Source organism: Xiphophorus maculatus, chromosome 15 (assembly GCF_002775205.1).
Source record: "Xiphophorus maculatus strain JP 163 A chromosome 15, X_maculatus-5.0-male, whole genome shotgun sequence".
In the NCBI taxonomy this organism is placed as follows: domain Eukaryota; kingdom Metazoa; phylum Chordata; class Actinopteri; order Cyprinodontiformes; family Poeciliidae; genus Xiphophorus; species Xiphophorus maculatus.
The window spans coordinates 15,373,619-15,517,797 of NC_036457.1; the positions used below are offsets into that span (position 1 = coordinate 15,373,619).

General features: G+C 39.8%; 7 protein-coding genes across 10 annotated transcripts; 3 read left to right on the forward strand and 4 right to left on the reverse strand.

Annotated features, from left to right (window-relative positions):
* The first annotated feature begins 25,753 nt into the window (after positions 1 to 25,753).
* On the forward strand, positions 25,754 to 27,842 carry LOC102224805 (thyroxine 5-deiodinase-like). Its single transcript, XM_014475738.2, has one exon. The coding sequence runs from the start codon at positions 25,853 to 25,855 to the stop codon at positions 26,657 to 26,659; it is 807 nt and encodes a 268-aa protein (XP_014331224.1). The 5' UTR covers positions 25,754 to 25,852; the 3' UTR covers positions 26,660 to 27,842.
* Positions 27,843 to 48,867: 21,025 nt separating this feature from the next.
* Positions 48,868 to 76,737, reverse strand: LOC102217180 (serine/threonine-protein phosphatase 2A 56 kDa regulatory subunit gamma isoform-like). 4 transcript variants are annotated; one of them, XM_005805599.3, is made up of 16 exons: positions 76,658 to 76,737; positions 76,130 to 76,195; positions 72,359 to 72,521; positions 60,582 to 60,781; positions 57,207 to 57,317; positions 57,021 to 57,113; positions 56,777 to 56,907; positions 56,633 to 56,692; positions 55,826 to 55,934; positions 55,689 to 55,742; positions 53,940 to 54,110; positions 53,695 to 53,822; positions 53,486 to 53,587; positions 53,256 to 53,328; positions 52,903 to 53,019; positions 48,868 to 51,469 (listed from the first exon to the last, which is right to left on the reverse strand). In XM_005805599.3, the coding sequence occupies exons 1-16, from the start codon at positions 76,682 to 76,684 to the stop codon at positions 51,335 to 51,337; spliced, it is 1,740 nt and encodes a 579-aa protein (XP_005805656.1). In that variant the 5' UTR covers positions 76,685 to 76,737; the 3' UTR covers positions 48,868 to 51,334. The 4 variants fall into 4 exon arrangements, with proteins under 4 accessions (XP_005805656.1, XP_023203546.1, XP_005805660.1 ...); XM_023347778.1 differs by lacking the exon at positions 52,903 to 53,019; XM_005805601.3 differs by lacking the exons at positions 72,359 to 72,521; positions 76,130 to 76,195; positions 76,658 to 76,737 and adding an exon at positions 65,130 to 65,345 and having other exon boundaries at positions 51,307 to 51,469.
* Positions 76,738 to 78,074: 1,337 nt separating this feature from the next.
* Positions 78,075 to 82,767, reverse strand: LOC102218115 (heat shock protein HSP 90-alpha). Its single transcript, XM_005805604.2, has 11 exons — positions 82,553 to 82,767; positions 81,291 to 81,440; positions 80,827 to 81,193; positions 80,610 to 80,743; positions 80,157 to 80,486; positions 79,908 to 80,073; positions 79,630 to 79,820; positions 79,360 to 79,507; positions 78,992 to 79,260; positions 78,566 to 78,899; positions 78,075 to 78,488 (listed from the first exon to the last, which is right to left on the reverse strand). The coding sequence occupies exons 1-11, from the start codon at positions 82,553 to 82,555 to the stop codon at positions 78,379 to 78,381; spliced, it is 2,202 nt and encodes a 733-aa protein (XP_005805661.1). The 5' UTR covers positions 82,556 to 82,767; the 3' UTR covers positions 78,075 to 78,378.
* A 381-nt stretch (positions 82,768 to 83,148) lies between these two features.
* Positions 83,149 to 87,357, reverse strand: LOC102218377 (heat shock protein HSP 90-alpha 1). The gene is made up of 11 exons (XM_005805605.2): positions 87,082 to 87,357; positions 86,316 to 86,465; positions 85,869 to 86,235; positions 85,630 to 85,763; positions 85,221 to 85,526; positions 84,959 to 85,124; positions 84,655 to 84,845; positions 84,418 to 84,565; positions 84,064 to 84,332; positions 83,634 to 83,967; positions 83,149 to 83,535 (listed from the first exon to the last, which is right to left on the reverse strand). Exons 2-11 carry the CDS (start codon positions 86,463 to 86,465, stop codon positions 83,426 to 83,428), a joined length of 2,175 nt encoding a protein of 724 aa, XP_005805662.1. The 5' UTR covers positions 87,082 to 87,357; the 3' UTR covers positions 83,149 to 83,425.
* Positions 87,358 to 89,635: 2,278 nt separating this feature from the next.
* Positions 89,636 to 95,591, forward strand: LOC102218799 (WD repeat-containing protein 20-like). The gene is made up of 4 exons (XM_005805607.3): positions 89,636 to 89,930; positions 91,768 to 91,950; positions 92,061 to 93,452; positions 93,990 to 95,591. The coding sequence occupies exons 1-4, from the start codon at positions 89,682 to 89,684 to the stop codon at positions 94,041 to 94,043; spliced, it is 1,878 nt and encodes a 625-aa protein (XP_005805664.1). The 5' UTR covers positions 89,636 to 89,681; the 3' UTR covers positions 94,044 to 95,591.
* Positions 95,592 to 109,937: 14,346 nt separating this feature from the next.
* On the reverse strand, positions 109,938 to 114,366 carry mgat2 (mannosyl (alpha-1,6-)-glycoprotein beta-1,2-N-acetylglucosaminyltransferase). The gene is made up of 2 exons (XM_014471233.2): positions 114,190 to 114,366; positions 109,938 to 111,740 (listed from the first exon to the last, which is right to left on the reverse strand). Exon 2 carries the CDS (start codon positions 111,496 to 111,498, stop codon positions 110,077 to 110,079), a length of 1,422 nt encoding a protein of 473 aa, XP_014326719.1. The 5' UTR covers positions 111,499 to 111,740; positions 114,190 to 114,366; the 3' UTR covers positions 109,938 to 110,076.
* Positions 114,367 to 116,441: 2,075 nt separating this feature from the next.
* On the forward strand, positions 116,442 to 117,462 carry rps29 (ribosomal protein S29). Its single transcript, XM_005805609.3, has 3 exons — positions 116,442 to 116,550; positions 117,007 to 117,106; positions 117,356 to 117,462. The coding sequence occupies exons 1-3, from the start codon at positions 116,489 to 116,491 to the stop codon at positions 117,362 to 117,364; spliced, it is 171 nt and encodes a 56-aa protein (XP_005805666.1). The 5' UTR covers positions 116,442 to 116,488; the 3' UTR covers positions 117,365 to 117,462.
* Positions 117,463 to 144,179: the final 26,717 nt, after the last annotated feature.

Genomic DNA, 144,179 nt, shown 5'->3' on the forward strand with positions numbered 1-144,179 from the left:
GGAGTCCATTACTCGCATGCCGAATCTTGTGCGCTTTGGTGTGTGAAGGAATTTCTAGGAAGCAGAGCAAGTTCTTCAACCAACTGTGGGGCCGAAGCCAAGGGGAAGGAAAGCAATGCGGGAACAGGATAAGAAGCGAAAGGGCATGAGAGGACAAGACAAGAGGAAAAGAAAGCACGAGAGAATGTGACCAGACACAAGATGAAAGGAGCAGGAGAGGAGGGGAGAGGACAGAGGATGAGGCGAGAAGACAGGAAAGGCAAAACCATGTTGCCTGTGTGGAATCATGGACACCATTAATTGGTACATTCATAGACCACCTGGCACATGCACCCTCCCCTCCACTCCTATACACATGGACAATTACATAACAAGAGAGGTCTCCACATGTACCTAAACTATGCTGTTAATTATCTTTTACAGAAGCCGAACAAAGGACCTCAGCTTTGAGCGGTTTTACAGCCATGTTGTGGTTCTTGTTACTGTTTCAACACTGATTGCGCTGAAAATAAAAACCTTTACCACCCCTTTGGCTTAGTCTCACTCCTCCACCATGGAGGCTTGCCATGAGAATTTCATGTTTGTTGTCTCGTGGAGGACTATGGATCCTTCGGCATGGGACCCACCTGGCCCAGGGGATCTATGTACGGTTCAAACAAGGTGACATATTTAAGCGCAGCAAGCCCGGAGTTACTTGAGGTCAGTCGGTCATAAAGATATAAGCTCACGTCCTCAAACCCAGGACACTCTGCCCTCATGAGGATCACAACAAAAACAGGGGCAGGAGGGGGGAGAAATGGTTGCCGTAATGTGTTTGACATGTCATGACTCATTTGCTGCCTTATTTCCAAAACAAGTTGTTACACACTGCAGGGAAGCTTTGATATCTGCTTTTTTTTTTTTGCTATGTGCAGCAGGCCTGACTTTCAAGGTAATTTTTAAAAGTTGCTATAACACAGCAGGAGCTCTTTGGAGAGCACGTAAAGACCTGATTCTGCCTCCGGAGGGGCCTCGGTTCGTCTTGGAAAGGGTCCAAGAAGGAATAAAGATTGTGAAAGATTAAACATTACACTCGCTAGCAGCTCACGCTTCTCGCATTGGACCACAAGACGAACAGGATCACTGAAAGATAACAGAGATGATAATCATAATACAAGGAGGGGGGTGGTTTAAATGTTTTTATGCTATACAGTTGTGTAAATCGAGCCTGGGCGTCGGGATCCTCTGCCTTAAATCCTCAGGATATATCCTGATCCAACACACCCGACTCAAAGACTGGCTTACCTGAACCGCAGGTCAGTCAGTGGAAACTCCATAATCAGCGTACAATTTACATTCACTGTGTTGATGGTGGGAAACATCTTAAACATGCAAGGTAGTTTGCCCCGAGGGGGAGGATTACAAAACAAGGGTGTGAGGTAGATAGTATAGGTAGTATACTTTTTACTATGACAGACAAGTCCATGCATGTGGGAGGACCACCTTACCTGGAAATGCTTTGGGCAATTTTAGCACTTCCTCTGCAACAAATTGTGGAGGAATTTATGACATCATTCTCTAAACGTTTAGCTGTAAAATATATACAGTATATATATATATATATATACAGACTTATTTTATTTGCACTCTGATGTAATTATGACAACAACACAAGGAGATGAAAGTAGATGGAGTTTCAGTTTGTGCTTTTGACATTTCTGCATATTTTACATACTTTATTTGATACTTTATTAATTGACCTTATGGATATTTTGATGGTCATGAGCAAATGTTCTCTGTTTAAACCAGGGATACTTATTGCACTAATTACTCTAATGCCAACAAATGCTCATTTCATTGATTGCGCAGATGAGAATAAATCTTTATTTCACATATTTATGAACATTGACAAAAAAATGATACTCCTTTTCTATTGTCGTATTTATGTCTTGGGAACGCCTGTATCTTCCTCTGTCTGCAATACAGTTTAGCTGAAAAAGTTTGGCTCATCCAAGTCTGTCCACACGGTCAGCAAACATATATTCCCTATTACCAGTCCTTGCTATTAAAGAGAGACATTAAAGTAACCTTATGTGGAGAGCCAATTTTAAGAACTTCCTGAGCAGAGCGGGGAAAGTAATTATCCCCTGAAATATGTCCAAAGTGGTGAACAGAATAAATGGAACCCGCAACGTTTGAGGTGAAGGTTCATGTGAGTTCATGATTTCCATTTATTTGACTTCTTGTAGCGACTGGCTGGGCTGCATTTCTGACACAAGCTTGCACGACAGAGACATAAACTGGAGGCTTAAGCGGATTTACTCACTTCTTTCAATGTGTCCTATTCATATTAATCCTACCACACCAAGCACTTTTAAGATTCACTTTTATTATTGTTATTCTCAGGAGAAGAAAAAGACGAAAAAGAAGAATAGCCACTGCCATGACCCTTTCTGGTGATAATGGTTAATTAAGTATTCTACAAATAATGCATTTACCTAAATGCTTCAGTCAGAATGCATACATATTTGTAACCTCTGGCCTATTTAGTGTCGTATGAATCTACTTGGCTTGGTTCCAGCTACAAAACTAAACATAGCTGACAAGTCTTGTTAATACACTATCGGCCCGTCCCATCACAAATATGATATCAAATGTCCTGTTTGTCTTAACACACATGTGACTTTCACTGATGCCATCTTAAATTCCCAGAAAACCATCATGACAAAAATATGGACTCTGGTCCCTTTTCTACGTGGGCGGCTTGTTAGCACCATACTTAATGGGGGTAACTTGGAATCTGGCTTACTGGAACAAGTTGGTGAATGAGTCACAGGGTATATCATGTAACTTGCTGACCTGCGAGTTGCTATGCCGCATTGAACAATGGTGCAAAGTTTGTACGCCAGGTCGTCAGCCCTCGTCATCTCTTTCTACAGCATGCAAGGCTTAAAATTAGCTTCTACAAAGCTGATGCTCCGTAAGGACGACGTTTGCAGATACATTTGTTGTCACTTACACGAATCAGAAATTACATTTTAGAATAATTTTGCAAAAAAGACAAATTCTGTCGATATGCAGCTAAGACTCTCTAGGGTGGCAGTAAATTGCAAAAATCCCATCATAAAGTAATTTACAGACTTTCCGTGCATTTTGTATCATCATAAGCCAGATAAACAGTAGAGACAGGAACAAATTAAAGAGGGCAATTCAACAAGATCGCTTTTTTTCCCTCTTCTCTATAACTTAGAGACTTTGTTAGTCGTGCTTTCCTGGTTGTTTCAAAGTTCCGCACATCGCTGAAGCTGATAAGATGCACTTTTAGACATGGGGTTAAGAGAGGTGAAGCTGAGATAGCTCCAGGTTATGAGTCAAATAGTAGCGTATAAACTTAATGGCATATAGAGCCAAGCAATTAATCACAGTTAACAGAGGGGGTAGCGTAGCTGGTGAAACTATAGCTGCTGCTTGACATTTCTAACAGGATGAATTTGTATTTTACTTCCTCTTTTACTGTAATATTACACACATGACTCACGCTGGCTGAGCTTAGTCACTGTAAACCGTTTGATCCGTGTTGGCACAGGTAGAAGCGAAACAAGCCAATTACCCCAATAGCACCAGTCAACCAGTGACGCTGCTCGAGAAGTTACTGGCTGAAGAGTATTTTGCAACACTGCTCCAAACAAAATGTGCCAGTTTAGGTCATAAAATCCCCATGAGGCACGTTAGGGGGCGGAGGGATCAGAACTGGAAAACAATGTGCAAACACTCATCTCGAAATCAAAAGGACAGGGCCACTCATTCACGAATGAGGATGAATCAAACTTCTTGGAACATCTGCTTAAAAAAAAAAAAAAAAAAGAAACAAAACTGCAGACGAAGCCTCATATAGTTTATGCAATTTATAATGACACACAAGTCTAAACGCTTGGCAGCATTTCAAAAGGGAAATCCGGAGCATTTTGAGTAACACTGCATTCATCATGGAAATATTTAACAGCACCTTAGCTGACCTTCTGGTGAAGCGTTGCTCCATTCCCTGAAATCCAGTCTGCTGTCACGTAGACAGTGAGACGTCTCTCAGACGCACACATACATGTAAGACAGAATATCACACACACAAAACAAAAACAAAGGTATTAAAAGTAAAATATTGTTGTCAGAATGCATATGTTTAATATGAGCATTTCTTGTGAGAGCCTTGAGCTTTTCTCTTTCGGCACACTTGTTGAAACACAAGCTGACAGAAACATTTACCGTCTAACAGCGGCACATCTCGTGTTTCAGGCTTTGAGTAAAACCAAACAAAATAAACTGTCAGGAGCGTCTTCCCCACAGCATTTCAGTTGGTGACTAATATTCCTCACCTCAACATCCTTATAATCAAGAAGATAAGGCTGTAACTGAACTCAGAGCTCCTTCCCAAGTGATATTCCAAGTGTTGTGCAACACCTGCCAAGAAATAGCTCAAAGTTCAGCTCCCACATACTAGATTTCAATGTCTTATGTTACATTAGGTCACAAAGATCCACATGAATGGCAGCTCCTGGATGAATAGAAGAGGTTACCCGCTCATTAGACAAAAAGAAGTATGTGTTTATGGAGGTATTCATTCACTTCAAAAAAAGCATCATCTATCTCAGCAACAGGCACCAATTTGTGAGAATTTATGATTTTGGGTCATCTTGCTTGGACATTGCTTGTGGTTTCCCCCAGGGGTCAGTATTGGGACCAAAACTGATTATTTCATACTAAAATTATGTATTTTGTTTTGTGAAATTCCCACTTGTACTAAATGTGCAAGTGGGAATTACAGCAGCTCCTGGCAGAACTCAACTCTTAGTTGTGCAATCAAAAACATGTGTTTTGATATTCGCAAATTGTCATTAAATTTAGATGAAACTAAGTTTATGTTATTTAGCAATTGCAAAGGTTATCGAGATTTACATATTTTAATTGATAATGTCAACTTGAGCAGAGTTGCTGAAATTTATGGGAGTATTGATGAATTACAAGATCTGGTGGAAACACAAAAAGCATACGAGTGAAGAAGTATCTCCTTTCTAAGCAATGTAAGACAATTACTAAACTGCACTGCGCTGCACGTATTATGCTGTTTGCTTATTTGGTTATATATTAACTTACTCTGAGGAAGATTGGGGCAACAACTACAAAACCTCACTCCAACCACTATAAGACGATGAGAATAGCTCACGGGGAAGGTTTTTATGATCATCCCAATAATTCATTTCTATTCAATGGCATTTTGATAAAAGCTGAAAGTAATATAGTTACTAGACTGCCTTATAAAATGGCACTTTATGGTTGGGAAATATGTAATACCGACCCCCAAAAATAGACATTCATATGTAAACAGTTGTGAACAAAGGACTGAACATTTAAAGGGATGTTCATATTTTTTTTCTGGAGGCTGCATGAGAGATTGTAACTTTTTATCAGACCAAAATAACTGAGTCAGCCACTGTTGATGGATAACTTTTAACACATTCAGATATCCACATTTTCTTGTGAGCAGATAATAGATTGTATTTCTTCCAGTGTTGATATTAACTTGTTGACAAGCATGCAGATTTGAGTTAAAGTCAAATCTGAATTAAAATTTAAAACAGTAAAGATAATAAAATGCAAATATTTCAAGATAATATTTGTCTTAGAAATAAAATAGCATTCTTCTTAGATTAGGTTTTTGTTCTGCTCCTGGTTTGTAGGACCTTGTGAAATCCTTCAAATTTCCAAACACTTTGGGAAACGAGAATCAGCCAATGTGTATATTAAGCATTGACAATTCGAACTGCTAGCTAGTTAGATCATTTAAGCATTGCGTTTTTAAGCCCTTCCTGTTCATGATTGGATAACTCTTAAAAGGTCGCAAAGATAATTTGACATAAACAAGTCTGCGCAGTTGACCTCAGTTTGCCTGACCTAGGCTAAATCAATACTAAACCTTCTCAGTCACATGTTTTGTGTAGCTTGTCGGGTGAAAACATGTTCTGATGTCAGCAGGTCAGTGCACCCACATATGGGATACCCAACACAGTTGAGACATAACTTCTTCGTGCTCTGATCCATGGCCTGGACCTAACCTCTAGACCTGTTCCCTTCCACCTAAACCGGTCAGCTGCAAGTTCTTGCAGTATTATGCGTTTTCTAGTAAATACTTGCAAGGTGACAGGATTGTCTGGGCTATTTCTGCTGAGTTGATCAGGATTACGGTTGTATACTACTCTTGCACAGCATGTTTACCTTACTTGCAGGTGTAATCCAATTTGTTTCAGTTACCCGGGGAAAGATTTAATACGATAAGAATTTAGTTTGATGATACTAAGGTGCATTTACTTCACCCTTTAACATTTAAACATGTGCAGTGCACTGTTCACTTTGACTCTGATATCTCTGGCCCCGATAATTATTTATATTGGCCTAGTTTAAGAGTACAAGACACAAAAAGTGACACATATTAGTTCATGAAGCAATGTTCTACATACAGATTGTCGTTGCTTTGCTCTTTTTCCACATGTATGGCACACACATGACCCAGTTGTGTGTTCTGCTCTGAGTGATAATTACTGATTAACACTTCAGCAGTTTAACAGTCGACATGGGAATGCTGTTTTTTGACGTTAATGTTTTCCAAAAAGCCCATATATATTTTCTTATGGTTTTCTATGTTAATGAAATCTTAACACCAATATAAATACCACATGTTCCGGCTACTCTAATGCACATATGTTCAATTTCTTGTCATCACATCAGCCAGTCACACAGCACACTGGATATTACAATGGCTGAGAGAAGATATTTATGTAATTTTGAATGTTGGGGCCAGATAAGATGATCTGAGTATCAGAGAAGCTGCAGGTATTCTTGCGTTTTGACACACAAAGCACTTACTGTGTCACTACAGCTGTTGTATTTGTGTTATTTCATATCTCATTGTACAATGTGTCATGATTTTTGTGTTTCTCCTGCAGGGAAAACTACCTACAAGATGGTGAGAAGTCATCTGTGAGATTGTTATCGACCTCCTCTTTTAGGTCACTTCAAGTCTCTCAGTTGTTTTTATCACATTTTCATGGTACCTGTCTTTAAGAGCATCCCTTGAAATCTTTGGTGATTTGTAAATTAAAAGAGATCTGGATTTTGGCATAAGCTTTTAACACCAATCACAAAACTAACACCGTGTATCGTTCTTCATTTACCATTCCAACGATGCAACACAGTGATGGCAGATTAATCCTGTGGTGATGATTTTCTTCAGTGGGAGAGAGTAAAATGGTCCAAGTTGAAGGAAGAACCTGGAAGAAAATCTGTCAGAGGTTGCAGAAACGCTTGAGACTACATTGGAATGGCCGCGATCAAATCATAATCACGTGTTGGCATCAGCCGGTCAAAGTCCAGACCTGAATTTAACTTAGAATTAGTTGCAAAATTCTGAAAATTGATGATCGCAGAGCAACCTGACACAAAGCTGAAATATTCACAGCTGCAGCCTTATCTCGAGTTGGGTCCAAAAAAGCCTAAAGCTTCTGGTGCAGTGTAGCAATCTCTGCCAGTGGAGTTCTTATTTATTTTCTATCAGGGAAATCCCCGTCCTGGGTTTCCTCTACCTTGCTGCTTCAATTGGTTTGCTTTAAATGGCTTTCAGATTACTTTGCACTTGATGCAGCCATGTTACCTAAGGCTGTCCCATCAGACTACATCCCCATGGCAGTTGAGATCTCAAGATTTTACAACCCTCCGCCTTTTGAATGTTAGGAGCAAAGATTTCTTTATCTCTACCCAGTGTGTGCGCCATCTAAAGCTTACAGTAGCCAAAACAAAGTCTTGGGTTATGTTGAGAGGCATTGCTCTTTTAAAACATCTGACAAATAATAATTTGGCATTTGTTTTGCTTCATTAAGACATTGCATGTGTTATTTCTGATAGTGCAGGTTAAATTAATGTATTTCACAATTGAGTTTGCATTTTAAGTTTTAAAAAATGTGCTAATTTTGAACACCTGACCATGTAAATTTTTAACATTTTGTCCAGTTACAATAATCCAGTGGTTTGGGGCCACAACTTCCTCCAAATGGATGAAATCTGCAAATAATTGATTCCTTTCAAGGCATCAGGAGAAATTAGGCAGAATACTTGTGTGTTCATCTAGAGCATCAATTTTCAATAAAATATATCGTAGCATGTGGCTGTACATTGAGAGAATATGGAAAAGTTCAAGTAGAATGAATATTTGGTAATGCAAGGTTGGTTTGGCTTCATTTTCAGTCACAAAATAAATGTTCTTCAGTTGCTGAGGCTTATGACTTTTTTCTTAAGTTGTAATGGTTCGTGCATCAATACAAAAGGAATTAATTTAGAAATGAAGTCGTAGAAACCTCTTAACATTTGCTCACTTTATGCTCGTTAAAGCCATAGTTTGCAGAAAGGCTACAAACAACTAAAATAGTCTTGTTCCATTAGCGATATGTACCATGTCAATAGAGAAATATGTCAATAATTTGTAAAAATAAAAAAAAAATAAAAATAAAGAAAATATGGGATAACAGTGATATTACAAAGTCTGGAAACTTTTCCAAAAACATATGAAAAGACTAGATGATTTTATAAGGCAGATGACCTACAAAATAGAAGTAGGTCAATAGAAGTAGAAGAAATACAATTAATAAAACATAGAGGCAGAATTTGGTTTGGTTTGCTGAAAGTGAAGTTGAACTTAGAGACACAATTCATGAAGGTGAGTCTGACAGAAACTACACTGGAGTGAGTAAACGCCGAGATGCTGAGAGAGGAAGACTGAATGCTACAGCTGAATCAAATGTGGGGTTTAGGTTAAGGGTTTCCACACTTACTCTCTGAGGTTATTGCACCTGTCGTAGGTTTTATGTACTCCTTGTAAAAGATTTGTCCCATTATTTGTGGAACACATTTTGCAATCGTTTGCAATGAACTCATGGTAACTCAGTTGTGTTTACTTTTGCGAGCCATTGTTGCTCAGAGTTTCATAAGTTTATAATTATGACTATTGGTTCACTGCTAAAACAAAACAAACAAAAGAACAGAAAACATTTCTTATCTAATATTTATTTATATATTCCTTGTCTTACTTTGTTAAAGCCGTACGTAATCTTTGCTTTAAGCTGATGTAACACTATTAACTAAAGTCGCGGAACGGACTAAACAGATCCATCTGTTTCATGAGGGTCGTTTTTCACAATGTCGTCAAATAAACACAGATAAGGCATAATTCTGACGCTTCATCACTCTGTTGTGTGCGTGAGGTTTTGTGCCTCTCTGTGTCCAATGCCCCTTTTCCACAGCAATGTGCTGGAAAGGCGTATGGATTACTTCGTCAGTGTGGCTGGCAGCACAGTTGGGAGCGTTTCCTCTGATAAGATCTGGGCTTATAAATCGCTGCACTCGTTCCATTTGGCTCTTTTACTGAACAACACCCGATTCTGTGACGCCCGGCCTGGCGCCGTCTTTTAACTTCTTTTCAGCCACATTTGCCTCAACGCTGCTGCCGTGTCATGAACACTCCCGCTGCTCCTCTGGGACGCCGGCACCTCGGACGACCCCCAGTCCTTCTCCACTCTTTCTGGCTCAGTGTTTCCTCTTGGGGTGGAAAAAAAAGGGCTCTCTCTCTCTCTGTGTTTTAACTTCTCTTTATAGCATTGTAAAGGATAGGGCAAGGGACACAGACTTTTCTCTTTTTTGCATTCATTTTATCTTCCTTTTTGCAGATTATGCTTAAAAAAAAAGAAACTGCAATCAATAATTTATTACATAATGCGACAAAAAGTTACTCAATCGTGTCATAATCGCTCGGGGTGTTATAAATTACACCATTCAGTCTCCCCTACTTTACAAAATGCGATAATGTGTGTTAGATTAAGTGTGAAAGCACATGGTGACATTCTGCAATTTACACTTACACCCTTGATCCAATGATAATGTATTGGTCAAGCTCAAAAAAGATTTTAAAAAAAGAAGAAGAAAAAATACAGCAGATAAACTGAGGTAATGGATCATCAGAAATATTTTAAACCAATCTCTTTGTAAATGTGACATTTATAAAGATGTGCAAGTTGCTACATGTACTCCACTAGTGAGTCTTTGTCCTGCATTTAAGTTTATTCACTGCCGAAATGATTGGTTCTGCTCAGTCAACCAGTTTTATTCCTGCACTCTGATCAGAAGGTCAGATAAGCATTTGTATTTTGTCCAGCTAAGGGTAGGCAACTCCTGAAATCCTCTTCCTTGAAAGAAGGTTGTACGGATAGCTGCAAAAATAAATCATTTGCTCATAAAGTCAAACAGTTAGACAATTTATCCTGGCTCTGTGTTGAAAGAGTAATCCCTCCTGAATACTCATATACGGCAAAGATGCTTTTTATTTATTCATATTTACTTATTTATTTGTGACGTCTTATTTCCTCACCAAATAATTTTCTCTCAACTTTGAAAGTTGCCAAAATGGCGTCCGTGGAGAGTACAGAGGTAAAGACCCGCTGCGGTAACACACACAGTTGCCAGAAATTCTCTGAATGATCCCCAAAAAACATTTGAGAGCAATAAGAAAAAAAGAGGGAACTTTTTTGGAATGTGTCATAAAACTAATGCAGCATTTCAGAAATAGATCATTAAATATTGGGGTAATCTTGTGAGGGTCTGAGACTGCTTTGCTGCTTCAGGATTTAGGTGATTTAAAGTAATTGGTAGAACCATAAATTCTGTTGAGTAGCAGAAAAATCCTACAGTAGGATTTCTCTGTTATGTTTGCACAGTTTGACTTGCATGTCAAAAAAAGCAGCACTGGACATGTTGAGGCATTTTAAAGGGTCTATTGACAAAACCAAATATTTACTGACTTTCTCAAGTCTTTCCTCGGTCACAGACTCTGCCTCTCTCCATACTGAAGAGTCTGGGAGAACGGAATAGCCGGTCAGCAACAGTGGTGTGAATAAATGTGAATAATATCTTTTTGTGTGGATGGTGTCATAAAAACAAAAAGAATGTCAGTGTTTTCAGCGAACCACAAAAAAGACCTCTTCAACAAGAACATGTAAAAAAGCACGTCTGCAAGCGTCGTGGCAACACAGCAGTTTCAACCAGTTCTCCCAGTTCATTCATGAGCATTTGGCTCCTCAGGAAGGAAAATTATTTTTATTTTATTTTTTCAGGTGTTTCTACTTTTTCTGCCCTCTGTCGCATTTATCAAACTTGTGAGATCAAATCAATAACCACTCCAACCAAACGATCTTTGTGAATTTTCCCCCATGATAAATAGCTGCAACACGCAGTTGCTATAATGAATGGCAGATTATTTATTAGCAATTTGTCATCCTTCAAGCTGCCACATATATCACTTGGTTGGACTGATTGTGAGGCACTGTGAGATATAATGGACTCAGAGATTTTGAGTGGCGTGATGGATGATGTTCTTTGGAGTGGCATTGTGATGGCTACTTTACCGTAGTGCAGTTAAGTCATAAGAAAATATTTTCACACAATGGCTCTTTGGTATAAAGTATTTTGATGATACTGTTGTAGGGAGAAATTTGCTGGTGTACATCAGACAAACAACGTGGTCAAGTCAAAACAGTTGCAGAAATCGCAAAAAATCCATCCGAATCCTGGCAAAGGTTGAAGTATTTCATTTACCGTATTCGTGCCGAACGGTCACTCTCCACCGCGGCGAGTGACAGGCAGGTCAGACTCCCCACTGACTGCCATTAAGTCCTTGTGTTGATCTGTTTGGTCTCCAAGCTGCTGCTTTTATACATCTTTCCTGACTTCCTCCTCCTTACTGGAATAACCACCATCAAAATCTTTGCCGCATGAGCTCACATTTGAGGTTTATTACATAACGGAAAGCAAAAAGTTATGTCCTCCTGGTAACAGTATGATCCCCCGTCTGGCCTGGTGTGGTCTAAATTGAAGCAAGCCATTCTGCCACCCACCTCGCATCTTCTCAAGGTACCAAACAACTGACCTGGTAGCACCGTGCCAGGGACGCAACATTAGTAAAGAAAAAATAATAGACATTATCTGATAAGAGGAACTGAAATCAAACAGAGAAGAGAGCAATGCTATCAGTAATTAGGATCCAGAAAAAGTTACATAGCCTCAAGCATTTCGTATGCTTCTGTTAGTAGTTTTTGCTCTTTGGAGTAAACCCCAGTAACAAAGAAATTCAACAAATTTTGATAAATTACACATGATTCCAGCTTGTTCTTTTTACAATTTTTTTTGGTTGCATTTTTACCCTTTGTTGGAATATTTTCTTGTAGGTATTTTATTTAAAACATCTTCTATACGGGGTTCTTGTGACTAAGCACATCTAAGATTTGAGACATGTAAAAGACAATCAGTCTATTTACAAAATGTGTCAAGACTAATTAATTTATGAACCAATTCAAAATGTTTTTCGGTCTGCTACCAGATTTTTCAATTATTAACTACATATTAGCTGTTCGGTGAGTTTATACCATCGTAATAAAAACCTTAAATATGTACATTTAGGGAGCTTACTTTACCATGGGACAAATAAATAAATAAACCATGCTTACACACAATGTAAGATGACAGCAGTTACACATAAAACTGATTCACTAGCGAGTAAACTTTTAAAACCACCACAGGAAGCAGCTTTAATTGCTTGCATCCCAGTATATGGCCTTACGTTGGTCACCTGGTGCCCAGCCTCTATTTTTCTTAGAACAAACAACAAAAGCATTTCCTTGAAAAAACAAAATGCAGAAGTGTCTCTTTTAATCCGTCCCTGCCAATATTCAGACAAAAGCTGACGCCCACAAGGAGATTTGCGCGAGTTATGCACCCATGTCGACTGCAACCCCAAAACTGGAAAGTCAGGAATATTTTCAACGTGTGGCCTGTCATTTCTTCGGTAAAGTTTTGTCTGCGCAAAGGAATACTGAACATTATCAGGGACACTCTTTGGCCTTGTTTCCCACATAGCATTCGCTCAAGGACTGGAACAAAGTAGTTTGGACTTGTTTCAGTTTTGTTGTCTTAGAATAAGGGAGGAGATTCTCTGTATTTGCGATATTGCTAGGCAAAATCCTAATAAAGATTAGGATCCCCATGATCGTATTTTTTTTTAAACCTTCCTTATCACTTTTTCAGTCTCTCTGGTATTGTGGTTAAACACATAGCAACAGGTTAACATTAGCAGGCCAGACTTGTTTTGTCTTTTCTTTTTCTTTTCAGTTTTGTGGGTTTCTGATGTACAAACTAATTACACTTCTCAGGAAATTTGTGTTTAGTTTGCTCACATCTACAATCTCTTCTTGTCTGAGCTGGTGAAAAGCCCTGTAGTAACATAATTTGATATTAATGAGTTTTTAATGCCGTTTTCTCTTAGGGGAAAATCCCCAGTTAATCAAGGCATACTTCGCATTTAGTTTGACCCCTGTCATGTAGTAGCACTGTCTCTGCCAGGGGGATTTTATGGGAAACACAACCCAACATGGAAGTGTGACAAAAGAGAATAAGCAAAGAATGTAAACATAGTAATTTTGTGTAAGTAACATACATTAGTACATCTAGCACCAGGTAGTGCCTAGACGATGTATGACCTGCTGAGGTCATATGTTTTAAAACACACAGAAAAGTATTTTTCAACCATTTTTATACCAAGTTATGACTGTTTTTCAGTTTTCTTATTAAAATCACCAGATTTGTATTTACAAAAATCTTACTTGCTGGTATTTGTGTGGGTAAATGTCCAAATAGATAAAATAGCACAAATCTATGAATAACTGAGATCTTAGCCTAGATGCTAACATACAGTATATGTTCTTCCTTATTTCAGCATTTGGTGCAGCAGCCAATCAGCGCCAAGGAAAATCAATTCCCATGATTTATTGGATGCTTTGCAAATGAAATATTTCTGCTTCCCAAGCTGCATTTTCTGTGGGGTCTTTTGGACATGCTCTAAGGAAAAATCTGCAAACAGCCAGGTCATTTCCTCAAGTAATTTGTCCCACAGAGAAATCAGTAGACAGGTGTATCCACAAATGTTAAACTACAAATAGGTGGGGGATTATTTTTCTATTAGACTAATCTGGAGCGTTTTAAGCCAACAAGATCAATCATATCAACATTATGACAGTTTGAAGGTTTATAAAAAATAGGGTCGAAAATGTCCGTACTTGAAACATTTGACGTTTACATTTTTTAAGATGGTAAAAATTCACTTTATTATCAACACTGCTGTGACTAGGTAGAAACTTCAGAACATTATAACTTATTCTCCTTTATGCAACCTGACAGTCTTCAGGTAGATCTGTTACAGTTTGAATACAGAGCGCAAACTATACTTAAAGGATATGACATCACTTACAGTAGCAGGAGGCCGAGATTAAATAACAAGAACAAGCAACTGTGGTTTTGTTGAGGTGTCTTGGAGCCTTTTATTGATAACTGAGTCATTTTGTTTCCTCTCTATGTGATGTGACCTGCCTCCAGTACTATGGGAGAGTAGGGACCTTCACCTTATTGAGCTAGTTTTCGAGTGATGTGAGGTGAAAACGGCTCATGTGACAGTAGCCTCCAAATTATGTAAACAATACTTTGCTCAACTTCTTAAAATTCTTATCAACCAGTCAGGTCCAAAGGTTTCAGGGAGCACTAGGTATAGGTTTTAGGTTACTAATTGACTTGATTCATTTCAGTCATTGCTTTTAAGAAAACAGAGCATATAGGTTCACAATATTGTCTGGTGTGGTCTAAATTTTCTTTTTCAAAATTGTTTTGTTTCATATGTTATGCTTCCATTTTAAATTTAAGGCGTTAAAATATTTTATAATAAAGCATTCACGGTAAAGTGATGTTACTAACAGAAGTAAAGATATAAAAAGGAAGTTTCTTTTCGTAACGACACACAACATAAAACAGCCGTTATCAAAAATGGTGAGACACGCAAACGTGATTTATGGGTTAGTTTCAAAATTCAGTAAAATCCTTGGACATTCATAAATATGTCTAACTTCATGTTTTACCGTTCTTTTTTTTAAAATATAGAAATAAAAAAATAATGTTCAGACGTTAACTTAAACTGTACACCGAATAGTCCCAAAATCAGTAAATATGACCCACACAGTGCAACACAAATGTTAGCTCCGTCGTTTCATCGGTTTACTGTTTGCTGTGTGGTCTCTGTTTGCATCTGTGGGTTTGTTTCCTAGTAATCTAGTTTCCTCCCAGAGCCTCAAAACATGCATCTTGGTTTAATTGGAGAGTTTAATTTGCCCTTTGGTATGAATGTTAGTGAAAGATTGCATGTCTCTGTGTGTTGCCCTGGGATGAACTGCTGATCCTGCGCACCCCCACCTCTCGCCCACCAATGACTGGAAACAGGCATCACCATGCATTTACAGGCTGTGCTTGCAGCACCTTTTGTCCAACATAAATTTCTCCAGTAGGAGACTAACAAATAAACCTTGTGCCTTAACCACCCAGGTGAAACAAATTATACAAAAATCTATACTCACAATATAATCACAGGGCATATTAAGATCCTATAAAGCAGTAAGCAGAATTCCAGATTGTTGAGTCGTACTGAGCTACAAAAAAACCCCCCAAAATTAAAAGTTTTCACTTTCAAAGTTTGATTTTTGTCTTTCACATTTATTCATTTTTCTGCTCCCTCGTTTCCACCCCCCAGTTCACATGAGAGCAGGGTTTAATGTTAAGAAAAACACATTGGGATCTTTTTTAAAATGCTTTCCAAATTGGAGTATAGAAGTAGGCTCCCCTGAGACAATAAAAAAAAAAATACAATTAAACGGAGACGAACTTTGCAAAAGTTCTCAATCACTATCTGCTGGGCTGGAAATTACAACAGCTACAGTACTTGTAGTTGTTATGTTTGTTTTACTCTCTCGAGTGTCTTCTTTTTTAATTCTGTGTTACAGCAATCCTAAATTTTACTGTTCTGAAATGTCCATAACATTTCATAATGTTATGGACATTTCACGTTATGCGGCATGTGTTTTCTGTTTGTATAAAAACAAGTTTTGTCCCATTATTATGCAACTGCATAATAGTGGGAATTGTCAATAACATTGTTAGCTTTGGAGAGAAGTGGAGATAATGAAATTGTCTAGATCTTGTACAAAGCTAATTTTTTAATCATTTTTCTACCACAGTGGATTTTCACCAGAAGTGCAGCGTTGCTTTAGTGCAAATTGAAACTATGTTCGACCACACCATAGCTGTTTGTCTTTTCTGTGAACTCTTGTTCTTCTCCCCCTCGGGTGTTACAGTAAATGTTCCAGCTACGAATTTAAATAAGTCTCGTATGCCTGTGAAATGTTGTTTTCTAGAAACTTGTGTTCTTAGAAACATGCTTTCTGTGATGTACTTTGGAACATGTCGTTTTTCTTATTGTGCAACTGTTCTGTGGGAATTATGTGGTGATTTATGTTCCCTTAAATGACCTGTTTTCCACGCTATTGTGTTTTCAGAACAACATTTTGTCCTGCTAGGAAGACGAGTGTAATTTTCTAAATCAACCGTTGAGATTTTGTTCTGCTTTGTCTACTGTTGTGGTATTTAGAGCCACAGCAGGGTTACCGGGTATATAATCACATTTTCCAAAGTATTTGATCATGCCTTAAACAGTGTTGTGCATCGAAGTCTCTAGTTTGATATAAAAACATTTATTTCTCTGCAGTGCTGAATGCAAACACTCTGGCATCACATTGTCCTTATTAAACAGTGTAACATGACATTATATTTCTCAACTATGAAAGCAAAATGAAGAACCTCAAATCAAATTTTATTAGGCTCAGCAAGTTTGAGAAAGTTAGGTTTTTATACTTTTTTTAGATTCACTTTTACATATTGAGTGAATAACTTACTGACCTATTTGTGTTAAATATACTTTTGTTTTAGTAATAGTTACGTTGATTTGGAAAGGCTTTTTTTTGTATTTACACACAGGACAAGACAACAAAGACAAACAAACTCTGTCAAAGGTCAAATCATTTTTCCACACACTCTATATTTTTTATAGTAAGTAACTTCTTAGGTGATTTGGTTGTAATTCCGTCAAGGAAGTACTAATAAAACAGTTTAAGGAGCAGAATACTTTGATTGGGTTGGAGAGAAGAAGAAGAAATTAATGAGCAAACATGCAGGTTTATGATATAATCTGTGGCAAAATGGTTTTTTTTATATATTTAAATATTAAAATGAAATACTTTTGAATGCCCTGCAAAAATCCTGTTCACTTTTCTATTTTTCTGCATTTCTTTTCTTTTCATTTGATTTCAGTTAAATTGGGACCCTGAACAGCAATTAATTTACTACGATTTTTGGCAGCTGTTTACACAAACCTTCACACAACAACTATTATTGACACAAAAGGATCAGAAGATTCATCTAGGACCTAGATTTAAAAAAAAAAAAAAAAAACAATTTAGATAATTTTGAGATAAAAAAAATAAATAAATAAACTGCAAATCAATAAGTAGAAAAAAAATCATACTCAAGGGAAGATTAATTAAAATTTCGAAAAACTAAGCAATCTTTTAACTTCTCCTCAGAGAGTCTCTGATGAGGCGGAAACTCCTAAAAAATGGGACGAAGTTCCTGTCCAAGACAAAATTAAACAAGTGTTGGAAATCTCCTTGAGATATTAAATCTATTCCGCTGACACACTTTTTATTTATCCACTTTTATCTGCTAGGTTTTGGTGATGGTACATGAATAATGTCCACAGGATCTGACGAACTGCAGCGAACCGCATCCTGTAAGAGATCTTTCAAAGTCTTTTACTCCCCCGAAAATGACCCAAATGTAAAAAGTTTTTTTTTAAAAAGTGATTAGGTGTAAAAGAAGGACAGTGGATATATCAAAGGATGCTTTGGACAAAAGATGCTGGGGATCTGAGGTGATAAATCGCCAGCCACTTTGGCCTAGACGGATTAGCTTGATGGTTGCTTAGGAACTCCAGCTCCAGCCTTTAAGGAACATAAAGAGACAAGTCTGTATTTTCCCCATTCTGTATTCACAATGTATGAATTTGCAACCCAGCTTCAGCTTTCGGTGAATACATCGTGTTAGGTGACATAACAGGCATGGTTAAACACCTGAGCTTTATGTTTTAATGATAGGTGTAGCACTGAGCGTGCGTCTCATTCCTGAGTTGTGTGTGTTCATTGACTTTACAGTGGCCCTAGTGCGAACAGTGGTTTAAGCTGGATGCCTGCCACTCTTGGTGCTTTGCTGCAGGCACTGTCAAAGCTGTTTTTCCTATTCTGGGATGTCCTTGCATGACCCGAGCTCTGATGCCAAGAACCAGGCTGTGTCTAATGAATGCAGGCTTCCAGCAGGCTCAGGCCTTGATCTTTTCTGATATAAGAAGAATTTTTTTTTTTTTTTTTTTTAAACACTGAAAGGAGAGGATTCAATATTTTTTTTTTACGCCATTTTTTTTTTACATTCTTTATATTTTCTATGAAATACTGAAAATGTGGCATCCAAGACCAAAAAAAAAAAAAAAGTAGAAAAAGATTCATCTTTGTTTGTCTGAGACATTGCATTTAGTCACTCTGATCGCCCACGTTGGGTTTATGTAGGGTGATAATTTCAGTTAGTTTTGAAGCGAGGGCGCTGTGAGGGTGACATAGTTTGCGGTTTAGCCACACAGTAAGAGGTTTATCTCCTGTTTTCCAGTTGGTTTAGCTGAAGAATTAAAGATTTCCTCGGCCATCTTGGGCTGGCGACGTTTAGCCTGCTGCCACATTCCTCAGCAATTTACAGATGCCCTGAAAAAACAATTATTTACAGCCCACTTACCAAGAACTCCAAGATTAAATAACCCTAATATGCTGGTGTGACCCAACAAAAGATCACCCCCCACCCCACCCAGGGGTGAAAGTGATTAGATTAGGTTTGGAGGGACAACATCTACCGTGAGTGCAGCGGATGTAATCTAGGAAGTGAAAGTGAAGGTAAGTCGATGGCCTGTTCATCCCATCAAGTCATTAGGCAACTTAGCAAAGGTTGTGTGTCTGCATGTGTAAGGACAGCACCATGATAAAAGTGTGTCTGTATGTTGATAGTCTTTACAGAGTTAATAAGCTTAGCTGACTTTGTATTTCTGTGATGGACCCCTCAGTCTGTCAGGTTGCACAAAGCTAAACTCGGACTGATCTGATCTGATCTCCGAAGCTCTTTTATTATTCTGGGAAAATCAGATTCCCCCCAAATAAGAAACACAGGCAGGGAATTCATCACAAGCCAACACAGATGCTCCCTTTTCTTCCTTTAGCCTCCATGTAAACAACCAAAGGCGGCAAATGGCCTAATCCAGATCACAGTGGTGGGTAAACCGAGCAGAGGAGAAACCAACAACACAAGAATCCCTGATTACAGAGCCATGACTGGGTAAATGTTGATGCTTCTTTTCATGGTACATACCTCAATACGGTCGCATTCCTAAAAGATACGAGGCACATAAAAGGCGTTGTGCAACAGCTGATTGGAGCCAGTTCTTTGGAAGCCTTGAGTGCACTTTTCTTTTCTTTTTTTTATCATTTCTAAACTGAAAGAAGACACACAGGGAGGAAATATCTGACTCACGTCTGGGTTGATATAATTTCAAAGTGCTTTCTGTTCAGTTATTGTTCTTGGAAAATCGAAGACGCAGCACTTTAAGTGCCAACGTAAGAAAAATGTTTTGATTCTGCTTCTTTTATCTGCAGAGGCAAAGTTAAGGATATGTGATGTATTTTTATCCATCTGGTCAGAGTTATCATATTTGTCACAATTGACCTTGCTTAGGAAATACCTCAGAGGTTTAGGAAGCAACTACAGCTCAATACACAATTTTCAGATCTCTTGGTTGTGTGTGGGATCTGGCATTCATTTCTGCTCCAATGTTTACAAAGTGAGCTTAGCATGTAGATGCTTTAACAGAAACAGCCGTCACAGATGCACATCTGGTTTGCCGCGGCTGCTTCTCACCAGGTTCTCTGCTCTTCTCTTTATAAAACACCTACCGCTGTGTTTCATCAGTTCAGATGGAGGAGATTACTCTTTGAAATACGTGAAAAGCACATCTCAGTAAGTCGGAATATGGTTGAAAAGTTTTTTTATTTCAATAATCAGTTCAAAAAGTGTGCTATACATAGACTGATATACTTTCAGAGTTTACTTATGTTGATTGGAAAGAGACTGGCTTTTAGCTAATTAAAAAAATAACACACAAAAAGATTTTTATTATAGATTGCTTGTTATGGCCTATACAATCATGGGAGAAGATAGTCATTAATAATCTCCATGAGAAGGGTAAGACACAGGATGTCATTGCTCACTGAGCTAGATGTTCATTGGGTTCAAGCACAAATATCCCCCCAAAAAATGACTGGAAAGTTGAGTGGAAGGAAAAGTGTGATGGAAAAAATAGGACTGTGAACTATAAATAGAAAACTACTGGAAATTATTTACGGTGCACCCGGAAAAATATTCACATTGCATTTTGTTATACTGCAGTCTATGCATACATACAGTGTACCCCATTATGGCAATTTGGTAAAGGGTTTTGGGGTTTCTTTGCAAATATATCAAAAGTAGAAAACCAAAAAACGATAAAGAAAATCTAATTTATATGAATATTCACTGAAGCTCAAAACTGAGCTTTTTCCACCAATCATCCTTGAGATGTTTCATTTGAATCCACTCGAGGTAAATTCTGTTGATTGGACTTGATTTGGAAAGGCCCAAATCTGTCTATGTAAGGTTTCACAGTGGAGTGCAAATCAGAGATCAGACAAAAAGCATTCAGTCAAATAAGCTGTCTGTAGACATCAGAGACAGGATTGTCTTGAAGCACAAATCTGAGGAAGGATACCGAAACATGTCAGTATCCCATTGAGCTCAGTAGCCTGCGTCACTGGTCAATGAAAGGAGTTTAGAACTGGCAGGACTATTCCTAGAGGTGACCAGCCGTCCAAACTGGCGAAGAAGGACGACCATCCCTGCAGCAAACCTACCTGGGTGGTAGAGCGGCCAGACAAAAGCCAGTCCTTCCTAAAAGACACAAGGCTCCCTGTCTGGAGCCACTGAAGGACTTTCTGACCATCAGAAACAACACGATCTGGTCTAGTGAGACAAAGATCGAACTCTTTGGTGTAAATGCCAGGCGTCATGTTTGGAGGAAATTAGGCTTGACTCATCACTGAGCCAGCACCAGAATGGGCAATTTACCGGGAGATTAACTGATTAATTTCTCATTGCTTAGTCAGTGAAGAGAAAAGAATAGACAAACAGAAAGTGTGTCCCTGTTAAGAGGAGGAAATAAGTCCTTTCTTGCAAATTAAAAACTTTCTAACTTTTTTGCCAAACATTTCCATCTCTCAAATAAACCATGTAAAAAAAAATAAACACTGCAGAGACAACAGTGCCCAGCTTCCTTTGTTTGGGTACTTTCAAATTCCGCTTTGTTCTGCCATCTTTATTAGTTCACTCTATCGCTGTGGTTAAGCGCTTTAACTACGGCGGTTGTGTTTATGCCATGGCAGCTCTTGGGCACGACGCTGTTGAGAACCTCTCTCTTCCACAAGATCTGTGTCAGATCCCACGGGACATCAATCTCAAAGCAGAACAAAAAAAAAAAATACCTTGTGAATTATTTCTGCATTAATGAGATATAAAGATGCTTTTTTTTCTCTTTTCATTTTACTTTGATCAATAGGACAGGGTTGGGCTGGATTAGGATGCACATATGTCTTGTGTTGAAGACTGCTGCCACTGCTTGTGAGCAGAGCAGGTCAGCTCGCCCTCGGTTACCAAGTCATGCGTCTGAATGGCCTCATTTAGAAACCGGAGGAGCTTACTCAGAAGGTGGAAGTGCAGAGCCAGACAGGGTTGGCCAGGGTGACACTGTGATTGTGTGTTTTGTTTTGTTTTGTTTTTTAAGCCAAAAAAGGGCAGCATTTGGACTCATCCCTTGCGCCAAACGCTGTGCCACCGCGTCGGACGCTGATGCCTGAGCTGTAAATTCAGCTGGGCGAGCGGAGCACTTGCAGCTGTGTTCACACGCAGCAGATTGAAACTGTCTTCAGATAAACCTTTTAGAATGCGTAAAAATGAGCTTTAAACGCATAACACATTGGCGCAAGAGAAAGCCGTTATCCCTCCGGAATTATGCGGGATTTCGTTACTTATTGCTCCTTAAATGCGATCTGGTGTTCATTTTGGTCACAGTAGCACAGTCCAACTAAATTTACTGTTCTACTTTCATTGTCGCTGCTACACACTCAGTGGAGATTTACAGTGAGTGACAGTCAAAGTGTTTTATGCGAGTGTAAGTATTTGGGCGGAAAAAACGTCTCTAAGATCTGCTTACAGTGCTGGGAAAAATGTTTCTTCCCCTGCGTTTTCTTTTCTCGTGTAACACAGACGTCTCGAGTCATCGAGCAAATTTTCAAATAAGGCAGAGGTAACTTGAGCAATTTCGACGTGCAGTTTTCAAATGATGATTGAGTTCATTATGGGGGCAAACATTGATTGAATTAACTGCACCTAATCATATTTTTAAGCCATTGAAACTCCACAGAACCAGAGTAGGTCGTTATTCATATTTCCAGCCGACCAAATTTATTGAGAGAGCTCAGCAACAACTCCTCCAGGAGTCACAAAATGACTCAGAACAACGTCTAAAGCTCTGCAGGTTTCACTGGCTTTAATTAAGGTCAGTACTTTTGAATCAACAAAAAGAAAGACAGCAAAAAAAACAATAATAGCTGCATCTACTGTAAAGCTCCAAGGCCTAAAATACTGTTAACCAAGCATAACACAAAAATCTAACTTATATTTCCCCATTTCATTTCTTGATGAACTCCAAAACCTTGGTCTTGGAGGAAAAGGGAAACTTTCTGAAGGTGTGTTGTCCAGTTTTGGATTGGCACAATGCTGGACTTAAATCTTCTTGAGATGCTCTGGTTTTGCCTCAAATAGACTATTTGTGCCAAGAAAGCCTTCAATGTGGCCGAATTGAAAGAATTTTGAAGAAAGAAAAAAAAAAAAAAAGTCTTGGACAAAACTCCTCCAGAGTGACCCAAAAGTGTCACGGTGCTTTTTGAAGGGGGTATGATGACAAACAACACTGGGTAAAAAAAAAAAAGGGGGGCGGAAAGGAGAACTCATATGGACGTCTAATTGTGTTAATCAATTAGAAGAAAATCAATTTTAAAGCCATCCAAGATTTTCATAGGGGGTCAACATTTAATCAATCCCAGTAGGTCCTATACAAGAAGCCTATTGTGAGCCTCCAGAGTTACCATGGGCCTCTTGGCTGCTTGTCTGATTGGCTTTCTGCTCCTTTGTCTTTATGATGCTGTTTGATTTTATTTATGGGCGTCAGAGATAGAGGGTCTGAATACAAATGCACGCCACACTTTGAAGATTGTATTTCCACAAAAAAAAAAAAAAAACTGTTTGTCTGTCTCGTAAAATCCGACTGGGATGAAGGGGGAAACCCGTTAATACTTTTTGAGGGTACTGTACAGTAAATCCCACTGGGGAAAAAAGAAAGTTACACCAACGTAATGCAGAAACAAAAGACCCACAGCATCAGATTCAAGAATATCTGAGCTCATAAGCAGGTCAGATATGGTTATATTTCAATAGCACTTTATATGACATGCTAATAACCCAGTAATAATCGTTAAAAGAACATTTAGAAACGATGTAACCAATTATCCTAAGTTATTTTAAAGCCCCGCATCATCGAGAGAACAATATCTCGTAATTTTCAAAGTCAATACTTCTTATTTAAAACAATCAAAGTAAAAAAATAATAATTAAATAACTTTTATAAGACATTACATACTCTGTTGCTAACCTGCGAAGCATACGGGGAGACCTCCAACACAGTCGGGACAGAGAGACAGAAAAAAGCGGGAAAGGAGGGAAGGAAGAACGACGGCGCATCGGGACGGAGGAGATGATTGGACACATGCTGCTATTGTTAAGTCAGAGAAACAGAGCCCAGCAGTCACATGGTTTCCATCTCGTTAACACCTGGAAAAAGTTTCAGGGTGAGGTAACAGGATTTGGGGGTCGAAGCAAAAGATCGGACCGGCCTTGTTTTATAGCTGGACCCGACGAAACGCATTCAATAATCCCCATGTTAAACTTAATTAAGGCTCTGTTTACCAAACAAGCGCCGCCGAGGGAAAAATCTGGACAGCAGAACGCGGGAAATTCAGCTGACAAGATGAAATACCTCGGCGAAGATACACAATGCTAAGGCTAATTGAATTAAAGATAATTAAAACCTAACAGTGATTGCGCTGGGAAACACTTATTTGGTGTCACTTCAAAGTAATGAGCATGATCCGGTGACTTTCGTTCACCATTAGCCAGAGAATTTGGCCAAAAACACAGGAATTTAGTCGACTGAAAACAATTAGCGCAGCCAGGCTTTCATTTCTGAATCGTTGCTCTTGTCTCCACCCGTTTTGCAGATCTGGAAGCTGAAATTTCAGCCTGTTCTTCTGGGCAAAACAGATTAGGGCCAACCAGATTAGATGGGAAAACTTCTTGGAGGAGCAATGCTCCAACAGGATTGTCTTGGACTTTGACTGGGCCACTCTAAACATGAATATGCTTTTGATGTGAAATCATTCAGCTGAAGTCATGGCTGAGTGTTTAGTGATGCTGGAAGGTGAACCTCCACTCGGGTTCTGAAGTTTTGTTGTTGTTTTTTTCCAGAACTTGCCTTATATTTTTCACACAGTTGCCACTGCCGTTTGGTTTTGCAGATTTAGTTGTTTAGTTTTTTGGTTTGTTTGGGGGGGGGGGGGGGGGGGGTTGCCACGCATAGCGTTTCGTGCGTAATCCGAAAAATTCAAGATTTCCCTTATCTGATTTGAGACGCAGAAATGAACATGATTTTTTTTTTAACTAAAACCTATTGAAAAGGTTTTATGATGTCTGTTTCCTGTCTTCTAATCTTCACCTACAATAAATTAATATGATTTTCTCTCCAAACAATAAACTTTGAGCCCCCTTGAGTCGACCCTTTATAGAAACACCAAGTTTTCACACTCAGTGAATGGATTTACAAAAAAGAGAGTTTCTTGATATCTTGCAACAAATTCTTAACTTGATTTAAATCTGGACCACAGCATGATGCTGTCACCACCAGGTTGGGTATAGGTCAAAACTTTAGCTTTTTTTTTTTTTTTTTTTTTTTACCAATATGTAATTCCTGCATTTAATTTTCCCAGAAAACCATCAGTTTGCTACCTCTCCCGCTTCTCGCTGAAAGTGATCGTGGGGTGCTCGCTGCTTCTGAAACGCGGGGCCTCTTGTCTGGCGTCACTGCAGCGCCGTCTGGCGGCCGCTGGCTGGCATCGTGACAAAGTGATTCTAGTTTCCCGGCGGATGAGACAAATGTTTTCCCCCACTCGCAGGACCTGCGGTGTGTGTGCGGGAACTGAACGCCTGGGTTTACCCCCACCATTCCACGGAAACAATAAACACGGAGCGGGGAAACGGCCCACTCGGTTGCACGTTCTCACAAGGAGTGTCATGTTTAACAGGCATCTGGACTGACAGCCATCCAGGCTGCTCTCCTCACTCCCCACCTCTGTGTTTCTGAAGCTCAGAGTTGACGGGAGGTAATCCCCTCCATGTGAGTGGGCGGTGCGGGTACCGGAGGCGTGTTTTTTTTTTTTTTTTTCTTCTATTATTCAAATGCTGCTGTACCTATAAAAAGAGGTCCTGCCTGCGTCAGATTGTTTTCTCCAATGGCTAAAGGTGACTGAATATTAGTTGCCTCGGTGTCGTCCTATCGGCAAGGGAAGAGATGATGGACGACTCCGGCGGTGTCCAAATGGCGAGGGCGCTGAAACACGCAGCCCTGTGCCTGATGCTGCTGCCCCGGTTCCTGCTGGCCGCCGTCATGCTGTGGCTCCTGGATTTCCTGTGCATCAGGAGAAAAGTGCTGCTGAAAATGGGCGAGCGTCCGGACAGCCCGGACGACCCGCCGGTGTGCGTCTCCGACTCCAACAAGATGTTCACCTGGGAGTCCCTCAGGGCCGTGTGGCACGGCCAGAAGCTGGACTTTCTCAAATCGGCGCACCTCGGGGAGGCTGCCCCCAACACCGAGGTGGTGCTGGTCCAGGAGCGGCGGCAGATCCGGATCCTGGACTGCACGAAAGGGAAGAGACCGCTCGTCCTCAACTTTGGCAGCTGCTCCTGACCGCCGTTCATGACGCGCCTGGCGGCGTTCCAGCGCGTCGTCAGGCAGTACGCGGACATCGCGGACTTCTTAGTTGTGTACATCGAGGAGGCGCACCCGTCGGATGGCTGGGTGAGCTCCGACGCGCCTTACCAGATCCCCAAGCACCGCTGCCTGGAGGACCGGCTGAGAGCCGCGCAGCTGATGTTCACCGAGGTGCCAGAGAGCAACGTGGTGGTGGACAACATGGACAACTCGTCCAACGCCGCTTACGGAGCCTACTTTGAGCGACTTTACATCGTGATGGATGAGCGGGTGGTGTACCAGGGTGGGAGGGGCCCGGAGGGCTACCGGATCTCGGAACTGAAGAACTGGCTGGAGCAATACAGAAAAGAGGTGATGGACCCCCAGACGGCGGTGCTGTGTGTGTAGCCGAACCTGCCCTGCCCTCCGCTTTAGTGTCCAAACCCACAGTGCAAAATATCCAGATGCTGCTATCAAACGTTCACACATGGCACATTATATATGAATATTATAAATATATATATATATATATATATGTTGTTTCTCTTGCATTAAGATGTTCAGGACTGACAGATAGAGGTTCAGTTAAAGTTGACACCTTTAGCCTATAGATTGTAGGCTGTTAAACTGTGTTGTCATGACTTTAAATTGATTCCTCATAGCCATTTATTTTTTTGTTTTGTTTTGTTGGGTTTTTTTGTACGGAAAAAGTATTTGAATCAATTGAAGCTGGGTTCAGTTGGTGACCACTATTTTTCTATTGTGCGTAGGTGTGTGTGTGTGTGTGTGTGTGTGTGTGTGTGTGTGTGTGTGTGTGTGTGTGTGTGTGTGTGTGTGTGTGTGTGTGTGTGTGTGTGTGTGTGTGTGTGTGTGTGTGTGTGTGTGTGTGAAGGAGCGTGCATTCAGCTTAATATCTCACTCTGGCGTCTGTGTGAAGTTCGGTTTTTAAAAGGCGCATCCAGAAAACCGACACTGATGTTTCTGACACTGGAAGCAGAGCAATATTAGCTGGATGCTCGCTCCCTCCGTGGTTCACTGCCAAACGATGTGATGTTGAAAACGATGTAACTGAAAAATATGTTGTTTTTACAAAAAAAAATAATAATAAAATAAAATAAAACTCAGATCAGATGAAAGGTGGGGAGAGACCTTAAAGTTATTTATTTTGTTTTTTTTCTTTGTGTTGCATTAAATGAGCATATTGTTCTTTCGCTGGACCAATGAAAACCTAGGAAGGTTTTAATCCAAACTAGGGTTATCAAACGTGCGGTCCGTGTGCCTTTTGTGGTCTTATGGGTGATTTTTGTGCGGCCCACACACACACACACAATTGAAGTACGGCGGAATTTAGTTTTATTTTATTAATCTTATTTTTCATTAATGCCTTTTTTTTTGAAAATATGTAGAAAGAAACAAATTTTCCTAAATGAAAAATGTTAAGTACAACAAAGAGTGTTAATTTTTTTTAATGGATTTCCCCCCACCCTTCTTCTAATATAATGGTAAATAGGGCCTCAATTATCGAGGCATTTATTTTATTCAGATACAGACTTGGGTGCATTTATTCAATAAATCGTACAAACTACGGTAAGAAAGAGTGACGTTTCATTCCTGTTGTGAATGGGCTCAAAATTTTTTTTTGTGACGCAAAAAAAAAAAAAAAAAAATCCTCTCTGATGTTTACATTACATCTTTATTATCATTTCAGAAAAATTGAGCAACTTGATGCATTTCATTTCAGCATAAGCAGGGAACAGTGAAAACACAATCCAATTATACAATTGTAAATATAACAACTCACATTTTTTGTGTCCCGCAACTATTTTATTGCCTTTGTGACGAAACGTTTGAACGAGGAAAAAGACAGCATGTTTGACCAGAAAGCAAAAATCTAAACAACAAACTGAGCTCACTGTTCTCAGGGTGAGGCATGGTGACAGTCAAAAGAAAGGAGAGCAGCCTTTTCCACCGACTTTCCTGTTTGTTCTGAAAAGCAAAGCAGTCCCACATCATCAGGCTGCCAGCACCGTGTCCCACTGTGGGAATTCAAGCAAGTTCAAGCTTGATGTCCAGCCTAAATTTGATCCCACACTTGTCGTTTCACCCCCCGACCAGAGCATCTTTCCTCACGCAGTTGTCGTGTCTAAGACAAATAGTCGATTCTTCCACCTGAGAAGGTGGAGCTGATACGAAACGAGCGGTTTTGTGTCAAACCGATACGAGTGACATTACGAGTGGCCAATGTCACTCGTGTCGGCTTCACTATGTTTAAACTTGCCTGTTTTAAATTAAATAACGCGTTTTGCACGCGAGGAAAGAGACGATTGGGTAAAGTGATCGTCAGAAACACGAAATGAGGATTAAATTTTGTTCGTACGTGAAACAAATGATCTGCACGTGATCATCTTTTCTCCGAGAGACGCCATTGATAAATCTTGTGCTTAAAACTGAAATAGAATTTGCAGAAAAGCTCAAACTCACAGGGGAGTCATGTTCCACAGCTTTGTAGTGTTTAATCAACCAGGCATATTTATATTAACTTTGCAAAGCTTTTATTCTCTAGCAATAACAAAACAAACAAACAAACAAAAAAAGCTAACGCTGTTTAGGTGATGTCTTGCAGCCTCTTTAATCAGTCCGTCTTCTTCGCTTTTCTTTTCATCCCTGCAAGTGTGTTTTCGGCTGCGTACAAACACACACTGACAAATGCAATTTGGATTAGAGAGCAATGTGAATGCTGTTGATCCCATGTGGCCCGACTTGCTACTGTGTGGTTATAATTCGCCCAGTTTTTCTTTTTGCGTGTTGGCCCCGGAGGACCGACGTGGCATGCGGCGTACGGGGCCAAGCTGAGAGCGTGGGGAGCCGCCGACGCGCTCCCTCCGATGGTCTGTTTTCTGACGGGAAAAAAGCTGCGTGTCTGTTTGAATTTCACATTTCAGCCGAGCTGCAGCTCTTCTGAAGCGATGAAGTGATTAAAGAAGGTCAGTCAATCCGCAATGTCTGACAAATCAGGAGAAGCAAACGGGCCGTCGGTATCTGCCATCGAGCTGCTAATAGGTCGCGTAAGGAGGTCAAGGGATTATGGATTACAAATAGTTTTAACATTGCTTTCTTGTTTAGCAACAGTAAGTATATCATTATAGCTACTGTCTTTAATAAAGTAAACAACAATAAGAAAAACGGCACATGATTCTGGAGAACTTTGTGTCCCTAAGGAGATTAGATTTGCGTCATCTGGTCAAGCGGCCAATGGACAAACACTGCTGTTCTGTTCTACTGAGTAACAAACATTGGAGGCCAGTAGTGGAAGAATTATTAAGGGACATTACTGAATACAATAGCACTTAATACAGGGGTAAAAATGTACCTTTTATTGTGTATTTTATTTTTGACTCAACATAAATGGCACATATTTGTGAAGTGAAAGAAAAGATACACAGAATGTACATGTTTTTTTTGTTTGTTTGTTTTTTCCAACACACCAGCAAATTCCATCATCCCAGCTCGGTGTTGTAAATAATAATTAGTACCGAATTGTCTCACCTGGTTAAATAAATACAATTTAAATTCTCCACTTCAGCAAGTCCTGGTTAACCGACAGGTTAAATAAATACAATTTAAATTCTCCACTTCAGCAGGTTAGCCAATAGGTGCAACTAATAAATGTGTGGCAATAATGGAGGAAAACCCAGAGGCGCTTTTCCACTGGCAAGTGGCGCTCTAACCGGTTAATGTGCGGTTCGGTTTTTACCCCAGGTAATATTATCTGGAGCTTCTCCATTAAACGGTTTGTTCCTCGGTAACGTGGGCGGGACGTGAGCGCGCAGCCGAGGTCAGTTCTCCGGTGCCGCGGCGCTCAGCCACGGAGAACCTCGAGGTTCTGGTTCTGATGAACTCAGACCCTGATATTTAATTTTGTCTTATAGAAATTTATAAAGACAAAGATCAGCTGATTATATATCTTAACATATAATTACAATGTGGCATTTTATTGTTATTATTTATTTTTATTTTATTTATGTGCAACCTTTTTGTTTTAGGAAATGCGGTCAAAAGATGTAAACCAATAGCCACGGCTGAACTCTATTTATTTATTTATTTATTTTTAATTTATTTTAAACCAATGGGAAAATAAAATTTACATAGGCTAATATGTAGGTTCTGGTGTTTCACATTGTGGGCGCGAAACTAACTGCGGCTCCGTAAGAAAGCTGACCACAGCGGCACCGTTTCTCTTCTTTATTGCTAGTAAAAGCAACCAGCATTTGTTCCTGGCGCCGCTAGTGATGTTGTTTGCAGTCTTCGGTGAGGTAAATTGCGAGCCAATCAACGATCGCAGTCAGCTGTCAATAAAATTGCTTCGATGCCTTACCGTCCTCGATGCTGCTAGTACCACCCCGGAAGTGGGTACGGAAATCTGAGAATCGCAGGACTGGAGCTGCGCCGAATTTGCTAATGGAAAATGAATCTGGCCGGTTCGGTTAGAGGCGGTCTAGTGGGAATGTACCTTAACAGGTTCCAACTCCCAGGCAGCGCGACCATGGAATGGTTCAAATAAAGGTGTATTCACAATTTACAATGGCTTAGTCAAAGTCTTGGGATGAAGCAGACTAAGAATTTGTGTCAAGACTTAAACATTTTGCCAGACAATCTGAAAATCTGGGAGATTATCGTCAATCCGACGATCTGATAATCGTCAGATAATTGCCAGATTGACTATTGTGAGACCATGAAGAGATTTTATTTACGTTATGTATATTTTTATTTGACAAAAACAGTTTCCTTTTCAGTTGATACTATGAAAGATATTTTTGCTACTTTCATTTACTGTAGAGCAAAATATGCTTTGGATTTATAATGACTGAAGCCATGGGCATGTTTAAGTTGGGGGAAGTTAGAATTTTACATAGGACCACCAAAAGCGTTCTATGTAATAAGATAAGATAAAATTTATTTGTCATTGTCATCAACAGATTACAACAAGATTGAGATTTGCTCGACTCGAGTTAAGATGCAGGTTATGTGTATATACGTAATATACAAAGATAAAGAAATGAATAGTACAAAATGAGAAATAAATAGACATCAGAAGATGGTTGCAGCGCCTGGAGGTGTCGCAACAGAATTTACATTTATAACAAAGTGGTGTCAAGAGCAGAAGGTCTTATGCCTTTGAATTTTGTGCCATGATTGCCATCGGGTAAAAACTGTTTTTTAGGCAATTTGTCCTGGTTTTTATTGCTCTGTATCTCTTGCCTGATGGCAGCAGCTGGAAGAGACCATGGCCAGGGTGTGAAGAGTCATTTAAAATGTCCAAAACTTTCTTGTGGAGCCTGGAAGTGTAAATCTGTTCCATAGTGGGGAGGGGGCAGCCTATGGTTCTCTCTGCTGCCCTAACAACCCTCTGGAGCGCCTTCTTGATGTGCTGCTGCCGTACCAGATACACAGACCGTACGTGAGCACACTCTCTATGGAGCAGTGATATTATAATATTTTTGCTATATTTCAATATTGCAAAGTTATGGTCAAAACAATCCTGGAGAACAACGGTGACTTGCCAGTTGCCCAGCAAGTAATCATTGTATCCCTCCACAAGAAAGGTAAATCACAACAGGACATTGCTGAAGAAGGCACTAGCTTTTAGTAGGCATATTAATGGAAAGTTGAGTGGAAGAAAAAAGTGTAATAGAAAAGAACGTATAGGTAACAGGCTTTAAGGAGATTGTGACGCAAATCCAATTTAACAGTGGTTAAACGGGCGTTGTGGGGGTCGAGTCCAAGATCATCTCTGACGCTGGTCTAAGCTCTGCTGAGAACCTGTCTGCTTGTGACCAGATGTTAGCGGCATCATCGTCATCGGGGAACGAAGAATCTTTAAACAATGTGAGCGCTGCAGAAGCTTGGCAGGATCTATCACTCTAAACCAGGTTATGTAAGAGTTGTTTCCCTGACTGCGCTTCAGCAGAAACGCGTGAGTCACTAAATGTGACTGACGCGTGTCTGCGGCACCCGACATGTCAGAAATATCATCCTGCCTTAGACAATGCAAACAGACATCTTACTTTATTATTATCTCTTAAACTCCATTGTTGTGGAGAAACTCAGAATTCAACCCAGAGGAAAAACATCTATCTATCTATCTATCTATCTATCTATCTATCTATCTATCTATCTATCTATCTATCTATCTATCTATCTATCTATCTATCTATCTATCTATCTATCTATCTATCTGTTTTAATTTCATTCTAAGGTAAATGGTTATGAATAAAGAACAATTCAGTGTTTTCCTGATAACTTAACAGATTTGTATACAAAAAATATTATTAATTGGATTAATAGGTACAGACTAGCGACCCTTTATAGTAAGTTCCCCTCACCATCTTATGTTGGACTTTTTTTTTTTTTTAACAAAAAAAGAGACCAGAGTAAACTGTGGTTAATCACAATTAGTGATTTAAATTTATCACAAGTTAATTGTGATTAACCACAATTTTTATTTTCACGTCACCAGTCATTCCCAGACTTTACTTTCCTACTTTCTTACTTACTTTACTTTCAGTGCTGCAGAATTAGGAAATCTCTTGAATAGGACCTGTCTGACAACTTGAAGTAGGTTAAAAGATCTCAAACAGTCATCACGCCTCAATATAAGGAGATCCAGCACCAGGTGAAAAACTGAGACTTGAGGAAAGAGGGATCGACTGCAATAAACCACATTGTGAGGCATCATCTAGAAACGGAGACAACATGGAACAAAAGTGAACCTTCTCAGGAATGACAGAGCTACCAAAATTACTCCAAGAGGACACGAATGACTCATCCAGAACATCACAAAAAGCCCAGAACAACATCTAACCTTAAGAAAGCAAATGTTTTCTCTTGAGACCTGCCAACTTGTCCAGCATAACATGCATGCTGCAGTCGCATCTCGCAGGTTTGCAAAACTTTCCGATCCATGCCAACGTAGGTAATTTATTTCCAACTCTAAATTTATTCAGTTTAACTCAAGTCACGCTTAGCTAATCACAATCTTAGAAAGGCTGAAAATGTATGATCTTATGATCTGTTATAAATCAGTCAAAACAAAATGTTAAAAAAAGAAATCCCAGTTTGTGCTGTACTAAAAGAGTGAATAAGACGTCTTTTGTGGATGGTATCTCTGTATTTATGATGCCTGCTGGAAACCAACTACCCTTCAGGATGTCAATAAAAACTGAACTGAAATAAACTGAAAAGAGTTTTAATACATAATTAGCGTCTTTCACAGACGGCACGATACGAATCTAAAAGATAGAATCAGTAATTTCACAGCAGGATTAAAATGTAGATTTTTAGACACCAGATATTGTGATATGTTTGTTTCACTGGAGCTAATTATCACAGAATTATTTTATTAGGACATTTTGTTGTAAAATTCATTTGAGAAGTGTGAAACTCAGGTTTATCTAACAGACAGACTTTTTTTTCCCCCTTTTCGCAGTCATCCACCAGACAGAGCAAAATGTTCTCATTTTACAAGCTTGACCCATTCTGATTGTCAAAAAAAACTACCCAAATGTAACAAACTATACTTTTGTTTGACACGTTTTATTCCTTTACTTTATTTTTTCTAATCCTTTCATTCCATATTTTTCTGTATAACATTATGGTCAGCATTGTTGTTGTTTCAAAGTGCTTTGTTAAAAAAAAGTGACATGGTACGATACGACACGATACAGTATGGGGCATCGAAACTACATGCATTGCAAAGAGTTCACTAAAAATGACAAATAAAATATATCACAGCTCACTTAAAAGACATTCTTTGCGTCACACTCAAGTCTCATTTAATTTTAACAGCACTTTCCTAAATTCAAAGTGTCTGCGATGATTCTGGAGGCTTTCCCCCCCCAAAGTCTTGAAGAAATAAACACTTTCCTCTCTCCTAATATGGCATTTGCAACAGTTACACTTTCTGCCAAAAGCTGAAGGTACTAGACCATTCTCAGAAATTGTGAAGATGCTCAAGTTTTGTTAAAGTAAAGTAAATTAAATCAATTTTGATCTGCAAGAAACGGAAGCACAAAACTTAAATTTTCCTAGTCCTAACCGAGCCAAATTACAATTAAAAATAATTTACGAAAGCATCCAAACTGATGTGTTTTGGTGCTTTTGCAGTGGAGGTAACGACTGTCCTGTTTTCTGCTAATTTACATGACGCATGGCTCCAAATTAACACAGAATGTGGAATTGCTCGGTGCGTATTTTTGTCTCCACTGAAGCACTTTCACCCAGTTGTCCTCAACCAGTTGCTGTTTTGGTTGAGATAAAGTTTTGACCATTTACTTTTCCACTTGTTATATAAATTTTCTTTAATGCCTTTCAAAGGTATTCAGACTCCTTCAAACATTTCCAAATTTTGTCGCAACATAATCATAAATGGTCACCGTATTACATGAGGTTTTTATGTAACAGACCAACATGTAGTGCAAAGTTGCAGGGGAAAGGTTTACAAGATATTATATCTTGCTAATGGAAATCAATCAATCAAATTTTATTTGTATAGCACATTTCAGCAGCAAGGCATTTCAAAGTGCTTTACATCTTAAACACAAAAACACAAAGTCATGCAACATAGAATCAACAATCAAAACATTACATTATGCCAACTGCCACCATTATTGATTAAGTTTCAAATACAACTCTGAACAGGTGGAAAGCAACCCCACAGCATAATGCCGTCTCCACCATGCTTCCCTATTTCATCAGACAACCACGATAAACTATCAACAATCAAAACCTTTTTTCCAAAGCCAGGTCAAGAGAACCAAATGCTGGTTTTGGATCTTTTTTGCTGTTTTTTCCATGTCTGCAGCTACACCTTGAAAGACCTCAGATCTTCACCAACCCCTTCTGCTAACCCGATGGATTAGTGACACTTGATGAACTCCTATAGATAGCTACTGTGACATCAGCTCTGTGACCCACTTGCAGGACGCGCTCTGGGAGGATAGATTTTGTAAGGAAAACTTCCTATGCTGTGTGTCTGACAAATCTGGCTTTTATTTATTTATTTATTTATTAGCTTTTTGTGTCTATTTCAGAAATGTATTTCTTCTTCATTCAGAGACTTACAGGCACCAAACAGAATTTGCAAGAATGTCCTAATTTAGAGATTTTATAAAAACGACCGCTGGACCCAGTGAGGGCAAGCAGGTATAGAGAATGGATGGATATTTTATAAAACCTAATTTGATTTAAACCAGTCAATGGATCCCTTGTTTCGATCTGCACACAGAAGATGTTTAATTTCGGTGAGCCTGCTTTCTCGTTCAAGCTATCGGTTGCTAAATAGCACATGAAACTGTCTTATCACAAAAAAACTCTTTATTGCAGAGCTCAGGGAAGTTGAGCCCTGGAATGATCAATTATGACACGATGCCAAAGCTATGATAACTTATTTTTATCCAAACTTATATTGAAACTTTTGCTGCAGGTCTTTTTTATATATATATGTATATTTTTTAGATCAGAATACAACATGTACCCGCTTCAGGGTGCGCTAATGAGCTGGATTCAGCCGTCGTTCGAATAAAATATTAATCGAATCACATTAACTGACCGAAACTGTGAACTGCAGCCTCTGTAATCGTCAGTCACCGACAGCAGCGGGGCATTTAAACATATTCAAAGCTTTTGCACAATTAAGCCTTATTAAGTATGGAAGTAAAATGGTTCATCATAAGACGCTAATTAAGAATGAGATGATATTATCCAGTCACTGACGTGACCCCCACCTCTTCCCTCATGGTAATTCAGACAAAAGAAGGAGCCTATTGTCCGTGAAAAACAGATCACCTTAAAGCAACCCTCACAACTCCGCCTCAGGCAAAGAAAAACTTTGTAGAGCTGAGAAAAATATTCCTATGCCATAATCATGATACTATTTAAGACAAGGTACCGCCTGGCAGGACATAAGATGCCTTGTTAAAATTGTATCTCTTTATCTGGCCAATCCCATGACTTTCCATTTCGCTCTGAGCAGTTCAAGTCATATGATTTGGAAAACAAGGTTTATAACCATGGGACAGTAGCCATCGGGAAAGATATTCTACGAACCTCCTTGTAATTTGGATCTGACCTTTACTTCTGGGTAAATAAGCTTTGATGTCAGATAGGTTGTTTTTTTTGGGGGTGGGGGGTTTATAAGGCAGAAACGTGGACTATTCCTAAAGCACACCTGCTAGATTAGTCAGGTGGCATTTTCAATGACGACGCAGAATCCTCTGCAGCAGGGACTTTAGTGATAAAGCAAAAAAAAGAGACGTGTCATACTGCTGCTGCCTCGAGAGACGCAGGTCAGCTTTGTAAACAGCACAAAGGTATATTTGCAAAAAAAACAATGATGAGAATAATTCAATAGTTTCTAAACAGTACCTTAGAAAACGTATTCACACCCCAGGGAAGCTGGTATGATCATGAGAAGACTGATGGGGAGAAAATGATCATCAAAATGACAAATTACGACATATAATTTTTTTTTTAAAAACTTGAAATTGACGTTCAGACGCTTTCCAAGCCAAATCCGACTGAACTCGAGGAACCTTGTAAAGAAGAATCGGGGGGACAACGTCAGTTCTTCGACGTGCAAAAGCTCACAGACACGCCGGCAAAAAGACTTGAAGCTGGAATTGCAGCAAAAGGTGGCACTGCAAAGTGCTGACTCAGTGTCTCAGCCTTTTAAAGCCTCCAACAGTTTTTCTTTTTTTTTTTTTCCACAGGATTGTTCTGGATGAATGCTCCATTCAGTTTGTCTGGAAAGTCGTTAAGCACTTTCTAGGTACAAATTGGAAAACACTCACATTTACTACTGTTCTGCTGCTAACTACTTACAAGCCAGTAGCAATATATTTCTTTCCTTTTTTTTTTTTGTAATGCGCGAACATAAAAAAAAAATAAAAATAAAAAAAAGCGTTAATAGCCAAACATTTACCAGCTCTATGCCGTTGGTGTGTGGCCCAAACCGAATGCCTCTTCGACTTCTGCCTCCTTCTCTGCTGCTTTGGAACAAAAGCGTTCCCTCAGCATTATGCCGCCACCGCAGAAGAGAAACTGTTAAGAGTCACAGTTAAGAGTGGCTAAAACATTTTTACTCCTTTGCCAAATAGTTGATATTGGGTCTCATCTGTTCAGCTCATACATGAATTACTGGCCTCTTCAGAATGTTGTTTTGTGTGCAGATGATGTCATTTTAGTTTATGTTTTGATGGTAAGCCGTACGTGGATTTGATTTTTATGCAGAACGAAAGCCTGGTCAGCTTCTGAAAACCAATAGATGGTTAACATAAATTGATTGCTGTAGATCACATTTTCATTCAGGTTTATTTTTATTGAGAACTCTTCAAAAGGAAAATATTTGTGTAAAATGATACAACAGGAAGAAGAAGAGATAATGCTAGTAAAATACATAACATTTTCAAAACTTGGAATCCAGATCACTTCAGGTTTGTATTTGGTAAAAAGAGAGTAAGGTGGAAGAAGAGTTGACTGAATTTGTAATCCTCCTGATCTGTCGTTAGACTGCAGCAACAAAACCTTGATATTTGGTGAAACCTTGGAAGGTCAGAAATACTGACATGGCCAGTCACTTTTTTTTTACCCCTCCAGGGGGTCTTTTGTGGGCTCTAGTGTCCCTTATATGAAAGTAGACTGACAGGAAACGGGGAAGACATGCGGCAAATGTTGTCGGGTCCGGGAGTCGAACCAGCGACGGCCGTGTCGAGGACTCAAGGCCTCCAAACATTGGTCGCACTGTCCCCTATGCCACCATGGCGAGTCACTATTGAACCAAATGGAAAAATAAATACACACATAAATATCTATTGTCTCAATGTTTTTTTGTTTTTTTTTTAAGGAGCTATGCTGATTTCATTAGAAGTAAAAAAAGAAAAGAAAAAAAGACAATGTGACGTCCTACAAAACTTATGAAAGCAGAACAAGACTTAAGTGTAAACACAGAACACTTTTATATTTTCAAAATTGCAGGTGAGGACAATTTGCTGGTCAGATCTCAGTTTGCATTGAGATTTTATTGAAGCTGACCGGCAAAAAGTCATTAAAACCTTTCTGATGGAACAGTAGCGCAAAAGATAAATGAGCATCCTCCATGTTGTGAGGGCAGGAACACAAAAGGAAGAATTTAAATTGTTCAGCACTAAGAAACGCACAAATGTGAGCTCCATTAATGAAGCTCATCTTCTTCATTAATGAAGACCAGGTACACACAAACCAGTGTTCCTAAGAACCCAAGGAGTCAGTCCCTTTCTGCTTTTTGCACACTGAACGTCAAAATGAATCAGAAAACAAACAATTTCTTTTTTTGTGGTACCTTTACTATTGATCTCAATTTTTCTGTTTTCTATCTTTTACAGTTGAAAAACAAAGCTCAACAAAATCTGATAACATATTATATCATTACATGTATATGTAGTTGGTTATATTACTCACTATTTTAGGAAACTGGTGTGCACACTGCACCCTTTATGCTGAAACAAAGTTTCAAAGTTTCCTTTTCTCTTAATGTTATGTGTGGGTGCTGCAGCTCCCTCTGTTGGTTAGTGAAGGTCAGAGCAACTTCTTTAAAATTAAAAGGTACCCATAAAAGAAAATATATGCACGTCTGTAGATACATACAATAATTTTACAAGTTACAATGTCAAAAGAAACAGAATCTTCACTTCTCCATCTTTTCGTGAAGGTTAGCACTGCACCATGAACAATGCAGCACAGCTAGCTGATATCGGATGTTAGAAAGGTAATGATTCAAAACACCGACTGATCATTGCTTCCAAAATTATAGGAATGTTAATCATGCAACAATTTAACAACAACAATTTAACAACAATTTAAATAAATATAACATATGTCATGTTATTTGGATGTAGATGTTGCTTTTATATTTGCCCTAATGGAAAAACTACCAGCAGAAAGTTATCATCAGTAGGCTGTCAAAACAATTTTTAATAGCAGCACTTTTATTTTGGTGGCCATAACTAAGAACAGCATTGCTGAAACCGATTATACTTGATCTAAAAGCTAGCATTAGCATCGCAGCACAGCTATCTGCTACAGGAATTTGGAAACGTAGAAGTTCAAAACTGCATTGAAAGATTGTTTATGGTCTGTTTACTGATTTTAGTCATACAGCAACAATTTAATCAATTAAACTTTGTAGTACCATTACCTTAGAAAAGATATTTTTGTCTTTTATCCCAGCTGAAAAATGATGCTTTAGTGTTGGCAGTTAGAGCCTTCATGATGAAGGTTACTCTGGCAATGAGTCACCCCGTGTTTATAGACTGGCAAAGTCAAGATACGCTTATCTCATCTATGAAAAAGTTGTCTTTCCTTATGTATGCACTAAAACACTTTTTTTGTGAGGGACTGAGATCTCAAACCAGAACAAAATTTTGACTTTTGCAGGGGGTCTATACATCACAGGGAGAAAAATATCCTTTAGGAAAAGGGTAGAAAGCAATTAGTGCAAGAAGAATACAGTAGGCAGGATGGCGTTGGAGGCCAATGATGCAAACACTAATTTTTCGGGACAGAAACTCGATGAATCATGCAGTTAAGTTTCTTTCTTATATCAGTCAGGCAGCCAGTCGCTCTGCACATCACCTCAGCGTGGCATCTGTATCCCGGTTGTCATGGGGATGCGGTTGCTATGAGATCAATTTATCTGGAGATCTGTTGGTTGCAGATGTCACTGGGTGCTGATCTCCATAATATAGCCCAGGTCAAATTTCAAACAGTAAAGTCTTTTCATATTCTCACGCCAGGTAACACGGAATATCTTTTCTAACGCCAATCGGGTTGCGCAGACAAATTAGACACTCAACTTCTGCGAGTTTGTTTCTTTTCTGATTTCTCAATTAAAAACAGCGAGCTGGCTGCACACCAGCAAATGATCCGGGTGCCAGATAAATACCAGAAGACGTTAACCTCGCCTCAGCCAAACTCATTTCTTGCTGTGTTGCACGTCAGAGTGCAGGCCTCCTCCCCACCCCGACGAGGAAACGTGTCTGCAGCTCTCACGTGTGGCTCTGATCAGAAGGAATATCATCCACCTGCTTTTCTTCTGTTGTTGAAATCCCCGAGTAGCATGTGAGAAGTGTCTTGCGGTTCAGAGGCTTTCTGAATGCATCGCAAGAGTTGAAGGAGAAGGAAAGTGATTCAGCAGAATGCCCCGAACGCAGTCGCAGCAGCAGCTGAGGTTTAAAAAGCCGGCATTTTCACCCCCCAATGCCACACTATGAGATGAGCTTTTAAGTTCTCTGGATGGTGCTACCAACTTCAGCTATTAGCCTGTTTACATCTCTCTATAACAGAAAGAGCGACTGTTCTGTTTTTCCATCATGGTTGATAAAACATGCTTCGGAAAATGTCCTAAATGTTTCCGAAGCAAGGCGTGCCAAATGCTTTCTTTTAGGGTGAAACTACTGATTGTTGTAATTTGACTGCTAACTCAAGAGACTGTCTTCTGTGACTAAAAGTTCAACAAGTAGCCTTGTTCTGGAGATGCTTGAAAAATACAAACATTTTAGTTTGTTAGAAAATGGTGGTATATTTAAAAAACATAGACAATCTGCTCAAATTAATTAAATATCGTGTTAAATAACAGGCGTTTTAGTTGTGCTCTTTTAGTTGTGTCTCTTTTCCAATGCAAAGTGGAGCAGTGATATTTTCTAAAAAGTGTGAAATTTATAAAGAAAAAAAAACTGTCAAATCACATAATTATTTCTACCACATCAATATTTTACTGAGCATTTTGGTTATGTTGTAAAATTACACTTAGTATGTTCGATCAATGAAGTCAGTGGACTCCTCAAACATGTACTACGCCTTGGAAAAAATATCCATACACCTTGCGCACATCCCAACCTGTAGGGGGCACACTCTCCGTATGAAGGAGGTGCTCAAAATCAACATTTTAAAAAATACTGTGGCAGAAAACAAGCATACCGTCCTCATAGTGAAGCACGGTGGTGGCAGAATCATTCTGTGGACTTGCTCCCCCCCAACAGGTGCAAGGAAAGCGGTCAGAGTCATGCATCCTCCTGTAAGAACAACATTGACACTTAAGACTCTCTTGTTTTAAAAATAATAATAATAATTTAAAAAAACGTACCGTTTAGCTTTCACCTTCCAGTCTTGAGCTACTTTGAGTAGATGTTTAAAACAACATTGTCATGAAACATACTGAAGGAGTTTGACATTTTTAAAGTTGTAACGGGTGCAGATACTTTTGTGTGAGTGTGGACGAAAACAAGCAAGCTATTCTAATAATTTAAAAAAAAAAAAAAAGCTATGCGACAGTCCTGGTGTCGCCGAATCGAGTTTCTGGACAATTTTCCTCGGAAGCCTTTCGTAAGCTTGCTACTGAACTAAAACGTGTCAACAGCACAACCAACCAACCTTCACGTGAGTACGAGCCGCACGCGGTGCTTTGTGTTCACTACTCCAGGTGAATTACCCATGAAGCCTCGCTGTGGTTCAGTTTTACAACTGTAAAATAACGCTTAGTGTCGAGACCTTGTACTTGTGCTCGTGAAATTAAAATGCTTGGCTGTTCGTGCGACGCGGCGCTCGGGAGAGTAAAACAGACTTTTCTTCACCAGCCTTGAAATCTCAATTGAACGTGAATAAAGGGACGTGCGGGCTCCGTCAGCCACAGCGCTCCATTTGTTCTGCAGTTCTGCTGAGAAGGTGCCCCTTTTAAATGAACATGTAGCAGCTAATGCTTACTTTTATCAGCGGTCAAAACCTGACTTGTAAATTGGGTTCAACACATTTATTTGCACCCTGTTCTATATGTTAAAAAGCCTTAATATAAGTTATAATTCATATTTTGATATAGAAGCACAATGCTTTTTTTGTTTGTTTTGTTTTTTTGACAGATCCAACCCTTAAATTGAGAATGTTTATTCAGTATACATCCTACTGTAGGATTAATTGCTTTAAAAAATAAAGTGCATTTTCATTTAAATTTGTACACATAATTTCTATATAACTGAACGTAAGGAATGATGAAACTTCTACGATCACTTTAGAAGCTTCAGTAGCTTTTATTGAGTAATCAAATCAGTCGCTGATCAAACAAAGCAGAAATAATAGCAGTAACGTGTAATTTGTGATATGTAAATGTAAAACTGCCACCTGTAAATAAAAACAGAACAAAAATAATAATACATAGCTGACTTAAAAATGGAGAGAAAAGAATGAAGAATAAATCTCTGAATTCAAATTGTTGTTGAATGATTTTGTGCTTCATGCTTGTGTGTATTTTATATATATATATATATATATATATATATATATATATATATATATATATATATATATAACTTTCTGCAGAGTTCAACATGTAGGGTTTAGTTTGAGGACGTTTTTGTTAAGTGTTTTAAATGAATTTAATGGCAATTTAAAACATTTGACTCCTCTTGCAGTATTTTTGAGAGATGTCTTTCAGATTTAAGAACAAATTTTTTGGTTGAATAAAAATATTTTTAAAATCCAAATTAGTCGGAGGCAATGAACTGCATATATTAAATCCCTGTGAAATGTGTCCATTAATGCAAAAATGTTCCTTAATTTAAATTACTTTAATGTTCATCTCTGAAAAATGCTTACATCAAGCATTTGTGTGGTTGACTTTTTTTTTTTACATGACTCAATGCCTTTTGCAATCCTTTCCAGACACTACCAAACTTCAACGTGATAAAAACTAAATCAAAACTGAAAATGTTGCCCTTTACAGGTGCAGAATATCACTTTCTATTTATGATTATTACAGCTACTAACGTAATCATGTGAAACTAATGTGCAGTGGGGCCATAACCACACCAATACATCTCCTCATGCTAAACAGCAGCTCATTTTAACTATGTCGTAAAGACTAAAAAAAAAAACACCGCTTACAGATAAGTGAGGAAAACAAAAACCTTTACCAGAGTAATTTAGATGAATCGTCTCTGAATTTGCCTCCCTCCATTTCTGCACATATGCCTGCTGCCAAGCCAAGTGGAAGGGGGAAAAAAAAACTAGCAAAACAGTGTGAGGAAGAAAAAAAAAACCTGTGCATGCCTCTCTTGGTTGCTTGTATCTCTCCCATCAACGCTCTTCCATACTTGCGCCACTCTCAGCATTTTCTGCGCATCACGTCCTCATGACCTGACCCCTAATGTTTGGAGCGACGCGCATCCAGACGGTCAAAAGAGGCCGTCATCTCCGTGCCGTCCAGGTTCGTCCTCCCCCGCTTATATTCAGACAATTACCTATGTGCTATGTGCAAAGCGAGCCCCCCCCCCCTCACTGAGTGTGTGTGTGTTTGCAGCGTGGCTCCTGCAGACAATGAGCTTGTCCCCAGATGCCCCACAAACTGCAAGACAATAACGCTTCAGAGCGCACATGTTCCAGACAGTCACAGAGGATAATTATACTGATATGACTTTTTCTTTTCCATCTTTTTTTTTTTTTTTCTCTCACAGGAAGCACAAAGACAAAGATCGCTTTGTTGGGGGAAGAAACCGTTTATGTCAATACTTCACTGCTTTCAGCCTTACTGGTTACGAGGAGGGGAGAGTTTGGCTGCGTATTAACTAAGCTGTTCACATGAGCATCAAGGTTAAATACAAATACCAACGCTTCTCCATTTTTATTAATTTGTTTCACAGAGTTGAAGAAATGTCTAAAGAACGATGAAGCACCATGTTGTGATGGATCTTTAGAAACCACATTCATACCTGGTTCAGGGACAGACCAAAGATCCAGAAGAAAAACGTCTAAATTTTATGTTCATAGATGGTCTCCATGTGAGTTCCTCGATGTGCTAAGCTGACACACAGATACCCCACGAGGCTGGGACTGCAAACAATAAAGAAATAAATAAGTAACTTGGAGGCTTAAAGTTTAAAACCATTAATAATTTTTATTCCACAGTCATTTCTATGCTCTAGCTTGAGCTGGTTTATCACATAAATGTCAATGGCACGCACCGCGGTTTGAGGTCGCAGTGTGACAAAAATGTGGAAAAAGGGTATTTACTCTTGTCCTCATCAAAAATAACCCGTCACTTAAAGGTGGAGCTTTGACAGAAACTAGAAACCATTTTCTTTATCCAATAATTATTTCCTGACACGTTTAAAATGTGCCTTTTTAATCAACAAGCCATCTGCAGCAAAAACCGACAGTTTATCTAAATCTGAAACCCAACGCCTTCAAAAGCCTCACAAGTTTTTCCGAGTAAAGTCCGTCGTGAGCCGTGAGGTCACGCTACCGTCCGGTTTGATCCGTTTCTCCTGAACATGCCGGTGTGTTCAGCAAGCTGGTTTTAGCCAAAGCCGAACGAATGCTAGACGCCTTCTCCGTTTTAACAAACCGTCATTCACGTTCCACATTTTGGGCTAAAAGTGCCAAAAGAACATTTTAATTTCAACTTCATCAATGCATTTCTTCCAAACTTACTGCACGTGTTAATGTCAGCGTTAGAATCGAGGGTTTCTCAGCTTAAATTCTGCATGTGCTGATGCATCTCGGTTGATAATTCCAACCTCCACACCAACAATGAACGTCTACGGCTCAGAGTTGAAGGGAAACGGCAGTATTGAGTCCATCCATTCAACATTGCAATGTAACCCCAAACTTTTCAAATGAATCCATCCATTCTGAGCTGCTTCTCCGTGCCTGATGTAGAAAAAGGATCTCCACGGCATAATCCTTCCCTCTCCGTGCTTTGACGCGGGAAGGGTTGTGCTCCGTGTCATGTTCAGCATTTCTTCATGCGGGTGGGAAAAGTTTGCTATTGCTTACATCTGAACTTTAGGAACAGGAAGAACACGCAGGTAAATTGGCAAAGAGTACAAAATGAAATTAAATAAGAGAAAGTTTCTCGAGGGACTGCAAGTTAAGTAACAGAACGACGAGGGGAAGAAAAAAATAAATGTTTCAGCTTTTTAGATGTGGATAACAACAGAGCTGAATGTGAGGTTGGACATTTTGCAGCGGCTTCTCCCATAGGATGCATTTCACCAGCTTTGTCTCGTTTCATGCCCTCTGAGAAAGTTGGACCTGTTAAAAGCGGTTAAATGCGTAGTGGAAATGTGTGTGTGCGCGTGTGTTTCTGTGTGTGCGTATGAGGCCGAATGCTGAGCTGCTGCTGACTCCAGCTATGCTTTGATGAGGAGGACTTTGATGCAGAGTTTCTGGCATCAAAAGAAAGCGGAACTGTCCTGCATCCCCGTTTCCCTTCACCAAAAGGAGGGATGAAGGGAGGAAGAAGGGGCGGGTGAAGGTGTGAGTCCGTTGAAGTCGTCAACGGCAACGACTTGAGGTGAGAGAGTCAAAGAGAGAGAGAGAGAGAGCAAAGAGGAAGCAGCCCCTCCATGAGGAGTTTTGAGTCACTTTCTGGCTTCCGTTTTCCTTTTGAATACACACACACACACACACCCCTACACACACACTTCCAACTCAGACCCCGTCTCAGGTGCACCCATATGTTCTCCCTCTTGACAGACGTCAGACTAAAGTCATGCAGACCCTCAAAGCTTTTTTTCTAAAACCTGATTGGATGTAGATACAAAAGGGGTCGATGTTCCAAACTTTTGAGAGTGCTGTTTCCATGGCAATAGGTTCTGACATCTCCTGTCGTAATGAGAGGGGTTTTTTTTTTTCTTTTTTTTTGGTTGCACAGGACTGGTGGGTGAGGATGAGGAGGGGAGGGGAGTAAGAGAGAGCCGAGCGACGGAGGAAATCTGAACGCTGACAAGTCAAGGAAGGCCTTCAGAACATCCAGATCAAACGAGGAAGAAAAAAAAAAAAAAAAGCAAGCCATCATATTTGAGTTGGAGAGGCAGCGTTCGGCTCTCCGACTGCAGGCGAATTAAGTGAACCCATGTGACCTCGTCTGAGCGGAGAGGGAGGGATACACAGAGCCTTTTAACCACCCACCCAAAAAAAAAAGAAAAGAAAAAACACTGACGTATTTCGATCTTTAGTGACGCATCCAGCCTGGAGGAATATTTCCTCTTAGATAATTGGAGAACAGTGTGTTGATAATGAGGCAACTTGGTTTATTTGTGTGAGTGTGTGAGGGGACGGGGGGTGGCATCCTCATTAAGGAAGGCATTTAGGACCAAGAGCTATTGTGCCACACTGCTTTGTCCTCTCACAGTAAATATAGAAGCAAGTTTTTTTGATCCCAGCAATAGGCATGAAAACATGACGCGGGGATGGATTTGCTCGACCAAAGATCAAATCAATTGCTGACGCAGAGGGGGCTTTATCACCCCCCTAAACAGATGCATCATCATCACCATCATATCTCTATCACTAGGCAAAAAACTGATATAAAAAATGGGGGCCCAATACAGGTTAACTTAGGTTCCGCAAAGAAGCCAGCAGGGGTGCCAGACGCTAAAAAGACAGGTGGGAAGGTGTGATCATGCCTCACTGTTCCTTTAAGACGAACGGATGAACTTCGATGACCTTAGAAGAGAGACGATGGGGAGAGTGTTTGTGCAAATGTTAACAGCTGATGGCGGCACCTAGCAACATCTTCAGGAAATAATAAGAAAAAAAAAATGGTAATAATAAGCAGTTGGCGCCTCAAGGAGCCCTTTGCTGCCTACAAGTAAAAGAATTGCATGCTCCTTTTTGGAGTCATCTGTTAAACATCATCTGTTAAAATATAAGGAGAATATATTTTACTACTTTGAGAAAAATAAAAGTTTTTTGGGGAGAAAGTGAAACACATTGCTTTGCAAAAACTATCCATCACCCTGCAATTTTTTTTTTTTTTTTGTACTTTGTCACATTGACGTAAAAGAAGCCCCAAGTGGTAAAATTTGCAGTTTATAGCAAACTCGTAGAAGACGTTTCTGGTTTTAGCAAACCAGAACCCCCCCCAAAAAACTAGATTTTATAGCCTGAAAACACACATTTTTACGGAGAAACACGACATCAGCAGCATCATGCTGTAGGAAGGCTTTTTTTATTTCCACGCCTGGACAGGAAAAAACTGGGTGGAGATAAATTCAAAATTAAAAATCAAAAAAAAAGAAGACGAAACAACTTAGGAAGCTGCAAAAGGATTTGAGAACAATTTGAGATTTAAAATGACCAAATCCAATAGAGAAACTGCAACTGGATTAAGACAAATATCGACAGACACACCCATCCTGCCCAACTGACCGCGAGCATCTTCTGCTTTGCAAAGCTTGAAGAAATAGATGTCCAAAAGCCTTGAAGTTGGAAACAGAGTGAAAGGAGGAGTGGTGGGGTCTAAATACAAACAAGCTGCACACGTTTTGGATTCGTCGCACTTTTTTTGAAAACCCATTTATTTTCATCCCACTGTGGAATAAATGGAAATTAAATTTTCATTTTTGAAAATTTAAAAGGGGTATTACACTTTTTCTAGGTCCTGTAACCAACATGGATTCATGTGTCAAACACAAGAAAGATGAAATCGTTCAAAATCTCCTTTGAAAGTCGTTTGTGTTGTATGGCTCATGACGAGGAAAAACTTTAAAGTGTCGTCGAAATGAATACATCCTGTACAATAGGCTGGACGAAGGTTGATGTTTATGTTTGAGCATGAAATGTTCAAACATAAAGCACGTGTACTGTTGAAATAATTATAGTTTATTAAGATAAGCATCTATGAGGAAGTCAAACCATCTCGCTTCAATCTAATTCAAACTCTTGAATTAGATTTAAGTCTTTTTGGTCCATGTCCACCAAGTGGCAGCAAACACCACCTTTTTCTAAACATTTCTAGTTAGCAGCAATGGGTCTTTGAATAGTTTGTTTTATCAAGTGTTTATAAAGAATTCAAGAAAGCTGGAAAAATATGCAAATGTCTAATCTGTCTTACAATTGGTTAGTTTAAAGCATCACTTCCTGCTTAGTCAAAATCAGATGGAGAGATGATTAAAACTCCAAATATTTCTTAGACTCAACTCTAATGAGCTTCGTCGCAGTGAATCAACTAAATATTTTCACTTTTAATGTCAAAATTCAAAACTTTCCTTGTTGAATTACCAAAGGTTTTTTGCTTCTTTTTTTTTTTTTTTAAAACATTTGTAGAAGGAACGAAGGTTGACGTAAGTGACATGGACAGATTAATGGTTTGATGACACCTGGATAAGAACGGAGGGATGGATAGTGGACAAATGGAGTGATAGTTGGACTGATAGGTGTGCAACAGATGGTGAGATGGTTGGCAGATGGGTGGAGGAATGACTGAAAGACTGCAGAATGGACAGAGATGGATGATGGGAAAAATGGAGAGTTGGTTGGATGGAGAAATGGAAAGGAGGAATGAATGATATTTGGACAGGTGGGGGAACGGACGATGGAAGGATGGGAAAACAGATGAATGATAGGTATTTGTATCAAACGGAAGGATGAGTAGGCCGATGGATGCGACTTTCATATAACTGGACAGGGCATTAAAAAAAAAAAAGTAAGACCTGAGAATAAATAATGACTAATCTTTCAGCGCACATAAAAAAGAAAAAAAGCTGAGCGTAAAGAGACCGAGTCACAGCAGCGTTTTTAGGATGAAAATATAAAACTCACGTTCTCTTTATTTGTTGTATATAGATAGATGTACACCACTGAAGGTTTTGGATAAAAGCAAGCACAAAAACCTCATTTATGTAAGGAGCTAAAAACATGGCTGGATGTGGAAGAATCAAAACGGAAAAGATGTTGGTTTACAAAGATTGAAAACTAAAATCCAAATCCTAGTCGTTTTCCTAACTGTCAATAGTTTTAAAGTGTTGAACTTTGTGCCACATACCAACCGTTTGCAGTTGCTAAGAATATCTGATTTCTATACACAGGATAGTTTGTACAAAATATGAAATCTACCATTTAATAATAGATATAACATAAAAGTACATTATATGTACAATGAAGCCAGCCATTTAGTATGACAAATACTAAAGGACACTTGCAATAAAAAAATCTTTTAAAAAAAAGAAAAAAAAAAGCTTATGTAAGATGAAAAGAGCTCCAAAGAAGCCAGTATTAAAGCCATTTTAAGAACAAGAGAAACCAACAGGGCGCGGCGCGACGACTCCAATCCTCCCGTGCCCGTTCCATTCCATACGAGAGTCTAGAGCAAAAGGTGCGGGAGAGGCGTTGGCGCGCACCTTTTGGTGACCATTGTTCTTCAGGACGAACATGGAGAGAACAGAACAGTGACTTTCAATATAATTTACAATTTGCACATTCGGTTGAAACACTGACGACGAGGTTCTGCAGGCGGAGGAGGAGTAAAACCACAACAAAATGAACTCGAGAGCATCCAGAAGCAGATCTTCCAATTTTATTGTTGTTTTTTTTTTTTTATTTATCGCCGAGGAAAAAGGGGAGAGCGCAGGTCTGAGTGGACAGGGTGAAAGCAAAACAGAAAGGCGGAATGGGACGGTTGAGATGGGGAGGCGAGCTCTTTATGACAGGCACCGCGGGGCGGGGGAGGGGGTGGGCGACCCCTTCACGCTAACACAGACAGCATCATGGATTTAATCTCTGCACTACTTTGTTTTTTTCATTTATTTATTGTTTTTACGTTTTTTTTTTTTTGTTGTTTTTTTTTTACATGCTGTGTTTCCTATATCTTTCAAGTTTTACCAGGAAGTGCTTAATTCGCTGAAGTGGCTTGCTTGGTGGGTTGGGGGGGAGAGACCGCACCGCCTCCGCTCTCGGCTTCGACAAGGCAAGGTGCGGGAGGCCAAGCAGCGTGACGCGCCCTGCTTGGAACGCGTCGGAGTTTGTTGGTTTTTTTTGGTACTAATTGTACAAATTTCTCCAATGAGCTGGCGTTTCACGTTACGTGTTGTTAATACTTCAATCTGCAGCAAATGTCCCCTTCGATGAAAATAAAAAAAAGGCACTGTGAAAGGAAAGGCTTGAAAAACTAAACGCACCTCTTCGGCTTCTAGCGAGGGTTGCCTCGCAAAAAAAAAAAAAAGATCCACCCAATTTCTGCTTGATTACACGCGCCAAACCCACACCTCTCTTCGAGTGGTCATAAAAGAGTCGTATTGAGGATTTGTTCTGAATGGATGCGAATGGACGAGTTAAAATAAATCCCATCTTATGAGTAAGTGAAGCTGCAGACCAGGTTTGGCTTTGCTAACTTATTGCCTACTGACCTAAAGTTTTTCAGTGAAGTGGAAAAATGAAAGCAGTTGGCACCAAAATAGACTTCTTCACAGAGATGTGGAGGAATCCAACTGATTAAACCCCGATGGTTTGTCTGTTTTCGTCAAGAGAATGAAAAACATCAGAGCAACCAACAAAATGGTTACACATTAAAAGAACCGTCTCCTCTTTTTTTTTTTTTTTTTTATGAGACAAGCTCCTCATATACTACGTACGGAAAAATATAGACAGCTGTTTTGTTCAAATGTTATGAGAAAAATAGCTAATATTAAATATATATATGTATATATGTATAAACAGCTGACTTGGTTCACCAAATTATGTTTTTTTTGCTTGTTTGTTTGTTTTAAATCTTCGACCTAATATACCTAAGGGCTCGTACTATTTTAACAAGCACCTGACATCTATAGATAAGAGGCAAGAAGATCAGACAGCTCACACACTGAACAGAACACCTGAGAAGAATGACCAGAAGAGGGCAGCACAGGACCTCAAAAACACAAGCTGAGGAGACAGAGAAACTAGGGAAGAGGAGAAAAAAAAAAAAAACGCTCGTTTTGGGGGAAGAGATGTAGAGATCAGGACTGGTCTCTGCCTCCCAGCAAGGGAAGGCCGGGTTTTGGGAAGTGAGGGAGGACAACCACCTCTTGTCCTTTCAAAGCTTACTTAAACGGGTAGCTTCAGACATTTTCAGTGTCGGGAGTTTTCTTGGCCTGTTCTGCACTGTGCTGAGATACCAGAGTTCTGTTGTTGTGCTGGCCCTCCGTGGGCCTGTGGTTCCTCTGTGGATGCCGCCGCAATTTTATTTTTTTTTTTCCCTTTCTTTCTTTTTTTGGATTCATTTTAAAGGTTGGTCTCTGTCTCTTATTGGGCATCGTGCGTCGTCAACATTTCCTCAGCTCTTCGGTGCAACTCCAACGCCGTGACGGTGGAGATGTCTTTCGGAAGCTCCGATTTCCTCCTCACCAAGGGCCGTTCTCTGCGTTGATCTTTTTGGATCTGTGCACAAAAGACGAGCGTCAGTCAAAATACCGGCGCCAACGCCGCGCACAGCTCTACTGCGCGGCCATTTAAGCTTCTGCGCCGACGGCCGTCTGCTGTCCAACACTCTGACATCCATCCCTGTAACGTTTCGGCGCGTCTGTCCAGCATGATGCAGCCGAATCAGCAGCTCTGCAAATGACTCACACTGACAGCAAAAATTGGACGTGCGGAGCAGATAGCACTTTGCAACATGGAGAAACAGGTCTGCAAATACAAAGTAGTATGCAAACTTTTTGTTTTTGTCTAATACACCTCGACACAGCGACTTGCCCGACTACACCCACCTTCAGGTTTTAATTTCTGTGTATTTTATTGGGATTTTACGTGAAACACCAACCAAGAGCAGTGATTTTTGAGTCCCATTCTTGTTTAATAAAATAGTTCTAGCTCAGTCAGATTGGATGAAGAGCATCGGTGGACATTTATTTTCAAACAACACCCTAGAACACATGTGTCAAACTCCAGTCCTCAAGGGCCGCTGTCCTGCAACTTTTAGATGTGCCTCTGCTGCACCACACCTGAATAGAATAATTAGGTCATTAGCAAGGCTGTGGAGAACTGATCTACACAAGGAGGAGGTAATTAAGCCATTTCCTTCCAGCATTTCGTACCTGTGGCACATCTAAAAACTGCAGGACAGTGGCCCTCGAGGACTGGAGTTTGACACCCCTGCCCTAGAAGATGCTCCACTAGGCTTTCAAAGTTTGGGATAAGTTGATACTATGACTAAAATTAGTTTTAATCTTCTCCAGCTTTTCCCCTGACCCTTCTATTATATTCCTTAATATTCATGAAACTGTTTGCAGACAAATATTTCAGACAAATTGTTGAGGTTTGCACGGAAAAGCTGCTATTACTGAGTTTGGTTGCAAACATGAAGACTGTTGACTAAATGGGTGATTTCAGAGGGCAATTTATGTAGTAGTAGTTTATGTAGGGGCTTCAGAGTAAAAGGGACCTGAATATATTTCACACCATTTTAGATTTTCATTTCGGGAAAAAAAAAAAAATAATAATAATAATAATTATTCTCCAACACAATTACACAAAATCTCAATTAAATACACAGAAGTTGTTTATGGCAAAAATGAAATATCCCTAGGGGTGTGAATACTTTTGCAAGGTTTCTCCAAGTCGGACGTAAACATAACTTCATGCCTCACTAAAGCCTGAACAGAAATCATTAGAATCACAATGTAAATGCTGCCACTGAACTCCAACTACTCATCCCCAACATAAAAAGCCAAACTGAACACTAACTAGTAAACTCACGAGTATCAGATCTTTTTTTTTGGTCACTTTTTACATAGAATTGGAAGCGAATCAGTCTCTCTTTTAGCACGTTGAAAACTGGATGAGCGTCTTCACTGCTACACTGCCACACTGACCTGTGTGGCTCCCTCCTCTACTGTTTGCTTTAACACACTGACATCTTCTATCAGCAGCACATCTGTCTCCATGTCCATTGGACCGCCTGATCCTGGAGGGTCAATGTACACCAAAAACTGCACACAGGCACAAAAGACGAATAATAAGAGTCACTCGTGTAAACTCCACTGAAACCTGCCTGTTATGAATGCTTATGTGCCACAAGAAGACTTAGATTGCACCTAGTCCCTCCTTGAAGACAAATTTGAGACTGTATCAGCTGAAGGATCCGTGACTCCGGTCAAATCAGAGCAAAAACGAGCACAGCTTGCTTCAATCAGACGTCCGTGAAACTGCTGTGTGTTCATCTCACCTGAGGGTTCGACTTTGCAAGATTCTCTATCTTCAGCCACGCATCTTCCCTCTCCTTCCATTTGCTTTTCTCTCTAAGACAATAAAGCGGTTTATGAGCTTATTTCTCCAAATAAATTAGTCATGTTTTCCACTTCTGATTCTATTTTCAGTGGTTTGTGCATCTGTGTAATGAGGTCAAATTTAATGCAGCTATCCTGGAAATATCAGTGCGATTCGCAATTGACTTACTTGCTTTTCTCCGCTTTGAACTGTTGGGTGCAGTCGTCAAACAGCTTCTGATTCATCTCCATAAAGAGTTTCAGAGCGTTGTAGATCAAACCGTGGATTGTCCTGCGGGCACACAAACATTCCTGTGGCTCACTCGTTTAGTCCACAACAATTAAGCGACTACAACACTCCCACGTACGCCGCAGAGGAAACACCGAGCCCAGACTCACTTGTTCCAGTGGGTCTTGGAGTTGCGGTAAAGGGCTGGAAACATGATGGGAAGGATCTTGGCGGCGTTGTCGCTGATCAGGCTCATGATGTACTCGTTGTTCCAGTAGTACAGCGCGCGCTCGGCCACCTAACAATACAGTTCGTCCCACAATTACGTCACGCGAACAAATAAAAGGACAAATAAAAGGACGACAACAAAGTAACCAGAGGCGGCTCGGCAAGCGAGCCGAGAGGAGACCCGGACCTGAAAGTGTGGACTCGACACACACTTGGCGAGCTGTCTGAAAAGAGGCTCCATGACTTTGACGAACTCCGAGGGCTCGATGACGTCCAGGATCTCCTCCAGCTCGTTGAGGAACATCACCTCCTTGGGACTGTGGGTCTTTGGCCAATATTTTAACAAAGCCATGACGGTCTGCATGGACACACACACACACAAGCCGGTTCACAGGAAGTTAGAAGAGCACTGTTAACGAGGCCAATATATTTACAAAGATCACATCCAGGACTGTGCAACAATGCTTTTCCATAAACCTTAACATGGCTCTTGGAGAAAAAAACCCAACAAGAGTATTTGGAGCATAAAGCAGCAGAACAAAGATGATGTTTTAGAGACAATACGATGATCTCTGCTCCTCCAAAACAGTCTACAGTATTATTTTCATGTTGCCCGCTTCTACTTTGAGATGATCAAGGTTCTAGAGCTGAAACTAAAAATTAATTTAGTAATTTATTACTCTATTGATTAGAGAAATTGGAACAGACTACGTTTATTATTATTTCGTGCAAAGTGTATGTATTTTTTTTTTTTTACGGTTTTGGCTTAATTACTGCTCTGAGTGTGCTGTTCTTTCAGCATTTTTTATTTGTTTCTTTTGGTTTATGAAGTTGACCAATGTAGAAGAATGAATATCAAATTGTTTGACAGCATCTGCAGTATTTCAGCCACAAGTTCCACTACAAAGTTGATATTCAACAGTTGAGGGATTTTTTTTTTTTTTTTTTAAACTTCCTAACACCATACACCGTGTGCAGGATGGCCACGTGAATCTGTTGCTACGCGGGCTTTTCAGCTGCAACCTTGTATTGTAATAAAAGAAACAAGAGCAGCCTCCCAATATTCTTTCACAAGATGAAAGGGTTGGGCAACACAATCACAGACAGACCTTCAACAAAGCACAGAATCCCATAAAATGTCCAATAAGAGCGTTTTTTTCATAACGGAAACAGTGTTGAGTCACTGTTTCTTAAAGGAAAAACTGCTGCAGAGTTTTACCCACAAAGCGAGAGCACGAGGGGAGGAAACACAAAGCGGCACGTGTTGAAAAGGTAAACAAACGACTCGATACAGAGGCAGCGAAGCAACACATTAGCTTTCTATTGAGTTTTGCAAGGTAGTTATTTTTAATGATCTAGCCACACAGCACAATGTTGCTTCTGCGTGTAGCAGCAGATTAAACTATACTGAAAACATCCATCTGATGAAGCAGTAGACAGATTTTTGCTACATCATTGATGGTGGCCGATACAAAGACATTATAAAATGAAGGACTAGACGAGAACAACAATTTGAGAAATTTCTGTTCAAAAACGTCTAAAGAGCTCTGTTTACAGAAGGAAATTCTGATTTTACACCATTTATTTACAGTAACATTACATATAATTTAAATGTTTAATATCTAAACAGCATTTTAATTCCCTTTAAACTGGTAGACATTTAAAATACGGGATGAATAATTAATAAAAATCTTAAATATTAATTGTTTAAACAACAACTATGGAAACGTGGTAGAAGACGGTATCTGACCATGTCTCGAAATTAAACGCTAGACGCAACTAAATACAAACCATCTTCACTGACAAGATTTAAAACACATTTCAGGTGAAGATTGCTGTGGCGTCTTTTTAATGACCCTAAACAAACAGGATGTCTGCACGGCTAATTCAACTATCAGTACAAACGACCCGACAGCATTAACGAGTTCAACCTTACCGGCTCTGTGAGGGTGCTGTCCTTCTCTAAGAACTGGACCACACAGTAGGCCAGCTGTGAAACACAAACACAGTCTCCAGTCAGGCATCTTCTGAAGTGTAGCTAAACGGGAAAGGTGTAGCACTGAGGGTACTTACCTGTGGGTGATAAACACTCAGAGATTTGACTTTATGTAAAGGCAGAAGGACTTTCAGTAGAAATATTTTGTGCTCTTCTTTCAGTGGCAAAGCAAATCCATTAATTATGCTGCGAATGAGGAAAAGTGGTCATTGAGAACACGCTCTACAAATGAGATCAACAGTTTAGATTAAAAACAACCAAGATTTAATTCTGATTCTTAAATAAATAATAATAATAATAATAATAATAATAATAATAATAATAAAAAAAACATTTCATAACTCAGTTCTTCTTCCACACTTGGATATTTGAGAAGAAAGGAGTTATCCAGTTACGGCCTGTTTGTTCCTGCAACGGTACAATGCTGATGCTGGCTTTAGATTGAGCCATCTGATAAAGGGCAATTTCACAACTTTTGTTTGGCATCCATACCAACTTACATCAGCTCAATTTAAAAATGTGCGACACATAAGACTTCTCGTATGTTCCCTGAATTATCCCACACAAAATACAAGGTAAATCACAGTCTCTGATCTGCGATATGTGGTCAGGAGTGTCAGTGATGTTTGTTTTTTATTTTTAAATGACTGTATCTATTTGTAGGCACAGTTGGACTATCTTATGGTATAAAAAGTCACAGATAGAGGACACCATTAAAAATATATATCAGTATAAAAAAAGACCTTTATTTTTCAGAAATGGACATCTTTATCAAAGTACAAGGACTCCTCTTGATTCCATGCTTAATTTGTTTTATTCCCTTTAACGTAAAGTTAGAAAAGTAAATGTTTTCTCCAATTGCTTTGTCAAAATCAATACCTTACCTGCCGAGTATTTCCAGTAGTTCCGCTATGCCATTATGGCGCTCCGTTTCATAAATGAACCTGGGGGAGAACGCATGTTTTGACTCAATCTCTGACAAAACAATAACCGCTTACGATCAAGCTTAATAACTAAAGCACACTCACGTATAAAATATGTTATTTATCTGTTTCCTAATGTACGCTCGCAGACCCAGGAACTTGCCGTAGATGCGATGCAGAGTGGTTTTTAAAAAATCTCTTTCTCTGGGATCTTCACTGTCAAAAAGTTCTAAGAGCTGAAACCAAAAGAAATATACAAATATTACTATAAATTACCTGACAACAAGCATAATAAAAAATATTCACACTCTCTCTCGACACTTTAACAATGATAAGCTTAGGTGCTCACCTGCATTACAAACTTCTGGTCAATATACTTTTTGGCAACGTTAGGTTGGAAGTCTGGTGACTCTAGAAACCGTAGGAAAAATTCATACACCAGCTGTGGGAAGAGAGCAATCAGTTGACTTATTGGTTTCCAGTTTCCAGTGGATGTGAAAGCTGACTCCGGCTGCGTTTAGTGATTGCGTGTTACCTGTAGATGTGGCCATGCCGCCTCTAGCGTGGGCTCATCCTCCTCAGGGTCAAACTCTGCACCGGTGGGGTTTGATGAAGGAGGCAACGTCCTAAACATGTTCACAGCAAACTGAGGGAAGCGGGGGGTAACAAAGAGAGAAACGTCAACATCTGGACTTCACTTTTCACACAGTTACCTCCTAAAAAGCGTCATCACACCAAAAGGCTGAACCTGACCGATTGCATCCGTCAGCCCAATGGAAATCAATGCTGCGCTCGCACATTAACCTTTTCTCAATTCAAGCTTCACTCTTACTTTAGCTGATGTCTCGTAAACAAGGCAGACATTTTTTGAGCAAGTTAAAAATCTCTAAAGTGTGGCATTTGGTGAATACTTTGCAACCATCTACAGGATAGCTGCTGTAGTTCTCTTAAAAAATCTTTAGGTTGTGCCTCCACTACCGATGAAACTTCTCCCAATTCTTTGTTAAATAGCTCAAGCGCAATCAGACCAGACAGAGATCAGCTGTGATCATCCTGATAAGATCTGATGACTGACTGTCAACATTAAACATGCGCTGATGGAAACCATTTAAAAGTAGCTTTGGGTGTTTAGCTTAGGGTAGGAGACTGCAACCTTAAAACATAAAGAGCCATTTTGCTCTCAGCACAGCATTTTATTTCTATTTTTAGGCTTTAAAAAAAGAGAATAATAAAAGAGGACAGATATTAAAAATAAAAAGAATCAGGTTACAACCTAATGACAAGAAAAACAGGTCGAAAAATGTATTGGTGTCATTCTTTGTGGAAATTCAATGTACAAATCTGGGAAAAAAAAATAAAAACGGTTAAAAACCTGCATTTGGCATTAAATCTATGTTAAAGACAGTAACTGGTTCCGTTTAATTTCTAGCTCAAGTTATTAAAAGCTATTGGGGAAGCTCCACAGAGCTTGCAAAACCTTGGTTTAGGGTTATCAGAGCTCCAAACAGAGAAAACTCTTTTCACTTTGGTCTTTTCCAATGATGCAAACATTTTTTGTGTCAAACTGCAACCTTTTAAAACCTGGAGACCGATAATCACCCCATACATCTCAAACACAACACCTATCTTGCTAGCGAAAACAATTGAAAAAAATTCACCCCTAAACAACAAATTCCCAATGTGTTTAATAACCGTAATTATAAACATTTTAATGTCTTTTTAGGGTCTCAAACATGTCCTGAAAAAGCACCAAGACCCCCTAGTGAAAACCACTTGGACAGCGTTAACATGAGAATACACACTTTATCACCATGAAGGAGTTTGTCGTGTCAGTCCACACTTTGATGATAAAAGCCACTAGAGGACTTCAAAAACCCTCATCTTTAAGGGGGGGTCAGAAAAAAAGAGGGGCTGGCAGGAATAAGAGAACATCTCTATGCCGATTTGGCAGCTCGGCTACATTTTCAGCAGCACTGATCAAATAGAGCTTCAACAACAGCGGCGGGGATATTTGCACCTTGATCACCTGCAGTTTACAATGTGGCACTGAGGCCAGGCTTTGATTGACATCAAAGGATTTTTAATTTGGCTTGGGAAAACAAAATCGGGTAAAGTGAATGCATCCTGGCCACGACCCTAGAGGACCAGCAGGAGGGTTACGAAAGCAAAGCCTGAATAAATGTTCAGAATCAGACCTACAGAAGGTTTAGTTGCCGATTTTGGGTTCTTTAAATGTAAGAATAACTTAATTACCACCAACCTCGTTATGATCAGAAGCGTTTTAACGTTTGAGTGGCGTCTGAGTACAGAAATGCCAGAGCGACTGTCGTGACTTAAGACTTTAAACAGATGTCAACGCAAAGATAAATGGGCCCGTTAGAAGATACTATCTGTATCTGAGTCTTTATCGTGTCATTCAGCAAAAAAAAAGAAGCTAACTAGGATCTAATCTGTACTCTAGACTTTTTCAATATTAAACTTGAAACACACATCTCCATATATCTCTGCGCTGATCAGACAGCAGAGAGATTACCACCCAGAGGGAGATAGTATTTCACACTATTTGCTTTATGGAAAATATGCTGTTTACATGCATGTTTATGGGAGAAAAAAAATAAGTGGGTGAATCCTTGCTGCGATCTTTGCCAGTACCAAACACTAAATCTGAACCTAATTAAGACCGACTGATTTTTCCCGGTCAATTTTAGCCCTAATGTTTCTGGTCTGTTTGTGCAGAGTAGGTGTAGAGCCTTATAGACCCTCAACTGGGGAACAAGATGCAAACATACTCGGAAAAATAAATATGTTCTCAGTTAGCATGATTTTAATTGTGTGATAAATACGGCATCAGGCAATCTCTAGTTTGAATGATTGCAATATGTTCAACATCACTTTTCAGTACATTAAAATTGGAATAAAAATAATAGCAAGATGTTAAATATTCCTCAATTTAAAATAGTTCAGCATCACAACCACAATTAAAATGATGTAGCAGTTTGGAATGCCATTTGTTCAAATGTATATATTGTTTTAAAAAATAGAATGAAATAATGTGGTTTTGCTGTAGAAAATATACTATAACATGAACAAAAACACACTGTGATATTTGGTAACATTATTTTCAAAGTATCTAGCTAGAAAAATACATGTACTAAGTCATACCAAAGCATACCAAGATCAAAACATATAAGCATAATTCAAAAAGTAGATAAATTTTCTCAAGGGAAGAAGCATATGTATATATATATATATATATATATATATTTATATATATATATATATACACATTTTTTGATTTCCATGACACCTCTGGTCATTTCAAGTCAATTGATCAAAACACTTTGAAGCAAAACAAGAGTGATGCGTCGGGTTTTCTAAAGACACTTCCCATTTCAAAAAGTTGAGCAACAAACCAAATTTTAGTAACGCGAGCACAGCTAGCGAGCCGTTCATCACGCGAAACAAACGTGAGAATATACTGGAAAACAGTTCTGCTGGACGTCTGAACCCTTAGAGAAGGACGAGTTGATGAAAAAACATCCACTATGTAGCAGCAAAAATGTTTAAACATTTTGGTAAAAACAAACTGTGGTTAGGATGATTAGATAATTGCATTTAGGGAAATAAATCAGGAGCTCGTGTTTACAGTTTTGAGACTAATTTAAAGGTAACATCAGACTACAAGTCAATTGAAAACAAACTCTGATGTAATAAGGGCGAAAGAGACAGAAAGGCAACTATCTGGTTCAGAATAAAAACTTCTGTGTGTTAAATTAGGAAATATTTTCTTAATACGACTTCAGAGATAAACGGTACACTTAACATAGACGTTTGTGTCTATCTGGGGGAAATTTTCTCCAGATGTTTGAACAGAGAACCTGCAGTAATTTGTGACTGCTTTGACACTGACCATATGAACTACTTCTGGGTAGATGGGCTCTGTGATGACATTCCTGTTGTGGGTGATGTATTCCACCATCTCGCTCAGAGCGGCTCGCTTCACCTCCTTCCATTTTAGGTCGCTCAGGGGGTCCGAGACGAAGTCGAAGAGGACGCAGCACTGACGCAGCTTCTGGATGAACAGCTTCTCCTGCTCTGCGGGGGGAACGTCTAGGAAACAGAAAACAGACGGGGAGCTGAAGCGAGCCGGACTGCCAATTTTTTTAGTGGGGAAAAAAAAAAAAACAACAACAACAGCAGCAAAGTTGCTGCACAACACAACACATAAAGCAGCAAAAAAATATTTAAGGGAGTGAAGATAAAATCAATCAGAAAATGCCTTGCTGGGCAAGAGCTGAGCAGGAAATGACTTGCATGCTCACTCCGTGATTACTGCCAAAAATCAAATGTGAATGCTAAATCAAACATTTAGCATTTCAAAGACGGCTCCGCCACTTCATCAATGATGCAGGGGATCCAAGTTATGATCCCTAGGGAACATGAGGCCACACCTGTCCACATATTATAATTATCTTTGATTAACTGTCAGTTTGAACAGACAAAAAATATTTCCGTTTTTAGAAAACCTCGACAAATTGAGCTAAACTATTCCGGTCAACTCTACGACTGAGCATCAGGGCCAAAACAAGACTTTTGAATTTTTCTAATTCTGAGAATGATGTCATAGCAGTACGACAATAATGAAGTCAAAATAATGAGAATAAACTATTAATATTAGCAAAAAATAAAGTCATAATTGTACAATAATGAAGTCAAAATAATGAGAACAAAGCATTAATATTAGCAGAATAAAATCGTAAAACTAGAAGAAGAAGAATTTGAGAGAATGAGAAATCCTAAATAATAAAAAATTAAGGAATGCTGAACAGCTTGTAAAGTTAAACTTTGCTACTGGTTTTACTAATATGATAATGTGACATCTTTTAAGAAATCGCCATCAAATTGTTTTCAGCAGCAGGACTTTGAAACAATTGAACAAACGACTGAGAAAGATCCACAGACTCAGCTACTCGCGTTCAAGTTGTGTCTCGTAATTTAAGAAATGTCCTGCTAATGTTGTGACTCTATTAGCCTGGCCCTAATAATCTGTCGTACAACTCACAGAAGCAATTAGTGACATAAAAGCCACTTCTTGAAAATATTCTCTCTCATTTGTAATGTCATTTTTAGAAAAGAAATGAGAAATTTTTTAAATTGGTGTGAAAAAAAAAACAAAACAATCAACAGTCATATCGCCCAGTATTTAGGAGATCCTGTACAAGTCATCTAACATTATCTCGTATAAGAGCAAAAAGCAAGGCATGAGTTCCAACAGTAGGAAAGAGAAAAAAAAAACAACTTAGTAATAAAGCCACAGGCGTTGTCCATCCATTCAGGCATGTTTAAAGCAGCTCTAATGCACCCTTTCACCTTCAGCTGCACTCAGCACCAAATAAGCAGAGTATTGTGCACCAACTGGACTAACCTGCAGCACATTTTGAAAGACAGTAGTCAGACTTCATTTCTTAAAGCAACAATTGCATGTCGCACAAAACTCTCATTCATTATACGAACATTTAGGAGCATAAACACACTGTTGCATGAACGCACACGGTGAGAGGCACAGACACAGTCTGCCAATACGCAAAAAAAACGTTTAGAAAATGTTTGTCGCAACAAGTAAATGCTCAAATGTCATAAAAGAAGCACCAATGAATGAGCTACGAGCTACAAATAGTGCCACAAAATTCCCTCGCCTCCAACACGGTGGGATAAGAAACCTAAAAGATCACAGCATGAAACCTGTCGGTGGAGCAGCAATAATCACCTCATCGTGACTCAGTTCCTCCTTAAACAGCTGCATGAGTGTAATTTGTCACCATGGCGGCAGCAAAATGGAGCCAAGACTTAGGCCCGGTGGGTGACCACGCTTAATCAGAGATGCATGTCGGCTACGGCTATCTTGCACTGCAGTCGCACGCCACTGACTTAATGACGCAATCAGACGAAGACGTCAGATGGCGAGAGGCGAGGTGGTTGGTTGTTAAGAAAGTCGCTTCTACGATTTTCACAAATTGGAGAGGAGTTGTACGTGTTCATTAAATCATAGGTCAAGTTTATTTGCATTGCTTTTTTCACCAAGAAAAAAAAAAATCAATACGAAGTACTTTACACCTTAAAAAGAATGAATACAGAACATGATTATGAAGCAAGCAATAAGCATTACATTTTGCCAAATGCCGTCGTCAAAATCACAAAGCGACTACAAATCAAACGTCGATCAATGTTCCATTTAATAATAAACAAAGAAAACTCTGAACTGGCTCGATTTAAACGGGCTCAGTGTTTCAGCATCTTTGCAGCTCTCTGGAGTTTTGTTCCAGAATGTTTGCGTAACGATTTAAATCAAAACACATTAAGAGGTTTTATCTGGAAAGGAAAGATGAAAACTACAATGTTTTTCTTTGAAAATGCATCTCTTGAAAGGAAAGGTGGAGAAAACCAGGGTTATGAGGTAATTTCAAAAAAAAAAAAAAAAAAAACACCTAGTAATGATCAGATAAGTCTGTTTTAGGAGATGACGTTTGTGCAAACCGTTTCAGACCTGAATGCTGATGTAGATAATTTTAGAAACAAGACTTACCTCAACATTACACTACCCTTTGATTTCGGGTGTTTAGCACAAGATGAGTAAGCACACAAATAAATATAACTTGATTATTTGAGGGTAGAGTTTCTGCATAAGCTTCCTCCTTTTCTCCCTACAATCTGATAGTCTAGCAATGTAGAAGCACAGCTTTCTGCCGATTTCACCGAGAGGTTTTTATGCAAGTTAAATACGTTGACAAGATGACAAGCGCGTGTGATTGTTTATTTGTTCCATGCTCTTAAAGCAGAGTGACATGCTTGTGCAACGATTAACGTGAAGACGTGAACAAAAAAAAAAAGGTTTTGAGTTGATGCTGAGGAGAGAAAAAAAAGACAAACAGGATCCATGTAACTACACTGCAGGATAAAAAGTCAGGCCTCGGCTTTAGCAAGCACTCTCAGAGAACTGCGGCGTTTTAAAACCCGCGCACAGACACATTTTGAATTTTCCGCACTAGAAGCTTTCCAGATGTGAAGCAATTGCTTTTCAGCTGGACTGTCTGTGACCTGTGAATGGCCAATCACGCTGACATATCCATTTCTATGCCGGTTAATTATACATGAAAGCCACAGGAAGATAAGATCGAGTATGCTGTAACAGGAACAAAAGCACCACAAGCAGGCTGCTCGAAATGGAAATCCTGAGTTTCAAAAACATATATATTTATATTAAAGGTAAATACGCAAAGAAATAGGAGCACTTTTCCCCCCACATGCATGAAGTTAACGATTCATGATTAAACTGAAGTAATCAAAAATATTCCCCCCATTCGCAACATGCATCAAAACTAACAACTCCCATCCAGCAAGTACTTTAAAGCACAAATTTTGTCTAGAGATTAAAAATCAGATTAAAAGAAAGTGAAGGAGACGCGCTTTAAGATATACTTTTGTGAACAAATTGACTTGAGGAAAAATGAATACATGTCAAACTACTTCCAGTCTAGCTTCGTGTTTGCTTGTATCAATGGTTAATCAGACCTCGGCCCGTCCACCGGCGCAGACCCACAACATCTATCGGCTCCAGTTACACAACAGCACTGGGGTTTCTGAGCCGCCCTAAAATATTAAGAGACACGCTGTGCAACGGCAGACTTCACACACAGGCAACACTGCATGGCTGGGAGCATAACCTTTACTCTTCTAAAGACTCCAGCTTGCACACAGGAAGCCAGTTGTAAGCAGAGTTTGCTTTAAGAGTCGCCCTCTGAAAGTTTGATCAAACTAATAAAGCGCCAGCGCACCGCCTAGTTTTTAAATGCTAACGCAGGCTTAGCGTGGAAGAGGAGGTTTTTTGGCGCTGATAAATGTCATGAGTAGGATCGAGTTAAAACATTCGCTGATCTCTATCAGTAGGTAAAGGAACTTGGGGCTGCAGGAGGAATACAGATACAGTTACAAAACCCACTAAATGTGCAGCAGCAACACTCCAGCAACCTGCGAGTGTCCGATTACAGCAGATACACAAAACACTGTACATTACGGACAGACTCGATCTGAAGGCGAGCTTTGACCCAACTTCCTCCATATGACATCAATAGTGAAGATGGGGGAGGGGAGATACAGGCAAAACCATCACTCTTTCACTCTCTCAGCGACTCAAACGAGCCGTGTAACGTTTTTGGCGAATCCCTTTCTTGTTGGTATACAAACACTACCACCTGCTTCCTCCTCCAAACACACTCCTGCCAACAAGAAGAGCATAAAAAAAAAAAAACAAATACACAGTCGCCTTGACTACAAATGCTGTGTTTCTTGCAGCACAAGAGTTTAATAGGGAGGGCTGTATGCCTAAATTTTTTACAAGCCTCCTCTTGAAATACAAAAACAACAAAACAGAATACCGAAGGAGCAGATTTGCTCTTCTCACCTCTAAAATGCATCAGGGCCGTAGGCTGGAAGGGCCCGTTCGAGCTCGGTGTGTCCACAACCATCCCGGTGGCAGTGCTAGTACATGCCAACATGAGTGAGCCGAGGCAGGAGGTAGGGAAGAACAGGGTAGCCCGGGCTAAGGCGAGGAGCCAGCCTCCATTTTAGCACGAACGCTGAGCAGAAAATGAAGCTCCCCCTGCCACTGGAGGGAACCAGCTAGTTAGTGACGTCATGTCCGACTGCTGCCACCCGATTGGCTGGCTGCAGTCACATGGGTGGGGCCGTCAGCATAAACAAACACGAGGGAGGGGGCTGACTGGTGGACCGAAGGGGAAGGGGACGGCCTGCTATTGTGATTGGGGGACAAGGGGGGGGGGAAGAGCAAGCTACATCTGTCAAGAGATTTAAGGCACATAGAAACTTCAGCCAGTTAAGTTGTTCATGGAAAAAAAATAAATAAAGATAAAAATGTTCCTTTTATTTGAAGTTTCTAATAAAAAATGTTGAATGTTAAACTTCAAACTGTTCATCTGCTTTTGTCCACTAACATTAAGAACAAACAAGGAACCCACAGTGTTTGACCACACAAGTCCACACTGTTTAGCTTGAATCAGGATCCTTCCCAATATGCGTCGTTCTTTGTTTATGCAGAGTTCGTTCACACGTCTGTTTGATCTTGCTTGATAGATGGCTCATCAGGAACGCGGCCTAAGCCCAGGTGTGTGTGTGTGTGCGTGTGTGTGTGTGTGTGTGACTGAGAAACAGGAAGGCAGGAAGTCTCATTTCAAGCAGCACAGGATGTGCATGTACACTTAGCCGCATTCTGTCTCAGCGAGGACAAAACCCCTGCACTGTACGGCTGTGCAGGAAAAGGGCAGGTCTGACAATAATGCAGACAGTTCAAGACTGACAAAAGCATTCCCGCAAACAGACAGGGTGACTGAAACAGCAACTCAACCAACACCTAGACAACACTGTAAAATCTGTACCACGAGTGTCATAAACACAGTCATGCACGATGCAAAGAGGGAAACTTGAAACTTGATTTTGCACTGGAAGTAGCTACTGTGATTTATAAAATTTGCTTCAAAAAACGCGTAGTGCATTCAGAAATAACTGGCCATTTTAGGAGGCACATTAGTTTCACTTTTGACTTGAGACCAATAAAAGGGTGAGCTGGCTTAGGTTGGGTTTAAGAATTAAGCAAATAAACCTTACTTGTATATGCATGGAGTTGGATAATAGCCAAATGATATAACTTTGACCAAAACATGTCTCTCATAAAATAGGTAGGGTGCACAATAAATCAGCAATAAAATATTGGTGTTAATCCAATAGATAAAACTGGGCTGGTGTATTTCCATCTTGTTACCATTTCTTTGTGTTTCGGGAAGGTAGGCAGGGTATTTGTTTGGTCATGTGATAGTGATGCAGCAATATTAAAATTTTTTCACAATGTTGAAAGGGTAGGTAAATATAACAGAAATACTGTCAGTAAACCTAAATTATGTGCCATAACAATATTAATATTGAAAGCTTGTATAGGTCTACTTTCATATTAGTTCATCCCTAATTGGGGAAAAAAAGCAGTAGGCCTATTTCAGCCAGCTCAATGACTGTGTGCAGCAACAGGTGGGGGAGGCGCAGCAGTGGTGCTCGTTCAGTCTCCTGCTTATGCTATGCTGGCACTTAAAGCCCCTCTAAGGACTGCTGAGATTTAATCTGTTTATGCCGGGGGGTGAGCGAAGGGTGTGAAGACATAGGGAAAAAGGTGACGAACATATGTGGAAGTGGTGCCTGACTTATGTCTGCAATATTCAGCTTGCTGTAACCGAGTCTGTTTGCTACTCAACAAGTGTGTATTCACAGTGTGGGATGTCACATCTAATGCAGAAGTATGACAAGCATGTAACTGTATACAAAATCTTCTGCTTTTTCCATTTTGTGCAACACAGACCTATCAAAAGTCATCTAAAGCTTGCAGTAAGCTATAGATGACTCAATATTTGGAGGCCTGGCCACGCCCGACATAATGGTTTCAATCACTTCCTCTGCTTCTATTGCCGAACTACAACCGTAGATAGATTACAATCAAAAACACTGCAGACGTTATTGTTCACAACTCCTCTTTCTGTAAGCTAATAAGCCTGGTTGAGGACAAATCGAACTTAATTGGAGAAATAACAGAAATTGCACTGAAGGGACATGAGAATCAAGCAGAATTGGAAGACAATTGCACAATGGCTGAATTAAAATTAATGATCCGCAGCCTTTTTCTGTGTAGAAATGCTATAATTTCTTATTACTATTTGTGTAACTTAATCAAGCTGATACAATTTAAGAATAGATTCAAAACTGAGACAAAATTTTGAAAAAGCAGGTTAATTTTAGTTTGTTTTCTGAGTAAAAATGTGTCATCATTTTGTTAATGTTATGTGACTTCTAAAAAAAAACAAACAAAAAAAAAACAGCTAACCCCAACACGTTGCGACTCTTATGAGGGTTCTGCTTTAGAAGGGCAGGTGGTGGCTGGATTGGGTAAAAAGGAGATGTGAAATTTCTAATTTCACAACAAATTCTGACAGGTCCAGGGTGTTACAAATGCTGTTTTTATTACATAATAAATCTGTAAACCTGTAAATCTGTAAAGTTTCAAAGTTTTACCTTTTGATACATCACTTAAAATTGAATATATCTGCATAAAGTAGTCAAAGAGAAGTCTAAAACTCAGTGCAACTGGATCTGAAACTAAGACGGAACAGTTTCGACAATAATGAGGTCAAGTCTAATTCAGAAAGTTATTTTCATGCCATTCCGTTTCCTGGTCATCGTGCAACAAGGCAACTCAAGTTAACCAGAACATACCCACACGTTAATCCTTCAAGACGTGTGTCTAGCATATGCATTCACCAGACTGGAGTCTTTGATCCTAAAATAACACACGAGTGGCTCTTTTACAGGTCTGCTGATCTTCAATGTCACAATCCTCTAGATGTGCTCAAGGCTCTGATCCATTTAGAGAAATAGACCAATCAGCACGGCCGCGAACACGGGTCCTCTTAAACAGTGGCTGAACTTCACGTTCCCCTCAGCAGTTCTGCAATGACCCAAAGACATCTGGATTTATCCATAATTATCTGATAACACAGAGAAGTGGATTCAAATTAAGTCATATGCTCAAATAAAAAAAAAAAATTGTGTCCAAACCAGGTTATCTGCAGCTATGACAGAGGTAGAATTTTATCCGTGAATCAAAATGTTGTAAATGCTAAATTTGATGATGCCATGACCCAACAGTAGGTTCCAATGTGTGAGAGAACATGGTATTTGTTGTCATGCATATTCTGCATGACAACAATAGATCTGGCCTGTTGAATGGGCTTTCACTGCCTTTGATGTTCATTTTTGATGTTTACATCTTTAACCAGGTTTGGTGTTGGTGTTAGAGAGGAAAAGAACAAAAAGAAAATTAAGGTAATCGTGTCGCAATTAATTTTTTTCCTAATATTTTGAAGCCACAAATTATAGTTTAATTTCATTTTAGTTCACTTTCCTGGATTTTCTATTTAAAAAATTTCTTTATTGGCACTTGATTTATAAAAGTAGATTACATTTATATAAAATAATATTTTTAATTATAAGGAGGGTTCTCCAAACTATCGTTTTTTTTCTCTTTTTTCCAGAGGAAAATATTACATAGTAATCAACTTTAAAAAATTGCCTATTAATATATTTTAATAAATATGTTAACAATTTTAATACAATGTATTAGATGCAAGTGTTTTGAGTAATTACTTCTTTTTTTTTCAAGTAGACAGAAAAAAATAAGTTGTGAAGTTATGATTTTTAAGAAAATCACTACTTCCTTCAGATCTGTTTTAGCAGATCTTCCTGCCAGCCAATAATAATAAAAAAACCCCACTAATAACAGAAAATTGGCCTAAGATATTTTGAGATGTAAAAATCAGGCCTTTTCAGTCACTGCTTTAGTTTTGTCCCCTACATATGTACATGCTGCACAGATTGTATAAAAATTTAATTCGATAGCTAAAACTCAGAGATGTGGCAGCATGTTGGCGTAATCTAAAATAGAAACTCAAACATGGAGGAAGCCTCTAGGCCAGCAGGTGGCACCAAACCCTTTCCGACAGACAATGCATGTACTAAAACTCCAGCCTGACAGGAGCTAAAAGAGACCACTTTTGCCCCAAGACGAATTCAATGGCAGTTTAAACAGCAAGCAAGGAGGTGGCACTTTGAAAATATTTATTTCCAGTTCCCACAACTTTACAACACCGTTATTTTAATGATAAAACTGTCTAAAACTTTTGGGGGCAAAGAGTCTTAATCTGAAAGCAATTGAAATGTGCTTTTTTTTTTCTCTTTTCTTTTATTTTTTTCAAATGCACGCATGGGAGCGTGGCTCTGCAGGACAGGCCCGTGGACATGTGTTTCTATCACAAGGTGGTGAGCATGCCTGGAATGAAAACAGGCCAAGCGAGGAGCCTGTTTAGACAGAACCAAGTGATAAAATCTACTGGGCCACTCTGGGATAATGTTTTGCAGAATGTTATCAAAGCTAACATTGGGGTGTGGGAAGTACGTGGGCTTATCGGAAATGAAGTTATGCTCATTGGTTTCTTGACACAACACAAATGTAGCAGCTCAACAAAGGACAAATATAGATACCTTCTTACTGACAGACTCTACTATCCTGTGTATGTGTTGAGTGCAGATCTTTCCAGAAGACTGAAAGGAGCCCAAATTGTGCAGAACTGCCAGAGTTGAAGTTGTTCTGCAAGACGGGTAACAACTTTCATCTCTGAGCCAAGTCTTTCCAATCGAGCAAAACACACAGGAAAAGAAGAACAAAAAAAAATCACTCTTTAAAGAAATCTAAACTTCTAAGTGTACTTGAAGCCAAGAAAAATACAATCTTTTTTTTTTTTTAAGTGTGGGTGACACCAAAAAGTGCCTGTGAAAACTCATAAAAAGCTCCCCCCTCTTTAAAACTGCAGCTAGAGGAACTAAAGTTTAATTAGAGCCACTTAACATTCTGTAGTATACTGCTTTATTTTACACAAAGTAAAGGGTTCCAGCTCTGTAAAGACAGGCTCCGCTCAAAAAAAAAAAAAAAGGAGAGAAAACTTTCCGCCTGTAAAGATGTTTATGAAGAAGGGCAGCTGTTCACCGCAGTAATCTGCAAAGTTCCAGTCAACACACTTCAGCGTTCACCTGTCCCACAGACTCAGCAACGGGTCTGCCTGAACTTTGGACAACTTAAAAATGTAGAAACGTTCTGTCTTTGAGAGAACATGGAGAATTATTTCCAACAAGTCACAGTGAGAAATCTTGGTAGCAACTTCTTTGCTCCAAACATCTTTCTTAAGATATTTTTGAATGCACCAGTCAGTTGATACAGAAATCAGTTTTTGTGTTTCTGGGAGGGTGGAAGGTCTTTAAATGTAACACTTAAAAAACAAAACAACATAACGCAGGTTCTTTGAAAGACGTAGCATGACTGAATCAAACAGGAAAAAAGAATTCCAGAATTATACTCCTTTCTGAATAAAAGCACAAGTGTCTCTAAACCTTTATGTGGTATATTCTGTAATGCGTTGCGAGTATTCTGAGCCAAACATTTTGGAATTCTTAGTAGGAAAAATGTATCTGCAATCAAGTGCAAATTGTTCATACTAAACTTCTAGGTTAATTGAATGATGCATTTCTAATTCTTATGAAAACTACATGCAGTATTGGACTGTTCAACATATTTTCATCCTTTTTATGCACCATTAAGAAATAGTACATTAAAAAGTAGATCTAAATTCAAACTGGATTGTAATAAAAATCTAACTTCTGATATGATTTCAGTGTTTATCAAGAGCAGTAATGACAGGGCTTCCCCCAGTGTATTATAAGCCTGGCGGGCCGCCAGGCTAAGCATTGCTTATTTATTTAAATCCTTTTAAAACATTTGCATTTTTTAAGACTTTATAGTTGGTGTTCACGTATTAATCTTCCAATCTTTCAATAACACATAACTATCAAATGACATTTTCAAATTTCTTGTCAACTTTAAACATTTTTAACTTAAAAACGCAGCAGCTGGATGAATGACTGCCCTAGTACCCAACCACCAGGCTTAACAAGTTTTCTGGAGGAAACCTTGAATGCCATTATATAATTTCTTATAACAGGAAAAAAAGAATAAATTATGATAAGAACTAGTGATAATGTCATTGTGTGATAATATCAGAGTAATTTTAACAGCCTGTAGGACGCAATTGGCCCATGAGATCTGCAATAAATGTTTCCAAAATATAACTGAATACAATTACTGTTCATATTTTAGCCCCACAGTTGCACTACTTAAGCTGTGCTAGAAATGGATTGTTTTATTTTCAGAGCCTTTATTTTTGCATCAGACGTTCCGGTTGTGGGCTGCACAGTGGTTAGCAGCATGCTACCCAACAGCGAGAAGCTCCTGGGTTCAACTCAACCATGATTGTGTTTATGTGTGTGTGTTTGTTTGTCCTGACAAACCGACCAGGGTGCAGTTACCAGAACAGTAGCGCTATCCATTTGTTTGCTTTCGATTATTTCTAAAGCATTGCTAAAGACCGGGGACAGAACTGGTGTGTGTATTCATGCGTTCATAAGCAGAAACATGCCCGGAGGCCTTATGGCCCTGTCTGCTCCTTACTGTCCCAGCTAGCAATAAGCTGACCAAGAGCTTTAGCATCTCAATATACACCTAGACAGTTCAGAGAAATAAGATACAAGGAATAGTGGCACAGTTGGGGAAAACATCTTATCCCCTATCATCTGAAACACCGCGAACATGGAATTAAAGCTTTATCTCTGGATTACTACTAAATATAGACACTTGGGTTAAATCCAACACAAAATCCATGCCATGCATGTCCTCTGTTTCCACGTATTGCGTAACGCCATGTCCAGCTTAGTATTAAAATGCGGATGAAGAAGCATCAAGGGATGTCCGTGGATGGTGAGAGAGGGGACAGAGTAAGTCAATAAAAAATAAAAAAAAACATGTTGAATGTATACTTTTTGGTAAGGCATTGCAAGGATTACATGCGCGTTTTGCATACTGAAAGAAACGAAGAAAAAAAAGAGGAACATAAGCATATTTCATACTTAATTAACCACAGCGGAATGCCACAGACACCTAGCGAGAGAGCAGAGATAATTGCAGTTAAATACCTTTGAAAGCGGGGAGTTTCTGCAGCTCCCTGCTGTTGCTCAGGCTGAAGCGAGAGGAGCTTTGCCTCTTGTCCTTTTTGACAGGTGTCTGGGAACCTGGCTGCTTCCCCTTTAGCAGCTGAGTGGTGGGAGGAACACTGTTGCTCGTCTTCCTGTTGGAGCTCTGCAGGATCAGGAGAAAAATCAACGTCTCTTACACTTGAACAGTGCAAGGCTATGCCAAACAGAGGTGGATGAAGTGGGAACAATGTGCACAAACTTCAATATGAGCAACATAGGAAAAAATAGATAAAAATATACGTCTAAAGCATGTAGCAACAAACCGGTACATTTAATTATAACCAGCATGTTTCCTCCCATTCTACAGGAAGTCATTCGGGAACTGATGTACCATAATTTGCCCTATATATAGACACTAATAATGAAAGAATATTTCAGGTAAAAAAATAAAATAAAATTTTTTTTAAAAGTCCCATCTGGGGTAGAAAGCTCTGCTAATCATCTTAGCACGGTGATACGCGAGGCTGTGCCTGATCCTGATGTTGGGTCACCTGAATGCACAGCATTTCTCCCAGCAGGTCCCGAACGCCTGCAGGGACGCGTTCGACGACACGCTCCTTCCTGATGGCTCAGATCAGGCTTCAGCTGATGCAGCTGTGGACCTGTCTGTCGTCTGAGTCACAGGGGATTTATCACATTCGTTTAAGACCCGGCTAAAATTGGCCGCGCAGGAACAGGAGCATAGTCCGTGCCATTTAAAAAGGCATCTGGTGAAGTTGAAATGAAATTATTCAGTTGGAATTTGTTATGAACTGGACTGGCATTAAGATCCATCCACCCATGTGATTGGATTGAATTAGCTTTTTTTTTTTTTCTTTCCTCTAAAGTGCCTTGAGACCCATGTGTTGTGAATTGGCACTGTATGAATAAACTGAGAATGAATTCAAACACAAGTCATAATAGACCTTGAGACAATCAGGCCATTTTTAAAAAGGAGAGATGAGCTGCTATATTTTTATAAATGAGCTGTTTGGGAGCGTTAAAGAAAAATGTTTTACTAAAAGCGTCATAATGATAGGAAATTGTAAACCAAACTCGGCTTGTATTTAATAGACACACTCAAATCATTTCGCAAATTTGGCGCAGGTCCATTCAGCTGGCAGAAATTAGAAATGGAGGCCATTTTTCTTAGATTTAACTCAACCGGATGTGAAAAAGTGAAAGCCTAGTTTAATGCATTAAGCATTAAACTATGATATGGATCAAGGGCAACAGCTCAGTAAGTTGTTAAAACATTTTATTAAATCTCATCATTTAAGTTAATTTGAAAAGATACAATGGATTACTGAATAGTAATAAGTAATATTTTTGTTTCAGTTTATTAAATTAAAATGTATTCATTACAAGTTAGTAGCATATGATATTGATATGCATAGAGATAAGTATGTATGTTTTTATCCATTTAATAATTCATTTAGATGAAAATATTACAGAAAGCGAGATTGTGGGATCTGTGCATTCTATATAACATAGTTCTATGCTCAAGTCCAGATGTTTTAAATTTAAGTTTTCCCCTAGAACTCAACTCATGTAAAAGAGAAGACATTGCTACTGATTTTGACGACTAGAATGCTAATAGTTTGTTGGCATAGTTTGTATTAAAGCTTGAAAATAAAATCACAATAAAAGACATCTTCAGGTTTCCTTGCCATTAAAAGCGCCGACAATGTTTAAGAGACATAAACGTAGTGAAAATAGGGCAGGGATACTTCTACCGCCACTCAACTCTACTTTGGACTTTATAACTGTGATCGGAAGAGTTTCTGAGGAAGTTTTAGCCTGACTGCAAGAAGGAAACTACATGAACAGTCCTCTCTTCCTGCAGCAACTAGCTACCAAGCAGTCAAGTCAACAATTAGCTGCGCTTAGCTAGAAGCCTGGCTTCTTCAGAGTGATCTGGTTCGTCTGTTTAACTTGCCATTAATTCGTCAGGCGTATTGGACTACAGAACTTGCATGCGTCTACTTTCGACAGGGCAGTCGAAATAATAAAAAGAAGCTTACTTATCTGCTCAAAAAAAAAACCCCACATAAATCTGAATACTGGGTGCATTGTGTGTTCAGAGTGTAGGCTGTAAATAATTCTTCCATGAAAGATCGGTAATTCAGAAGACATTTTTAGTGAGAAAATGCAGAAAATATTACAACTGTTTACGCTGATGATATTAAGTGTAACATTTTTGCTAAAAAATAAACCCTTAACTTTGAAGAACGTTCAGAGATAAATCGTAATGCAAGTTTTTTTTCTTATTTTTTAATACTCATTATCTAGCATATACTTCACGCGAGTGGTGCTCTCGTTTATTATTTTGCAATTAAAATTTTTGGGATATTGATAAATTGTTAAAATAGCACAAACTAATTAGAACCTGTTTTAAAATGCTCTTTGACCTCTTAATGATTAGTGAATTACATAAAATTGTGGTTTCACAAAAATGAATCAAGCAAATATTTTCACCATATGGCTGAGCCTTAGCTCCAGACAACATTAGAAATAATTTGTCTTACAAAAACCTCCAAACACAGATTTGGAGGCTCCACACACACGAGCGATATGCTTGAGAATCGGATCATGTTTTAACTGCAACAACAGCAGTAACCTAATGTTAATGGCCGCCCCCTCCAACAGCTAGCGAAACATTGATAGCCTGTTACATTCAACAGTTGAGGCTCCAATTCCTACAACTGTTGAAATAAACAGTCTGCTACTGAGAACAGCTGAAACAATGGAGTAATTTGAACAGCTGTTCCGAAAACAGTCACAGTGGAAAAAATAAATCAATGCGTCTTTAACTCATCTGACAACCTATTGAATCTAAATAGAGACCGTCAGGTTGCTGACGGTCTCTATTTATAGAGGACTTTTCATACTCGATACGAGCGTCACTAAGTGCTTTACATATACAAAAACTAGAGGTAGTGACCAGGCGAAAGAAAAAAAGAAAAAAAAAATTAGTTATTAAAGAATGCATGGTAGGTGCGTAATTAAATTTCTTATGCCACATTTCTTGTGTACTAGGTTTGAACTGAAGGTAATATATAAAACAGTACATTCTAAGAAAAATATATATTTTTAAATGTCTATAGATTGAGAAAGTTAACCATGTAGATATTACATTGTTCTAGCTTGACAATAGATCACAAAATAAGTATATTTTCCCAAGAGAATATTCTAATCTTTAATTTGACGTGAACATTTGCTAATGTTATCTCTTCCATGAAGTTCCCTTCCCCCTAACAAAACAATCCTTGTGTTTAAAAAAAAAAGGGGGGCAGATTGGTTTCTAATCTTGCCATTTCAAAATAAGACGTTTCAGAGCTGTGCACAGCAATACTGCAACATTGTGAAACTGTAGTGTTTTTGCTCGGGGTCAACTTACTGTCAGACTCGTACCAGCCCACGTGTTGTCTCAACAATTAAAACACACTTGCTTTACCACCACCTGATACGATTTTACCATTAATCTTGGTCTGTTACTATATGGACAAACCTTGACATCATTAATAAAAGGTAGCAAAAGTTAGAACAGTGCTCTTTCCTGCGTCCCGGGACTATTTTTCAACTGATCAAAACAATTATAAGTTTTCTCAGGTATTTCCAACTTTACATTCCCAACAGATTTACACATTTTCCAGACAAATGCAATAACGTGATGATCCGTTTTCAGAGGGGTGTGAACATTCAAACAGAGTGGGTATTGCTCTGATTTACCTCATGCTCGATGTTGTCCTGTCCTCCACCTCCACTCTTCCCCACTTTGCCAGACTTGGGAGACTCCTGAAGGTAGAAAGATTAAGCAGAGTCCAACTCGTTTCAGCGAGTAACGTGAAGGATTAAGGGAGCAGACAAACAAGGCTGCCCACCCACCCACATTAATGTTGAAGTCCGCAGTTAGCTAGCTGTCGTTACTTTACAGTCATTATCGTTCACACTGCATGGATGAAATAGTCAACAATTAACGCATAAATACCGCAAACAAAACCAAATGAGCGCTTTACTCAAAGCGCAGCAAACCACTTTATTGGAACAAAGCAGCGCGACACATTCAGCAGAGCTGCTAGTATGTTGGCAAGATAGCGGCTAGCCAGAAATGACTGGTGCTTGGCTAAGATGATGGGACGTTAACACTAACAACTAAACGTCCAAATAGCAGCCGGTTTATCTCTAAATACAGTAATATACACTTCACGTGCGGTTCATTCCCTACAGACAAAACCTGTAAAATGATCCCAGACTTACCTTGTCTTTTTTGGGTTTATTCGGCATTGTACAAGCGTAGCCGCCCTTGCTCCCCTCTCGGATAATCCACAACCAAAACCTTGACAACTCTCGGGGCACTACACTGCAAGGCGGTTCAGCCAGTACTCGCGCCGTGATTGGCTGCTGGCTATCAGCTGATTCAGGCGCCTACTACACACAGTTTCTGAGAGCCCCCTGCCGGTGAAAATGTGCAAGTGCAGGACATTAAATAGCTGGGGAGCAGCCTGCCAGACTTTTCACACCAACATTTTGACTCTCTGGAGCGCAGGGAAAAAAACACCGGTGCAATTAAAATTAAAGGTTAATGCAAATAATGTGACCTTGTTCCTCTCCTGGTTGTCTATCTAGGAAAGTAAAAGTTGAAATCGTTATCAATGATTTATCTAGTTCCTCTAGAAGTACTACTTCATAAAAAAGTAAGTCATGCAGTTCTGATTTATTAGTTTATTGGGAGGCAGTGGTTCCGCTAAAAACCTCAAATATAAATATGTAAGACGTTAATATGCTTCAACTACTCCCAATTTATGTGTACTTTTTATTTCTAATAACATATATTTTTGTATAGATGTGGTTTGCTTTTTAATGGTAGTTAGTTAATAAACTGAGCAGAAAACAACCAAAGCCATTTCAAAAGCAATGCCCTTTTTAGGAAATAATGGAATTCATTTTGACACCACAAAACACCTTTGATATCTTTCTCCCTACAATTTCTCAAGATCGTTTTTTTGTAGCTTAAATATGAACAGGCCCATATGTTTGCATTTGATTTAGCTTAGCTTCACATGCTCTAGATTTAAATAGTTAAGAATTGTTCAGTTTCCATTAGCATATTTCCTATTATGTGAACCCAACCACAGTAGAGCAGTAATACAGCTTCATTGGGTATGTTTCAGTTTCCAGAAAAACAAAAAAAGGAAGTACACAAGTGCAACTAATCAAATTCATTTGGAAACGGATTAACAGCAAACCTGAGTGCCTCTATACATGTTATGTGAACATTTATTGCTAGCAATCTGGAAATAACCAAGGTCATAATTCTGCACTCAAAGCTTGTTTAAGACATTGTCAAGAGGATGTTCAATGGAATTCATCAATATCTGTACTGGGTTAATGTTCTCTACTGGTATTTGAGTATTAGATTGAAGATTTTCCCAATATGTTGTAGAAATCGATTTTTTCTTCTGTACGGCAGCATTTTAGCCACATTCCACATTCTGTTCAAATTTAGATTTCTATGAGTTGGAGAATACGTTTTGCAGTATTTCAAGGTTAACCGTAGAATACAGCTGCAGCTTAACTTTAACTTAACTTGCAGAACTATATGTTCATCAGTACCTCATCTGCATTAACTCTAGAAGGTTCACAATTTTAGTTGATGCACAATGAACCAAACTTATTCACATGTTCAACTTTTATTTAATGGGATCAACTGCTCCAAATAACAGTATCAGATATTTACAGTTAGAGAACAAACCATGGAATGTCAATAAATAAAACACAAATGCAGTCAAACTTGAGGTACAAAAACCTGACACTTTAACAACTGAAAAATAAGGTCCTAAAATAGGAATGATCTGAACTTAAAGGTATCAGTGGGAACAGAAACAAGTGGTGACATTCCAAGATCATTTACAACATTTAGGTTTGAACTGTACAATAAGCTATTTGTTTTTAGACGCTAATGGGAAACCGGAGGGAGCTTAGTCCACTTCTTCCATTCTGGATGCATCATCGTCGCCTTCAAGAGCAGGCATATCTTCGGGGGGAGCAGAGGTGGCGTCATCTGATGTCGTGTCGTCCTCATCGATACCTGAAAGAGGAACTTCAATGAATTACTGCAATCTAGCCACTGGCTTCTATGTTGTGTAATAATTTAGTGGCACATACCAAGACCAAGCTTGATCATTCGGTAGATCCGGTTGGCGTGTGTCTGGGGGTCCTCCAGTGTGAAACCTGAGGACAGCAGGGCGGTCTCGAACAGAAGGATGACCAGGTCTTTCACGGATTTGTCGTTTTTGTCAGCCTCTGCCTTCTGCCGCAGAGTCTCCATGATGGGATGGTCGGGATTGATCTCAAGGTGCTTCTTGGCGGCCATGTAACCCATGGTTGAGTTGTCCCTCAGCGCCTGAGCTTTCATGATCCTCTCCATGTTGGCTGTCCAGCCGTAGGTGCTGGTGACAATGCAGCAGGGAGAAGAAACCAGGCGGTTGGAGACTGTGACCTGTGCAGGGATGCAACAATAATGTTAGGCGCTTTATTACAGACAAGAGCCGAACAAGACTTTCAGTTTTCTTTTGGCATCTTACTGCTTACCTTTTCCACTTTTTTCTCCAAGATATCCTTCATGATCTTGCAGAGGTTCTCAAATTGAGCCTTCTTCTCCTCTTGCTTCTTCTTCTCCTCCTCATCCTCAGGCAGCTCCAGGCCCTCTTTCGTTACTGAAACCAGGTTCTTTCCCTCAAACTCCTTCAGCTGCTGGACACAATACTCGTCAATAGGCTCAATCATGTAGATGACCTCCAGGCCAGCTTTGCGAAGACGCTCCACAAAGGCAGAGTTGGCTACTTGGTCCTTGGTTTCACCTGCAAGAGAGACACCGCAATGCTTGTAAATTTGCAAGAAGATTCTACATTATTCTAAATCTTATTCATAGGAGGTTTTAAGACGAAAAATACACTCACCTGTGATGTAGTAGATGTGCTTCTGGTTGTCCTTCATGCGTGTGACATAGTCTTTGAGGGAAACCATCTCATCTCCAGAGGCTGAGGTGTAGTAGCGCAGCAGCTCAGACAACTTCTTCCTGTTCTGGGAGTCCTCATGGATACCAAGCTGCAGAAAAACAGCCCAGCTATTAGCATAAGGCAGACAGAGACAGCTTCCACTTAAGACTTCCAGTCAAGATATCTGTCGAGAAAAATGGCAACATTTTCTAAAACCGCACAAACTCGTACCTTAATGTTCTTGGAGAACTGCTCGTAGAACTTCTTGTAGTTGTCCTTATCTTCAGACAGTTCTGTGAACAGTTCCAGGCACTTCTTGACCAGGTTCTTGCGGATCACTTTTAGGATCTTGCTCTGCTGCAGCATCTCTCTAGAGATGTTCAGGGGCAGATCCTCAGAGTCCACTACCCCTCTGATGAAATCTAACAAGGAAGACAACTTCGTTCTTACACCTGCACTATTCCAGTTAGTTAATTTTAGAGCAAGCCTATAGTTTAAAAAATACTTACTCAGATACTCTGGGATGAGCTCATCACAGTTGTCCATGATGAACACCCTGCGCACGTACAGCTTGATGTTATTCTTCTTCTTTTTGTTTTCGAACAGGTCGAAGGGGGCACGGCGAGGCACGAAGAGAAGAGCACGGAACTCTAGCTGGCCCTCAACCGAGAAGTGCTGTTTGGAGTGAAAGGTTGCATGTTATTTTGATGACAATTTAAAAGAAACAGTTTTTTTTAAACACTAAAACTGAGACTTACCTTGACCGCCAGGTGGTCCTCCCAGTCATTGGTGAGGCTCTTGTAGAACTCTCCGTACTCCTCATTGGTGATGTCATCTGGGTTGCGGGTCCAGAGGGGTTTTGTCTTGTTCAGCTCCTCCTGGTCGATGTACTTCTCCTTGATCTTCTTCTTCTTCTTCTTTTTGTCTGAAGATTTGTCATGGTCGTCATCCTCATCTGATCCGACGTCTTCGATCTCAGGTTTGTCCTCATCCTTCTCTTCCTCTTTCTCCTTGTCCTTCTCCTTATCTTTCTCCTCCTCCTCCTCAGCCTCGTCGTCACTCACCTCTTTGTCCCGCTCCTTCTCCACCTGGCACGTGCAAAATTAATTTGAAAGGAGTTAGTTAATACGAGTATAACAATAAAAAAAAAAGGAAAAGATGATGAAGCAGCAGCATAAACCTATATTACATAAAATATTGCAAATGCTTACAAAGAGTGTGATGGGATAGCCAATGAACTGCGAGTGCTTCTTCACAATCTCTTTGACTCGTCTTTCCTCAAGATATTCTGTCTGGTCCTCCTTCAGGTGCAGGATCACCTTAGTTCCACGGCCCAGCGGTTCAGCTGTACAGCAGAACAACAAGTCAGTTCATGTTGCATTTAAGTCACTACATAAGCATCTATCCTTTGTGTTAAAAGTAACTTACAGTTGTCTAATCTAACTGTGAATGAGCCTCCGGCAGAGGATTCCCAGGCATACTGCTCGTCATCATTGTGCTTGGTGATGACTGTGACCTTCTCAGCGACCAGGTACGCAGAGTAGAAACCCACACCGAACTGACCAATCATGGAGATGTCTGCTCCAGCCTGCAGAGCCTCCATGAAAGCTTTGGTGCCGGACTTTGCAATAGTGCCCAGGTTGTTGATCAGGTCGGCCTTGGTCATGCCGATGCCCGTGTCGGTCAGGGTCAAAGTGCGCTCCTCTTTGTTGGGCCTGATTTCAATTTTGAGTTCTTTGCCAGACTCGAGCTTGGAGGGGTCGGTAAGACTTTCATACCGGATTTTGTCCAAGGCCTGTTGAGAGGTCGACAAGTTAGTAATATGTTGGGGTTTTTTTTAAGTGATGTTACAGCCATTTTATTTTTTGACTGGAAATTGAAGACAAACTTACATCTGAGGAGTTGGAGATAAGCTCTCTGAGGAAAATCTCTTTGTTGGAATAGAATGTGTTAATAATCAGGGACATCAGCTGAGCAATTTCAGCCTGGAATGCAAAGGTCTCTGCCTCTTCCTCCATTGGTTGATCATGTAGTTCAGGCATCTAGGTAAAAGTGACGGATGCAAGCTTTAAGAAAAAGTAATAATTTTCCAAAACACAATTTAAAATGCTGCATTTTTTTTTAAAATGTTAACTTTTTCAAAAACAAATGAAAATGCAAAGCAAAGACAAAAAAATCTAAGGTATAGCATTATTTAAATGTAAACAAGGATACGTTATTGCATTTATGTATAAATTTACAGATTTCAAGACTTTTGAATAACACCAATAATACCAGTGTTTTGGTTATCATTTTACATTCATAGACCACTACTTCTTTGTTTTTATGTTCTGTCGTCTGATGTTACTTATTGCGTAGAAAATCTTTCTTTGTGTTATTTGTTCAAAACAAAGTACGTTTTGAAACAAGAAAAAAAAAAGATATAGGCAATGATGTTGCTTTTGGAGCCAGCTGGCCTGACAGATTGTCCAGTTCAACCCTGCAACTCAATCTAAAAACCACCTGCCTATTCTTCTCATTCCAAATTCTATACTTTGTAATCACACGTGAATGTGTAGACGTTTTTTTTAATCACTCAGTTTTCTAATAACAGCTTGATTTCTCTCATAATTAATTTGGTCCATGATGTAAAAATGACTTGACAGGAACACGTGGTTTCCAGTGCTAATTCCAGGAAGAGCAGCTGCGCCCCCTGCAGGATTCGTGGCAGAAATGCAGCGTTCTAGAAGCTACCAAAGATGCAAGGAGTCCAGCAGCCTCCACGATCGAAAAGCCCCTCCTTCTAATCACAATGGATGACATCCCAAAGCTAAACTGCAAGTCTTAATGCTGGAAGCAAGACTGAACATTGGCAGAGTGCAAAATTAAAAATTTTTTTAGAGAAAATAAAAAAAAGTGCATAAAGAAGCCACCGTGTGAGGAGGCTGCAGAGTTTAGACACAATTGTCCTAATTTAGCCTTCACAAGTCTCAATTTTAGAGGTAAAACGTGACGTTTATTTTAGCAATAATCACACACATTGATATAATTTTAGAGGCTTCATTCGGTAAACTGTAAGCTTTGACATAATGTCAATAATTAAGCTCCAGTTAAATTAACATTAGGCAACGGTCACCCTTAACGGCTACGTGATTTATTAAGGAATAGTCCTCACCATGGGGAGATTTAAATGAAGGTTTTCTTCTTGGTCCTCCAACGTGGGTCGAGGGCTCCGGAACGAGACGTGTCCTGGTCGCTCCCGTGCGCTGCTACTTCGCCTGGTAAAGTATCTGTCTGCACCTAATGTCTGTGCGGCTTTTGTAGTCTCTCGGAGCGTTCGAGAAAATCCTAGCCGAGAGCTTCCAGAACCGTCTGGAATGCTCTGAGATGCTTACAGCTGATTGGTCGGCTGAAATGTCAATCAACGCATATATGCCCGCCCGTCTTTCCATTTCTGGCAGCAGGGGGCGGTGTTGAGGTTTGTTCAAGGAAGAAGGCACGTGTGAGCAGAAACGAAAACTTACCATGTTGGGTTCACTGAAGATTCCAGAAGGTTCAGTTAAAAAAAAGAGGATATCGATGGAGAAAATGAAACCTACTTTCTTACATTATAATCTGTGAAGCTTTAAAACCAAAACCAGTTTGCTTAAAACGCAAACTGGTTTTGCTTAAACCAGTTTAAGCAACTGGTTTAAACTGATTATATGTGGATTATATATGGCCATATAATCGCCATATATAAGCGATTATAATAAAAAGCTGCAGGCTTCATTTACATATTCATTTTATTATAAATTTTAAAGCTTTACATATAAAATGTAACAGTTACAAAAAGAGGAATAAGTCAATACCTATTGACTCTACTCTTATGTTCTCAAAAGGTCTAAATAAATATATTGTAATGAGGATTAAAACACATTATGGTCTGCATTACTAAAAACAAACTTGTCAAGTTGACACTTTTCAAAAATAAATTTGAGGTAAAGAAAAAAGTCATTTTAGAAAGCAATAGCACTTACAAAAATAAAAACTAGGTAAGAACAGTATTTTAGTCAACTTCTTCCATTCTTGATGTGTCATCATCTCCTTCTAGGACTGGCATGTCTTCATCAGCTGGCTGAATGAGGTCTTCAACTGCTGAGTCATCATCATCAATTCCTACAATAAAATACAGTAATGAGCGATGTCTTTATAAATATATAATTTAAGAATAAGTCTGATCATGTTTTATTCAAATAGTCAACAAAAAAACCTACCAAGACCAAGTTTGATCATCCTGTAGATGCGATTTGCATGAGTTTGGGGATCTTCCAGGGTAAAACCTGAGGATAGCAGGGCGGTTTCAAATAGGAGGATGACCAGATCTTTCACAGCCTTATCATTCTTGTCGGCCTCTGCCTTCTCCCTCAGTGTCTCAATGATTGGATGCAAAGGGTTAATCTCAAGGTGTTTCTTGGCTGTCATGTAACCCATGGTTGAGTTGTCCCTCAGGGCCTGAGACTTCATTATCCTCTCCATGTTGGCTGTCCAGCCATAGGTGCTGGTGACGATGCAGCAGGGAGAGGCAACCAAGCGGTTGGAAACTACAACCTGTGTATGAGAGGTTTTGTGTTATTGCTATGCTCAATTATAGCCGATTCTTGTTGTTGTTAAGACAATAGTTTTGACATTTCAGAAAGCGGTTACCTTTTCAATTTTTTTGTCAAGGATATCCTTCATAATCTTGCAAAGATTCTCAAATTTATTTTTGAGCTCCTCGTGCTTCTTCTTCTCATCTTCATCTTCTGGAAGTTCCAGGCCTTCTTTGGTCACAGAGACCAGGTTCTTTCCATCATATTCCTTCAGCTGCTGGACACAATACTCATCAATAGGTTCAATCATATAGATGACCTCTAGGCCAGCTTTGCGAAGACGCTCCACAAAGGCAGAGTTGGCCACTTGATCTTTGGTTTCACCTGTAAAAGTTGTTGCAGATTCATTTAATCAACATGCTTTTTAAGAAGTTGATTAGATAAATTAACACTTTGATGAAGAACTAACCAGTAATGTAGTAGATGTGCTTCTGGTTGTCCTTCATACGAGACACATAGTCTTTGATGGAAACCATCTCATCTCCAGAGGCTGAGGTGTAGAAGCGCAGCAAATCGGACAGCTTCTTTCTATTTTGGGAGTCCTCGTGGATACCAAGCTGAAATATGGAATGATCTATTACTGTCTTTTACACTTCACATTGTAATACAACTTGGACATGAATTTAGCTCAGAAGAATGAACCTACCTTAATGTTCTTGGAAAACTGTTCGTAGAACTTCTTGTAGTTGTCCTTATCTTCAGACAGTTCTGTGAACAGTTCCAAGCACTTCTTGACTAGATTCTTGCGGATCACCTTCAGGATCTTGCTCTGTTGCAGCATCTCTCTAGAGATGTTCAGGGGCAGATCCTCAGAGTCCACAACACCCTTGATGAAATCTAAAGGTAGGAGGTAAACAGTGCTCTATTAGTAATCCACATACAGACAAAATGTAGATATCTAAGGACAGAGATAAGAATAATTGATGTGTGGGCAGAAAATAGTAACTTACTGAGATACTCTGGTATCAGCTCCTCACAGTTGTCCATGATGAAGACCCTCCGGACATAAAGCTTGATGTTGTTTCTCTTTCTCTTGTTTTCAAAAAGGTCAAAGGCAGCTCTCCTTGGTACAAAGAGCAAAGCACGGAACTCCAACTGACCTTCCACTGAGAAATGCTGAAGTTTTAAAATGCAATATACATTTTCATTAGCTCTGTACACTAATAATTAGGAATAATGAATAATAATTTTGGACTCTCATTGTTAGCTTACCTTGACAGCCAGGTGGTCCTCCCAGTCGTTGGTGAGACTCTTGTAAAACTCTCCGTACTCTTCATTGGTGATGTCATCTGGGTTGCGGGTCCAGATAGGCTTGGTCTTGTTCAGCTCTTGAGCATCAATGTACTTTTCCTTGACCTTCTTCTTCCTCTTGTTCTGGCCATCCTTGGAGTCTTCATCTTCATCGGAGCCTACATCCTCAATCTTTGGTTTGTCCTTGTTCTCTGCAGCATCTTTCTCAACTTCCTCTTCCTTCTCTCCCTCGTCAAGGTCCACTTCCTTCTCTCTTGTCTTCTCCACCTTCAACAGATCAGAAGTTTGATTACTATTTTCTTTGCATTTATTTTCACATTTTCAGTGCTCATTAATGGCTAACAATGGATTCTAATGTAAAATAACTTACAAAAAGTGTAATAGGATAGCCAATGAACTGTGAGTGTTTCTTGACTACTTCTTTGATGCGTTTTTCCTCACAGTATTCTGTCTGATCTTCTTTGAGGTGAAGAATAACTTTTGTTCCTCTTCCCAGGGGCTCTCCTGAAAACAAAATCAAGTTGACTTTAAGCCACAGGAAAGGAGTGAAGCTATATTTGCTTATGCTAATTAAAGCTAAAGTAACGTCAGTAGAATACTAAATCATACCATTGTCAGGCCGGACTGTAAATGAACCACCAGCTGCAGACTCCCACACGTACTGCTCGTCATCATTGTGCTTGGTGATGACTGTGACCTTCTCAGCGACAAGGTACGCAGAGTAGAAACCCACACCGAACTGACCAATCATGGAGATGTCAGCTCCTGCCTGCAGAGCCTCCATGAAAGCTTTGGTGCCGGACTTGGCGATGGTGCCCAGGTTGTTAATTAGGTCGGCTTTGGTCATGCCGATGCCCGTGTCAATCAGGGTCAAGGTGCGAGCATGCAGATCAGGCCGGATTTCAATCTTCAGCTCTTTGCAAGACTCAAGTCTGCTGGGGTCTGTCAAGCTTTCATATCTAATTTTATCCAGGGCCTGTCCAGAGGAGAAAATGCTGTTAAATCATTGTTGAGTTCACAAATATAATGGATTATGTATGTTTTTCGTTTTCTTACATCTGAGGAGTTGGAGATGAGCTCACGAAGGAAGATTTCTTTGTTTGAGTAGAAGGTGTTAATAATGAGGGACATGAGCTGAGCGATCTCAGCCTGGAAGGCAAAGGTCTCCACTTCCTCCTCCATAACATGTCCAGCTTTCTCAGGCATCTAAAGTAGGGTAGATATATTACTTTTTAAAAAAAATTATTTTATATTGTACATTTCAATAGTATAGTTTTTTTTTTTAAATGTTTCCGGTTATACTACCCTGTGCTATCTAGATGTGTTTTACTACTGCTACAAAATTCTTTGACATGGCCACATGGCTTACATGTGGTGGCTAATGGTTGATGAGCATATGCTCAAGCTGTCAGTCAAGGATTTGGCAAGAGGGTGGAGTTCTAGTGCTTTCCCATCCCCCAATGGGTTTACTTTATAATCTAACTTAATTTTTTCATAGAAACTAAATACTGACTTCAAATCATGCTGCCGTACAATAATGTGAACACAACTGCATTTACTGTTTGGGTCAGGCAGGCAGCTTCTTGTGAATAATTGTTCCACTGACTAGCAGCTGCTCTCTGGGTCAGGGTCACCCTGCATGCCATGTGCTTCATTCACATTACAGTTGTATAAAGGTTCTTGTGGCAAAAGGGCTCTGCTTCTGCCATTTAAAAGGGAACTGATACTAAAACGCCAACACTATCAATTCGGTTTAAGTTCTTCGCACTTTCCTTTGTACAACTAAAACCACTCTCATTTAATAAAATTTGTCAAGTCTTACCTTGATTAAAATCGTTGGTTCTTTTCTTCAAGTGAATTGTCAAACAGACTGCTTTTCTTGTCTTTTCTTCTGAAAGAATTTCAAGTCTGTGCTTCGCTGCTGCTCCTGTGAGGAGTCAAGTCTGTCTTGATGTGTGTTCGCGTGAGTGTCCTTTGACTCTATGCAGACCACCAGGCCATGCTCACGTCTTTTTATACTTTAGGGGTGGTTTCTCGAAGCGACCCTTTGGAAGCTTCTAGAAAACATGTTCACAACTGTTGGTGAGAGGGGTTGAGGAAAGGCCGGGAAGAAAGGGGGAGTCAGGAAGAGAGAGCCCTAATGTTACTGTGCCCTTATAGGGCTGCAGAGTCACAAGGAGTGCCTGTCACTCACAGTGAGTGCTTCCCCGATAGCTTGTCGGGCTGGTAGGCCCCACAACCTGGTGAACACGTCATAGGTGTGCATTGCTCTCTTACTGCCACTTGCTCTAGAATATGTCCATGAATTTGCCTACATAGGAACTTCAAAGTGAAGCAAGTCTACTTCAGTTTTTGGTGTGTAAAATTTGGTGTAATTTACACACCTGTTTTTAGGAGCTAGACATATAGAACTCAGACAGGTTGATGCAGTTACATTCAATTTTATAGATAGACAGACAGATAAACAGACTGACTTTGACAGATAAGCCACAGAAAATTGTTGATTATGTATAGAGAATTTACTCACTTACAATTTTAAGTGAAACAGAAATAGTTTGAAAAGACTCAAAAGCAACCTGATACAATTTTAAGTTTGCACATGATTTTATGTATACTGAACACATTATATTTATATTGGGTCATGAGTGGCATAGGGTAGCTGTGTATGCCACTTAGAAAATCATGGAATACCCTGGAATTAATATTGTGCAACACAGAATAGTAGTCCACTTCAATCGGTAACGTCTTGACGTGGCCAGTAGATGGCAGTATATTACACGTGCAACCGCTCTGTTATGTAATAGAAATGCTTCCAGCTGACTGGAGACGCGACTAGAAGCTGACTTTGTACCTGAATACGACGTGATGTCGCAATCACTGCAAAATGTTCCAGAATGCAACTTTATAGATTTTATAATATTGGGAGATGATAAAATCTGATTTTGTGACAAGAAAAACAGATAAATGTATATGTTTATGAAATATTGAAGATAGTGTATTTTTAAATGCACGAGTCATTGTAATCCGTATGTGCAGTCGCCCGTCAGTTCTGGCTAACTCTGGTATATTCACAGAAATGTTGTTACCATACTATATACTGTTCCTGTAATAAATAAATAGAATCAACTGTCCTATTTTGTCAAACTTCAATGTACTTTATTGGAATTTTGAACATAGACCTACACAAAGTAATCCAACAATGTAAAATGAGATGAAAAGATTACACTGTTTTTAGTTTAAAAAAGCAACCATGCAATAAAGAAAACTTTTATGCAACATCTAACAGATTGTCTTCCACCCTCGGCCTTTGTTCTGCTGTGCCTCTGCTGAAGGAAAGCATTGACATAGCATCATGCTGCTTGTTTTTAATGAGCAGATCTATTCAAGAAGTTATGAAGTTTTTGTTTTCCTATATAGCTTTTTTTTTTTTTTTTACATGAAGACCACAACATTTAATGTCGGTCTCGTTTGACTACATGCATGTGATTTCACGTTTCTCTCATGGCATAAAGTTTAAATCAAATTTCATAGGCCTTTCATTTTGCCATAAACAATATTTTTCTTTTTAATCTATAGGTCTATGGAACTCTCAGAGAGTTATATGGCTCTACTGCCTGTCATTTAGCCAGATAGTCCCGGTAGGTTTGCAATTGGGCAATACTCCTTCAGAACACTGTTGCAAGATTCAATTGGCTTGGACTATTGCTCTATATCAAACTCTGCTTTGCATCTTTTCTTTCCTGAAATATCTGCTGGGTTCCAAGATGCTATTTGTTTGCTAATGCTGTCTACAATCTCCAGAAGCCTTCCCAGAGTAGTTGTATTTATTTAACACAAAATTAATATTCATGAAATTTGTTACAAGATAGGTGGTTTCTGAAGTTTATTCTACTACATTTTATTTAGGGATTAAATAAAAATATGAGCTGAATATAAATGATCATCACACTAGTCAGATTTTTATTTTATTGGGTTTTTTTCCTTTTGTTTAAAAAAAATCGAAACCGTCCTTTTCTTCCATTTCACAGTTAAGTGTTGGTTTGTCACATAAAATTGCTAAGTTCAAGAAGTAGGACATTTTAGATTGAATTTGTTTAAGTTTGACTTCTTATTACATAAAGAATTGGAAGGAATTATACACGAGGTAGTAGGAAATAGTGACATACTCCAGGTGTAAAAGGATTAATTCATATATACAGTAGTAACATAGAAGAGTAATTAATCGTTCTCTACCACAGATGGTGAGAGGGGTTTAATTTTATGAATAGCTTGCCCGTTATCCTATTTGAAAATGGTTCATCTCTCCAAGCTGGCTAACATTTGTTCCCTTTCCAGTCCCGTCTCCCCGCACGCATGGCCGACGGCCTCTACGTGTGTGTGTAACATCCGGGGCTGGGACAAGGATGAACGCCAATTTCCAAGATGGCGGCGGAGGGAGGAGGGAAGGAGACGAACGAAATTAAAACTCAGTTCACCACACGGGAAGGCGTCTACAAGCTCCTCACTCACTCTGAATACAGCCGCCCGAACCGGGTGCCTTTCAACTCGCAGGGCTCCAACCCCGTCAAGGTCTCTTTCGTCAACGTGAACGACCAGTCCGGCAACGGCGACAGGATCTGTTTCAATGTGGGCCGGGAACTGTACTTTTACATCTACAAAGGCGTGAGAAAGGTAAACAGTACCGACGGACCCACCGCTGTCCCCGTGGAGCCCGGCGGCCGGGCGCCTATAACAGGTGTAAGCTCTGTGGGCTGCTGTCAGTGAGGTGCGCAGGTTGTCCAAACAACAAGGCCATGTAGCTGACCCAGCTAAGTTAGAGACTAATTAGCATTCTAAGCTCACATCGTCACAGTTGTTCATGCCTCGATAAGAATCCACTGGATGTTTAATGTTGTCCGTGACAAGCTGCGACACGAGTTTCCAATTCAACTGGAGGAGCCTGGAAAAGGCTCGTCGCGTCATATGATGCATGCTTAACGTGGATATTTACATGGTGACAAGCAGAATAAGAAAGAAAGAAAAAAAAAATTGGTCAAGTGGTGTTCATAAGGAGGGACAAACTTTGTGATCCTGGGAGAGAATCGGCTAAGAGATCCCGATTTAAGCCGTCGGACTGGAAGTGAAGAACGAGTATTTGTTACTCTCGCTGTAATGATGTTCACATTTAACTCTCAGACTTTGAATGTAATGCATAGTGATCCACCGGTTTGCATACAGTCGTTCTTGGCCTTGTTAAACAGGAGTGGTATCCGTGACTATCAAACTGATGAAGTGTTTTGTTTGTGATGCAGCAGCAGGCAATGAGAGCATTGGTGGTCTGTCTGCTTTTACAACGCGCTAATAATATGTGCACATGAAAAGTAAAAGTGATCGTCTGCTTGTTACCTTTTCTGTTGCATGGATTTAGAAGGGAGTTGACATGAACTCTATAGGCTGACATACAACGTGCCAGATTTAGAGGCTAGTCCACCCGCATGTTTAAACCTTAAAATATGGTATGAAATTGATTAGCTCTAAGACGATTAATCCGATTAATCATGATGAATGGATTAGTGAGATCAACACTATCTAGTTTAGTAATCGATTATTCGCTAACTGGAGTGTACATGCTCAAAAAATAGGACAATTGCTGAAAGAACAACACAGTCAGAGCGGTAATTGTGCCAAAACTGTACAAAAATTATATGCATTTTTCATTTAAGAGATATAGAAAAAAAAACAATAAAACTTTGTCTGCAAATATGTTTTACCTGGTACTTCTCAAGTGGCATAGTTTTAGCTCCAGAATGTTCAAAACAAATAAAAACCCTCTTCATATTAAACACCCTCGTTGCAGCCCTATAATAGATAAAAATGATGTTAATTTGTTCAGATATTCATAATTGTTTATCCATAAAAATATATTTTTTATGCTTGGAAATCTAATAGTTTGCAAATTGTATATTGAACTCAGACCCATTTCAGGTGTTTATGTTTAGCTATAGTGAACACAGACCTGTACACACAGACGCACTCGGCAAGCCGCTATTAAAAGGCTCTCCCTGTTAGATCTTAGGGTCAATGTCATCATCTTCACATGAATTTATTACAACTTCATTTGGCATGCATACGGAAGGTCTGGTGTTAGGTTTGAACAGTTTCAATATGGCTGCTCAAGAGAGGGCTGAGATGATTCGTCAGTTGACTAACCTATGAGACGACTTCTTGAAAGCTAAATAGTTCTGCAGAGCTTTTTACAATGAATTTCTTCCCTTTGTGTGCCTGAACAAATGGCAGTAGTTTCTTTCTTGAACTAATGTCAGCAAAAACATGAAGGTGGATCCAAAGTGAGGCTGTTGCTAACTTAAAAAAAAACAAAGGAAAGTCACGGCATCTGTATGTTGCACAATGTGTGGATCGAGACCTTTTAAAATAACAAGTGGGGACACATCCACTTTTGTGTGGAAGCAGTGCAAGCAAATTTCTACACAGAGCAAGTAATGTGTGAGTATATTTGTTCTCGTCTTAGGCTGCTGATCTCAGTAAACCCGTAGACAAGAGGATATACAAAGGCACGCAGCCGACATGCCACGACTTCAACCCCCTTACAGCGACAGCAGAGAGCGTCTCCCTGTTGGTGGGCTTCTCAGCCGGTCAGGTGCAGCTCATCGACCCGATCAAGAAGGAAACCAGCAAACTCTTCAATGAGGAGGTAGGCTTACATCAGCGTTGTTTGTAAATTAACACCACAGTTTTCACCTGTTTACGTACCTAAGTCAACCAGAAAGAAGCTAACCTTTCTATTTCTTCCTCTACTTGTAGAGACTCATCGACAAGTCGAGAGTAACGTGCGTACGATGGGTTCCTGGTTCAGAGAGCCTGTTCCTGGTGGCTCACTCCAGCGGCAGCATGTACCTGTACAACGTGGAAAACACCTGTGGCACCACCGCCCCTCACTACCAGCTCCTCAAGCAGGGGGACAACTATGCCGTACACACTTGCAAGAGCAAGTCGGCCCGTAACCCCCTGCTGCGCTGGACAATCGGCGAAGGGGCGCTGAATGAGTTTGCCTTTTCTCCGGACGGCAAGTTTCTGGCTTGTGCGAGCCAGGACGGCTTCCTACGAGTGTTTGGCTTCGACGCCGCAGAGCTCCACGGAACAATGAAGAGCTACTTCGGTGGCTTGCTGTGTGTGTGCTGGAGCCCCGACGGGCGGTATATCGTGGCGGGAGGGGAGGACGACCTGGTGACCGTGTGGTCGTTCTCGGACTGCAGAGTGATCGCGCGGGGCCAGGGTCACAAGTCGTGGGTGAGTGTGGTGGCGTTTGACCACTGCACCACTAGCGTCGAGGATGGTGAGCTGCCTGCCGAGTTCAGCGGGAGTGATGAGGACTTTCACGAGCAGATTCACATGGGGGCAGGCAGAGAGAGGGCCAACAGCTCCCACTCTAGGCTTTCTAAGAGAAACTCTACGGAAAGTAGGCCGGTCAGCGTGACATACAGATTTGGCTCAGTGGGGCAGGATACTCAGTTGTGTCTGTGGGACCTTACAGAGGACATCCTTTTCCCTCACCTCCCCTTATCTCGCACAAGAACTCACACTAACGTGATGAGTGCCACAAGCCCTACAGCCACTGGACAGACAGTTACCACTGTATCCATCACCTCCGCCACCAATTCCAGCGGCACCAATACTAAAGACAACATGAGCAATAGTAGCGCCACTGGCAACCCAGCTAACTCCCTCCCTGACACGCTGCCCCGCTCCAACAGCCTCCCCCAGGCCACCAACCCAGCCGGAGGCAGCACCCCCAACAGCCACACAGGGAGCAGCTGCAGCAGCAACAGCAGTAAGGGCAACAGCATCATCGACAGCTCCTTCATCGCCAACAAGTTCGCAACGCTGTCTCTGCACGACTCGCGGAAGGAGCGCCACGAGAAGGACCACAAGCGAAACCACAGCATGGGTCACATCAGCAGCAAGAGTAGCGACAAGCTCAACCAGCTCAGCTCCTCGCGGTCGGTGAAAGCCGAGGCAGCCAAGACTCTAGGCACGACGCTGTGCCCGCGCATGGAGGAGGTTCCCCTGTTGGAGCCGCTGGTGTGCAAGAAGATCGCCCACGAGAGACTCACTGTCTTAATCTTTCTGGAGGACTGTCTGGTTACAGCTTGTCAGGAGGGTTTCATTTGCACATGGGCAAGGCCTGGTAAAGTGGTAAGTTCAAAAGCCTTACTGGCTAATTTCATTTATCAACAGTAGACTGATGGTTTAAATAGTTTGCTGCCCATCCAATTAGATAGATTTTTAACTGAACCGTAAGAATATTTATGGATTGACTAGATTTCTGATCTTCTTGTCAAGTTTTATGCTGACTCTTGTTCTTCTTTAACTATAATTCACAGAAATTAATAAGTCTTTTAGCCCTCCTCCAAGTCATTAATTACTCATTTTTGGAAGTGATGTAATGAAACTGCCATCAGTTTACCCTTTAGAGCTTGATTAGGGACTCAGGTTGACTTTAATCCCTCTTGCTGCCTTGATCTTTTCACAAAACAAATGAAGACAATAGTGTTAGATTAATATCTGGCCATAAAGCAAATGATTGACTTACGTCTTTGGTATTTCATTAAGGTCTGCAAAGGCCTAGTCATTTAAGTTGGGTTTTCAGAACTAAGAAAACATTTAAAACATTTTATTTATCTAAACTGCCTGTTGTTTTTTTGTTGAGTAACCCCGTCTATGTTTTTGCAGGGCTTGTTATCTCAAAACAACCCAGCCAACTCTCCCAGTGGAACAGTAGTATAGACGCGTTGCTGCTGCTGCTGGCTGATCCGTGCAACAGAGATGGGGATGACCAAGCCCAGTGTGTGGCCCTTCACACACCGTCACACGGCTATTGACCTTCTGTTTCTGTGTCATATTCATCACTACTGCTACCCCAGAGTTGTCCCCCCATGTTAAGGAACCTGATGTTGGTTGGGGCTCAAGGGGTTTTTATTGGTAGTTAAAAAGTGTGTGAATGGACCATTGTTACGTCTTTGGTTATATCAAATTGTCTAGTCTGAAACTAACAAACTCTAATACCCAATCTCTTGTGCCTATAGATGTTCAAAGACTAGACACAGTGACGTGATGATGCCTCAACCCAACCTTTACGTATGGGTTCAGTTCGGTGACTTGTTTGTTTTGATGTACCCCAAAATAAAAGGGAATAAGATCACTATGAGGAGGCTGCAGCATATCCCTGAAACTATTTCTCGTTCTTCCCTTAGAAATATTAATATCTGAGGTATCACACTGAGTGAGTTTTGCACACATATTTCCCTTCCTTTCGTACTCGTTCAATAACTCCCCCCCTCCCCCCGTTTTGAATTTGTGACGGCAGAACGCAAGCGTAACTTTTCACATCTCTTTTTGAAGCACTTGGAGGAAGAAGAAAAAAAAAAGAATCTGCTTATCGTTGTTCTCCGTCTCAAAGTTAGATGCTGCAATCAGTTTTTTATATGGAAAACAAATTCTTTGCACTTAATAGTTTATTAGAGGAGAATGGCTTTACATTTTTGGAGTGTGTCAGGATTCTGACCAGGTTAAGGTAAAACTAAAAAAAAAAAAAGAGCAAACTTTGTATCTATTGAACATTTATTTTATTATTGTTTCAGATTAAACTGTTTTCTGTATTATATGTAAATATTGTACTTCAATGATTTATGGGTGAAATTAACATTAATACTCTAGTTGAAAGATTTCTCATTTCATAAAAATAGCGATATTTCTTATACAGAAAGTCTAACTTAAAGGAGTCTTGAATATGCAGGCGAGTTTTTTTTTTTTTTTTTCCTGTTGTACATAAAGAGAATTCAGGTGTATTTTTTATTAAGGAAGCGTTTGGTATTAGGAAATGTTTTTGAAATCCTCTCGTCTAACAGGTCGTGCTGTATGCTTGCTAGCCTGTTGCCGCAGGTTTTCGTTTTACAACACAGACAGGTAGGAACAGATGCGGCCATCACTGAGCTCAGGTAAACCATAGGAAGACTATTGCTGATACAATCCCCCCTCACCCACAGGCCTTTGTCCCACCCTGGCAGCATGCTTGTGAATTAAATTCGACAAGACTGACAAACGAGCTCTGCACACCGGGCTGAGACTCCTGTTACACCGAGTTACTTTGTTTTCGCTATTTCGTGAATAAACTTCTGACACTGTGATGAATTTCTGCTGACAAAATGTCCGCATTTCAAGGTGGTGAAGCTGAGGGCGAGGGGGGATTTATCACGCACCCCACATAGGACTGAGGATTTTGACAGTGGGAGCCTTTTCCTTTATTTGACGCATATTAAAACAACTTTGACAGAATGCAACGCGTGTGTGCGTCTTATTTGTCTGAAACGATGGCATTCCTGCAGGTTCAGGAGGAAACCCCAGACATCCCTGCTTCCAGGTCATTCTCAAGGTGTTTCCAGCCTTGGGATGTGTATGGACCACCTGTTGAATGTTGAATTGAAAACATTTAAATCTGTTGAAGAAGGGATGAATCATTCTTATGAAATGTCACACGCATTATTAAAAATCAGAATAGTTGGATCTACGATTCTACAGAAATGTGGTCATGGAATGTGGAATGATAAGTGATGGGCGATCCCTTGGTTTGCTGAAACGTCAAAAGAGAATCTGAAAAGAACTAAACAGCATTGCTTTAAAGTGGGGGTACCATTACAAGCAGAAAGTGCCAATTTAGAGCACTTTCTAAATGGAAAAACTGTTACATTTCCATTTAGGAAAGGAAACTGTTACATTTATTTATAAAGCTGCTGTATATATGGAACATGAATTTGACTTGGTAATTTGAGGCCTTGAAATTGTGCCTTTGTCTCTTTAAGAACTTGTATCATTTCCGACACTCTTCATCGCAACAACGCCACTCCTCATTATACCATTTACATTTCTGTTCTGCTCGTTGACTAGTTTGTATGATTAGCTCAGCTGAAGTAGGTAAAAGAGAGGAATTTCCAATGCATGCTGAGAGCGAGTCTTCTTCCTAAAGATGAAGATGTATCACAGATTTCAAAAGAAAATAAAAACGGTTGACCGCGCATAATTTATTAAATAGCGCCCCCTTCACTTACGGAGTGCAAAGTCTCACTACCAAATAAGGTATGAGGCTGAAAAAAAAAATAGTGAATTAATTAAAGCACAGAATAATAATGACGCCTATGATTTCTACGTGTAAAAGTCTGACTGTCATTACACATCCATTGATCTATTGTTTATATCCACTTATTAAAACTAAGGTGGAAATAAAAAGTTAATTTATACTGAACTTTCTGCATGCTGTATAAGATGTTTAATATCTAATAGGCTATAATGTAATTGATGATATAAATAGTACTTAAAATAATTTTGTATAGTTATACATGATGAAAAAATGGAAAAATGTGTCTTTTTGATGTTATGACAGTTCATTGTAAATACATTGACAAGTAGGAAAGGGGCAGGACATTATAAGATGTATCTTCTACCTGCTCCTTTTCGAACAGAAAATTTTGCATGTCACATGGGCATAATAATTTGTTTCATATTTTATTTCTTAAGTTTGTTTCATTCCATTTTATTTTATTTTCTTTTTGATTGTTTTAAAGTCTGTTCGAAATAAATAAATAAATAAATAAATAAATTATTCTAATCAAACAGTTTTTGTTCGCAGCGATGATGTATTTAATTGCCCTCAAAACCATCAGTTATTTATCCATGATGTGTCTTATATTTAACAACTTATTTCTCCTTGAACTCTTCCTTCATGGGTAGCAACCGATGCAATAAAATGTCAAAAATATGACTGCAGATATACAGATGTCAAATGACCAAGCAGCAAATGAGCTGGTATCTGGCGCCATCTTGTATAAATTACCAGCAACTGCAACATAACGATACAACGGGAATTTCTTTTATCCCATGAACTGTTAGCGAGTCACTTCTTTAAGGACTATATTCCAACAGCGAACTGGTCAAATGTTCACTGTTTATTACTTTGCAATATATATACACGTTACTTACAACTTTCATGAATATACTGACTTAGTCACCATGGTTACCTTTTTGTGAACTCTTAACAAATTAGAATATCATTGCCATGTTGATTTATATTACTAAATCAATTCCAAATGTGAAATCACACATTACAGTCAGAGAGTTTCAGTTTTAGTGATTATGTCGGTTTTAGATGATTGGATGGTTATTATTATGATAAGTAACGAAAACCCAAACCTTTTCAGGTAACATACATATATATATATTATATATATATATATTATATATATATTAATAAATAATATATAGTATGTATACGTATAATACATATATGTACTCTATATATATATATATATATATATATATATATATATATATATATATATATATATATATATATATACTGCTCAAAAAAATAAGGGGAACACTTTAAGTGTTAAACACCTGTTTAAGTGTTCCCTTTATTTTTTTGAGCATATATATATATATATACTGTATATATTTATTTATTGATATGTATAGATAGATAGATAGATAGATAGATAGATAGATAGATAGATAGATAGATAGATAGATAGATAGATAGATAGATAGATAGATAGATAGATAGATTTAGATATAGATTTCTGTCTATATCTATATCTAAATTTATCTATCTATATCTGTATAGATAGATATCTATATCTAAATTTATCTATGTATATCTGTATAGACAGATAAATTTAGATATAGATATATATATTTTGCCCAGAAAGATAAATAGTTTTCAAAATTTTTCCCAATTTGTATAAGTTTAGACTTTTAAAAGTCTTTTTTTGTTCCACGTTGTTTATGTTTTCTTTTTCTAAATCTCCCTTTAATTAATAAATGTGGTTGTCCTATTTTCTGTTTAGAATTAGGAATAAAAATCTTACAATGTTGTGAACATGAGTACTGATGTTGTTGAATGTGGGGGAAGCCGGAGCACCTGGAGTGAACCCACACCTACACGGGGAGACATTTCCCACCGTGCAGTCCTGGCTTTTTAATATTAAAATGTCCAATTAACAACAGCAGTAGCTCTTTTTATAATTACTGCCAATCACCCAACCTAGACGTGGCCCCAGCTCTCTTTCAAATCCAATATAGAACTGGTGCAGAAGTGATGGAATTAAAACCTTTTTGAAATGGCTCCACAGTGAGAGCTTTTTCATGTGGCTCTCTTCTTGATCAGAGATTTTGTTCTGCTCCGCTGATTCTTCAGCTGATTGAATTTCTGATTCCTGAGGTGTTTTTTGGATTACATCTTCATTTAATGTAATCTTTGTCTGTGGAGGGGATGTTTTCTGTTTTTCCATTAGACAACTCTCCCCTTCTATGGAAACTACAGGAACCTTACCTGTTATGTCTGCTGAAACTTTGAAGGTTTTCTGTCTATTTGCTTAAAAACTGCCTGGGGGATCTCTGGTAACTCAGTTTTTGGTGCCTTGGTGTTTTGGATCACATTTTGATCTGACTCTATTTGGTTTACAATGGTTTCCAGTTCAGTTTTCATTGCCCTCTTTCTCTTTTTCTTACATTTAGATTTAGTCAATGGCCTTTTCTCATCTTGCTGATCTTCATTTTGTTGTATTTCATGAACCAGTCCATCTTCAGTCGCCTGCTGTAGTTTATCAATCATTGTTTCATTTCTATAAATCTCATTTATGATGGTGGCTGTCTGATCCCTGTTTGTTTCCGGTATTGGAGCTTCTTGTTCAATGTTTTCTACTGAATGTTTTTCATTATTGGGAGTTTCAGATTCAGAATCAGCTTTCATCACTGCCTTTCTCTTGTTCTTATGCTTAGATTTCTTTGATGACCTTTTCTTCACTTCTTCATCCCCATTTTGTTGCGTTTCGGAGATCACTACCTCTTCAGAGATTTGATGGGCGCCAGAGATCATTGTTTCAACCTTATGAATGTGAGTTTTGATGACCGCTGCCTGATCCCCAACTGTTTCTGTATTAGAAACTTCTTGTTGTTCCCTTTTCTCTCCAGAAACTTTATCATTGTTGAGGTTTTTCAAGTCAGAGGCAGCTTTCATTGCTGCATTTCTCCTGATCTTACGTTTAGATTTTTTCGATGGCTTTCTCTCATCTTGATGGTCCCCATTTAGTTGTCTTTCACAAACCGTTTCCTCTTCAGTGATCTGGTGTACTTTAGCGATCACTGTTTCTTTTATATGAATCTTGTTTTTGATGGTGGCTGTCTGATCCCCAACTATTTCCGGTACTAAAACTTCTTGCTCAATGGTTTGTCCAGAAACATTTTCGTTATTGAGGATCTCCAGCTCAGAGGCAGCTCCTATTGCTGCCTTTCTCTTGTTCTTATGTTTAGGTTTCTTTGATGGCATTTTCTCATCTTGATTGTCCCCATTTTGTTGTGTTGTGGAGACCGTTTCTTCTTCGATTGCCTGCTGCGGTTTACCAATGACTGTTTCATTTGTGTGATTTTCATTTTTGATGGTTGCTGCCTGATCCCCAACTATTTCTGGTACTGGAATGTCTTGTTGTTCACTGCTAGGTCCAGAAACCTTTTCATTATTGAGGGTTTCCGATCCAGTGATGGCTTTAATTGCTGACTCTCTCCTGTTCTTACCTGTAGATTTCTTCAATAGCTTGGTCTGCCGATCCTGATGCTCGTTCAGTTGTGTTTCAGAGGGCTGTTTTTTTAGCAATAAAAGGAGCTCAGTTTGTGTCGAAATCATTTGATAAACTGGTTTCAATTGACTATCGGTTTCCTGCACATCCATCTCAGTTTGTGTTGAAATCGTGCGACGGACTGGTTTTAATTGATAGCTGTTTTCTTGTACATCCATCTCCGTTTGTATTGAAGCAGATTGATAATTGACTGTTTTCTGCTTTGGACTGTCTTGCGAATCTGTCTGAATTTGAACAGAAAACATTGAATTTTTGCTTTGTCTTCTTTCTGAGACTAGTTTCCTTATCAGATCTTTCTGCTGTTTAAGTTTGGCATTAAGTTTCTGATTTATACCAAACATCTTATCAAGCTGTTTCATTAAGTACTTCTGTACTTCCATATATCCTAATTCAGACTCCTGAGATTTGGCAAGACACATACACTTTGCTTGACTTGTTTTTTCAGAAGAGTGGGGCAAATTCTGAATTTCAGTTAAACACTCTCCTTGAACATTTTCTGATGTTTGATTACTAGAAACCTCAGTTAAATTCTGTGTTTGCATGTTGTCTTTGGGATTACCAGTAGATGGACATTTTTCCCCTTTTTGATGAAGTGTCTCCTGCGGATTGAAGATGGATTCCTTTTCGGTGACTAGCTGTGTTGTAGAAATCCCAGCGTTCTCAGAATAACTTTCCTTTTTCAAGGAAGCTGCCTCGTCACTGTCTTGTGCCGGCATTGAAACATTTTGGGTTTCAATATTCTCAGCAAAGAAACATACATCAATTCCAGGTTCTGACTTGGGGAGCATTTTCCAAAATGTCCTCTTTCCATTGCTGGGCAAAGCTGCCTGATAATTTTCCTTTTCCGACAGAGGACCGTTATTGATATCACAGTTTTCAGTAAAAAACTCAAGATCTATGTAAGCATCTGGCTCGGGGAAAGATTTCCATAACAGTGGCGTCTTCTTGATGCGCTTCGTCTTTGATGTTTGTTTTTCCCCTTTTTTATCCACTTTCTTCTGTGTTTTGGAGATGTATTTCTTTTCGGTGACTAGCTGTGTTGTAGATATCCCAGTGTTCTCGGAATAACTTTCCTTTTTCAAGGAAGCTGCCTCATCACATTCTTGTGCCGGTATTGAAACATTTTGGGTTTCAATATTCTCAGTAAAAAAACTTACATCTATGCCAGGTTCTGACTTGGGCAGCATTTTCCAAAATGTCTTCTTTCCACTGCTGGGCAAATCTGCCTGATCATTTTGTTTTTCCGACAGAGGACCGTTATTGATGTCACTGTTTTCACTAAAAAAAGCAAGATCTATGCAAGCATTGGACTCGGGGAAAGTTTTCCATAAAAGTGGTGTCTTCTTGATGCGCTTCGTGTTTGATGTTTGTTTTTCCCCTTGTTGATCCACTTTCTTCTGTGATTTGGAGATGTGTGTCTTTTCGGTGACCAGTTGTGTTGTAGAAATCACAGGTTCCGTTTTGCAAATCTCCTTCTTTAAGGAATCTTCCTGATCACCTACTTCTTCAGGCAGAGAAGAGTCCTGCTTCTTAACATTTTCAGCCCCAGATTTGAAGGACTGTTCCTTCTCTGGTGTCTCCTGCAGTACGGAGATCGATTCCTGTTTGGCAGCAATTGAAGCGTCTTCCGTTCCAGTACTTTCAGCTGGAACCCTTAGATGAGCGGGGGCATGTTTCTCCAACCAGATTTTAAATGGTATCTTTTTCTTCTTGTTGCGCCTCATCGTTGGTGGCTGTTCCTTAGACTTAGAGGGCTGTTCCTTCTCTGCTACATCGACTGTCTCCTGCACTCCAGCGGTGGACTCTTCTTCACTGACCAGTGAATTGTTCTGCTGTTCAATATTTCCTGCAGAAATCGCCTGGTCAACGGGGACGTGTTCCTCCGACCAGGTTTTAAATGGTACCTAGTTCTTTTCATTGGACTCACTCTCAGGTGGCTGTCTCTCCCCCTTTTGATCCACTGTCTCCACTGCTTTGGCGATCGATTCATTTCCAATCACCAGTGAAGCGTCCTGCTGTTCGATATTTTCAGCAGGATTCTTTAGCTCCTCAGGTGCGTACAGCTCCAACCAGACTGCAAATGGCACCTTCTTCTTCTTGCGTTTGGGTGGCTTGGGTGGCTGTAATTCAATTTCGACAATGTTGTCGGATGCAACGTCTTCCACTCTAGGCTGGTTGGACTGCATTGTTACCTTCGCTTGCTTCAGGTTCTAAGATAAGTCGCTTCTCTGGAAACTCAGTAAAGATTTCACGATAAGTTTGATGTCAATCTCCAAAAGAAGTGTGCACCAAACAAAGTTGAAAATCTTACTGTGAACTGCTAAATAAATTCTCAAGAGAAACGTATCAACAACGGCTGCTAAAGGGTTGCGATGAAAGGAGATCGATGTGACGAGCTTATATACTCGCTGGGGATGTCAGAATTCTGCTTTTGGAGTTATATTGTGATGTCACAGAGTTTCGTTTGATATTCAGAGCGGGCTTGTCTGATGGATTTTTTAATTAACAGGACAGTTGCGCGCCCAACCTGGGCTTTTAAACTGTCACTGGTTGCCATAGTTACCCACCATTAACGTGTTGTTTTGACGATGGTTAGCAGGTAGCTAGCCTAGGCTACTATAACTGTTTAAAACTGAGTGCTAAAATAAGTTATGCTACCAAATTGACATTAGGGAATGGGATTCTGTAAATGGCTAAGAGTTGTATGGTGGTTAGAATTGTCCTGCTTTAAACAGAAATAGAATATCAACGAAAAACCCAATCTAACAATTTAGGGAAATCTAAATTGTGGGGTTCATACACTCTTATTTTTTCCTCATATTTTAATGTTTTTAGTTGAAATGAGAATGTTAGTTGCGCTGTGGAAAAGAGTGGGCTTTGCTATTTGTTTTGCTGCTAACGACGATCCACCGATGTTCAAAATTAGCAAGGCTGCTATAACACAAACAATGCTTTTAGCATTTCGATGTATTTGTAGTTGCTCTTAATGAAAGCTACTCCCCATGTAGCAGTCCCTCAGACCCAAGAAAACACAGAGAGCTTCGACGGGTGCAGTAGATTTGTATTTACTTCCTTTGAAACCAAGTTTGTTGAATAGCACTGAATACACCGTGCTCCAAATACACCGTGAAAACTAAAAGAAAAGAAAATACATTTGCTTAAGTGCCTTTGTTTGACACAAAACATGAATACATTACATAAAAACGCTAACTTCACAAACTAATGCTGTTCTAAACATGTACCTCGCTCCGCTGTCCAAGGGCTGCAAAGTTTATGGCGGTAAAGTCCGTGCAGTGCTGCTTTTTAGTGATGTGTCGGTCGCTAACGATTCGGCTCTAAGAGCCGGCTCTTTGAAGTGAACGATTGGAACCGGCTCCACAATGGGAGCCGTTTTAGGATCCTATTTGGGAGCCGGGTTTTTTTCTACAGTATATCGCTGTCTCTCCGCCTCCCTGTCGTTGTGCTTGTGCTCTGCAAGTGCCAGAGCCGATAGTTTTTCCCCACATCGTTTTTTTTTTTGTCCTGCGGTGCCTCGCTATCTCTCCGCCCCCTTCTCCCTCTCCTTGCGTGTTTTGCTCTTCTGCCAGGCTAGAGCGGAGAGTTTTTTCCCTCGGTCGGTCCACTGCCCTCATGTCAAGCGTGTGCTCCACACATCTGACCAATCACACATAGTTTCAATTAATAATGTGGCGGGAAAACACTGAAAAAAAAGTTTATCTCCACTTTTTTTTGTGGAAACGGCAGGCAATTGGCCAAGCTGTATAGCGTTCGTCGGCAGGTGTTTATGTACAGACGCTCACTCAGCGGTCAAGAAGCACAGAAAGAAGGGGAGTCAGTGTGAGAACTGAATAGGTGAAAATAAATGAGTGACAGAAAACGGAGCAAGATTTGGACTCATTTTAATGCTACATCAAGCTCCAGGGCAGAGTGCAGACTGTGCAAAGTCAGCATTTCTTATCGTGCAGGCTCGACAAACAACCTGCACAGGCACATGCGGACATCACACGCATCGGTATTGCTATAGCATTGTTATGCGGCATTTTTACTCATCATAAGTGCTTAACAATGTCAATAATGAAACAAAATATTATAAAATTAGGTTTAAGCTATTAATTAATTAATAATGTCAAAAATATATATTGGGGGCCGTTTGGGAGCCGAAAGAGCCGGCTCTCCACAGTAAGAAGAGCCATTAGAGCCGCATCTCGAAAAGGAGCCGAAAATCCCATCACTGCTGCTTTTAGCCTTTTCTGAAGAATGTGCGCTAACCCAGTCATAAAGATGAAGAATATCCTCCTCTTCCTCTTGTCCGTGGGATATTTCCGCCCAAAGTTCTGACTGACAGGAAACTAGCAACACTTCCTCTTATTTTTCACTTTAAATGAAGGTACTAACTCAAAGTGAACCAAACTACAGCGCCCCTAGTGGGTGCTATGGGTAGCAACCTACAAACAGCATAAATAATGGAATGGGCATTTACACCCCATTTTAACAGCTTGAACAGTAACAGAGCATGTTCACAAAGATATATTTCAGAGAAGTGCTAAAGACTAAAGATGCATACCAACAACTTTCAATGTTTTGTTTGGGTGGCAGCCTTATATACTGCTGCTAAACTCGGAGTTGCTCAGTGAGGTCCATCTTTCCCAGTCAGAATTTCAACTTCAGGCTCTTGCTTTTTTTTTTTTTTACAAGAACACACCATTCTTTTGCCAATCACCTCTGATCAACCCCGCTTGTATGTGTTCAAGAGTAGAGATAAGAATTTTAATTTATGACATCCATTATTTTCTAGTCATATCATTTTAAACTTAATGTTTATTGGGAAACATCTGGCTGTACGCTGTCTGCCCTCTCCTGTGGTGTCAAGTCGATTAAGAAAAATTCTGCATAATTTGTACATCGAAAGGGAAACACCTGCAGATCCCTCTGTTTCTGTGCAGAAGAAGGTGCTCTTAAACCAGCTTAGAAGGAAAGGAAAATCCTTTCAGTTAGAGTGCAGCCGTAATGTAATTCTGTGGTATTTCAATAAAAGCTCGTTGTAGACATTTAATTAAAATCTCTGGAAACTATGTTACTTTCCATGAAGGTGAACAATGCAATTGTGTTCGATTGTAAGAGCGACACCCTGGCCTCGGGTGTAATGCATCAGTAACACAATTTAGAAACACTTACTAGTCTCAGGGGATATGCTTTACTATTTAAGTGCATTAAATTCAGGACTATCCGTGCAAGCAGCATTTTAAATACAGTGACCTAATAGAATATTTTTGCAGAGTGGTTTTAGAAAACCACTCTACAAGGGGAGACCTTTAAAAACAACCTAGTGCACTACAACATGTCTCACTTTACTTTTGTTTTTAGTTTTAATCACAAGCAGAAAAAATCTGATTAGGTGAAGGTTCATTAGGTGAAGCATCTCACTGCATGTTCGTCACACTGTCGTTACACAGATTTGAGCCAGTCTCACTTCCCTAGAGAGTCCTGTTATCCTTCAATGGGCACATGTGCGGTTAAAAATGAAGTCAGAGGCTACATTTTCTTTTCTGAGACATGTCCTCCCAGCAAGTGGTATTTTTTTTTTTTTTTGCTCAATAGATGGCAGCAATGCTCAGAGAAGACTCCAGCACTTTTCCAACCAGAAAAATCACTGTCTCCGTACATTATGTTGTCGTCTCCATTTCTTCCTTTCCCTTCATTCTGCATTCTCACAGCTTCCGCTTTATTTTGTATTCCAAACGAATAATAATACAAAAACCACCACTCCTCCATAATTCATGAGTCACTTTTTGAGGAAGCAGGAGCTCTCGTCCCTCTAAATACGGCAGCCCGTGACAGGAGAGGTGTGGGGAGTGTGATTAGCAGGCCGGATTGATTCAGTCATCCTGTCAGGGAGCTGCTAAACGACTCTGACTGACTGTCTGAGCTCCTATACGGACTGCTCTCATCCGTGCCGAGCAGGTATCAATCAGAAGGGCTGATCCCTTAAATAAACAAACAGAATCGAATGGAGTTTTTTTATTTTTTATTTTCCTGCCCAGCGCTCCTGTCAGACACTTTTTAACTGGCTATATACAAACCAGGTCACTTTTTCTCCTGGGAATTTATGTAGCAGCTGAGCCAAACTTCCCAGTCCTAGTCAGAAAAGTATCTCATTATTACCAAGCATAAAAAAAGAAAGATATTGGAACCATTCATTTGCAGGTGATCCAGAACCCTACTCCTTGCATTCGCACTAAAACCAGGAAGATAGAGCACATAACACCAGTTTTAAAGTCCCTCCACTGGCTCCCTGTAGCTCAAAGAATAGATTTTAAAATACTGATGTTAGTTTACAAATCACTGAACGGCTTAGCACCACAATACATTAAAGATCTGCTGTTGTTGTATCAACCTTCCAGACCCCTCAGGTCTTCTGGTTCTGGTTCTGCTCTGCATCCCCAGAACCAAACAAGGAGAAGCAGCTTTCAGCTTCTATGCACCACAAATTTGGAACAAACTTCCAGAAAACTGTAAAACAGCTGAAACACTGAGTGCCTTTAAATCTCGACTAAAAACCCACCTGTTTAGAATTGTATTTGAAACATAATCAATTACGAAATTAATGATGGCGCTTGACTTAATGTAGTGTTTTGATTGTTGATTCCATGTTGCATGGCTTTGTGTTTTTGTGTTTGTTATGATGTAAAGCACTTTGAAATGCCTTGCTGCTGAAATGTGCTATACAAATAAAATTTGATTTGAACTATTGATTGATTGTAACTGTATAGTTTTGTTTCCATTAGTAAACAATTTTTTTCTAAAAATAAACATCTGAGGTCGAATGAATACATGAATTCCTTTTGAATTACAATTATTCAACATCAATATAACACTCATCCTCACGAGCAGCTCGTGAAATCCTCTGGCCAGAACGGTGCATGTTCAGGGAAACGGGCCCGGCCTCATTGCGACTTTGATCAGATGAGACAGTTCAGTGTCCTCGGCTGCTCAGATTGTTAAAATGGCCTCCGTCTGTTTATGTAACATGTGTGCACTAAGGCTCATAAATAATGAATGAATTGTAAAAAGCAGATGTTAATGTGTTGGTATGACTTGACAGCAAGGTAACCCGTGAAGTAAAGGTGATGTAACCGAGTTAGCAAAATGTCATTGTCAATTGCATTAATAAATGTGAAATATTGCATTGTTACACAATTATCTGAGATGTGCAGGGGTTTTCGGAGCTACCCACCAAAAGGAGGAATTTAGCGGCTTAATGCTCTACATCTATAAGTTGTGTGCTGCCGGGGCGCCTGTAGATCTTTAGAATGAGGCTATTAGTGGGTTGTAATGATGTACATGCTTTCTGCTTTTACTTTACTGTAGGCGAGAACAAATAGGTCTGTGGCTATCTCTGCAGGGCGTTCAGAGGAAGCAGCGCGGTGTAATTCCTAACGGCTCCGACATCAGCTAACCATCGGTCATCACATGAGGAGCAAAGTGCCACATCCTCCATTCTTATTTCTGTTCTGAGCCAGCCATCTTCCCTTGAGGTGCAGGCCCAGTTATTGAGTCTCTCCGCCATGAGAGCAGCTGCACAATGTGCCAGTCACATGACCCGAGCACCGCAGCGCCGTGTCAGGAATTAAAGTTCACGCGCAGGAAATGAACTGGGGCTTTTGCGGAGATCCCTCGGTATGCAGGAGTCCTTTGTTAGGCCTCATCGTTGTTGAGGTTTTAAACAGATGTTCGACCGAGCAACGGTGTTGGATTAAGAGTGCAACATCAAGTTTAGGCAATGCTGAAAATGGGACCACCAGGTGAACTGTCGTATGACCTGGCTACACGAATAACCAGCTTCAATTAAATAAATACAATTAAAAAAAATAGCAGGCAGGATGGAGAGATACATGTTGCTGAGTTGAGGAGGAGGGGGAAAAAATAATCAATGCAGCCTAGAGGCCAGCAAGCTCTGGTCCAAGTGGAAACCGTCAATACAGACGCACTTAAAATGGAAATGCATCTTCAATAACAACAAAAGGGACAAGAAAGCAGCACGAGTGCCAGGGGACCCCTCTGGTTATACCTGCGCTTATCGGGGAAAAAAACAAAAATCTCTGCAGACGCAGTGGCCCGAACTTCCATGTTCCCTCTGTAGGAATCAAGACAGTGATGCATTGCAACAAAACGAAACAATGCCCTGCAGGCTGCAGTCCTTGGCAGCAGCTCCCAGGCTGGGCTTTTTCTGTCAAAGTTTCCTGGACTGGGGGAAAAAAAGTTCCCATTTCTGCTTATACCTTAAACAGAAATAGACATTTCTGTTTGAGGTATAAACAGAATATACCTTAATCAGAAATAGACAGAAATGTCTATTTCTGTCTATTTAAACAGAAATAGACATTTCTGTTTAAGGTATAAATTGCTTAAACAGGAATGTTTAAGCATGTAAAAATTTAGCTTGTAAAAACCCCATCATAGGGTATGTTCGCAGTGGTATTCTCAGTAAGACTCTAGACTCTAAATGGAGCAAGGTGTCTAACTTAGCACGTCTGATCTCAGTAAATTTACCTGCTATAAATACCTTCAAATTAATCATGTGTGCACAGCAGGATTGTGAACACCAGAGGATTACCCGCTTTATGAGTACCCTGATGAGACAGGGCTTCAGTTCCTAATTATGTTTCTATTTAAAGATGGGCTACATTTTGCTTTGAATAATAAAATGTATTCCGATCTCAACCTTTTAAAAGGATAGGTCAGAGTTTCTGGAATAAAGTTCCATTAAAGGGTTATTATTAGGTTGTATCTAAAGTATATTCACTGTTGATATGGCAAACACCCAGGGTGGCACGGCTTGCAGGGAATTTGTCAGCTGTGGGCCCAAATTTTTAAAAATTAAATTGGAACAGGTACATTGTTTAGTGCAAAGTGTAGGCAGAGTTGCCTAGACTGTAGATGGCAACTTGCTACGACCGTCCCAAAGGTTGTTGTCAGATTTCCAGCTTCACAATCGACACTTAAATACATGAACTTTTTAAAAAACATTTAATCTAGATTGGAGTCAATTACCTTTAAATTGAGACAAGTCAAAGCAGAACTGGATTGGTTTACACATTAGTTTTGTTTAGCTGTTATACTGTTTTCAATGCTTTTTTTTTTTGCCATAAGGACCACTTCAGATACAATATAGATACTGGTCAAACCTGGACTAACCCTTAACAACAATAGAAAGGTATTTAGGATTTTCATGATTACAAATTGCTTTCATGAAAGGTCTCTTTTGGCTTACTTACTTTTGCAGGCTATTGAACCAATAACTTGTGCAAATCTACTTTACCCTAACAATACGTAGCATCGAGTGTTTGTAGTTCTTAATGACTATTAAGAAACCTTTGTTGGCCTTGTAAGAGTAAAGGGTGCGTTTAAGCAGAAAACCATTGATGGAAGGGCTAGCACTGCTTTGCATCTTTGTTTTTTGTAAATCCAAATTCTCCCAATGGCTAAAGATACAAGAGAGCGAGAGACAGCAGAGAGTGAAATGGTTTTAAGACTTGTCTTAAAACACTAATATATAGAATATATAAAGCTTTTCTGGAATAAATCTTTAATACAAAAATAAAGAAATGTAACAAGCAAAAAATGTATTTATAGGAGTTTAAGTTAACTCTACTGATGCTTTTTACTGTGATATCAGGCACTGAAACTCATGTTCCAAGCTTCATACATAAGAAGCACTTTCTACATTGATTTCCCAGAAACAAAACAGCCTTTGCATGAACTGCTGTTGTTTTTGTGGTTTGAGTTGTCGTGGACACTTTGGCTTTTGCTCCTCAAGACCAACTAATCGCAATTTATGAAAAAAAGAGGCCAACCAAGTCATCTAACACAGGTAAAATATTATTTGTTCATGACCTTTGAACAGAAGCTCATGATAAAAGAACTTTTACTCTAGCTGCTATTCAACATGGGTATCAACAACGGAGCCCAGATGTTCATGAAAAGAAGCCAAAAATTCAACATTCGTCTTTATTTGGAACAATCCAAGAAAACAGTCCAATAAAACAGGCAATATGGAGAATAGTCCATAAAGATTTACTTTTTTATATATAGGATGCAAAAGAGAAAAGAATACATAATCGTAGCAATTAAGGTCACTGTAATCGAACATAACTCTTGCAGAGTTCATGATCCCTGATGTCTCCCCAGCCCCCATTTTTCACATGCGGGGCCACTCCTCCGGCGCCGTTAGCCGGCAGTCTCTTTGTGATCAGGAGGTTTTTGGGGAACAGCTGGTTCCCGCTGCTCTGTAGGATGTTTTCGATCTTTGTCTTCTGGCTGATGGGCATGCAGGAGGCCTTCTTGTGGTGCATGCCGCAGTCCCCGGCGTGAAAGATCCTGGGCGCCTCGCTCACCATGACCTTCCAGTAGGAGGGCAAGCAGGCCACAGTCAGGTGCTGCAGGGACCAGTCCCAGTTGTAGTCGTCGTAAGTGCAGAACGTGTCGGTGCATTGGATGAGCTTGTGGTACGTCTCTCTGCTCAGAGCCATTCCCATGTTGTGCTCCGTCGACTTCCAGGCCTTCACCTCCACCTTGTTCGCTTTGCTGGAGTAGCCGATGTGGCTGTAGCTCCCGAGGGACAGGATGTCGCAATCGGTGCACTGCTCCCTTCTGAGAGCTTTCATCAGCTTTAAAAGGTGGATAAAGTCTGGCGACAGATAGTGGTCTTCCTCTATGAGCAGAACCAGTCCTTGGTGGTCTTTGAGAGCTCTCACTCTGTCCCAGACGAAGTGCAGCTTCCACCACCAGTGGTGCTTGGTCTGGGAGAACTTTGCCTCGCGGTAGTGGCCGAAGGAGTCCGGGTACTCTGCATTGATGCATCCGAGTTTTAAGGCGTCTTTTTTGGGAATATCTCTTGGGCAGTCCCTAGGGTCGTTCCCTGGGAATTCTTGGGGGTAGAGCTGAATGCTGAAGGGGAAGAAAATCTGAAGGACTTGACAGAAGTCAACAGAGGCCACCACTTTGTTTATCTCCGGAGACCAGTAGTCATGGCTGAATATCAGCAATATGCTCTCCACTCCCCTGGCCTTTCGCAGGCTATCCACCAACAGCTTCAGGTAGTCGGGTCGGTTGTGGACCTGAACTACCACAACCAGATCATCTTTCTGCCGAGTCTTGTACTTCTCTTCGTTTCGTATCGTCTGGTCAAAATTCAGCTGGAAGACGATACCGCGATAGACGAGAGTGGCGTTGTCCACCTCTGGCTTGTTAATTTTGGCTTTATCCTTTGCATTGTCCAGGTGCGTGCCGTTCACTTGGATAACGGGTGGCGGGACAGGTGCACGGCTAACTGCAGGAGTGGCTTGCAACTGGATGTGATTGTTGAGGCTGCCACTGCTGCTGCTGCTGCTGAGGCTGCTGCTCCTTTTCACAGCCTCAAATTCCTTGGGGAACTCCTTGGAGAATTGAAGAGTTATGTTCTTTTTTTGCCTTCCGCTGCTCCAAAAAGCTAGGCCACAGATAACAACCACCAGAGTCAGTATCACCACCTTCCTCTTGTAGATTCGGAATCTCATGGTAGAGAATCAGCCTCTTGCAAAAAAGGATAGAAATTCTGTACAAAAAAAAAAAACATAGAAACACAACCAAAATATAGTGGTGTGTTTTTCCACAGGTGAAAAAAAGGAGGCCCAGTGAGGCTAATTGTTGGCAAAAAAAGCTCTTAATGTAAACATTAACTCTTCTTGGAATGTCATAGATGGTTCATTAATATCCCATAAGGCATGTCGGCTGCAGGGAGGCAGTGAGCATGAGCCACCTGGATAATAAAAAAAAAGAAGAAAAAAAAGAAAACCTGAGTTATGAATGTTAAAATATTAATAAATACATAACACCATAGTTCAGCAAGATGTAGCACATATATTCTGACTGATGTTGAAGACGTTGAGTAAATTTTTCTATTAGATATTTTAGCATTTAAAACTATGTGTACATTAGGGAGGATAGGTGAAAAGTTGTTTTCATATTTGTTTGCTTTATTGTCAATCTGCCTAAGGGCTACAAATTTAAATTAGCTTCACTAAAAACTGGCATATAAGTGTATGTTATTTGCAATAACCCAGAAAAGACATTAAAATAATTGAAAAAAAAAAAAAACACAAATAAAAATAAGAGGACATTAAATGTTCTGCACAACACGACACTTTACGTACAAAAAGATATACAAAAGTATGATTGTGGACTTGAAAATACTAAACAAAATTCTACCATAAATAAGTAACTAACACAGAAACTGTTGCATAAAAAGTAACTTTACATTTGTGTTCCAAAGCGAACAACCCTCATTATTATTTTTTCATTGGCATTTCTGGATTTTAGGATGGCAATTTAAAGCAGGCTCGTTGGATTAATGTTCATTTGAAGACTTTTATTTTAAAGCTTATACAGCCCAAAAGGTTTGAAGTGAATGCTCTAGTGCTTCATTTCTCATTTCTAATGAACTCATCTTCAGGGTTTGTCGAGGTTTACATAAATGAATCATAATGTCCACATTGACGATTGTGAATTACAAAGTCGAAGCGTCCTGCCTTTTTTACTTTTTAAAATATGGTCAATTATAAAAGTTACATTATAAGAGACAATATAACTACATTACAAATAATAGAGTCAGCAGAAGCTGCTCTTGACAGTACTAATTCATAATTTAGTTGTTTTTTTTTTTTTCAAAGCCTGCAAGTCATTTTTAAAGCAACTTTCTGACACATTGAGGTTTTTGGATGCAGTGAACCATAAAACAAAAAGTGCGCTGCATGTTTTTGATGTGTCTGGATTTTCGGAAGCCTGTTCTTCAGCGTTTGAAACATCCCAAGTCTAAAGGGATGTAATGTGGTGCATGCCATAGAGACAATAAATCAAATAAAACTGCCACTCATGCATACACATGGAAACTGTCCATAACACCGCAATCTCGTGCAGAATTTCAAGCCATGTGTGCTTTAATTTAATATGGCAGATAAACTATCCTTATACTAAATGTTTACTTTAAAAATACACACACTGACCTAATTCCATCTAAAAACAAAAACTCACTTCATGTCTAAGTATATCTTTAAAACTAGCTTATTCATTTATGGTCACAGAATGGATTGATTTTAGAGAAGAGCTGGTCCAGTCATGAGCTGCGTTATTATTGCGATGTTCTGACACATCCTCAACATCCCGGGAATTACCCAAGGATGCAGAAAAGACCCACAGTAAGAACGGAGGAAAGTTTGTCCAGGCTCATTTTTATCCTCTCCCCGTCAATTTACATTATTCAACTGAGATCGTGTGCACAGAAGGACGGTAATAGGATGAGATCAATGAATCATATTTTGCAAGAACAAAATATGATCATAACCCATTAGTAGACTTGCTGTAACAGCAATTATTTAATTTCAGGGAAACGCGCTCCATGTCTGCAAACGTATTCCTCCACCCCAGTTTCAATGATAAACCAACTTCACTTGGGTTATTATTGAATAAAACTCAAAGCTTTCTGCATTATAGTCTATCCTTAATTACATTATCGATATTGATTGGACGTTTCTGCTCAGACCTGCAGAACAAACCTTCATATGTTATTGATTACTAAATGAATGATCTGTCAGCTCTGCATATCCTGCTCTGTCTGCCTGGAGCAAACGACTCAGAAGAAAACCCTTAAAGGCACAGGTCACAACCGTGGAAAGCTTAATAATTTGTCAATTATCAATTGAAATGTTTTTCCAATTGTCAATTAATAATTGTACATGTTCTTATTTGGAGACCTGGCGCTTAAAGAGCATCATTTACCCCCGCATTTATTTTACAAATAGTTAAACTGCTTTTTAATCCTCCTCCACCTCCGTCTACTACATTTTTCAATGTGTCGGTTTTCTCCCACGGCTTAAAGCCTGTCAGTGTCTGTTAATTAGCCGCGGCTTGTCAGTGGCACACCGAGTCAGCAGCAGCAGCAGCTCTGTTCGATCCTACCATTATTTATAGGCAGAGCTAACTCCGCTAGCTGGCAGTAAATTCTCCCAGAGCCACTCCAGGCAGCAGAAGCCGCAGGTCCAGCTCGGCTCCGCTTTGACAGCGAGCATCCAGAAATGCTACTTCAATGCTAGCAACGGCTCCAGCTAGCAACTTCCAAGAGAAGAGCTCGTCGTCAACAACAACAGCAGCAGCGGCGGCGGCGGCGGCGCTGTAACAAACCGAGCACAAACAACAATGTTGCCCGCACTCACCGAAAAGACTGGACTGGTGCGGTCCTTTCACTGGGAGACATTAGAACGGCGGCTTCCCGTTCTCCTCCATACCTTTCAGCGAACTGCATGGAAACGCAAATGACGGCTAGCTGTTCGAAAAAGAAAAAAAAAAATCACAAATACAGGACCGCCGCCTCCCACTGTCCCACAATGCACTAGTTCTGGGGGGAAAGAGGATGATGGTGGTGGTGGTGGGTGGACGAAGAGGAAGGAATCGAGTGGGGGTGTATTTAAACCGCTTTTATCCAATACGGTTATAGTCTAAATATTTTTCCTCTGACTGCTGCAGCTTCATTTAACTCCTCTTTTCTCAGAATATAATTTTAAACATCGTAAAAATATGGCCACCGAGTAATAAAACCACTATGACACTCCAGCGCATCCAAACATTGTTGAGGTGTTGTGAAAACATTTGTGTGAGACACTTTAGGTCTCACACAAATGTGAGACCTAAAGAGTTGTCTGAGGCCTTCAGAATGAAGATTAATGCTCTGTAAGGGATTTACATACAGTACAGACCAAACGTTTGGATACACCTTCTAATTCAATGGGTTTTCTTTATTTTCATGACTATTTATAAGGCAAGAAATCCCACTTATTAACCTGACAGGACACACCTATGAAGTGAAAACCATTTCAGGTGACTACCTCTTGAAGCTCATCAAGAAAATGCAGAGTGTGTGCAAAGCAGTAATCACAGCAAAAGGTTGCTACTTTGAAGAAACTGGAATATAAGGGGTATTTTCAGTTGTTTTACACTTTTTTGTTTAGTGCATATTTCCACATGTGTTATTCATAGTTTTGATGCCTTCAGTGTGAATCTGCAATGTCAATAGTCATGAAAATAAAGGAAACTCATTGAATTAAAAGGTGTGTCCAAACATTTGGTGTGTACTGTACATCTCAAAAGAATGTAAAATCAACTCTTCCACTGTACAGAAAATAGTCAAAAATGGCCTAAGCCCAGGTCTGACCATACAAGCAAGTTTACCCTGAAAGCGGGCTGCAAGATACTAACAGAGGTCTCCATAAACTCCTAGAATGTCCTGAGATACAGTAGCCTCTTGTAAATATTAACGTGAAAGCGCATTCCTGTCCAATCAGGAAGATATTTTGCAAATTTAATTAACATTTGAAATGTGTAAGCTTTGCTGTTTTATGGCCTGGCCAGGCATTGGGGCTGCAGGAGATGGTCAACTCAGGATGGAATATGAACTGAAAGAATCAGAGTCATTGGCCAACCAACATTTTTTGGCAGCGCTTACGCTGTGTAAGCGCTGCTCATTAGCTGGATATAAAAACAAGCTATTGAAAACTCATTCAGGGAGTAGCTGAGAGATGTCTGCGATTGTGCCCTGAGCACACAGACAGAATATTCTGCTCCTCTTTGTCGACAAAAGTAGACAACTGTCTTGTGCTTGGATAGGAAAAATATCTTTATACAAAAAATATATATATACATTTGCAAAAGGAAGATTCTTTTCTTTAAATTGTCTGCTACAGATTCCCAAACTAAAGCTAAACCAGCCCAACTTCTCCTAAAATTTGAAGTCACACAAAATACTAAAACATCTTCTGCACACAATAACCCACATGTGCATCAGCTGAAAAATTTCCTATACATCCTGCCCAAATCTGCCACAAACAGTCCAGACCTCTGAGTGATAATGTCATATTCAATAAATTAGAATTATATAAAAAAATTACTAATTTCAGTAAATCAATTCACTAAGTTAAACACAATATGCAGATTAATTACAGATTAATTATGGAATGATATATTCTAGCCTTTATTTATATTAATTATGATAACTTTCTGCTGACAGCTGATAAAAATATGGAAATTGAGATTAGAATATAAAATATTTAAGACAGAAATGCTGGTTTTGGAAGAATATGTTTAATACCTGCTTAAAGGTCGCTATTTTCAAGAAGTGCTTTTAATCTGACGAAGAGCCTACCGAAATTTACTGAATTTAGCTGTATGCTCTCACATATACCAAAGTAATAAAGAACTTTCTATATTGAACTAGAAACTGTTCTTATCAATTCTTAATGGAAAAAATACTTTTCAATTAGTTCGTTTTTTTCTTATAAATCAATAAATTAGACATCAATTTCAGTCTACATAACCAAGTTATACATGAAACTTCATTTCAATACCAATAGGTGGAGCTATACGGCAATTAGACAACCGGAAATACAGCGAGTGAAACAGTCTTTTGCGCATGCGCGTTCCTGGTTCTTCCTTTCCGACACTCGAGCGAGAAGAGACAAGATGGGCCATCAGCAGCTCTACTGGAGTCACCCGAGAAAATTCGGTCAGGGATCCCGCTCCTGGTCAGTGACAGTCTTGTCGATTTGATTATGAACTAAAGAGTTAATTTTGGTTATATTGGTGGCTTAGTTTGGACTTTTTCTGTGTTAAAATTGCATTCAGTTCCGTACCGCATGGGCGCTAAGGCTGAGCCAATATGGCGCTCGAGGATGTAGCTTCCTACCTGCTTAGCACCACAGCCACACGTCAAACGATTTCTCCACTTGTTTATAAGTTTAAGGATTCAAAACTGCAATCACCGTTATAGTATAGTACCTCGGCTGCTCGTTAGCTGCTAATTGAATGCTTTGGATCAACCGCATCGTTGTTTGTATTGACAATAGCAAGGATGCTCTGTTACAGGAGTGCTAAATGCTAGCAGGCTACTAGCAATTTTCCACCGTATTTACTGATGCATGCTAAAGAACAGCTCCTACGAAACAAGACCAATGAGTTAATTAACTCTTATTTCGTTTCAGCCGAGTGTGTTCAAACAGACATGGCCTGATCCGTAAATACGGACTCAATATGTGCCGTCAGTGTTTCAGGCAGTACGCAAAAGACATCGGCTTCGTAAAGGTGAGTAACATCTTCTTGTTCAAACTTAGGGTCGGGAATAAACGTGACTTTCTGTGAGCGTTTACTGACTTGTAAATATATAACGCAAACAATTATTGTTTTTTGTACAATAAATGAAAAAATAAAAAATACAGTTGATAGAAATAAAGACATAGGCTGCTGTTTAGTACTTTACTTGTCCTGTGGTCATGGTCTTTCACAACAATGATCAATTATCTCACAATCAAATGTTTTCTCTTTTTCTTTCAGCTGGATTAGATGTGCTGTGCTGACATCCACTGGCTAACGACAGCTGGCTGAAATGGAAGAAATTCAACACTTCTAATAAATGCTTTTTTTTTTTTTGTTCCTCCACATTGAGCTGTGTGGTTATTTGGTGACTTAAAAATGTGCTTCTTAGAAAATATTCAAACATGGGTTTAAAAATGTAAAACTGCAAGTTATTGTCCTTTTTAAATCCAGCTGAAAATGAAGGATTTAAGAGCTGTATTTATGCATCCAGGCATGAATACAGATATGATAAATACTAATATATAATTTTGTTCAATTCAAGAGTGCATCAAAATGCATCCAGTTTAGACTGAAATTATTGATCCTTACCTAGGGAACTTGAGAACCTTGAGACCTGGCCAACTAAATGGTGCATCTCTAGTGTAAACTTAAATTTTTATTTTGTTTTGTCAGCTGTGAACAACCAAGAGACCACTGCACTGAATTTCATGGTTATTCCACCAAATAGTGATTTCTGAACTCTTCCTGAGTTAAAACATTAGTATTGTTGATTCTAAACGAATGTGATCATGTTTCTTTGCATTAGTTGAGGTCTGAAAGCTCGCGTTCTTTTTCGTTATTTTGACCATTTCTCATTTTCTGCAAATACAAAATTTTTGCTTGGAATTTCAGAGACATGTCAGTAGTTCATAAAATAAAACAATGTTAATTTTACTCAAATGTATACCTATAAAAAGTAAAATCAGAGAAACATAATTTTAAGTTATCTCAGTTTTTTCCAGAGCTGTGTCTATAAATGTGTGTATATATATATATGTATATATATATATAATCATGAGGTAACCAGTTTGCAGCAAGAGCCTGATTTAATGTTTCTTTTAATAGCCCTTTAAAAAGTCCTGCTAAGCTATCAAAAAATCGTGTGGTGCAATTAATCAACCCATCTGTACATCTAATTGAACAAAACTGCAGACTAATTTTGGAGCCAGCGTGCATTCTCATTCAAGGACAGGGAACATACTGGGATTTTGTTCTGCTTCAAAGCTAATGCTTCCTGATAAGTCCCCTATAGGGAGGGCTAATTGGCCAGTAACTCATGACTTCATTTTCCAAATCTGAATAAGCTTCCTGTCATCTGTAGTCAGGTGGGTGGGCTTTTAAGAGTGACCAAAAATAATTTTGGGCAGGATATGATAGAAGTATTTAGCCTCCTTTTGTCTCCATTTCCAAATAGAAGGTGAAACACTAGAGGGCAGCAACACTGCATGTTGAGTTTAGAAGATGTTTATGACACTCCTATTTGGAAAACCTTAGTTGTACTTTTATTCTTTTTGATGTACAAAATTTACATTTTAAAGCCCCTTCCTTTTTGGGAAATGAAACATGGAAGAGTCCATGAAAAACAGCACTTTGTGTAGGACATTTATGTCTTGAGCTATGCGGTAGTTTATCAAACTCTAGACTGTTGGCTTTACATATGAACAGGAAAGTCAAGTGATGGAAATGGCAAAACTTTTAAGACTCAACAATCTTTAGTATCAGGGTTCAGATTGCAGTTTTTAAAATACAGAATGTGCTATGTGCTTAAAGATTTAAGACTAGATTATGTAGTGACCCAATTCCAATTTATCCTAAAAGCAACAGTGAGGTAACTTAACCAAGTGAGTAATAGAGTAAGAAATGCAAGAAGCCTCTTAAACTAGAGTTATATCGCATTTAACTGACAAGAAAGCTCAAGTTGATGCTTCTAAGAACCCGTGTCTCTCCTCAGGAAAGTCTTTAGGTCACTTTGCAATTCAAAGAAACACTTTGTGTAAGCGATCTCCAAACTGTTTCAGTAAACTTCCCCATGTGTACAAAGTGAACACCACAGCTACATAAAAATTCTAATATCAAACAATAGGATTATGCAATAAGTCAGTCACAAATACTAACTAAAACTGACAACAAAGGAGTCATCGCTCTATCAGATTAGAGTCTACAAATGGGACAGAGGTGCACACTGAAGTCTTCGAAGCTTTGCCTTGTTGACAGAGTGACATTTCGGATCAAATCTGGCTCTGGCATATGGATTTTATAAATGCTAAAATATGCATGAGGGAGAGTGTGGAGTCGGGAAGTTCCTTTTAAAGTACGGCTGCCGCGGGCTGGGCTGTTGGGACAGATGGAGCTGATCACACAAGTGCTGCATGTTGCATCACATCATGGAGGCGGATAGAAGGTGATTCTTTGATGTTCAGTACGGCTGTACTTTTTTTTTTTTTTTTTAACCAGTTGCATTAATGCCCTAGTTAAGCTGCCATCTCAGGGCTGCCAGGACAGCCAACTGATGACATTTAAAAGGTTTGTTTCATCCAAACTCAGCAGCGAAGGCTCTTTGTGTCAGTTTGCCGCAGTAATTGAGTACCAAATTATGCCTAATCTTGTGTTATTGTTGCATTTCCCAGCTTGTGTGGTGCACTTATGTCGATACTCTACTACTGCAGCGTGGTTTTAGCTGTCAGATTCCAAAATGAGCCAAGTATGTTGTCCAAGTTTTTCAAATGAACAAAGGAAACCAAGTTGGGCAACGTCTTTCATATAAATGGTCAATACACAGCAGTTTATGGAGGACAATCGCATAAGCAGAATTTGAAGAGAAGGGCTGGTGACGCAAGAAAGCTAGTCTGAACCAAAATAAATGCAGCACTGTCTGGATTCACTTTTCTGATGACAAAACGGTAAATCAAGAGTAACATTTGCCAGCAAAATATAAAATGAGTTACCCCAACCTGGCCTCTCAAAAATAAATTTACATTAATAGGTGCCAGTTTTTAAGTGGAGTACAATAGAATGCATAATGTGGCTCCCTTCAAAGATCTGCAAATCCCATCTCTAGCTTTGAACATCTATATTAATGGTCTAATAAAGGGAACAGGAATGGCTGACAACTTTCCCATACTGCCACAATAAAACACAGTAGAGCATGAGAGCAAACAGTTGTATTCAATTCAACAAATACCTAAAAAATAAAAATAGTCCTGGATCAGCCCCCATTTTGCCACAACCTAATCTTCTTGAGCAAAACTATGAGGCCTGTATTTATGGTCAGATCAATCCAATTCCAATTCAGTAGTATTGGTTACTATATTGGTCCATAGCTTAAACGTCCAATGAAATGCAACAAAGCTTGAGACTATAGTGAGACAAAATGTGGCAAAAGTTCAAAAGATGTGAATATTTTGCAAGATACATCAAAAACAGTAAGACATACTGTATATAGTGAGATAAACATCATGCCATCCTTATTAAAGAGAGTTAAAATTTTTAAATCACATTAACTGAAAAGAGTAGTTTACAGACCTAGACAACATACAGTATATCATCTGGTTTTTCTGCAGCATTACTGTTTTTTTTTTGTGTCAACTAACATGTATTTTTAAGAGTTTATGAACCCAGGCACTAATTTTTCCCTGCAGAATCCCTCCCCGCGCCCCTACGGTCTGATTTGCGCAATGTCCATTCTTTTTTAATGAAATCTAGTTTTGCAGTAGTTAATCAGAGGCTGTTTTGTGGCTAACACAAACCTCCTGCTGAGGAAAAAAGGAGACTCTTGAACCATTTACCATTGCATTTTCAAAGTAGGACAAACAAAAAAGCATATCTTTTCAAGTACATTTTTACCAAAAAACAACTGTTAATTTGAAATAGTGCATTTTGATAAAATCTTTTTTTCTGTCTTTTATACATTACAAAGAATAATTTTTTTTTTTTTACGTTTTCGAGATTATCAAACATATTTTAATATCAGGCAAAGATGAAATGTTTTTAAATACGTTCTTTTAATAAGGCAGAAAAAAAAAATCTATTCAGTTACCCATGACAATACACCTGATTCTCTGTTAGAACGTGAGTTAAGTTTGGTAGTTCAGGCTTGATTATTGTCAGAAATGTACAAACTGAAAATCACGTCAAAAAGTGGGCCAAAAATCGTCATTTATGTAAAATAAAAAATAAAAAAGTGCCAGCAACTTTTCACAGCAACTGAGGCCACCAAAGATTGGACAGCCAGTTCATAGGTGTAGTTGGACACAACTTTAGATTGTATTCATTTTTGTTTGAAATTTTGTCTGATACAAAAGCAAAAACAAAAGTCTTTTAACAGACTCTTTTGTTTTTGCTCCTTTTTCACTACATTGTAAATGAACCATTAACTTAGACTTAGACTGACTTTATTGTCATTTTGCATGCACAGGGTGTATACAGAACGACATTTCGTTGCATACGGCTCAGGACAATGTTTTGAGGTTCCAATGTTGTGAGGTTACTCCAGAATAAAATAAAATACAGTATAAAATATGAATATAAATATGAATATACAATATAAAGTGCAGATATAAAATATAAAGTGCTGTTTATTTGGGTTAAACCATGTACAACTGCCAACCACGGCACTTCAACACAGCTTAAGGTGTTAGGAAAATCCCATCTTATAACTACTCTTTACGTCCGTGACACAATGAGTGAGCTGCATCTTTACAGACAGCCAGAGTTTGTGTGTTAAGGGAGCACTTTAAGAGCAGACAGTTAGATGATAGCAGCACGAAGACCCATTTTGTTATCTGTAAGTGACGCAACAGCGGTGTACGTTTGGGGGGGAAAGCATTGTTTGTTGCGCTGTTTGACTCTGTGAGTGCCCAATCTCTGGTAAGAAAGAATTCAAAGAAGATTGTGGTTACATCTTCGCACTGAAGGCAGACCTTAACAAAAATACAAGCCCAAATCAAATCAGAGGAGAGCTGTTGTTTGATGGCTTGGGACCAAAAGCCCCATTGACGCTGTGGCTGACTGGCTGCCAGGTACAATGCCCGGGTCTCCCCTCTCCGTCTCCTGGATTATGGTGAGAAGAGCAGAACTGAAAATGTTACAGCGAACTGTTGGCATGGAAACATTCCACTGAGTTTTACCGGCTTCTGATTGTTAGGGCAAGAGGCACTTCTCGCTGCAAGGTTCCTCAGAAAGGCTCCAGGCAAACATGCTGCTCATTCATTGAATTCTAACTGAGTGTGATTATTGTTGACCCAGGGCCGGCAAAGAAAATTAAAGTTTTTTTTTTTTTTAACTATTTCTTTTTAAGGAATATGGCTCAGTTGCTGGAGAATGGAAGAACAAACAGAAAGTTTAATTGAAATAAAGGAACCAACAGTGCAGGCAGGAACAGCTTTGTCTCACAGTGAAATTATGCAGTAGCAGAGGGGCTAAGGAGCAAGCAGCTGAATTTAATAAGCGTAGAGCTGACTGACTGACTCATGAAACAGTCCACACAAATGGAGGCAAAAAAGATTTCGTTTGGTTATAGCTGACACCTGATCACATCATGAAACCCACCGACTGGTGCCAGTAATGATGGCTAATTTTAAATTAAGTGAACCTTTTGCCTGGCAGGCATGCTTTGCCAAGACTTTTATCTGAACCAAACTACTGTCAGTGTTTCCATCTACTGTCAAAAAGATCAATTACCCTAGGATGTTATTTTTTATTTTTGTTCAACGAAGGCTGACTTTTCGTCTCTCGTGAATCGGCAGGCGCACCGGATCCACACAGTTTGCTGTTTGAAATGGTTTAGAAGTGGTACCTTTTCACTTTTGACTTCTGATTTCAGATCTCAACCAAACTATTCTCTCTAGTTCGAGAATATTGGGAGCTGCCCAACACAGCCCACTCCTGGCCCAGCTGTCGTTTGCTTAAAATGGGACTTTTCATGTGACAACACCTTTCTTTTTGTGGTGACAGCTCAAACATGTGACTCTAAAAAGGGCCTGACGTCGAATGTTAATGAAGATGTCACTCTGCAGCTGATTAGATTCAAGAAAATTAGAGCAGTCCATCAACAAATGTAACTAAATATAGGCAATATTTTTTTTTCACTTATGTCAAAATGCGGAAGTATTTATTTTTGAAACGTTCCAATAGATATAGTTCTACTTGCTTTCTGTAATGCAAGATATTCCTCCAAAGATTTTATGTTGTACCTCTTTTCTTGACTGGGAGTGACTCAAGAAAAACTTTCTCTGTTGAATTTTGCTCGACTTTTAGTTCAATGCAGACAGAAGGTCTTATCACGAAACTGTCCAATCTGAGCTCACAAACTCGAGTCTCTCCCTTGAACTTTCTCGGGTCGGTAATAAATCACCAGTCAAGCTGCGGATATCATAGACACACATGTGAGCTTACAAAAAAAATGAAGCTGGCATCACGGAAGTGAAGGAGGCACAGAGTGGTACTCACCAGGGTCAGCGTTCAGTAGAGAGTTGCAAAGAAAAGACATGATTAATGATTAATCGATGGCGTGTGACACCTTTTTATTTATTTTCTAGTAAAAAAATCCACTGAAGAAACTACCCTTGGGTAAAGTCGCTGTACTTCAGTGCAACCAGTCTAATGTGTGGTAATGGTAACAATTATACACCCGGTGTGTTTTAGAGCTTTTTTTTTTACATTTCGCCAGTAAGCTGGTTGCACAGATCATCTCTAATGATCTCTAATGTTCAACCCCAAAGGTGCAAAGGCATTGCACCCTTACATAAATCAGCCAGTACAGGGCTGTAACTACAGCAAAAATATTGCATCTGAGTATTTTGTGAAAAAGGACTTAGAAAATGCTTTAAGGAAGATATTGTAGTAGAAACAACATTGGTACCAAAACAAAGATTGAACATATTCAGGTGCCTACCTTGGCTCTCACCGGAATTACATGACGCCCAACCACCAAAGAGTTAACACCTTGACATTCCTCCCTGCAGATTGTGCGTCTGCTAGGAACGTGTCAGCAAGTTCCCACCTGAGACTTGACTTCAGGAGTATTCCCTGGCCTCTTGTTCTACGCTTTGTGTTTTATGATTAAGTCTTACATTTTACCCAATTGCTAACATTTGGCAGTGATGTATGATATATTTCAGCGCTACGACGTATCCCGAAAATTGCCTGTGCTTGGGGCCATATACTTTTGGCCAAAGTTTGACTGAATATAGCCCTTCTGGCCTGGGAATGGCTGGAGAGTGCTGCTGGGGGAAGGAGGTATTGTCTGGGTTTCCCAACAGAATTTGCTACCCCCGTGATCCGATCTCAGACATTCAGAATGAAATGGATGGATAAATATGAAGAAATCTGATTTCTCACATGTAAAGTTTAAGCCTTAATAATTAATTGAAATACATGCTATCTAGCCCTTATACCTGGAAACATTGCCATCGTTCTGATCAATGTTAGAACAGCATAAAGGCCAAGACAAGACAATTGAATTGAAATGTTAATTCCAGCTTTGACGTCTCATGTTAAGGAAGCATACAATTAAACAAAGCCACTACAAAAACACCAAGAAATGTCAGCAAACATAAAAGACTCGGACAAGAGAACACTAGCAGGTACCAAATTTCTAAAAAGTTTGACATAATGAACCAGTAAGGACTGGACGAGAAACAAGGCAGCCCTTTTGTTGTGGATTGTTGCTCGGGGTGATTGCAAATCAGCAAACGATTGCATTCCTAGCTCAAGACAAATTAAATCCCAAACAAAAGAAGGATGAACTAAAAATCCACAAAGGAAGCGTAAAGAATCTCAGAGAGACTCAGCCAGAACAATTCATCTCACAGCGGTGCGACAGAGATTCTCAGCTATAGCAGCTTTGCTATTACACCAGATTCCTAAAAGCAGCACAATGAGACGGAAAAACTGTCACGAGGGGGGGGGGGAAATAACTGTAAACACTTAAATTATGCAGCTGTCATGCAAGTAACAGAAAAGGCCGAACAAGCAGGGCTGTGAATCCAAATGACCTCTCTGTGTTTAGAGTTCACGCCTTCAACACGAACAGGCCGGAGAGCAGCATTATCGACCCGTGAGATTCAAAGACTGTGTCGCGTCAACATGAAATGAAACACTGATTATGAACACCCAGGTTTCACACCTCTCACCACTTTCCAAGTTCGGTGGAGGCACAGAGTCGCAAGAAAAAGCTTTTGCTCACTAGATGAAATATTAATTTGAAATTCTTATGTCCTCTCAGTCGGGCAGACAGAAAAAGTGACAGTCTGAAGCTACCTGTGAGGGCAGTGTTGTCTCATAGTTGAAGGCAGAAGAAACAGAGCAAGCAGGCATGCAGAAAGCTTTTAGACCAAACTTGATCAGGCAGACACTTCTGCCTACGTCTAATTGAACCCACCATGCTACTGAAGCAGAGATTATGACTGGAGCAGAAAAGAAAAGCAGCACTAATCCTGGTACAGAGGGAAAGCTGCTTTCATGTACCTAAAGAGAACATAAAAATCAAAGAGTTAACACCAGTAATGTTCTAACAGATTCCCCTGGTCTTAGTTATTTCCCGTCTCTTCATGTATCTGGTGTATGTGTCCGTGTTATCTTGCGTCTGCAGTATCGAGCCTCGCGATTTTGGTATGACAATGAAGCCGATCCTTACAAACGGCGCTTCCGGAAATCCTTCACAGCGCTTCACGTTTTCCACATTTTCTTATGTTAGGGCCTTATTCCAAATTTTATTAAACGAATCTCTTTCTTCAAAATCCTACACTCAAATACCCCATTATGACAATGTGGAAATAGTTTTTTAAGTGCAAATTTATTAAAACTGAACAAAAAAAAATCCTATCTATGTAAGTATTCACCGCCTTTGCCAATGAAGCTCGGAATCGAAATTCCATGATGACAACATGGTCACAGTATCACTAGAGCAGCACGATGTCCTGTTTGTTGGGCGAAACTCTCAATAGCTACCTTTTTAGCTCCCATACCCTGGAGAATTTCCAAAGCATCGCGATAAACAAGTTGCATCACCAGTACACGCGCAAGGACAAATCTGAGTGGATTCCTTCCAACTTCCAGTCAAAGCGGAAACTTCAGTTCACTGTGGTGGCTTGCAGGAAACTTGCAGAGGTCAGAGTCCATTTCAGCATTCGAACGACTTGAGATTTGTAGCCAAGCAGAGCGCAGTGCTCAGGGGCAGGTGGGGGAAGAAGAAGAAGAAGAAGAAAAAAAGTTCCCTCATGAATGGAAAAAAGACCAAATAGTGGCATTTAACAGTCTGCAGAGAAATGGTGTCACACAGACCCTCATCTTTCAGTCCTCCTCGGGCTAAAAGAATGTGATGTTCCCTCCGTATTGTAATTTATTTCTCACACAGGTCACCGCTCCGCAGCCGCACCACATACTTTATTTTAGAGGGTGGCCTCTTGCTATCATCTCCTGTCACAGTCATGCACCAATGCAATATAAGATTTACCTGGCTGTACGGGGTTTATTCAGACTTAACGCCTTTAAGTGACCAGATATAACTGCGGGTCTTTATGAAAATACCTGCCAACAACCGTGTCTGTCCGACTCTATTATACACCGATTTCAATATGAACCTTTAAATTCACTGTCAGACTTTTACACCCAAATATCAGAGTCTCTGTGACAGGCGCAGGCTAAATTTCTTGCAGGACATGCACAATGACAGTAAAGCGAATTTTAAAAATAACCTCTACACACTCGATGAAGACATGACCAGGATGTTTGATTGCCTTTTATTTATTTATTTTGCAAATGCAACATGTAAAAATTTGTCGAGTGCCTCTCTGTAGAGATGCTCCCTCTGAGTTATTGTGAATTCCTGAATTGTTTGAGAGGATAAACAGATGTTCGAGATGATGAGGGAACAGCTGCCTCCTGCTGATCTGATTAGCAGCTGCTAATTCTTTCTACTGCGCCTCCAGTTGCGAGGTGTTTGTCTTCTCCTTGCAGCCGTCACATCCTGCAGCCGAACCGGCGTAGCTGTCACAGTCCCACCTTAAATCCAGGAAGGGAAAATGTACTGTCACAAGTGTTTGATCGGTAGAAGTGGCTGGCAATTCTTGTTTATCTTGCACCTTGGTTTTATTTTTCTAATTTTAAATACTTGAGGGAGAAAAATGTGGATTTTTTTTTTTCAAGAACAGGACAAGAAATTGGAACAACCCTGCAGGATCAGAGAGAAAGCTTGGTGGGAGGGTGGTGAGGGGGGAACAGCAGCCCACCCCAGTTTCAGTCAGTCTTACTTATTCTTTTATTAACCCCCTCCCCATGCCTCGAATAACCATTTTGCCTCTGGCTAAAACACTCAGAGTCTCTGCAGACAATCCAACAGGTCAGAAAATGACTAACATTAAATATGACACACAGTCCTTATACCATCACTACAGGCAGTCGTCCCCCCGAGGAGTCAGATTAAGGATGGTGCGGGGCGTATGCATTTGAGTCACTCGGTTTCCACCATTTCCCACAAGCTCTACTTTCAGAAACAAACAAAACCTCTGCTTACTTACCATACAGTTTTGCTGCCTGGAGCTACATATTGTCTCTCTCCACTAAGTTCACTGTCTGTCACTTTATCCAAACTGCACACGCTCAGCTGCGTGCTATATCTGCTGTCCTGCGATCTTCTCCAGATTAATTGATTCCGCCCCATCCGCCCACCAGAGGATCCGATACCAGTTAACATGATGCAGAGTCCACATATTTGCAGGCCACAGGCTATCAGCAGGCTGCACTCTGGACGTGAGTGACTGCAAGTGATAGCGATCAGTTAGAGCCAGGCTACGATTGATCAGGTATGTGTGTATAAACAGATAGTGAGATCAATGGAGACAGACAGGCCAATGGAAAGTCCACGTGTTGATATAAGCACCAATGAGTGACACCAGATGTTAAGAGGTGTTATAGATTAATGCTGAAGCCTCAACTTTAGTTCCTCTAATTAGGAAAAAAATAGTCTTGAGTGTCTGGAAATTGTAATATCTAAAATATGTATCATGTTAAAATAAAATAAAAAATGCAATATTGGAAAATATAGATTTTAAACAAATCCAAAATGTGTTAAGGACATCTTGACTTAGTCACGATTTTTTTTTGCCAAATCAGTGAGAAATTATCATTTCCAAAAGTCATTGAACCCTTGACAACCAGCTGGTGTTAAGTAACGTTAGCATGTTCTCACAATTGCTGCCCATCTGCTGAGCTCATTATACAAGCTACTCAGTGCGACACTAGTAAAAAATGTTAAAGGGTTAATAGAGGAGTTTTTAAAGAGACAGAGGCCCAATTTCAAGGCATTAACTTACAAAGTCATTTTTAAAGTCATACTTGATATACATGGCATATTTATAGCAACTCAATTGATTGTGCCATAAAATTACTCTATGTGCCTGGTAAATACAAAATACTGCGCCTTTAAATATATTATTCTACACCAAACAGAGTTAAGGATTTTAAGGCTAATTGAAAGGACTTGTTTTTTCTATTTGTGGAAACAAAGAATATGTTTTCTTTGAAAATATTAAAACTGGAGTTTAGCGCCAGTTACACCAAGACCATATATACAAAACCAAGACGTCTCAATAAAACGAGGTCAGATCTGGTATTCAGGCATCGTGATGCCAGTAAATAAGGCAGCTGCTAGAATAATCATTCAACTATAAAGTCCACCTTTGAGCATTCACATCGTATGCTACACTTGGGCAATCAAGACACTGAGGTACCTGCTGATCACGGGCTGCAACATGGCTTGTGTGGTGGGAATGAAAGGTAGAACCTGCACTGGAGCGGACAGCAGAGTGGGATTCTGGGAGTATGCTTATCTCTCTGTGTCAGGGTCCATCAGCATCTGTCATGTTTACTCCTAAGGCTGCTGGCTGACTGCTCTGTCGAGGTCCTCCATATCATTCACCTGTGAGCTAAAAGAGAGCACAAACAAAAAAAAAGAAGAAGAAAAACACACACACAAAGCGCTTTGTTTCTGCAAAACAGACCTCTTTATTTCTCCATCTCATTGTGTCTATATTGTCTCCATTTTACTACATTTAAACATCTTCCGGGCAAATTTAACTGGACATTTTTAAACATTTTGCCACGTTATATCTACCTCTGTCAGAGGAGACCAACAGAGCTAACCAAAACAATGTATCAGAAATCAGCGTAAATTTTGCACGTTGTTCAGGCAGAAGGCGTCGTTGTCTTTTCTACGCCTTTCGAAACTTTCATCTGGGGGCTGTGTCCACACAGATAGCACATCCAGACGCTCACTGGAACAATTATCCCAATCCAATTTCATGCTAAAACTCGGCAAAATTTCCCATTTGAATGCACGGGGATTACGCCCGCAGATCTGTCATTATTGCATGTGCTGCGTGAGTGTGTGTTTGCGGAGCGGTGCGACGAAGTCCAAGGAAGGTGAACAAGAGATTTGAGGGAGATTCTTGAAATGTCGCAGGTGAAAATGTCAGCCGCGAGGTGGAGAGGAGTCAAACTCAGCAAGAGGCAGAGGTTCAAACTTTAATGAATTAGTGTCTGTGAGTCACCGCGAGTGGCCTTGTGTGATGTCACCGGCCTGTCCTCTGTATCCACTGCTGAGGACAAGCATAGGGAGTAGCACACCATGGCCTCTGGCCTTTGCAAAGAATATGCTGTACTCTCTCCTGTTTCACTGCTGCACATCCTCCAGGCTCCAGCTCTAGCTGTGTCGGCTGTGATGACCCAAACACTATTTGTGGGGTCACACTTATGCCTGCTGTGACTGCTAATGACTGTGTGTCACAGAAAGAGAGAGAGAGAGAGAGAGAGAGAGTCCTGCTTTTCAGTGCAAATGTTTCTTATCTTTTGGTAGCGTGTGAGCTGCTGCTCTATGACTGACCGGGCTGTTGTAGCAAATACGGTCTGCCTGACCATCTTGTTGACAAATCAGTGCAACGTTGAAGCAAATCCGAGCAACATATGAGAAGTTGGCTTCTGCGCGCTGCTTCTCTGTGTGGCAGATGACCGTGGCCCGTTTCATGCTGTTTTCTCCTCGCTGCGGTATCGCGGGGAGACAGGCAGCCAACCACTGTGAAGAAGTGTGCCTGGGAATGACAAACACCCACTTGATCTCGTGAACCTGCATAACAAATGGTTCTCAGAGTCATGGATGTGGCCGGTCTTGTGAGAGATAAGAAGTCTTGGGCAGTCAGGCAGTTCACACACACAAAACTGAGCCGAGTTCCCAAAGCGACCGAGTTCCGACTTCCACACAGTGCTACATATGAACTTATCCGAAGGCATTTTAGAGAAAATAATTAGGTGCGTTGTATTTCTATGAGAGGAGCTGTCACAAAACCTTAACTTGCTCCAGCTTAGCACAACTAGCTGCAGCAGTGAAGCAGCTCTTTAAAAGTTATGTCTTGTTGAGGAAGCTCTTCCATGATTGGCACATGTTACCAATACATTACGCAAACAAGCGAATATCAAGAACCTCTAAATTTGCTTAATGCCATGGAGTTGGAGCTGAGGACGCTGTCATACGTCTGTTTCAACCAATCCACTGTCATCTGAACAAAGTAAAAAAAGACACTAATGGCGGCCTCAGCAATGGCCTATATCGATTGTTATCTGACAAACAGGCCACAGCTTGTGAGACTGGACTGAAGGGTCACCTGTCTAACCAGGTGGTCAGCAGCACAGGAGCACCACAGAGAACATCTCATCATTCTTTATCTCTTTGGTGTGGCCATCAAAGCATCTAGCCACACCAACAGGCATTAGTGGGACAGGCTATGCCACCTCGACTGTGTAGTGCAGAAAATAAACCAAAAGGTTCAATTGAAGATCTTTTAAGATTGATAAATTTTATTTTTCAAAGGGCCCTGCCCTTAAAAAATGAAGACCCTTGTCACACATTTGGGCACCTCATGCTTCTTACTCCTGCGTAGACCTTTTATATATTTGATTCTGCAGCATATAAACGGCGTCTCCAACATCTGTGTCTGACCTAAATATGATTCTGGAAGTAGAGTCAAACACACTTTTCAGCATTATGGAAAAACCTTTCTAGAAGGGTTGAAGTGGTTACGGCTCCAATAATTGGGATCGTTGGAGCTAAACCTTATGAATGTGGAAATGCATATCACTCAGGTTTATATCTCTAATATTTTTGGGACGTTTTAACTGCATAAAAAGAGCAAAATGCACACAAGATATTTCTACAGGACTTCTCCTTGATTCTCTGAACTGATATAACTGAGACTGTTGTCCAGAGTTGCTGATGAATTGCGTATGCATAACTACCACAGAACTCATCTTTATAAGAACCAAGCTACATCCACATCTGAACAGCTATGAGGCAAGGAACAATATTTTAAAACATCACTTTTACTTTAGATTAGAGTACAGAAACCTATTTGCCTGGCACCAGGTGGTGAAACATCGACGAGGGAGGTCTGTGGTATTCTGAGAGGTCTGGTGAATTTGCGGATGCCAGGTGTTGTTGTTGCATGATGGAAACGATAATTCTACATCCGTTGACACGGGAGTGCACGCCGAAACAAGAAATGCTAGTTAAAACAAGTACCGGCCAGTCGTTTGGCACAAACCACCTCGGGATCTGTTGATGGTGTCACTAATGTGTCACGTTAAACAGATGGGACACAACGGAGGGAGTATCACGTCAGCGCTTGTGGCTGTGACCTAGTGATGCACATTGAAAAACGACTGAAAGCGAGACAAAGAAACGCAAACAATTTGAGCATAAATCCCACCCCACAGGTGCTAAAAAAAAAAAAAAAAAAAAAAAATCTCTCTCTTTTTTTTTTTCTTTTTTGGCCCGTCTGTGTCGCGATCCAGCTCCTCATGACATCCCGAGTCCAAAAACCGTTCAGGGTTTCCTCCTGCTCAGGCGAGCGCGACATGATGTACGACGGTCTCGGAGCTCATCTGTCATTTAAAGAAGTCGCCGTCTGATTCCGCCCGGCTGGTAAATGCACACGCTCTTTACCTCACTCTGCTGCTCCACATCCAGGTCTCAGCGCCCCAGCCTCACAACACCTGAGGGAACAGAAATAAACGAACAAAGCTTACATTGTGCTTTAAGTAAATGTTGCACTGGGGGCCGTGGGGGGGCTTGGCTGTCACACCATAGCACTGCAGCCTCTGCTGGAAGAGGAGCAAGAGCTCCCTCTGTTTATCAACGTCCTTCCTCTGGAAAAGCAGATATAAAAAAAAAATTGAACAACTGTGCAGAATCCACAGTCACCCGTTCCTCATTATGTATCTGGTACACACCATTTAGTGACCTTATGTGGAGCAGCTGATGTTATGTTGCTGGGTTGCTAGTGAGAGTGTGTGTGTCAGGGAGAAAGAGCTAACCGGGGAAGGAAATGTGTGTCTTTCTAACCTGAAAGTGTGTAAACGTGTGCACCTGCGTGTTTAAAAAAAAAAAAAAAATGTTAAGGATGAACGCTCATAGTGTGCGGCACTATGAGCACAAATGTTCCCTGGACGAACCGAAGATAGATGCTCATAAATTTCATAAGGGATAGTGCAATGCTTCAGGGAATTAAAAATAATAATAATAATATTAAATGCATACGTCCTGCAGAGGGGCCATACTACCCCTCTGCGCTACACGTTTGTCCTCACCTTTTGCTCTACTTCACTCATTTCACTGCAAACTCTCTTAGCCACAAAACCTTCTGCAGAGGCTGCTGGGCTTTGATTTCTGACATCATGGATCTGACCCAAGTGGGAGGGGTGGGGAGTCTTGTTCTACTGCTTAGAACAATCTACATTAATCCTGCTGCCGTGGGGAGACGCAGCTGAGATGGAAGAGTGTTGTTCCGATCCCTGACTCGGTAGGAAAGTGAAGAAAAAAAACTACAACAGGCTTAAATTGAAGGCAATTTGACTTTTTCCTCGGTTTGTCCTGAAGATGACACGTCTCTGAAATTCCAAACAAACATTTTGTATTTATTTGCAGAAAATGAGAAATGGTCACAATAACAAAAAAGATGCAGTGCTTTCAGACCTGAAACAATGCAAAGAAAACAAGTTCGTGTTCATTTAGAAACAACAATAGTAACGTTATATCTCAGGAAGAGTTCAGAAATCAATATTTGGGTTCAGTGCAGTGGTCTCTCCAGTTTTTCCAGAGCTGTATTTTCTGATGATGGATTGGATAGTGCGCTATGAGATGTTCAAAGTTGTGGGAAATTCCACAACTTTATCCCTGGCGTGTCTGGTGTGTTTCTTTTTTTTTAAATAATAGTGTGTGCTCACTAATCTGGTTAAACTGGATTTTATTTTAGGCAGAGTAGACGTTTCTACCTTCATGAATGCTGCACTACACTGATTTTTTTTTGTATATTTCAGAAACTATGTATCATTTTCCTTCTAGTTCATAATTATGCATGTGTTACATGCATTACAACAAGAGCCCAATAAAATATTTTGGTTGTCACTTGACAAAATACATAAACAATGAAATGGGTATGCATACTGTTACATGGTATCTGCATTAGTCCTACAGAAGACATTTATTCGTACTATTACTGCTGGCTCCTCTCTCAAGCAAGCTATACCTTTCTGTGACCTCTTTTGTCAGCCTTTATTAAAAAGTATTCATCTCAATGCTACACAGTAACAGGGACAGAGCAAGCCATGCGCTTTTTCTAAGTGGCTGATACTTATCCAAATATGACTTTGTCCAATTTCAGCTTAGACTGACTAAATTTAATTCCAGATGCTTCCCGCATCTAAATAATGATTCATGGGCACATTAAAATGCCCCCGGCACACACACACGCACACACACACACACACGGACATATAAAGGGGGCTTTAGACTCTGTGGTAATAATGTCAGCTAGAGTTTAAAAGAAAGCCTAATCTAGTCTCTGGGGGTTTCAACATTAATCGGTGTTGCTATGTCATGTTCTACCTTCACTTTAATTGCAATTCATGCCTTTCTTCATTTTTTCTTGATCTCTTTATGGTACTGTGTTATTCAGTTTTTGAACTTTTACCAGTCCTTGAATAATTGTTTTATTTATTTATTTGTTTATTTATTTTTTGTATGAGCCCAGGGTATAGGAGAGGATTAGGGCCACAAAAAATTTCTGACTCTAATCTCAGAATTCTGAGATTAGAGTCAGGAATCTTTTTTTCTTTTTTTTCAGTGACCTTAATCCTTTCCCATTACTCTACCAAACAAACATTAAAATATGGTTATTAGATTAATGCTACACTGCCTTCATTAGACTCTATTGAACAGTTTAGCAGGTTCTGTGAAGGAAAGAAGACAACGTTAACATAGGATGATGCAACAAAACTGTAAAAAAAGAAACAAAGATTCAGGGAGCAGGCAAGGGGAAAGCTACAATGAAACTGTGTTTAGTGTTTGTCCTTTGATATTTGATTCTGTGATTTCATTTAATAATTTAAGTGAATATTTTACTTTCTAATTTAGCCATATAGTTCTAGGTGAATGTACACCTTCTCGCTACTCTTTCTATGTTTTGAATCGAATACAGTGTAATATCCCTCGGTGGATAAATTCCAGTAAATTAGCAGCAAAGTAACAGGCAAATATATGGAGATACACATGAAGATAATAAAGGGAAAAAAAGAAAAATAAAGGCTGTATTGTAAGGTAAACATTACAGCACAAGAGGAAAAAACTGTGCAGTTTTGGAAAATCAGATTGCAGGGATGTGCAAAAACAAAATCTGTTCACATAAGTGTAAAAAATTAAAAGGCCAATTGAAGACTATGAAAACAGTAGCAGGGATGTGCACAACTTATTGAGTTTGCTGGGAGCAATGAAGTCATAGATGTGACAGAGTTGCTCTGCAGCAGCAACTCTGTAACTGACTTGGCATGAGGTGGAAGACATTGTCCAGGAGCCGTGTTATTTTCACTAGAGTTCTCCTGTCTCCCACCTCTTGGACTGGGTTGAGGGGCATCGTGGGACAGAGCTGGCCTTCCTGATGAACTTATATAACCGTTTCCTCTCAGCTGTTGATAAACTGCTGCTTCAACAAAATACACTGTAAGTCTTGAAGACCTCCGGGAGAGTCTGCAGCTTAGCATTCAGGGGAACCCCAGGTATTAAAAAAATAATAATTTGAAATGTTTTTTTTTTCCAAAATTAAAAATAAATACCAAAGCTAGAAGTAAAGAGAGTCTTATAGGAAGATAAAGTCTGACCAAATAGATTTACCTGACAAAGAAAATGTGACCAACATGTGACGTTATATTGAAAAAGAAAGGAATTTGAATACGCACCACGGACTATGAGAGATAATGCCATAGTTAATTTTGACAGCAGATGGCGTCCTCCCAGAGTGTTTCACTTTTCACAAAATCTTCCAGCTCACACTGCACAACATACAGCAGCATCAAAGTTTTGAAAAATTAACAAAAATGATTTTTTTTTTTTTTTTTACACCTCATGATCAACTGCATGGACCCAACACAGAACAGGGGAAAAGCCACTCCACCAATTTGATGCCCCTGATTCTCCTCAGAATGTAGTCATAACCCAGTAACTACTATGAGATGTGCAAGGGATACGAGGTTGTAGAACAAGCAAGGCATATTAAAGTGTTACAGCAGCTGCAGAAGCAGCAGGGGTCCGTGGTGCGCAGACCCAACGCATGATCTTCCAGAGTCCTTCTGATCTGAAAGCTGGATTTCTCAACAGAACGCGACGCAGACAGCGCCGCGTTGAGGACGGTGCACAACAACTTTGGTTTTACTCAAGGCACATAGTGAATTTGATAAGCACACATTAGGGTAACAAGAGAAACACATTCCAAACATGTTGGCTCAGGTGAATGTTGCAAGTTGTAAACCCGACTCCTTTGTGTGTAACCTCAACAGGACGTTCTCAGAGCACATAGGGCCCGTAATCTCGACGGCTCAAACATTAATGATGTTAAAGGACAAAGTGATCTGGAAAAGACCGGGTTTGTTGTTTGTTGTGCATTTCTTGAGGACCTAAGAGCTGAAAGGAGCCAGTGAAATGCTGTGGTTCAGCACTACCACAGAAGCTGGTCAGAGTTATTGGGGAAGTACTGGTCAGTCCCGCAGGACAAAATGTCAAAAGCTGGAAAAGACTGGTGCAACTTACAGCAGCTCTCTAGCGTATAGTCAGAACTATGTTGGAATGCTTTATGTCAAAGCATCTGACATTATGGATGGAAATCCAAAGTACACAGCTAAATTCAGGTGCATATTAGTGGCAAGAGCTAAATAATGCTTTTCACAAACATACTCCATCCAATCTGACCGAGCTTGAGCTTTTTTACAAGGAGGAATGGGCAATAAATTTGGTCTCTAGATGTGAGAATCTGGTAGTAACGGCAGCTGTCCATAGTTACAGAAAAGGAGGCAGCGAATACAAACACAGTCGCAGTCGGGGACGTGCGCAGACACTAGATGGTGTTAGAACTCCTGCCCTTTTCCTTTGGACAAAAAAAAACAACTAAATGCCCTTTTGGTTTTCTTTTATGTTGTAATTTTTGGCCTGTAAAAGAAATTAAAAATCACACACTACGGAAGCAGCCAACGGTTACAATCGCCACATCAGATTCCCTTTTGTATCCTTTACCATCTGCCCTGCGAAAATGTCTGCATGCCACTGGCCACAATGTGCCAATGTTTATTTGTAACCCCCGCCCCCAAAAGCCCACTTTGTGTCATTTTCCTTTCACTAAACACGTATGCTCTTTTCTGCATTTACTTTTCTGGTTGTAAATCTGAAAAAAAAAGTGCAATAGGTGTACGGAAGCGCAAGCAAGCGCAAATAGTATTGTGTGGGCTTAGTGTTTACGTTACAAATATGACAGCCATATAGGATAACTTTAATTGCCTCAATTAGTATAATGTGTATAATTAACCTCCCTCAAACTTAGCGGCGCTGATTATAATCAGGATTGAAGCAACAAGATGAAGGTTATGATTTACGGACGTTAGGGTAAAAGGGCGTACTGTCACTGCATGTCTCCTCACCTCGGACGTGACGACCTAAGCTACGCTAATGGCACATTCTAAACACAAGCAGGGGCCCTCTGGCCAAGCCAAGCTTACGGGAGGTCGCAGCTTCATTATAATGACTGAGATCAGTGCGAGAGCCCGCTCAAACAAGCTAGGACCAATTATTTAGATTAATTTGATCCACCCTTCCCAACCTCATTCTGCAAGGAGCATCTGCTCGGGCTCAAGGAAATTATGATGTACGAGGCGCAATTTAGCCCCGAGGAAACGAGGGTGGCGGGTTGGGGAAAAAAAAAAAAAAAAATCACCATGCCTGATGGTGGCTCAGATGAACTGAGCTTATTAAGACGTAGAAGGGATGGCAATGTGCAGGTAAGAAGTTTATCAGCGTTATTAAAAACTGCAAACACCTTTTTCTTGTGAGGTCGCTCAGAGGGAATCAGGCTTCAGTCAACGAGTTGTGCGTCACGTTACTGACGCTTGCGAATGGACGGAGAAGCAAAATGGCCTCCTTTCTGGGTCAAATTTGATTCAGGGCCTTATTTCTAAATGCTAAGCACTACATGATAATTCCTGGGCCACTTTTTTTTCTGGATAGGTGACATCCAGGATATAAATCGGTTCTTCTGAGAAGCTTTGTGGAGTCTTATTGTTGAGCTGAGCTAGAAAGAAAATTCTGTAAATTTGCAGGGGGGAAAAATATATTGACAAAGTGGTTTAAGTGTTCAAATAATGAAATAGCATACTTTTTCTGTAGAACTGAAATTCCCAATGAAAACTTAAATCAGGGTTAGTTTTAGTACTATTTCTGTTTAATCATTATCTAGTCATAGTAGAATCTGATATTGTTTGTGGCACATATTTTGTGTTTGCTCCCAAAAAAGAAAAAAAAAAGAAGCTAATAGTCAGATTTGATTTAGGTACGTTTGTGAAGACATTAGTTGTCAAGGTGTATGCATCAAGAAACCGACTGTAATTTGTTCTCAAGGGATCCTGCAGTAAGAGCAAGCATAGAGATAGAAAATCACCTAACACTTAGTGATTGCTGTGCCCGAGAGCAATAGCTGCCATTTGGCAGTAATCCAAGACCTTTTTTCTGTGGTCTGCGCAATACAATTTTTCATCGCTAACCCGTTGGACAGGTGAACGCCTCATAAATGAGCTGTACATGCAGAAAAACGTCATGAGTGTGTCAGAATTATTAAACCACAAGTTGGAAATCTGTGAGGAGAGATGCTCAGCAGCAGACTGCGGAGCGCATAACTACGGTTCAATTTCTCTTACATTTGTATTCCAGTGCAAAATGTACAATGATTCTGGACTCATAATCAAAAATGCATAGTTAGTGGTATCTTCGCACCTTCAGTTTACTGTAGAGTCACAAATTGATAGATTTATTAAGACAGAATATTTATTTGTATTAATAAAGTTCAACATATGCCCTCAATCAACAGGAATCTAGTGTATTGCTACAAGGGGGTGAACAAGAAGAGCAACAGAGTAAAAAGAATATATATGTATTTTCCGCTTTATTTGAATGCAACTAGAAGACTGCTGGCTTTTGGTGAAAAGGGCTGAGAAAGATGATAGCTTAGACTGAAAGCATTTTATAAATTATAAAAACTGTCTGTATTATTCATCAGTTCTGCGGTTGTAATCCAACCAGCGGATCTGACGATCGCAACAGAGCCTCGTCATTCCTTTTCATGCATCTTAACTCCCAAGTGCCTGCACTGATAAGTTCACGGGTTGGCTTTGTTCCACACATTCGGGCTCCTTTTGTTCTTATCTGCATGAACGCCTCCTTGATGACAACCGAGAAGGAGGAGGGAAATCACAATCACAGCTAAAAGGAGACATGTGTTATTTTTTTTTCTCCCAGCACACCAAATCTGCGCCCTGGTGATAAAATAAAATAATAATCATACATTTTTTTATTTTTATTTTTTTAAAACCCACAAAGCTTTACAGCTGGGACCGAGGGACCCCCTCAACCCCTTCATGTTGAAATTAAATGCCTTTTTCTTTTTCTTTCTTTTTTTTTTTTTACATCCAGAGGTAAGTCGAATTGAGGTAGGCAAACAAGCTGCTGATGCAGAAATTGAGCACTACCCCGGGATAATTACAGCTTTTAAAGCCCTCCTCTAAACCAGCAAAGGCCCTGGTTTGTGTCAATCTCTTTGCATGTCTGCGCGCAACGGCTTCAACTCTTTTGCTATGGATTTGTGCCTTTGTAGGGACCCGAGCGCAGCCATGTGTTATGCTTGCTAATGAAGCCGAGAGATGAGAAGAAAGAAACCTTGTTTACTCAATGGAGATAACAACAGCTCAATCACCAACCTGACCTGAATCCCTAATTGGGATCATTATTAAACCGAGGACAACTAAACGAAGATAAGTTTCCAATTTGCATAGCAGACTGGCGATAACTTGGCGCTGCATGTCACCCGTAGACAAGAAGTTCAATCACGGCGTGAGCTAGATATATCATTTAGTTACCTCATGACGTGGGACCAGAAGAGCATTTAATCAAATTAGTTCCCTTTTATTAGCAGAGATGCATGAAACTTAAGAGTACATTCACAATGCCATTTTAGGCGCATGGTAATCAATCTGGTGCTCCAGCTAGAAAATAGAATCCTGCAGCACAGGAAAATCAGAACAACCCTGCTGTGGCTCTACAAGTCAGGAAAATCTTCACGGAAGCTCCGTATCCCGTATCGGACACCAGCTGATCTGAACTGATCCGTTCTTCACAACACAGCAGAATCTGTCATATTGCTTTCTGCCAAACGCTGACAGGTGCCATCTGATTTGCGCCCGCTCGCATTAGCCAGTCGCACAACGCCGAGCTTAAGTGAAATGTCACTTTTTTTCTTTTTCTCTTTCTTTTTTTTTTTTTTTTTTACAGTGCGCGTGATTGCACACGTCTCTCCGACGAATGACGCCGGTTCCAGGGGGGGGGGGGGGGGACCCAACCCTCCGGAGGTTTTATCCGGGCCTGGATATTAATTTCACTCCGATCAGGCTGCAGTGGGCCTCGGTGCAGGAGCGCATGAATGCACACAATCATACACACGTGGCGCTGGCGAAACCTCCGCTCCAGCCGTTGCTGGAGATTTCTGTATTGTTAGGAGCTCATTTTTGCATTACCGCGCCTCCGGAACCCAATTTGAAAATGAAATGTCACTTTCAGTTGCTATTTAGATGGTGATTACAGGCTGTCTCCGCATGGCTCAGTGCCTGTACATTTAATCTGTGCCTTGAAAAACCAGCAAAACTCAGAGCTCAGAGCCTCTTTCCGGGAAGCGTCATGCCTATAGAGTTAGGAGTTTAATTACAAAGGTACAACAGGTTTTACATTTTACCGTGTGACATTATTTTTAATGAATAAGAATCTATGTATGTTGAATTGAGATAGCTGTTTTTCCCATTGAATGTTATTTATGCATGACTCTTTAAAAAACTCACAGCTTGACATTAGTGGAAACAAACAACGTAAAAAAAAAATCCCAGTTATTAATAAATATTGTGAAAAGTTTGTGCCATATTCACTTTGAGCCTTTAAATATTCAGCTGTAGCATTATTTTTTTATAGGGTGGAATGATTAAAACAAACTTCAAAAGCATGAATTAAATGCACAAATTTAAATGTATTGTGTTTTTTTCCCCAAATTTGTAGATGATCACAATGACTCAATATCAGACGTGTGCATAGAAGCCATCTAATATTTAGATAAATGTCTCCTAGCGATGTTTAACTTACACCACATATTTTTCGTAGACATCAAAACAGCTTTGGCCTTAGTGGATCGCAAACTATTTTGAAGATTGTAAACAGTTTCGTCTTTCATTTGAAAATGACAGGTTTGGTCAAATGTTTGGATACCTCTAAATGTTCCAACGACACGTTCTGGCATCGAATAAACAGATTAACATTCAGCTTGTGGAACAGCCCTGTCGTTAACTCTAGTAAGAAATGGGGAAATATGAATAAAAGCCTACTGTATTTACATGAGCACTGCCATTTCTGACAACAAGAATGGAACCAATATTTTTATGTCAACTTTTTTCTACGGCCCCCAAACACACAATATAAAGAGTACATAGGTCATGTCAGCGCTTTAGTCTTTGAGTGGTGTCTGTCAGTCTTCATTAGCATCTTGTCAAATAACAGGGCAACTACTTCCTTTCTTCGCTCAAAATAAAAGTTTCATATGCAGATAAAGGATGTCAAGATTAATGCGCTCATCTTAAGATACAAGGCCCATAATAACGCACCAGACGACACGATGACAACGACAGGAGAGTCCTTCACTTTGATGGGAGGTACTGTTGCTTTCAGTATCCCAAGATTTCGTGAGACGTTATCTTGTAACGCTCCAACTAGTGAAACATTCAATGCAATTGCAAATTTAAAGGGCAGAACAAAAGGAAGAAAACTGCACGCATCTCTCTATTTCTTCATTCATAAACCAGCGTTCAGTCAGCGTTGGTTGGCTGTAAGAGGCGTAAATTAGCCCGGAATGTAAAAATGCCTCTGAAATCCCTAATTCATTAGGAGGCTGGGTGAGGACGGCTGAGGGGGCAGATCTTTGAATTCTCATTGATGTGCTCATTAATGTCATATGTACGGAGCGCAGATAGTTCCACTAGAGCGAGCTCTCTACAGCAACTCCAAATTGGCATGTATAAAACAAGAAAATAGATTTCATCCATTACCTTGCCTCCGCATTCTGGATGTTATTACCTATCCTCTATGAATCAGACATCAGACACCATTACAGCAAGGAGTGGGCGGATAACTACACACTCAAACTCTATCTTTTATACAAAGTAATATGTGACCCTGGTGGTTCAGTCAGACGTCGAACAATGGCACGGCATACTGACGAGTTTGTGTCAGTCAGTTGTGTGCCTCTGTTTGTGCATATGTGGGAACTCGTGCCGCTTGAATACAGATGATCTATTATGGATATAGAGAGCTCTGAATGATGACATTTGGTATTCCTGCAGCTAAACAGCTAACACTTACATATGCACCGGCTGAACTAAGATGTCTGGGAGGGAACAAAAGGCGGTTTTCAAGCGGTTCTGAAAGTATCCAGTACATATCTTAGCAAGTGCTTAGCAAGGACAAAATTGATTGAACATCTCACCCCGAGAGCACCCCTGCTTAAAGTCCTCGCATGATGACTAATTGGTTCGCAAGTGATCTATCTGCAAACCGTAGCGGTTGCTATCGAGTCTGTTCACCCTGCTGCATAATTAGAAGTCAGATACACTGCAGTCGTCTTCCCCAAAAAAGGGAACGTTTCAATTATGCTCCAATTGCTCTTATTGGTGTTGAGCTGGATTTGTTGGCCTGGCTGAAGAAAATGCAGTTAGAAGATTGTCTAAATGAACAAAACTCACTGGGTTCATTAGTCTGTGTCTAATTAAAAATCCCTTGACTCCACAAGAGTAATGATAGTTGAAAACAATTTCTTGACAAATTTAATGCAGCTCTACAATCAAAGTGTGTTGGATTATATAATCCAAATGGTAATTTTCTTTATGATGATTCTATGATGTGTCCTATATATTTTATTCGTAGTCCTTAAAATCTTGGCGGTCTTTTCACATGTTAGTCTGTGGCATGCGTTCATTTTAGAGTATTTTCCAACAGTCGTAGCCAGAACACAGATCAGACAAATGGCTTCTATTCTTATTTTACTGAAACAATAACATTTGACTTTCTGCACATCCTGTGGGCACAATGATACCAACAAAAAGCAAAACAAGCAACAACAACAAAAAAAATAACATTTTGGCAGTTGATGCCTTTTTATTGCTTATGTACACATCCAGACCCAGTCAATATGACTGGCCAAATATGTACCTAACTATGTTTGAAAAGATTTCTAATTTAGTTTTGGAAAAGAATTAGCTTAGCTTCTATTAGCTGTAAGAAAACAGGACATTATATAAGGTGTTTAGAGTTATTTTATGAAGCTCAGTGGCCAAAAATGGACACTAAGCCATTTTTGATTATTTTTTGGATAGTAATAGGTACTGAATGCACAAATAGCAACCTGTATAGTACTTGTGCTAGAGAAAATCCTCTCCTGACGGAGCACTGCTGTGAAGAGGGTGTGTTTGTCCTTGGATTTAAAAGGTCCCTTTGACAACACAGAGTTTCCCTCCTGAAGCTCCTCTTCTTCCTGCTCCTGTGGCCAAAGTGACCTGATGCAGTGAATTGTTGAATACCAGCCCCCTGCAGTTTCAGTCCTTCATGGCTGGAGGCACAAAAGTTGTTAAACGACAATTGTACTTATCCTTATGTAAGACTCCTTTCTCGCTGCATGATAAGTTGAGGCTTAGATTACTCTGCCACAATTCTGATACCAATGCATGGAAGGGTGCCGTCTACGAGTCCGTCCACTTCACTGTTCATTAGCAGAAAACAAGACGCCGTGGAGAGTTTGTGTCCTACAGAAATCCGGAGCTTGACAACTGTCCAAGATGAAACGTGTTCCACATTCCCACAATGGTTTGAAAGGACAAGGATGACATATCCCTGCTTTGCTTTTGCTCATTAGATTAGATGTAATAGGGAGAAAAAAGAATCCATCAAAGTTTAATGGGATTTTTTTTCTTTCTCAGATTGTCCTAGCTTTCAGTATTTAATTTACACATTTTGCTGTTTTTCCATTTGTGCACAATCAAATAAAACAGTTTGCTTGTTTTACGCTACTTTTAAATAGGCCATCTGCTCACAATTCTATAACAGCAGCTCATTTGTTTTTAGTACCTTTCGGGACAGTTGATATAACAAAGAACTTGTTTTCAGGAGGACGGCAAGTACTAATTAGATTTGATTTCATGGTTACTAGAGGAAAAATGATGCTTATCTTTTTTTTAAATTGAAGTTTAACATTTTTAAGCGCTTGTTTGTTGAAGCCGGAGCTAACACGGTTGTTTCAGTCAAAATAACGTACTGGAGAGCACACTTGAATTCCTCCTGCACGGGAAAGGCAGAAAAAAATTG

Bases quoted from the DNA above. Each gene is read 5' to 3' on its own strand.
- LOC102217180 (XM_005805599.3), bottom strand. From the start codon at position 76,684: ATGCCGAATAAACCCAAAAAAGACAAG. The intron at 56,693-56,776 runs GTGAGTGTGCTT...GTTCTCCCCCAG, and splicing joins ATAAATAACATATTTTATAC to GTTCATTTATGAAACGGAGC. The intron at 51,470-52,902 runs GTCAGTGTGGCA...TTTTGTGCACAG, and splicing joins TAGAGGAGGGAGCCACACAG to ATCCAAAAAGATCAACGCAG.
- LOC102218115 (XM_005805604.2), bottom strand. The intron at 80,744-80,826 runs GTAAGTTACTTT...TCTGCTGTACAG, and splicing joins CACAGTTAGATTAGACAACT to CTGAACCGCTGGGCCGTGGA. The intron at 80,487-80,609 runs GTAAGCATTTGC...TGCACGTGCCAG, and splicing joins GCTATCCCATCACACTCTTT to GTGGAGAAGGAGCGGGACAA.
- LOC102218377 (XM_005805605.2), bottom strand. From the start codon at position 86,465: ATGCCTGAGAAAGCTGGACATGTTATGGAGGAGGAAGTGGAGACCTTT. The intron at 85,125-85,220 runs GTAAGCTAACAA...TTAAAACTTCAG, and splicing joins AGGACCACCTGGCTGTCAAG to CATTTCTCAGTGGAAGGTCA. The intron at 84,333-84,417 runs GTTAGTTCTTCA...CAACTTTTACAG, and splicing joins GCACATCTACTACATTACTG to GTGAAACCAAAGATCAAGTG.
- LOC102218799 (XM_005805607.3), top strand. From the start codon at position 89,682: ATGGCGGCGGAGGGAGGAGGGAAGGAGACGAACGAAATTAAAACTCAG. The intron at 91,951-92,060 runs GTAGGCTTACAT...CTCTACTTGTAG, and splicing joins GCAAACTCTTCAATGAGGAG to AGACTCATCGACAAGTCGAG. The intron at 93,453-93,989 runs GTAAGTTCAAAA...ATGTTTTTGCAG, and splicing joins GGGCAAGGCCTGGTAAAGTG to GGCTTGTTATCTCAAAACAA.
- mgat2 (XM_014471233.2), bottom strand. From the start codon at position 111,498: ATGAGATTCCGAATCTACAAGAGGAAGGTGGTGATACTGACTCTGGTG.
- rps29 (XM_005805609.3), top strand. From the start codon at position 116,489: ATGGGCCATCAGCAGCTCTACTGGAGTCACCCGAGAAAATTCGGTCAG. The intron at 116,551-117,006 runs GTCAGTGACAGT...ATTTCGTTTCAG, and splicing joins GGTCAGGGATCCCGCTCCTG to CCGAGTGTGTTCAAACAGAC.